The sequence below is a fragment of the Nothobranchius furzeri genome, chromosome 1, assembly GCF_043380555.1.
Source record: "Nothobranchius furzeri strain GRZ-AD chromosome 1, NfurGRZ-RIMD1, whole genome shotgun sequence".
In the NCBI taxonomy this organism is placed as follows: Eukaryota; Metazoa; Chordata; class Actinopteri; order Cyprinodontiformes; family Nothobranchiidae; genus Nothobranchius; species Nothobranchius furzeri.
Window position 1 is genome coordinate 74090011 of NC_091741.1, and position 144179 is coordinate 74234189.

Sequence of the window (144179 nt, forward strand, 5' to 3'; positions counted from 1 at the left end):
TTTCTTCATTAGAGCGTGTGACTAATGTTTTGACTTTGACGTTTTGTTGTTTGGATTTGTCACTTAGCTTTAATGATTGCAATGATTTTATTGGATTACAGGCAATTTTTGATTCTCTGGTCGAAATCTTACAAACTGACTGAAAGAAGGGAATTTGCCATTCTCCTCTTCCATTTCCATCACTTTTTGGTTCCATCTTGCAGTTAACCAATCAGGTAACTTTGCCAGAATCTTTCTGTTTTCACTGCAGTCATTTAGGATCTCCAGTGCCTTGATATGAACCATGGCGGCTTCGCAGCTCCGTAGAAATCAGCAAACTCTTAGATCGGTGCTGTCTTTAGGTCCAATCTTGGCCCATGCTTGAAGTTTATCCCTATATGCTGTTGCAACTGTAAATGGGTTTCCATATCTCCCCTCCAAGATCTCCCACGCTGAAACATAGGCAGACTCGGTTCCAAGCAGGAAATAACCATCTAGTGCGTTTTTAACTTGTCCACCAACATATTTACGAAGGTAGTATATATTTTCTTTATTCTGAATATTCTTTTGATCAATCAAGGTTTGGAATGACAGCTTCCAATCACTGTATTTCAACGGATCCCTGCTGAATATTGAAGGTTCGGGTAGTGGAATTCTGTTTGCATTTAAAGCATCTGCAAGTAGCTTAACTAAACCTGCAGTGTCTTGGTTTGAGGAAGAACTCAGAGGTTGTTGTGGAACAAGAGGTATAGATGATTGTTGACAGCTTGTTTGACTTGATGGCTTAACATGTACTGCCATCTTATGGCTTATAGGTCACTTAACCCCTTTCTTAATGTCAGATCCTTGATCATATACCTGCATTCTTGCCTGTGCAGCGCTGAGCTCTTTCATGGTTTCTAGATGGCTAATTCTCCTTCGCTTCTCTTCTAGAGCCATTTGCAGAGCCGTGTGTTCTTCTAATTTAGCAGTCATTTTAGCTTCTTCCTCTTCTTTCTTTCTCCTCCTCACCTCTTCTTCCTCTTGCTCTAAGCACCGCTGTTTAGCTGCTGCCTCTTGAGCTGCTATCCTCTTCTTGGCTTCTGCTTCCAGGCGCTGTAATTCCAACTGTTCCCTTTCTTGTTCCTTTTAGAACAGCTTGGCTTGCTGCAGCGTCCGCAGCCGCTTCTTGCCTCTTTACTGAAGAAGTTTTTGAATGCTCAGAGGTGGCGCTCTTCATGACGGAGGTGATGGATTCTAATTCACTTTTACTTGTGCTCCAAAGAGAGCCAGCTTCTGGCCAAACCTGATCTCTTCCTGCGCTTGTCCTTCCAGGTGACGTAAAGCTTTAGAAAGGATGAAGTTTGAAATCTCCACACACAAATCTACTCTTCTCCGTGTTTCTTGATCTGGAGTTGAGAGTTTACGCAGATCTTCATAAACACGCTGGATATCTGCACAAAGCCCTTTAACCTCCCCCAAGATATCATTAAGGGACCCTCTGATAAAGGCTCTGAGGACTGTTTTGACGAATGTTTAAAGAATTTAACGTGCACTTTCCATTTTTTGTAAATGTAGTTGAATCTTTGTGTAAGAGCTTTAATTTTCTCTTCTTGTAGTGCCTTGCCCTTCTCTGTTAGAGTACATTGGCATGCCCCACGTCTGAGCAGCTGCTCTTCCTCTCACAGTGGCTCTGCACTATCTTCCTCCTCTTCTGCAGGCTCATTTCTTTCTGACATGGCTGAACAATTGTCTAACTAGGAAATGTTGATTTTAAGAATGAAATAAACTTGCTTAGAATTTCAAACATCCAATGTGGAACTCAATTTTTACACTCCACTGAAACACCTTGACCTTTCAAGTATTAAATATGTAACAAATTACATTTTCTTTTGACATTTGGATAACATGCAACATTAAAGCAAGTTTCAGTTCAATATGTACTCAACAAATCACTGGTAACATCAAATGAAATCGGCAATCTTTTCATCAACCAAGTTTCTTGTTGCAAAAGAGTCTTCCACCAAAAGTCTTTATTGTCTTCTTTAATTATGTGTGAATAGGCCACTTATCTGCCAGTCCATGCACTGTTGTCCAAGAGATGAAGATCAGCTGGTCCTTGTTGCTTCACTGGCGTTTGCTGACAACAGGCGAGTTTCACAGCAACAACAACAGCAACAGCAGTTACACAGCTGAGTAAACAAAAATAATTAAATGAGTCGTTGCTTTATGTACAGCTTCATTTTTCCACAAGATGTCAGCAGAGATTCAACAAGTTTAATGAGATTCATGCTTTAGGTTTGGGCCTTGAAAAAGCTGAACTGACCCAATCATCTCCTGTACATCGAAGGTGGAAGAGAGGAAATCCATTGAAAAACGTCTGATTTATTGTTGTGTTCAGACAACAACAACAACAACAATAATAATAATAATAATAATAATAATAATAATAATAATAATAACGTGTATTTATGGGTTTCCTTTTAAAGTAGACTCAGAATTACTTAAATATACTACTACTACTACTACTACTCCTACTACTACTACTACTAATTCTAATAATAATAATAATAATAATAATAATAATGATAATAATACATTTACAATCGTTTTGAACATTAAAGACAAAGCAACCACATACGTTTAACAAATAATCAGAACAATAATGAGTTAGTAATGAACAATTCATTCATTGCGCACGCTAAAGTTACATCAGGGTAAAAGACTGTGTCCTATATAGTGAAAGTGGTTGTAACATCCCCAGCATGCTGCTGCCCTCCTTGGCTGCCTTTGAAACAGCGCTTCTCGGTATATTTTGAAGCAGATCATACTGCAGTGAGGCCCGAACCACGTAAGAACAGCTGGACACTAACCGGAAGTTTGTTACCGCCAAAATAAAAGCACATACTAGTAACGTCTAACAGTTATACATTTACTGACGAGCTCGTGCGACTCATTGCATGAATATACTGTATGTTAACACAACTCTTTCGCTAATCCTAAACAGGAAACCCCACCTACGTCTTTCATTTTGTGTAATCTAACCGGAAGTATGCTTAGTAAGGGTGTCTGACTTGATCCTAGCTTTTGGTCCACACGCTGCCCCAGAAGCGAAGCTGAAGTGCAGCAACTGGTTAGTGGGCTTTTGCCGGTGCTGCTGCTCATATACAGACAGAATATACCCGGTGGCTGTCGAATAATTCCGGTGGAATAACGCGGCTCTTGGCTGCTGCCTGCACATATTTCTGCGTGCTTTCATACTTGTAGGCAGTGTTTCGTCAATGGCAAGTCCGGCTGCAGACATAGGACATTCTCATCAGCAGCATCACCCTGTGACCGAATCAGCCGCCGAGCCTGCGTTTCAGGAGGCGCAGAAGTGGATAGAGGTGAGTCACTGCCCTGCAAACAACACGCATGTCGGATGGCCTCCGTATGATAGTCGCAGGTGATTCTGGGTTTCATCTGTGGTTGTGGTTATTGGCTTGCAGCGATGATCTCTTTTAAAGAAACCAAGTTGTTTTATTGCTTCGTCACCTGTTGAAATTGCGACAAGAACAGGCCCTTGTAAAATGTTTTCCATCATTACTACGAGTTAAATTCATTAATTCATTGTCAACTGATTGTTTCCGCTCACACTCAAAACTTAGACTGATTAGCCTGACTGCAGGAATCCTGTGTGTTACTCACCTTCTAGCCAAACCTAATTTAGCAATAAGGTGTCATTTGCTTCTGACGAGGGCCTGCTCTGGGCTGTACTGCGGCTGGTAATGGACCTGGTGCATGTTTGGCTGAAAACAACGAATGCATCATGTGGAATGGAGTTTTGCCTCATCGCAAGCTGGGTGAACAGTTTTCACACAAACGAAGTTTTGTTCTTGGAGAATTTCCACCACGACACTTGCCAGCCCCCATATACATTTCAGTCTGTCATCCTGCAGTGAGCTGTCCTCTGGGCAACTTTAAAAGCATTGGTGACAGACAGATAATCTGCATTGACAGATTTACAGGTTTACATAAAGGCTTAAAAATATGTTTCTGCTGCATAAGGAGTTTATTTTGGTGAAGTTTGAACTGAGGAGGTGTTAATAAAGTAAAGAGACTGTATGTAAACCCTGATTGGATCAAATTATTTGCTAATTTTGACTAATTTCATAGAGGTGTGTATCAGCAAGAATCTGGCTGTACGATATCACAATACAGAGGAGACAGTACGACATACTAGGACACTAAAAGCCAGATGAAATTTGCAAGTTTTAAGACTGAATTTTATTGAAAAGCAAGTTCAGTGTTATCCTGAGATCTCTAGTTCCATCACAGTAAAGGCGTTAAAAGCTGCTGCCACCTGGGAGTCTGAGTAGGGTCTGGGAACTCTCCTATTCAAAAAAACCTACCCCCTGAGTATTCTAACTGAGCCAATAAGCACTGAGTAGCGTACATCACACACCATAACGTCGAGTTTGTCGAATATGGCGTCTGAAGCGGAGTTTGCTGCGGCTCTTTTCTCGGTTCTAAATGACTTGAACATACCTTTAAAACAATAACAAGTAGAAGCGCTAAAAGCCTTTCTTCTAAAGAAATATGTTTGCGCTGTCGTCGGACGCCATTTTTGACTACAGCTAAAAAACTACAGCGTCACAGACTTCACACACAACGACACTCAGTTACTCATAGTCAACGAAGACAGCGGCAGAGTTTGCTGCAGCTCTTTCCTCTGTTCTAAATGACTTGAATGTCTTTAAAACCACAGCAAGTAGAAGCGCTAAAAGCATTTCTTCTAAAAAAATTAATAAAATAAAAGATGTTTGCGCCATTGCCAGATGCCTTTTTTTTACTACAGCTAAAAAAACTACAGCGTTGCGCGCTACAGTTGGCATTACTGTCTTTTTTCTGATTGGTTATTTTTGAGCTGCCTAGTCCCGCCCCTCAAGTTCCTCTCTGCCTGTGAGTCACCAGACTATTTCTCTGTGCAGAATTAAACAGGATGAGTCTGGCAGGCCAGGCTAAGCAAACACACCATTAGCTATGTAAACAAAATCTAAATTATCAAGCTAACATTATCATAAACAGTTTATTTTGCTTCTGGAGCAGATTAAGATGCCTCATACTCAGATCAGTGTTGCTGGTTTCATCATCACCCAATCACCCATCGCATTTAGTGAATTGAAGCCAAACTTTAGAGCGCGTTCGCTTTCTTCTAGTTGGAATTTCGGCGTTCCGACGAGAAAGCGAACGCACCATTAGCTGAACGGAAGCTAACATATCAAGCTAATGTTTTCTTAAACATTTTATTTACCTACTGGAGCAGATTAAGATTATGATGCCTCACGTAGATCGTTGTTGCTGGTTTCATCATCACCCAGTTACCCATCACATTTAGTGAAGTGGACCCAAACTTCAAAATGCTTCCTCTCTGCCATGATGTTTTGTTTACAGCTCACCCACAGTAACTAATGATATTGCGCTCTTGCGCCGGCGCGCAGCACGGGTACCATAAAAAAGCACCGTTTCATATGACGTGAATCAGTACTCAGTCGGTACTATAGAATTCGGTCAGTGCTTTAAAAGGTATCCAATTCGGCACCAATCCCTTCACAAAATATGGTGATATTTCATTGCATCTATAACTTCTTACATCCTTAGTCCACAATAAAGAAAACATTTCCTCTGTCACACTTTGAAAACTGGTTGTCACATCTAATTCAAATGTGATGTTACAGTAGCATCACAATACCTAGTCCAGTGATGCTGGAACATATTGTTAAACATAAAAATTAATAGTCTAGTTGCTGTACAAGCAGCTAATGTAATGCACCACTGCACAATGAAACAACCACTACAGATTAGAAGCTTAGAAGCTGACAATATTACATAGCTTTATCATATAATTTATATTTCTATTTGTATCTGTTTAGGAATCTTGTTTGTAAATTTGCCCATTTTCCTCATCTATTTATGTATTTTATGCTTGAATGCATTTGACATCCAGGACAGCAAAGTAAGAATTTCATTGTGCAGGGAAACATATTTCTTTAATCTGCATAGGACAATAAAGCTTTGACTTCATTTGATTGATTTGAGCTTTTTGTACACACAATTTAAACTTAGTTTTAGTTTAGACTTGCATAGCAGAACAGAAAATGCTGTCATCATCTGCAGTCCAAGATGGAGAGTTTGGAGCCCATCTGCCGCGTGGGAGACATGGTGAAGCAGATGGAGTAAGCCAGCCCACTGGATGGGCCAGGGCTACCTAGTTAATAGTAACTGAACCATTAAACCACAAAATGTAGTTAGCTACTTCATATCGATAGTTTTTTAGGAATGCTGTACTCGGTCAGTGACCGCTTTTTTCTCACGTGGAATAAAGAAAATCTAAAGTTAAATAAATACTAAACTTTACCTCAAATACTACACAAGTAGCTGGCAATAACTCGCCTGTCTTATGCACACTTTGTTTCAGCACATTGACAACCCTGCATATTTCATTAACTTCCTCAAAAAGACAGGTCCTCATATGGTGTCAGATGCCTTTGCAGGCCTATTTAGCAGCTTCAAACTCCTTTGAGGACCATATCACATCTTTAAAAAGCCTCTGCTGACCTAGAATGTGTGTGAGTGTGTGTGAAGAGAGATGGAAGTGAACCAACATGGCTTCTTTGTTGTTCTTCTCTCACCCTTTCCCCTTGGGGACTGACATCATTATCCCCAACACCTGATGACAGCCACTAGCTCCCGAATGAAAACATCAACACAAAGCTCCAGTCAACATCCCAACATGCAGTGTTTCACTGGTGTCATTCAGCTGCTGTGTCACATAGAAAGGCATTGCCTGAGGCGAGAGGCTACAACAACAGTTTCTTCTGTTTGCTATTCATTGTCAGTGAGAAATCACAACATGTCAAGATGCAGTTGAGACTTGTGTGCATTGCACTTCTTCTCAGTCGCTCGCTGGTGTTGGAAAGCAACATCTCTGACTTTTTGAGTCAAAAAGCTGTGCGGTTCGACATGATCGATTTTGGGCTTTTCTTGTCACTCGTTCTGTGTTAGTCTGTTCAGACGGGAAGCCACGCTTGATTACTTCCTAGAGCTATTTTTGAGCTTGTTCATGCCAAGTGTAATTAGGTTGACTTAGTTCTTTCACCACACACATCGGCTTTTACTTACTTTTGGTTTGTTTTAACAGGTGAGAATTATTCCAAGTGTGCTGGTTGTCAGTTAACCACAAATAAACTACTGGGAATTGCCATTGAAAGCCAGATCTATGCCTCTTCATCTAACTGTTCTGGTGGTCTTTCACCAGCTAGATATAAACTGATTTAGATTTATAGGTCAGTGGGTTTTCTTTTTCTGATTGAAGTTGTAGTGGTATCAAAGCCATAAATAAATAGATTTAAAATGAATGATCTGCCTGTATCACATATTGACGACAGGCGTAGATAACTTCTAACACAGGGTATCCGTGGGTCTTGAAAAGTCCTAAAAAGTCTTGAATTTAATTTAGGCAAATTAAAACCCTTAAAAAGTCTTAAATCCATTAGGTGAAGTCTTAAATTCGGTGAGTATTGATGTCTATTTAAATAAGTCTGTATATTAAAAATAAACGCGACAAGGTAATAAAATAAACTAATTTTTAGGTCTCTGCCAGCTGTTTTCGTGCGTTTCCGCACCACGTAACTTTGGCCACCATGTATGTGACGTATCTCGCCAGTTCAAGGAGAAGATGGTGGAAGCAAAATGGGGAAGTGTAAATTTGTTCTTTCTTGGCTTGATGTGGGTGATTTTAAACCGTGGCTTAAGCCTGTGGCCAACAACGATAAGGAGGCGTACTGTTCGATTTGAAAAAAGAAGATTAATGTCGCCTCGATGGGCATCTGCGCTATCAAATCCCACATGAATGGAGCTAGCCACAAAACCGCCGCCATTAGCTACCAGGAACATCAGCGATCAATCGGCAGTTTTTGTTCCAAAGCATCGGTGACGGCTGTAGAAACGGTTTCACCTGCAACACCTGTGAATACACCACTAACCAACGTGACGACCTCTACAGAATAGACTTTGGCAGTGACGGCACCCTCGTCTGTCGTATCAAACCTCAGAGTGGTGCTGGCGGTCACACCAATGCAGCGTGCTGAGGTGATTTGTTGTTTACACACACATTGGTTAATCACCACTCTCTGAACTCAAATGAGGAGATAAATGAAACTTTCCAGGCAATGTTTCCCGACTCAGCCATTGCAAAAACTTTCACTTGTGGAAAGGATAAAACAGGATATATTTTGAGATTTGATTAGCACCCTACTTTAGGCAGCAGCTTCTGGACAACATCAACCAAGCCGGATGCTTTTTTTTTTTTATGTTTGATGAGTCTCTGAACCAGACAACAAAAAAGAAGCAGCTTGATGCCTACGTACGTTTTTAGCAGGATGACCGTGTTCAATCCAGATACTTGGGTTCACAGTTCATGGGACATTAAAGTAAGTACGCAATTAATTTAAACTATTAATTATAAAATTAACATTTTGTAAAATATACATAATAAAAAATTGAAGATAGTCCTCGTTCTACCACAGCCTGATAACCTTACTGGAGACAAATTATATTCATTAAGTATATGATTGAAATAATCTTGACCATTTTAACCATTGTGAGCATATTTAGAGTTCTTATGGTTTTCATAAATGTTATTCTTTTCACAGAAATGTGTTGAAAAACTGAACATGAGACACCTTCTGTCTATCAGCATGGATGGCCCTAATGTCAACTTCAAGTTGGGAGATCTTTTACAGCAGGAGCATGGGGAACTCAACTGGCTAAGGTTGGAAGCTGTGGCCTTCACACTGTCCGTAATGCAGTGAAAGCAGGCTTTACGAGGTGGCAACTGGACAAGTTGCTTCGAGCCCTGCATTTCCTTTTCTACAGTGTGCCAGCTAGGAGGGAAGATTTCACTGCATTCACAGGGTCTACCTGCTTTCCGCTGCCGTTCTGCGGCCACAGATGGATTGAGAATCTCCCTGTGGCAGAGAGGGCCCTTCAAATTTGGCCAATGATTATTAAGGTTTGTTTACAATATTGTTACATGTTGTGCTTATCAGTTGAAATATGCCTTCCTGGTCTCATAATTTTGAAATCTAAGATGTATGAAGAAGATGACTGTTAGAAAGTAATCAGTCTGAATGTTTAGGTGATAATTCATCAAACACTTGTATTGCTTTTTATGATTAACCGCCTTTTATTTAAAGCAGCATGGAATTAATTAAATATTTAAAATGTCATAGTTTATGCATTAATATTTTTTGTGAAATTATGTTTACTTGAAAGGTTAGATTTTTTAAATAGGATATTTTAATAGAGTACAATTTTCACGTGGAAGGTGTTAAACAGAAGAAACTCCCAAACCCTGGAACAGCCTCCTATGACTGTATTGAGATGGCACAAGGTGATCCTTTCGTTGTCGCCAAACTGCAGTTCTTCCTGGCAATCTCAAGGATCTTTGACCCTTTTCTAAAGAAGTATCAGACTAATGAGCCAGCTTTGCCTTTCCTGGCCAAAGATTTGAGTGAACTGATACAGGTAACAATTTTGTAAAGAAGTTGGGGTTTTTATATTATGCTGTTGTAAAGTATTATTCTATAGAATCTAATTTTTGTCTGCAATTATCATTCTGTATCTTTTTAGAGTCTAATGAGACAGTTTCAAAAGAGAGACCTTCTGCAAGACGTCACCCCACTGCAGTTAACCAAAGTCGATGTCTAACGAGGCTAACTGGGTTTGTGCTACAGATGCTGATATAGGCCTAGGTGCAGAATCAGCCATAACATTTTAAATATTTTTTAAGTATCTATACTTGGATATTGCATTAAATACCTCATAATGATGATATAATTCTGAGTAGCCAACACCTTTCTTACAGTTTTTATATATTTTAAGTGGTACGAAGCCGCTTGGTTTGAATTTTAGCTGGACTTTTAATTAAGAGTAAAATAATCAAACATTTCTTTTGACCTAATTTTTTATGTATTTTGTATGGAAATAGTTATCTAGAGGAAAATCTCTAAGAAGATATGTACTTTCTCAATATGTGATATAGTGACAAAAATGTTGGCTTAAAAGTTTAGGAGTTAGCATGGACATTTAAAATGTAACAAATATTTACATTTTTCAGGCGCTTCAGGCCAAGCCAGGAAGCAAGTTGGGGAGTGTTCTGTGTTAATCTTTAAGAGAGATTGTGTAAAGAAAATTCAGTAGAAAAGCCCCCTCAAGTTTCCAGTGGTCAGAGCCATAGCATGTTTGGACCCTACCTGCATACACAGGGATCCAGAGTGGTGTCAGAAAGAAATGAGAACAGCAGTAGAGAAGTTACTGCAGGATGGCCAGCTGACAGGAGGAGTCTCTGCTGGTATGAAATCTACACAGTCTCGTGTAGATTTTAGAATAGGATGTCATATTTTAGTGGGGGGTAAGGGCCAGGATTCTCAATTGCAGTTCATTGGACACAGGATATTATAGTCATATGGCCTGCTTATCATTCCAGCGTCCCACCCATGGGACAAAACCCCATGGCGTCCATTAAACCTGGAAATTTAAGGGGTTAATTCAAATACAATTTAATAACTATTAATTTTCAAACTTTATATGTTTACAGGTGACTCCATTCTTCAGCAATTTGATTGTTTTTTTTACATTTGGAGGCAATAGGTGAAGAGGAATACCTGTCTTTTGAGCCAACTCCCCAAAGGATTGATGTCTTCTTGCATGCAGCCATGAGCAAGTTCCCTGAGCTATTGAAATTTTGTCAACTTCTGCTCCTTCTGTCTCACGGACAAGCAACTGTAGAGGTTTTTTTTTCTCAAAACAAAAAGGTAGAGACTGTGAATATTCTAGAGGACACGATGGAGGCACACAGATTAATATGTGATCAGGTTAGTGTTTGTGGGGGTGTGTTGAAGGTTCCAGTGAACAAAGACCTTCTTGCTAGTGTAGCATCAGCAAGAACAAGATACAGATTTACCTGGATGACCAACAGAAATGAAAAGAGGTGGCTAAGCAGAGCTTGAAGAGAAAAGGGACAGAAGAGGAGCTGGAACAGCTGAGAAAAAAGAGGAAGGTGCTACAAGAGGTCTGTCATGCACTGCAAAAAGATGCAGATGACCTTGCAACAAAATCAGAGGACAAATCTCCATCTTTAATGGCACAGTTGATAACAAAATCAAACACCTTAAGGGCAAGGCAGAAAGAAAAAGTCAAAGAGCTCAAGCAAACAGAAGAGAAGATTGACAGAAAAGCAAATGAGCTAAGGCGCATGCGAACCAATGCTTGTTTCGTCTTGTGAGCTTTATTTTCTTTTACATTTGTCTTCTATCCAGTTAACGGTTTAAGTACCTGGTTAGTCATTTGTTAGAACAGACTTCAAAATCTTAATGGAGTGTGCAATGTGAAAATGGGGAACACTGGTGTACTGAAGCTAAAGTTTGTGGGAATGTTTTGGGGAAAACCATGATTATTCCATTCTGTTATTTTTATCTTGACATTGTACTTTTAATTTTTTCAGTAACCTTTCTTGTCCCCAAATGATTAAAAAGCTGCCAAAAATAGTATTCATAGCTCAAGTTGTTCAAAACAATGAAAGTGCCATAATATCAATCAGTCAATCAATTAATCAATCAATCAATCAATCAATCAATCAATCAATCAATCAATCAATACTTTATTAATCCCAGAGGAAAATTAGAGATATCAACTTTTTAAAATATTTTCGATACTTTGGCATATTTGAATAAACTTTGCATTTGGTTAAAGTTTTGTTTGAAAAATTTATTTCTTTCTACCTAACAAAATATGAGCGTTTTGTAGTTTATTAGTTTGTTGCAATAGAGTCTTAATTTAATTTCAGAATGTCTTAAAACGTCTTGAAAAAGTCTTAAATTTAATTTTGAGATTCCTGCATATACCCTGTAACACATGTGGTGTCAGAAAAGTCATTTTTGTTCCAAGTAACAACTGTAGTTATAAAATTGCAATGACTTTATTAAATCAATGAGGTTTTACACCAAAATGGCTTAGATAAATTAATAGATTTGAGTGTTGCTAAAAGATGGTAAGTACGTTTGCCCTCAAGTGCTTCAAATCTTCACCAGATTCTGTTATCCCAGAAAACAAGAAGACAGTCTTGAAGTGCTTAAAACTGAACAGCAAACATTTGCAGCCCAGTTAGAAAAAAAAAACAAAAAACGTGACTTCAATCATAATTTGAAACTTAGCCAGACAAATGGCCTTTATTGGGAATCTTTGTAACCATCAAAAACTCAGTGAAGCATTCACACCTGCATTTATCACATCCTGTCACCATCTCATCAGTAACACTGCTGCTAATGATGGTGTTTTAGGTTTCTCTGAACTTCAGAAGTGACGGACTGGCCCTTTGATGTGGATGGAAACCCTCAGTTTGGTTAGGGTGAATGGTTTGTGTCACACAGCCACAGGGTGTTTGCATGTACTGAAACCTGATTGATATTATCCAACTGGGTCCTCTTTTCTCTGAAACATCTAAGTGATTAGTTGAATTATCTGTCTTCTAACTGATGGTTGAAGACGGTTTTGCCTCTGGCGGTTAAGTTCGAAGGCAGAGCTGTGAGAGAATAAACTAAAATTGTCTGACTTGTTGTGACTGAAGACTTTTTCACGTGGAAAAAAGACCAGCAGACTGATCCATGTTATTAGAGCATCCGTTTAGCATCAACATCACGGTGACTGGAGATTTGATCTTGAATCTGAAGTATGCAGGAAGGATCTTGCGTTTGTGATTTGTGGTAGAGATTTAAAAGAGGAATTATATGAATTCCAAGAGTCAAATGACTGGACCTGACGACAGCTCTTGGTGTTGATCTCAAAGCTTTAAGTGGAACAGTGGACTAAACATGACAGGGTTTGACTGTGTGTCTATGAGCAGCAATAACTTCATTATTCTACAACATAAAACCTTACTGCAGTATATTATGCATTATTCAATAATGGATACAGATAGTTTTAGTGTGTTTATGTTTGTTTTACCTTGTTTTACAGCATTATCTTGTGTGCACAACTACATTATACCTGAAAAAAATTACCTTTATAACAGTTATTGAAAAGTCATTCACACAAAAAAGAAATCGCTGAAAGCATCATGTGAGTCACAGATTCTGCCATTGTATCATTAATTTCAGAAGATGCCTTTGGTCTTTTTTTTTTTGCAGCAGAAATAAAAAATGTTTCTTCTTGACACATTGGTGTTAGAGAAGAAAATCTTTTAACGTCACCAGGCATCCAACTATATATATATTTTTATTTGGTGTTGGCATTCCAAATAAATATATAAATAAATAATACTTTGCTGACACCATTCCCTACACTTACACTCATGTTCCCAAAGTAGCTCTTTTCTACTTTTACAGAAGTTCATCTCAAGTAGAAAATTGTGAAACAACTCATCTTATTGTGTTTTTGAACTGAATGCTAAAGAAATATTTGTTTGTTGTGCAGTTTTTGTGGTCCTAAAGAATTTATTTCTTTATTACTAGTTCAATGTTAAATTTAAATTACATCTCATAGCTCTTTTAAAATAGTATGCATCTTTGTCCAACAAAGTAACAGAATCGTTAGTTTTATCTACATTTGACTGTCACTCTTGGATTAGATCAGGGGGGTTGTTGAGCAGATGTGCCTGTATGATGAGTTGGTGACGTGGTGGATTACCAGGGTACATGATGGGAGGTTATCCCACTTTCGTGTTGACATGGTTTTACATATGTGTAAAATTGCTACCAAGGTAACCAGCAATCAGTCCAGTTTCATTTCAGCATGAACACCAGTAAAGAGTTCAGAGATGTCTGTAACCATATTGTTGGTCATGTTTGCAGATTTCTAAAATGCCATGTATTTTTTCAAGGAGTTTTTGAATGAAACTGTGTGTTTACTGGTTTCTGGTTTCTTCCTTTCAGGAAAAGCTAAGTGAATATTTAAATTCATATCAGCCTGATACAAGTGGGAAGCATATAGGAAGCAGGAAGGTTGACTTTATCTGCAAACATCTGCTGGCACTTCATTTCACAACCAAATATATTCAAATAAAGTAGGTCAGTGGACTTTGTAAAACATCATTCAGTCAGGCTGATGGTGACTCGCACATTCTACATTAGTGTTAAGTTTTTATGGTTTTTAACTTTCTTCTTCATTGTGGCTTTTTTAAGTTGAAATTTGCAGAAGAATCCGTTAACGACAATGAGACAGATGTTGGATTTGAAAAGGGCTAATTTGAATTATGAGAGTTTAGTTTATAAAATGTTTAAAGGTGTGGTTAGCTGAAAAAACTTTTTAAAAATATTTTTCTGATTATAAATGATCAGTCTGGATTTTTCAAGCAGGCTGAACATGAAAAGAGTCTCCTACACCTATCTTCTGCTTTAACCTCTGATAGAAAATAGATGGTGAAAATCTAGGATTTGAAAATCCTCACAGATCTACCTCACACTGTGAATTAGCGTGCATGGGCTCACCCATCTTGACTCACTATGGGGAAGGCTGTTGTAGTTTCAACATCTGAGAATCAGCAGCAGACGTCTCGGCTGGTTTAAGCTAACCGTTAGCATTAGTAATGTCACCAGGTGCGCAGATAGGGTGGGGGACGGGGGGGGGATCTGTCCCCCCCAGATTCAGATCGACCACGATCCGTCCCCCCCAACAAAGGCCAGAAAGAAAACAAAATCAGAGGTTAAGCGCTTGAAGTTCCTTTTTCCAATTACATTGAATGCAGCATGACGTAAACAAACACTGACTCCAGAGGTGCCAAAGTGGTTGCTGCTAGGATGCAGGATGAAGCGAAAAAGGCAAGGAACAATTACTGCGTGTTTAAAAAAAGATCAACAGTGTAAGTAGGCGGGACCGATCTGTCTGTTTATGCATGTTGGTTCTAGTTTCAGTACGTTGTTGTCAGTGTTGGGACTTACTAGTTAAAAGTGCCAAAGCCTCATTGCTGACTTTAACAAGTCTCATCTTCAAATATGATCCCTCATGAAGTTACTACTTTACATCAGAATACAGTGGAGATGTGGAACCTTCAGGCTGAGCAAAGTTTGGGAGTTTTTAGAGTTTGAAAAACGTCTCCCACTGAGAGGCTCCCAGTCGGGGAGAGGAGGAGATGTGTGCAACATGAAGAGCGCAAATATGAGATAAAACCTATAATTTCCAGCAGGTCTGGTCTTTGTTGACTGATCACTTTGTCTGGTAATGACTGACTCTGATTATGAAGCAGAATATTGACTCTGATGAAGAAATTCACTCATCCAGCCGGGAAGATTGAAGCTGCTGCAGCATCAGACAGCTGGTGCTGCACGAGAGGTGTGTGGAGCTTACAAGCTCCAAACGTTGGGTTTAATGTTGGTTTAGCCTTCTTTGGGACGTGATGGATGTAGAAATGATGGTAAAACACCGCTAACGTGACTGGCGTAGCGACAATGTAAAAAAAAAGCCGTCAAAAGATGCAGATGCCGATGCGTTAGGTATGGAAGTCAAGTGTGCCACATAATCATACAAAAAGTAAAACATAAAATTTAAAAGAGATTTATATATTTATATATAAATTAAAACTTTCCAAATATTATGGAAATTTATAAATTACTTAAAAATACGAAGCAACATCTGTTGGTCAGGCTGAAAAGTTTGGGAGTTACTGCTCTAAGTGATAAGTGAATTTCGTTTTTTAAATATATTATGAGCAGTTTTTTAGGGTTTTTATGTTTTCTGTAAAGATCGGTATGCTGAAAATCATTTAATGTTTTGCATAAAGCATGAGGTTTGGTTAGTAATTGATTGGGAGAATAACAAATGACTGATTTAAATAGTGGGGCGCCTCTGTCAGTGCGCCCCAGGGCAGCTGTGGCTACATCATAGCTCATCACCATCAGTGTGTGAATGTGTGTGAATGGATGAATGATACACTGTAGTGTAAAGCGCTTTGGAGTCCTTACTCTGAGAGGCGCTATACAAGTGCGGATCATTTATCATTTATAGTGTTGATCAGGCAGAGCTTTGTTGCCAGTGTTCCACTGCATAATGGCTTCAAACACGTATATAAAAGTGTCAGTTTTTACGTAAACCATTGGATGAAATTACACAAACTGACTGAGCTCTAGTTAAGGCTCTTGCAATAGTGTGTGTGTGTGTGTGTGTGTGTGTGTGTGTGTGTGTGTGTGTGTGTGTGTGTGTGTGTGTGTGTGTGTGTGTGTGTGTGTGTGTGTGTGCGTGCGTGCGTGTGTTTGGGGGAGGGTACATTGGAAGTTTGCCCCCCCCCCCCCCCCCCCCCATTTTGAAAATCCTATCTGCGCTCCTGAACGTCACCACATAGCAGACGCTTGTGTAAGTTGCAGAGATAAAACATCCACTATGCAGGTCAGAGGTAGAGTTGGGTTGCTGTTATCCTGTCCAGGGCAAGATGTCTAAATATCAGAAAATAAGACTCTAAAACCTGCTGTCTGAAGCTTAGCTGTGATGTGGGTAGGAATGGGTAACTTTCACATTTGAACCAATTCTGTACCAATTCCCAGTACCTAGGAATCGATACCAGTACTTAACAGTACCATTTTAGGACTGCAGCCATCGATTAGTTTGGTAATCGATAAATTTGCCTCAGTAATCGATTGATTAATCGGATAATCCTTTAAGTTTCCTTGAACATGCGTTAAAATGTCAACAGAGCAGTACTAGTTGTGAAAAACAAGTCAACCAGTAACATTTATTTATTCAGTTCCTTTTCATTTGCTATCTTTAACTCAGCAGCATGTTCAGTTGAGAAGGATGGATTTGCCTGGGCCAGTCTGTCAAATTATGAGGGTTCCTGAAATATTGAGAAAAGAAATTTAGTTTACCAGCTAACAACTGTGATTGTTTTTCTAACAATAAAATAATAAACTCCAAAACATTTACACATTTAAATATGCTTTTCCTTTTTGCAACAAAGATAAAACTGCAATGCTGCAAACTAAATAACTGAAAATTAAAAACATGCATGCAAAACCAAAGCCGACAAGCAAAAAAGTGCTTAGTTACTTTTATCTAGAGAGGTGCCATATAAAAGATATCTTCTTCAAACATTTTAGTCTCATTCTCATACTGACTTGCAATAAAACATGAAGAAAAAAACACTTGTTGGCTTTTAGGGGTACCAGCTAAACATTTTTCAGTCTCAGTTAGCACACTGGGAACACTCAGTTTATCTTCATTTAAACTCTAAAACACTCACCTTGTCTTAGGTCCGTAGCTGATGCCTGAAACCTGGATGCTTTGTGCTGGGGACGTAGTGCTGTTTTGAACCACTAGCTTACCGTGATGTTAGCTTAGCACTAAGCAAGCGGTCTTGTCCATCGGCTTGAGTTAGAATTATTCCCACACTTTGGAAACATTTTGGGGTTTTCTCTGGGTGTTGTCATCCCTTTGTCATTCACCCTGTTGCTTGCTCTGCTAACTGTATGATCAGTTGGAGCTGCAGTAGCAGAATAAGTTGTTCCGGGTTGTTATAAACCCGGAAGATCACACCGGATGGAGATTGTATAACCCGGAAGGGAACGTAAATGAGAGTCAATTTACAAAATATAAGTTGACTATTCTTTTGAATCGATTTAATCAAATTATTTGAGTAATGTTTTCAGCCCTACTCTTGAGTGTTTACTAATGAACTAGTTCTCTTTTTCAATTATTTATATATATATATATATATATATATATATATATATATATATATATATATATATATATGCACACACATACGGCTGCCAAGAACACCTTCTGGAATATGTGAGCTGATTTATCCCGGTGGCCTTTTGACTCACTGGCTTTGTGTTTACCTCTGATGTGGAAAGTCTGTCTGTGGCAAGGTGAACAAATTCATTTTGTTCTAGTGCCACATGTGTGTGTTCATGCATTGAATGCACTTTCACAATGGAGATATTAAAGTGGTCAAACACTAAAACTGTAGTGCAAAACACACATGCACACATAATGCAAACCAGTGTGAAAGAGAGCAGGCTTTGCGCCAGGATGCAGAGCTACTCTCTGCAGGGAAGCGGTTAGTGTTCACACTTAAGTGGAATCTAAGCCTCAAGAAAACTACAGTTAGAGTAGGTGTGCCAGTGTTTGGCTGGTAAAGTTTATGTTAATGTCACAATTAGGGCGGGGCGTTATGGAATTAAATCAATATCACGATATATTGAGGATTTCACCCGGATGACGATAAATGGACGATAACTACAGGTACGCACAGAGACAAAAGTTGTCCACTAGATGGGGCTGTCACATGTATTACGTTGAGTCACATTTTTACGTGGCTCAAGATGGTAGAGCTTCTTAAAGGGACATGAGTGTTGCCAACCTACACACATCTTTTCTTTTTTATTATCAAATTTATTGACATTTCTTTCAAAGGTTTTGGAGAAAATTGTTCACATGCAAATCTTTGCTCACATGGACAGTAACTCATTGTTCGATGTGTTTCAGTCTGCTTTCAGACTACACCATAGTACTGAATCAGTCTGGATTAGGGTGCTAACTGATATCCTGGTGGCATCAGACTCTGGGTCTAACCCCCAAATTCCACTACCTCCGCTCCGCTCCGCCCCCACCTTCCGCAGCCGCTCGCTTCCGAACTCAATTTTTACTGGTACGCGCTCTACAACGGCTCCGCTCCGGTGCGGAGACCTGAGGGGGGCAAACAAGCATGCGCAGGATTTTCAAGATCTTGCGATACAGTCCGAGCAATAAACGCGGAAGTTAGATCCAAACACCCGTTGTGTGGGAGAAGCATCAGCATGAGCTGTTTAATCTGCCCATCATTTGTGTTCAGAGATCAGCAGTGTTTGGATCAACAAAGTGTGACTACTTTGATAGCGGAAACTGTATTTATGGCTTACTTTTGTGCATTTAAAGTTCAGTCGCCATTGATAGTTGTTAAAAATTGTTAAACCTGTGCATATGAAACAAAAAACGCCTTTTGTTTATCGATTTATTGTGAAAAACGGAAGTTGTGCTTGCTCCTTTTCCTGTTGGGCCGTTGTGATTTCTGTCCATTTACTGCGGAGGTGCTCCGGCGTCCGGCAAAAATAGGATCGATTCTATTTTTGCCGGACGCTGGAACAGAGGGCGGCGCACGGCGCCGCACTGCCGGAGTACGGCCGCAGTAGTGGAATAGCTCTGATTGACTACAACGGGACCGATTTTGCTCCGGCGTTCGTGTCGGAGCGGAGGTAGTGGAATTTGGGGGTAAGGTATTACTGCTCTTGCTAGACTTTTCAGCAGCTTTTGATACTGTGGACCACCATATTCTGTTGGACCACCTTGAGTCTTGGGTTGTGGTAAAGGGGGTTGCACTTGAATGGTTTCACTCCTATTTATCCAACAGATCTATTACTGTTCAGATTGGCGATTGTTCCTCCACCTCTCTCCCTCTGCCTTGGAGTGTACTGCAGGGCTCTGTTCTGGGGCCTCTTCTTTTCTCTATATATCTCCTACCACTGGGCAAAATCCTAAATCGGCACAGTCTTAATTATTACATCTATGCTGACAATTGTCAAATATATGTGGCACTTAAAATTAGAAATGTGGACTCTCGTCTTGTGGCATGCCTGGCAGACGTAAAGGGCTGGCTAACGGCCAATTTGCTCAGGTTGCATTATTTAAAGACTGAGTGCATTGTCTTTGATACACGCAGTCCTTCTGGCTCTCGTTCCACTTTTGATGGTTTAAACCCTAAGCAGTGTGTAATAAGCCTCGGGGTAAAAGTGGATGCCAACCTCTCAATGGCTCCTCAGACCAACTCAGTGGTCAGGTCTTGTTTTTATCAGTTACACCGCCAAAACTGGTTTAAGACCGATCTTAAAGCGGAAGCACTTAGAATCAGTCATCCACTCTTTTGTCACCTCTCGCTTGCACTACGCTAATGCATTATTAGTTTGAACTCCGGTCTCTGCCTTGAATCGGTTGCAGGTTGTCCAAAATGCCACTGCTAGGTTTTTAACAAACACAAGTCGACATAGCCATATTACACACCTGGTGTGAGGGGTTCTGCCTTGGTCTGCCTGAGTGTTCGTGGCAACCGGGTCTGGGGGTTTAAGATTTTGGCATCTGCCTGATAGATCCCGGTGGCTGCCTGGTGGGGTCTGGGTCCCTGGGCTCTGCTGGGTCCCCGGCGGGGGTGGTCGCCCCTGGGTCCCGGGTCACTGGGTCCCGGGCTCGGCCGGCTAGGGGGTGGGAGGCTGCGGGCGGGCCTGTGGGCTTGCCGCTGATGTCTCCCGGGACTCTGCCGGCTGCTGGTTGTGGCCCCCCGGGGCGATCCTCTGTGCCTCTCGAGGGGGGCGGGGGCCTTTCTGGTTGCAGTCTCCTTGGGGTTCCTGTGTTCTGGGGCAGCGCCTGGATCTCTGGGACTTGGAGCTCCCCCCGTCTGCTGCGCATCTTTGGGGGGTGGATCTGTGGTCCCTCACACTCTCTGTTGGACGCTCCTATAGAGAAACCTTAAATAAACAAACGCGTGTACACACACAGGAGCTCACATGGTGCTCTCAAAGTATGGGCTTGGGCACGTTAAACACAGGTCTTAAGACTATGGTGGGCACTTAATGCACTGTGATTTATTATCGTGATTCTTCAGTTAAGCAATGTTGATTATATATTTTTTCATCAAGTTGACGCAGTGATAGCTAGATCTTGTTGTATTGTTGTTGTGTCCCTTTTTTGTCCTTTTGCTTTTTTTTGTCTTTTTCTGCAGGTCTAGAAGCGGACTCTTGTTCATTATTGCTTATTTTTGTGGAACCCCCCCCCCCCCCCTCCTCTCTCCCCACCTTTTCTTTTCCTTTCTTTGTTCACCTCTGACTCCATGTCTGGTCGGAATTACAAAGCATTCACCAACAATAACATTAAAGTTTTAAGTATCAGGCGTGACATTAAAAGCAGATGCTTTGATGCTCCACCTGAGAGTAAATCTGTAAGGCTTGTCACCAGCATTCAGACATCAATTCTGCTTGCTTCACAGCCAGACAGGACACGATAAAAAAAAAAGAGTTACGCTGCCAAAACTGGTTTAAGAACGATCTTAAAGCAGAAGCACTTAGAATCAGTCATCCACGCTTTTGTCACCTCTCGCTTGCACTACGCTAATGCATTATTAGTTGGAACTCTGGTCTCTGCCTTGAATCGGTTGCAGGTTGTCCAAAATGCCACTGCTAGGTTTTTAACAAACACAAGTCGACATAGCCATATTACACCAGTCCTGGAACATCTTCACTGGATCCCCATCGCATTTTGTGTGCGTTTTAAGATATTGATGTTTGTTTTTAAAGCCCTACACTACCTAGCTCCGCCTTATCTGTCCAACCTGCTTACTCCCTATGTACCTACTCGTATATTGAGGTCAGCTGACCATCTACTGCTTTGCACTCCCCAGATGTCCTACAAATCACGAGGTGAACGTGCACTTGTCCATGCTGCCCCCATGCTATGGAACTCATTTCCCATTACAGTTAGGCTGGCATCCTCTCTGCCTGTTTTTAAATCTCATTTAAAAATCTACTTTTATGACTTGGCTAGTTAACTGCAGTGATTCAATGTTATCGTATTATGATTTTATAGTTTTTATTGTTTTTTTATCTTCTTATTGCTTTTTCTTTTTTGTTTTAATTGATCCTGCCTGTTCAGAACTTTGGTCAGCTCTCACACTGTGTCTTAAATTGTGCTATAGAAATAAAGTTGGTATGGTATGGACATGGGAAAAATTATCACGATAAGAGTCAGAAATTTTGATAATGATACATTTTCTATTTATTCCCCAGCCCTAGTCACAATAAGTATTCCCCATTCAGTTCCTTGATGGTTCCTAAGCTTAACCAACATTCTAACTGGAATTGAGGAGGTTAGAGTATTTTTTTTTTTACAATTGTGACAAATAGTTATGTTATTGACAAAAGTTGGTTCGGGTTGAACATTCTGCACTCCAGTAAAGATCTAAGCTCTCTTCATGTTAAGGTTTATGAAGAACCGTAAACATTAGGATCAAGAGCAACTTTATGTGTTGCTTTTTGTACAATTTTTCCAGTAAAGAAAGAGCAAAGCTGTTCAAAAGCACTTTTAAAGAAACTTTATCTGTGCATTAATTTTATTATGCCACTTCCTCAGAAAAAAAGAGCAGAAAAGATAAGTATGGCCCTTAGTGCTGTTTTGAGTCAATGTCGTTCCTTTGAACATACTACAAAGTGAATTTTTAACAGGTTTTCTTAAATGTTCTACTTTTATTTTAATAAAAAGAAACTGTAAATCAAAAATAAATTAGAAAAACACACAGTACATGAATCTTTACAACACCATCTGTCATGTAATCTGGCAGTTTGGGTCACGCTGAATGCCTCTGATTTAATGTCAAATGAACAATTTACTTTGTGGAGTCTTGCTTAAAGGATTCAGCCTGTTTTTAGAGCTTTTTTCATATCTGCAACATTCTTGTTGTCATTCTATTAAACTCATTTGATTAGGTTGTGTGTTGTAACTTATTTAGTGCAATGGTAGGTATGGTTCAACATTGAGAACCTTCAGGGTTAAATCCTGGTCGGGTCATTCCAAAGACTTAAAAAATGGGACCCAATGCCTCTGCGCTTAACACTCAGCATTACGTTTGATGGGTCGAATGTGGAGATGTCATTTCACCAGTGTGTGAGGATGACTAATGGGACTTTAACTCTTTAGCAGTTCTAAAAAGTAAGTTTGTGGAAAAGTGCTGTGGCTGGCTATAAAGGAATTTCAATAGATGCTTCTTTGAAATATTTCCTACATCGTTCAGTGTTGGAAACATTTTTTGCAGAAGACGGATAGCGATAGGACAGCAAATTATGTTTCTCCACTATCAGAAAATGTTTCTAATTGGGTCATGCAGGATGAGTTCCTTTCCTAGTTTTCTGAGTCGAGGCACTGGGGAGCTGGACTCCATTTGACTATCGAGGGAGTAGGTGAAGCTTGAACGACAGCCATGAAGCAATAATCTGACACTTGTCCATGCAAACAGATCATTTTCTGCCTTGGTTTTAAAGGGATACTATGCAACTTCTTTATATTTTTAAACAATTTACTTGAGCCGGTATGAAATTTCACTCAGACCTCCACTGCCCTCTGTGGCCAGAATATCGCACTTGCAACTTTATTGTGGTGGGCCGCCTGTTGGACACAAAATGGAGCTGACATACCTGGCACTGCAGTCTGCTTCTAACGTTTTCTGGCATGTTTTAGATCAGCAGTTCCCAAATTTATTTAGACGCGCACCCCCTTCTATGTCCCGACCATGTTGACGCACCACCCAGCCCCCACATCAGGGCATGGCTATATATATATATGTGTGTGTGTGTGTGTGTATATATATATATATATATATATATATATATATATATATATATATATATATATATAATCAGACGTCAAGCTAAACAGTCACTTGACAGTCAGGGTTAACAAAATATGATCGACCTTTTTCCCCCATCACTTTCATTTTTTAAATAGTAATTAATAAACATTCAGTACCATTACAATTTCCTTTGATTTAATTTAAAATAAATATTTAGAGTGCCCAGGTAGAACATAAACAGTGCAATTTAACGGTTTTCTTGAAGTAGGAACGTTCAACCTGTGGCCAGAGCTCTCTCCTTCCTTCTGCTCTGCGTAACTGGTCACCTACTTGTGCGTAATCAAATGTCTATAGGGGAAAAGATGGAAAAGATATAGCCATGAGGTTCACTTTTGCCTCAGACCGACTTATTGCTGTTTTATGGTGTGGCTGAATCTGCGATCCGCAGCCACGCAGACTGGAATAACAAATACTGCAGTAACATGAGTTGTAGTCAGGTTCATGAGGAGTCACTGGCTGGAGCGGACTCGATTTTAATACGTCATCCCAAAATAGAAGCTAATATCTTAATATGACCTTGAATGAAAAATGTGGTTATAAAACCTCTTAAAAGTTTTTATCACGGAGGAGGCAGCGCTCATTTCTGCCTTTAGTCTGACGGAGCGGCGCAACGCCGGAGTTTGTGCAGCGTGCGCTTATTGAATCTGTGTGTGTATGTGTGTGTGTGTGCGTGTGCTGCACAGCTCCGTGAGCCGCTCCATGAGCAGTTCCAGTCACCGCGTCTTGTTATTGGCGCTATTCAAACCAAAATTACTTATGCCCAGCCCAGAAGTGCTCACATTTGCACCCGTGAGCCGTGGTTCCGCTGGAATGCGTCTGACCTCTGACAGACGCACTCTGAACTTCAGATCTTCAGTGCGCCGTTAATAGCCTGACACCTTTAGAATGCTGTCCCACAGTCAGTGTGCTAATATAATACTATAATAATGCTAAAATGCTCAGGTGGGAATCATTTCTTGATTTATTTTGTTACATCCACAATGTTCTGTGTGTGAGGTTTACAATGTCAGAACACCTGCATGAGACAGGGTGTTTATTACAATCTGCCAGAATGACTCACCACCTTCAGATTTCTCCAACACCAATAAAAATGATCAAATACTGAACATATCTTGCTATTAACAGCGTGAGCAGGCCAGAGCGCTGACGCTCGGCGCATTATTATTATGAAGCTAGGGCACATGCGGAGGACACACACACACACACACACACACACACACACACACACACACACACACACACACACACACACACACACACACACACACACACACACACACACACACACACACAAAATATACTTGTTTTCAATTACATTTATTTGGGCCCACTTACTTTTTCTTAGGCCCACCCCCAAATGAGTTTCTGGCTACGCTAATGGTGACATATGACAGACTTCGCTGAGCTCCGCAGCCATTACACTTTTCACCTCGAGCACCCCCTAGCGGCAGCTTTCGCACCCCCAGGGGTGCGCGCACCACACTTAGGGAATCCCTGTATCATGAACACAGCTGATTTATTTAATTTAGGGATGAATCACTCCTGTAGACACTATTGAAGCCCAAGGAGATCCTTCAGCAGTTAGAATAAGGTGTTAAAACGACAATGGTTCCTTGTTGGTTTTACCACATAAAATTAATAACGTACACTGGGGGGGCTAAAAGCAACCAAAACTGCCAAGTGTGCCTTTTAACTGTGCTTCAAAACTGTACATCATAATTAAGACCAAACAAAATTACTTTTTTAGTTGTTTAAAATGTTGAGAAATTGGTATACCACTTTGAGCATGCATCACAAATACATTTCTTGACATTCAATTCAAATTTATTTATGTAGCGCCAAATCACGACAAGAGTCGTCTCAAGGCACTTCATATGGTAAACATTCCAATACAGGTCAGTTCATTAAGCCAATCAGAAAAAAAGTTTCCTATGGAACCCAGCAAATTGCATCAAGTCACTGACTGGTGTCAGTGACTTTACAGCAATCCTCATACTAAGCAAGCATTAGCGACAGAAAATAAACATAGCTAATAATTAGAAAAAGACATCAGTTGAGCTTACAAGTCATACCCCAACCACCACCAACCACCTTGTGTATGAATTATTATCAAAAGCCAACTAGTAAATAGTCCTTCATCTTAATTTTGACTAATCAGTTTAGGTCTTTTTATTTACCAGATATAAACCACTACCTTGTGTATGTTGAAATTTTAAAGCACCACAAAGTTTTCTGTTTCTCCCTCCTACTGGTTGAAAGTGAAATTACAACTGTCTTAAACAGCCCTGCCGCAGCCTATTTTAGCTTGTGCTAATAATGAGTGAACACTAAAACAAGCCAGCTGACACTAAAGAAGCACTGTTGGGTGAAAAATCATTATTTACAAGTCCAGTAGCAACAAAGCTAGCTCACCAGTAGTTTAGCTCCCTCAAACTAATGTAGGCCACACTAGTTTTAGCTCTTTGCCTCCAAAGGCATTACTCTCTTCCTTTTACTTCCAGGCACCGGTGTGATGTAAAAAAAAGAAGCTATTTTCTTCTTCTTGTGCTTCTTAGTGACTGTCAGTATAATGAAAAAAAAACTAACTAGGGCGTGCCAACTTGGGTTCCTTTCAATTCAGAGTTTTGCGATTTGATTATCAAACAATTATCATGATTACCATGATTATCACTATTGTTGAAGCATTCTTTTCATTGTATAGAGTTTTTTTCTCACAACAAAGATTTTTCATACTTTCAAATGAGAATGTAAACACAGGCAGTCAGTTTCACTTTTGTAAACTGAGTCCGTTGAGACGGCAAACTGGAGTGATGCAGAGATACAACGCTTCTGGATGTAGATCTGAAGCACAGATCACCAGACAGTTGACGTGGGACTGTTCAAGACAACTACCTTTTGGAGTGGCTCGTGAACAAACTTGAGGAGCGTTACTTTAATTGGCATGAAAAAAACAAGTTGCGTCTGAGCTAAAAGGAAGTCTGTGACAGCACGGAGTCTACCTCCGCACCCACTTTATACCACCATTGTGTAACCCTAACCCTAACCCTTTTTGTGTAAAATACTTATGAATGACCAAAGGCTCCATGATGCTGCCTTAGCTTTGCAGCGAAGTGGCACAGTTGTTTTATAAAACAGGCTGGAGTTGCGGACAAGTTTTTTTAATCCTTCCTCAATTGTTGGCTGACTGGGAGGAACGGTTTCTCTTCATCTAACCCGAGATTAAAACGTGAGTGGTGCTGTTGCATGTTAGTAAGTGCTGTTGTTGTCTTTTCATTCAGTTTTAAACAACTTTCCTTTATTTTTGATGAATAAATCTCATGCTCAGTGACTGAAATGTTTTTGTTTATTTCTGCTGGTCCGTCCCTTAAAGTGTCCTGTTGGCATGTGCAACCTTAACCCCTCACACACACTTTGCAGCTGTCTTTTGGCAAATATTTATAATAGTTTTTCAATGTTTACAAATTGTAAATTAGCACGTCACATAATGATGCATTGTTTAAATGGTGAAGTGGCACACCACGTCTTTATATGAGCTACTGGCACAGTAAACGGCTATCGCTGTAAAGCAAATAGAGATCTGCACTAGTGCACCTACCCGTACAACAATGCTGTTTAGTATGGTTTCTGGTCAGCACTGGGCTACAGAATGCTGTCTGATCAGAAGCTGCTCAAATTCATGGCTCAGTAACCACGGAAACCAGTTTGAACGCAATAGCTTAATGTGTTAAAAAACACTTTAGTGTTGCTTTAATATAGGAAATGGTCAGGTAGAGGTGGTTTTCTTCTAATTTTCACATTCGTAACTTATTATCTCCCACCTTCATAATTAAATTTTTGGATTTATAAGCTTATCATTTATGTTATTTAAAGTAAAAGTTAAAGTATCTGGTTTCTTTTTTAACTATAGAGAATCAGATGACTCAGGTCCACTATGAATGGATGCATTTAGAACGGAGTGGGGTTGTTTCCATTGTCCCGTACACACAGGGTCACACAAGTTGTACTGTGCCCGCTCACCCTAACATTCCTAACCCCCCAGTCTCCATTCCATTCAGATTCATTTGTGCAAACACAAATTCACACACATCCCGGTTATCGAACAACGCTTGCAGTTGCCAGACTCTGGAACGTGACACAATCATGGCTCTGCTGACTGAACTGCCTTTCATGACTTTCTACCTCATCAGAGCAGAATTTATCTACTGTTCATATAGTTTCTGTACTGCAGGAGCATACATATTTTATTCCATAATACCAGGGTAATAATATTGTTTTTGTTTAAATACTTGTTTGATTTTCTTAAAAGCCTTCATCGAAATGAAATCTGTGTAATAAATCTACTAGCTTGTAAAGTTCTTTGTTTTATTTTAAGCATCACAGTAAAGTTGGCAAAAGAAGATATTAAGCAAAAGTTAAGACTTCCGTGATGTTTTTCTTTTCCAAAAGGGGATCTTGTAAAACAGATTTTTGTAATGATGTTAATTGTTGATCACGTTCTTTCATCACTGAACAACCACTTTGACCATTGTTATTAGACTCCACTTTTTTCATGTTTTTGTCCCGACCAGTATCATTTTGCTTTTTGTCTTAAAAATTCCTTTGTTTGGGATTACACTTGCTGCTTGAAAGATGTTGATCTTCACAGCACTCCGCTATGCTACAGTTACTTAACAAAGTGAAGGGAATAAAAGCATCCTTTGAATGAATGTAGGACGTGTACAGTAGGAGTTCTGTTCTCTTGAACTGAAGCAGGTCAGCCTCTGTGTCAGGACAGCAACAGGTACAGGTCTCCTCGGACTCCTTCAGACCTGATTCACTGCCAGCTCTCCAAATCAGAAAACCTGTTTTAAATGTTGGCAGCAGTTTCATTTTGGCAGGACATTTAACGTTTCACTCTGAAGACCTTAATGCTATCTAAACGAGCTTCTCTTTTGTCATATATTGACGTAAAATGTAACGTCCCGTTATGTCCATTCAGAGGAGAGAAACCTAATACAATTGGGTTTTTAGGGAGTCATGAAAAAGTGAAATACGATGCATCTCTCATCAATCGTTTGAAATTATTTAGTTTATTTTAAAGATGTAACTTTTAGATATTGTTCATTTTCTTCTTCCTTTATCTTCTATTTTCCATTCTCTAAAGCAACAGGAGATACTGTATTAAGATATTCTAAATGTTGACTTAAACATTTAGATGAATTGAAACACTGGTCATTTTTAAATAGTTTTTGCTTTTTGATTCAGTTATCACTTCAGTCCAATGTCAAATGCATACCAGCAGAAGCTTACAGTACTGGTCTTGAGAGTTGTAATCCCCATTAGCTTGCTGGGAGAAAGGGATCAACTCTAATCTTGATTAATCTAGCCTATTGCACCTCCCTTATTCTAGGCCTTGGTGGTCTGACATTAGTGGAAGAAGCTTATCTGTATAGTTTGACACTGTGTCCATGACTTGCAATGCTCGATCCTTGTGGTGTTGGAATTTGAGAAATGTCAAAGAAAAATCTTAAAACTTTTGTAAGATTTGGTAAATTGAGTGCTTTAAGACCTCAATATATTACCTCTACTTATGACCAAAAAGCTGTGATATTCTATATGAATACAGAATATCAACCTGCTTGGTCCTTGTATTTTAATCAGAAGATTCTAGAATTCTTTGTTCATTCAGAGATTGTAAACACTTCGTTTCGATTCAAGAAAGTGTCAGGTTTGTAAAAGTAAGATTTATTTCCCAAACAATTAAAACATGACAAGTTAACTAATATTTACTGTGATGGTAGTATATGGTGCCTACAGTCAGGTCCATAAATATTGGGACATCGACACAATGCTAACATTTCTTGGCTCTATACACCACCACAATGGATATCAAATGAAATGAACAAGATGTGCTTAAACTGCAGACTGTCAGCTTTTATTTGAGATATTTACATCCAAATCAGGTGAACGATGTAGGAATTACAACAGTTTGCATATGTGCCTCCCACTTGTTAAGGGACCAAAAGTAATGGGACAGAATAAGAACCATAAATCAAACTTATGCAGAAATTATGACAAGTCTCTAAATAAAGTAAAATTTTCCAGTGCATAGTGGAGACAACCCATAGAAGCACTGATTTGATCTCATTTCAGAGAAAAATAGAACAGGTCAGATGCACCTAATAAATAAAATTACTAACAAACTCAGGAATCTGTTTCTTTGCTTCATTGTTCTGGTGCTGAGAATATCACTCATGCGGATCGAAGTAGATACACAGATGAATGCACATCTTATTTATTATTTGGAAACTACATTTACTGCAGCTGGCAGAGGCAGAGATTGTTTCTATTGATACACAGAATTTACAGAATCATTTTAAATTTTAATAGGGGAAGACTGCAGGAGGGAGCGGTAAAATACAGGGGGTCCCCAGCAAAAACAAGAAACTTTACGAGTCTGATGAAACCCGCTGGTTTTCCATCAGGCAGTCACAGGGCAGCTCCATCGACCCAGTGGCTGTGCTGGGTCAATGTTATCGAGCTCAGTCCGGCTCGGCCGTGAATGAGCCGAGGCGACGTCGTGCTCTGCTTAAGAAGAGGTGTTATTTTCCCACTTCAGAAGAAGCGTCCAATGTGTTTTTACGCTTTCTCCACTAAGTTGTTAGCGCCGCGCGCTAAAACATTAATAGTGCAGCGTAGCCTGCTGGAGGTTTTAAGGGTTCAGATGAAAACACCCGACCTCTCACGCTGCTCACACATCGATCTTAAGTTGTCGCTGTTGCGCTCACGCCGTAATACAGTGTTAGATGTGGTTAAAGTCAGACATGAAAAAATAAATTTTACATGAATAAGTGATGCTTAGCCTGGTGGGGGGAGAAAAACCTGGCCTAGTAAGCACGGGAGGAAACCCTGTCAAGATCGTCAACACTCGTTTATCTTAACGCTATTGAAACATGTAAACCAAAAAGCATTATATCCACTGCTACCTTTCTAATTTTAAACTCAGTAACTTATGCTGTAACTTCACCTTGCCCTGCCTGCTCCTCTTTGCTGCCCGCCGGCTGTGATCACAAGCGACAACATAGTAGTTCCCGCTGCTTCTTCGGGAAACAGCGCAGAAAAAAAAACTTGGGATCTTGTAGGCGTGGCGGTGGGATTTCAGCTGTGGCGGGCCGCCACGGCTACGCCTATGTAAGGGAAACCCTGAGGTGTACCTGTGTCAAAGTCAACAATCAAGAGAAGACTCCACCAGTGTGAATACTGAGGGTTCACCACCAGATTTAAACCATTGGTGAGCCCCAAAAACAGGAAGGCCAGATTAGAGTTTGCCAAACAACATCTAAAAAAGCCTTCACAGTTCTGGAACAACATCCTATGGACAGATGAGACCAAGATCAACTTGTACCAGATTGATGGGAAGACAAGAGTATGGAGACGGAAAGGAACTGCTCATGATCCTAAGCATACCACCTCATCAGTGAAGCGTGGTGCTGGAAGTGTCATGGCGTGGGCATGTATGGCTGCCAGTGGAACTGGTTCTCTTGTATTTATTGATGATGTGACTGCTGAGAAAAGCAACACAATGAATTCTGAAGTGTTTCAGGCAATTGTATCTGCTCATATTCAGCCAAATGCCTCAGAACTCATTGGACAGAGCTTCAGAGTGCAGATGGGCAATGACCCAAAGCAAACTGCAAAAGCAACCAAAGAGTTTTTGAAGGGAAAGAAGTGGACTGTTTTGCAATGGCCAAGTCAAGCACCTGACCTGAACCTGATTGAGCATGCATTTCACTTGCTGAAGACAAAACTGAAGGGAAAATGCCCCAGGAACAAGCAGGAACTGAAGACTGTTGCAGTAGAGGCCTGGCAGAGCATCACCAGGGATGAAACCCAACGTCTGGTGATGTCTATGTGTTCCAGACTTCAGGCTGTAATTGACTGCAAAGGATTTGCAACCAAGTATTGAAATGCATAAGTTTGATTTATGGTTCTTATTCTGTCCCATTACTTTTGGTCCCTTAACAACTGGGAGGCACATATGCAAACTGTTGTAATTCCTACACCGTTCACCTGATTTGGATGTAAATATCCTCAAATATAAGCTGACAGTCTGCAGTTAAAGCGCATCTTGTTTGTTTCATTTGATATCCATTGTGGTGGTGTATAGAGCCAAAAATGTTAGCATTGTGTCGATGTCCCAATATTTATGGACCTGACTGTATGTGTGAATGCAATGTTAGTCAGAACTTCCGTATCTAGGAAAGCTGAGTTCTGGGTGTAAAATAATTTGGTTTTCATTAAGCTATGAAGTTGATTATTATCAAAAGGCATCAGACGCTGTCTGTGTGTCTACTTCACCTGTTCTCGGAGACCCTCTTCGTGGATCCGAAGGTCAGATAGGTTGGATGACCTCTGGCACCCAGGTCCAGTAGATTGACCACAGCACCGACTTCTCCAGTCCAGAGATATCTCGGGTCACGACAGATGGATGGAACCGCACGTCTGGGACTCTTAAGGAGTCGGACAAAGTCAGCTTTGTTCTGCAGGAACCATTTGATGTGTCAGCTTTACAACAACCTTGACGGCGTGTTAAGGCTGCTTCTTAGGCGTGTTAAGGCTGCTTCTTAGTTAAAGAGAATTCACCACGGACAGCCGCTTCCGTAGCTTCCTCTAGAACTGTACAACTGGAACACGAACTTAGAGCTGTACTTAGACATGCCTCGACCGGAGTGGAGAAACAAGCGTCTGGTCTGAACTGAGGAGCAGCGAGCAGCGGCCGAATTTCGTGAGCACTTCGCCTCCCAGCGCTTCGGCGGCCGGTGTGTCCCCACCATAAATAGGAAATATGAATCTGATTGATCTTTGAATGTTTGATTAAGATTACTCTAGGTTCTTTGACTATTCAGGGAACACACACTCAGGGAACTAATGATTACATGACAATGTATGAATGAGATGATGGTTGTACAGGATAACATAATGAATGAAATGGTGGAATGTAAGCTAGTTGTTTATAGTAAATCTTGTAAGTATCTGAGAGATCTTGTGATGTCTGGGTTGTAAAATCATGCTAACGGGAAATTTAAAACAAATACTTGGCTCTAAAAATGTCTCAAGCTACTTTTCAATAGCATTCAATCTGATATTACAGTGAAATATGTGTCTTCTCATCAGCTTACTTTGTATGACTCATTTTCATTTGTCACATGGAACAATTATGAGAGTCGCTTGTTTGTTTTTAAAATGGACTGCAGTATCGACCACAGGATGCCATTCTTCTTCATTCCTACATCATGCACCTTTAACCAATTTCCAGCAAAATGTGAGCATTTATTTTTATAACTGCATTATAGATGTCTTTAAATGCTGACTTTCGTCATAATTTAGACCTTTGTTCTTTGCTTAAACCACTTCCATATCGTGAAAGGTGTGAAACATCCTTTTTAGTGTTAACCGAGTGCTTGAAAAAGGTTAAACTCATTCATGTATTTGGTGTTGATCAGCTGCATTTGTTTATTCTTTGGACTGATACTGGTTTACCAGATTATAATATCTTTGAGATTTAAAATGCAGATAATGAGATCAGTCAGATTACAAAGTGTAACAGATGACTAGTATAAAAGTCTGAATACTGTTTCCCTTAGATTTTTGGTTTTGTTTTATATGATCTTCTCAGGTCTTTGAAGCTTTTAAAATGCGTGTCACTCTTTGATGATTAATTGAACTGAGCAACTTTTTGAGTTGATGTTTATTCAAATTGATGGTTTCTATCAGACAAGTGTGTCTAAAGTGTGCAACGCTCATGAGAGCAAAAGCGATTGTAAACAAGCTGACTAGCCCAGATTGCGCTCTGGTGTTGACATTGAGTGTCGGTGAAGATCCTGATAAGTCATCCTGAGGACAAAGCTTGGTAAAGAGATGAAGACGGAACATGTCAGAACGAGCACATAGCACACAAAAGAATTTTATCACACTGAAAGTTAAGAAAGATGTTGGTTTGTTTTGGCTTGCGTACCTGCCTCTCTTCAAATGACAGGATGGAAAGGAATCTGGGTTTTTGTCACTCTTGTTTCTGTAATGTTTGTAGTATCCAGGGTCTGTTGTCTAAGTACAGTGTGTATTTTGCATCTGCATTCCTACAAAATGTTAAAGGGACCTTATGGAAGTTTGACAGCCAAAACATGTATAGAAATAATAAATTTCTTCTTCATACATTCTCCTGCAATGCCCTGGTCCTGTAGAATGAGCCCTGGCATTTTTACTGTGATTGCCTGTTTTTCTGTAAAATCACAGAAAAAGAAAGCTGCTCGGGTCGAGCAGGCTGCTTCATGCGCGTTCACGCTCAAGCATTGCCCGTAGCATTTGCTATCAGTAGCTTTAGCAGCAGAGAGTGAGGTAGTGCCAACTCAGCGACTTTGTCGCTGTTCCTAACGCCTAGTGACGAACCTAGCTACATTTCTGAGGACCCTTAGCTACTTTCTTCTAGATATTTCCTGCAAATTAGCAACAAAATAGCCATTTTCGCTCTGAACCGTTCTTTGAACGTTGTTTCAGCTGTCATCAAGGACATAAATATTACAGATACAAAAGATGCCACTGGTGCTTTAGCTCACCTAGTAAGACATTGGACTCTCATGCAGAAGAACCTGGGTTTGATTCTGGATGTGAACATAGTCTATTTAGATTTTATTTTTTACATTAATGGTACATTTTTTTTTACAGTAAGATGCCCACATTTTTATTTGAGACTCGCCGAACGGCATTGAATTCACAGATAAAAAGTATGTGGGTTCAAATTTCATTTTTGGAACAATTTTTCAAGTAAGGGAAGGGCATGATCTGAGCATGCAGAGAGACTGACCCATCATAAACCCTTGTCGGCTATGCTGAAGAGAAAGGTACAGAACCAAATTATTTAATTAATTAGCTGCGCGTCTCCTGCCCTCTGTCCTCCGGGCCACACACACACACACACCCACACACACACACACACACACACACACAACTGTCTCAGCTGTTATTTTCGTTAAGGAGTGTGCACGTACAGCATGCGCGCCTCGTGCACGAGCCTACTATTGAAGCTGCCGTTATGCTTTTGGCCTGAGGGGGCAATCGCGAGCATAAAAATTCAAAACTCCGTAAAGTCCCTTTAAGTTATTTTACTATAAAGGATAAAGCAGAAAATGCCAATTGAAGAATACAAAATTATTTTATAGGTTTATTTCTATGTGCTAAAGCCCTAGTGTCAGGCTTATGTGAGTTTTAATTAATTGAGAGCTTTTGCTTGAACTCTTTCTCATCATTTTTGTGTGTATTGAAGAAAAAAATGTAATTTATTCAACATGAACAGATTTATTCAAAATTAATAGAAAATACTCCGTTGAGAGCATTTTATGTGTATGGAGTTGCAACATTAATAGGTCTTAGGTGCCTAATATACTTACCTATTTAAACATTTGTTTAACACTGCTGCCAATATGTCCATCTCACCAGGTCAACAACAGGGCGCCTGCTTGTTTGTTTGACTTCCAGTGTAGCTTCTAGTGAAATGTTGCCCTGTGCTCCATGAAAACTGTGCCTTTCAGGACATTTGAGACCCCAGGAAGCTCATGGAAAAGCCCAACTGCTTAGAAAGCTTAGCTTAGATGGCTGATGTTGACACGGAGGCTTTGTTTCTGATCTGATCTGGGGGTTGTCACAAAAGTCCTATTGGAATGTGATGTATGGTGCAAAGTCACTGCAGACATATTTACAGTTGATTGCTTTATTTTTCACTATGTTTACCTCTGAGAAAAGTTCATCTGCAATCTGTTTAACATCACAAAGCTTTATCAGATGCGTTTAATCCCTTCATTTATTCATCCTCTGTAACTTGTAATCCTGAGTAGGGTTGCGAGGAGCTGGTTCCAATTTCTCAGTGTGTTTACATGCATATCTAAATCAAGTTAGATTGATCTAAGGTAATGAACTGGGAGCCTTCATCCTAGTTTACATGTACATTTAAAACTAAACTCCTAAATGATGTCCATTTCACTCCAGTACAAGTGGTGACGTGCGCCTTTTCGTATATTTGGCTATAGCAACACAAATAGTAAACAAACACTGGCGGGAGTGAAGCAGACAGTTACAGTGGAATGTGAAAGTTTGGGAAGCTTTGTTAATTTTTATGATTTTCCTGTATAAATTGTTTGTTACGATAAAAAAAATCAGTAAAATATATCGTAGAGGAGACGCACACGGTGATATTAGAGAAGTGAAACAAAGTTTAAATCTTGTGACTTTGTAGAAACTTATTGAAACAATGCCACAGAAAATGCATGCCGTAATCAAAGCAAAAGGTGGTCCAACAAAATATTTGTGTTTTTTTGGGTGACCACTGTTTTTGGCTTTAGACTTGTTTTACCACCTGGAAGAATCACTGTTCCTGTTTTGTTCAAATGTTAAAAAAAGGTCACCGTAATTATTACTAGTAAAATCAAATAATAGATTTTTATAAATATTATTATCAGCATATTAGTAGTTATTTTTCTTTTATTGCTATTTAATTCGACTCAAACATTTCTGTAATTGTGTCTTAGAAACCAACCATGAACTAACTTTCACATCACTTTTTAAGCCATTTTAAATTATTGTTATTTTTTATGTGTGTGTGTGCTTACCTAATTTAATATCACATTTGATCCCAGTTATAGTTTCTTCATGTTGTTTAAGCCTTCTTCATCCCTTGAATCATAGAAACTCTTGAACAAAAAGTCTATCCTCTTCCCCTCAGGCCCCACCAATCTAAGAAGAGAGTTACGGGGGCAGAATGTTGGGCATTGGGGGTAAGAGAGTAACACCAGTGGGGGCTAGAAGTGGAGTTAATCCAAAAGCAGCACATTGTTCTGCTGTGTTATTAGGGTGGAAGTGGGGTGGACTGGCTGGAATACTAACATTCAGCTCAGGGCTAGGCCTTTGCATTTGCAGGAAATGTGTCTTGTTCAAGCAGAAGGGCTTATCAAGGGAAAGGAGGCATAAAGAAGGGAACTGGACATTTACATGCAGGTTGTTTAAGCTCCAATGAAAGTAAAAAAAAAATAAATAGGGTGTAGTCTACTTTGAGTATTAGCTGTGTATTTTGGATTTTCCCTAATAGGCTCATAAGTGAAAGGTAAAGAATGCATTGAAGAAATCTGAACTTTTAGAAATTGTAACCACTCAATTGATCTTTGTGATTGTCCATCCTGGTGCTTTTCATGACCAAATATTTAATACCACTGAGGACAAGTAGTACTGTCTACCGTCCAAGTAGAGGCAATGTGGGAGTGTGAGTTGCATTTCCTAGTCTTTAAATGAGGCACTGCCAAAATGTGATTAATTGCACCATGCATGGGTTTTCTCAGAGTTCTTGCACATTAGGTTGACTTGGGACGTGAGCGTGTTTATGCATGGTTGTTTCTCTTGCTTGTTTCAAGAGAAGTTTTCAAACTATACATTCTGAAAATTTCAATAGAAACACCCAAAATTGTTGTTCAGATTGAAGTTACACATCTCCACAATCTTCTGGTGTAAAATAATAACTTCATGAGGGATTATATTTGCAGGTGTGGCTCATTAAACGCAATATTTTAACTTTGGCACTTAAAGGGTTGATTTAACAGTCCTCAGCAGGCCTTTCAATTATAAGCCTGTACATTTATAATTATTATTATGCATAATTTATTATTATTTTATGTACACATGAGTGGGATCAAGTGAAACATTTTATTTAACATTTTAATTTGTATTGTGCATTGTTATGTCAGTGCAAAATTTACATTTTAATGGTTTTGTAATTGATTTATTGCAACGCCTTGATTTTAGTGAGGTTATACGCGTCATAGCCACAAATGCTATGTTCTACACTTAACAAAAATATCTATCAGTCTAAGGCTCACCTGTACTTTATTCATGCTGTCTAATCAGCCCCTTGATATGCCACACCTGTGAGGTGGGATGTTTTATCTTGATAAAGGAAAAGTGTTCACTAGCACACATTTGAGAGTCATGGGTGTTTTGTGCATGTAGAAAAAGTTTCAGATGTTTCAGTTCAGCATGGGAGCAATGGGAGCGTTTATATTGTTGTTCAGTGTAATTATTTACATGATATTTTCTTTCAGTGTTTCGGTCTGTGTTTTTTCAGCCTTGGTTTCCTCATTTTCGGTTTCAGCCAAAACGTTTAATTTCGGTGCATCCCTAATGTTCACCACCCCTTCCCCATTGACTGCTGAAAATCCGTACCATCAGCCCTCACTGCAACCCTGAATAGGAAAATTGGGTACAGAGCAGGTTTATCACTACATGGCTGTAGTGATAAACCTGCTCATATATTCTTGCCTCAAGTTTGGGCATTTTTTGACCAAATCATGTCATGGACCATGTGAATTTTACGAACTGTAAGTCATACTATGATATAGTTTTAAAGCCATTCATGTTTTCTTTCAAACTGCCCAGGGAATGATTTTATTGTTAAATACTAAGCACAGTCATGCCATGTGTGCAAGTGGAATACAATGGACACCAGTGGTGCGTTTTAGCTGTGCATTACGTGTCTTGAGTTTAACTTCTGAGTTTGAAAAAGCATTGCAAATGTTTTACATAGGGATGTTCCGATTGATCGGTCACCGATTGACATCGGCAGATTTCCGTGAAAAACTCGTGCTCGGCCTATTTCCGATCTACTCCTTTTGGAGCTGATCAGACCAGTCGATCACACGTCACTGCAGCTGACAGAGAACCTGTGTAGCTGCAACATCATGCCTCCCTCACCCACATGCATGCAGCGACAAAAGCGTTACTTTTACTGCATCTGTGAGTGATGTAAACACGCAGGGGAAGCTCCTTATAATGTGTCAGCACAGCAGATTTGATTGGACTATGAAAAAACAAACTGCTTAAAGAGAGGGGCATTTTTGTTACTAACCTGCAGAAATAAAATAAAAAAAGGCGGAGCAGTCAACAGTTACACTAACCAACATTCATCTGCCAAGACCAACTAACCTAAAAACTAAAGTCATCATGCTGGATGCCTTTCTGTGGTGGACGACACAGTGTTCAGCCCGCTAGCGTCTGCTAGGAGTAATAAATAAATTAATAAATCTATTAACGTAACGACTCTGACTATCTCGGGTTACTTGTTTTGTGGTCTTTAATTAAGACGACTTTCGGCGGTAACCCACACCTTACAACATCTCCATTTATCCACAGAACAGTTCAGAACAGAGCGGCTTTCCTAGCAGAACAGCCTCTGACCGGAACCGGAAACAACCCTTTCCACCCACTGAACTGCCCTTCAAAATAAAACTAACATTACTCTCATTTCCTTACCTCTGAAAACTGTTACAATAAAAATAACATTAAGAATAATAATGATAATAAATCTCACAACACACAAAGTTGTGAGATTATTTTTTTGCTTTCCTGCACTATTTAATGTTTGGACCTTTTAATGTTTTAAATCTGTTAGATTGTTACTGATATCAGCTACATTTAAGTGTTTCAGTTTTCCTTTTGACTGAATCATTGTGATGCTTCGTGCTTCAGCATGTACAGTAGGTTTGTATTCTCGTTCATCCTGGACATGATCCTTTTAAGAGATTTAATTGAAAACATCTGGACTTTTCTGGTTAATACCGCTCGTCCAAGAGACATTTTCAGCTCTAACCCCTGGGTTGTGAGCAGGAGGCTTAGAAGTTGTGATCTAAAACAAACACAGCAATTGTGCCGCAAGTCTTTTTTTCTCTCTTTAAAATTAATGCAGGCCATTTAAGGTGATGTTATTAACCCTTTATCCCCAGATCATGTAGCCTGTAGCACTAATCGTAACTTCATAGAACATTTATGACCAATCCATGTGATCAGCATCGGTGATCAGTACTCTCGCAAATTGGTATCGTGGTCGGCAGCAAAAAACCTGATTAGAGCATCCCTAGTTTTAAAGATGACATTATAGGACATTTGACAGATCTGTCTGCTTTGTGCTGCATGTATTCAAATACACCACAGCTGATAACTGGTAAATAGGTTCTACTTTAGCAACGCAAATACTGTTTTATAGCATGTGCTAGAAACTCATTATAATCATCATAATCAATGTTACTTTTGCATAAACCAATTAGAACCCATTACAAGTCCCTATTGAACTAAGAAAATACCTACTTTTAAGGTGGGAGTTAAAAAAGATTCAATTGTGTAAAATGTCTAACTTCCCTGTATATTTAATCTGTAGTGGGGCTACTGTGGCAGTGGAGTAAGTCACTGGCCAGTGATTGGAGGGTTGCAAGTGCTGTGAATGTGTGCGTGGGTGAGCAAATGCTTGTTTTGTGTAAAGCACCTTATGGGGTTCTAGGACTTTAGAATGTGCTGTATAAATGCAGGCCATTTACGAGTGGGATCTTTTTTATTCATTACATAAGAGTTTTGATCACGCTTGGACCAGACTTACAGCTGATCAGCACATTTATAATAGAAACACAAACAGCAGTCAGATATTTATGTTATGCTAAATCAGTTTGTCTCAATCAACTTTCTGCTGGTCTCTAGAGAGAAAGTGTGACATTGTCAGCAGCTCACCATAATAAAATATGTTCCTCCATGTTGTAGCTCAGGGTCATTCAATTCCAGGTCTTGAAGGCCGGTATCCATTATGTTTTAGTGGTATCTCTGGTCCAACACACTTAATTCAGTGGTTGAATCACCTGTGCAGCAGCTCACTAGGCTCCACAGAAGCCTGTTAATCACCTGCTGATTGAAATCAGGTGTGTTGAAGCAGGGTTAAAACCAAAATGTGCTGGAGACCGGAATCGAATAGCCCTGTTGTAGCTGATTGGCCCCTGGTGTGTCGTTAATTTGCTATCGGTGCCTGGCTGTGCTTTGTGCTGCTGATCATTTTGGTGCTGATTAAATCTGTATTTGATTATTCATTTTAATGATGTCTGCTGACTTGGCACACAGCAGAGATGAGTCCACTGTGTCTTGCTGAGTAGCAGAATTTTATGACTAATCGAGGTTGTGTAAGGTTTCCCACGCCACATTTCAGAGTCCAACGTGTGCCTGGGAAAAAGCGTGCTTTTCTGCTTAAAATGAGAGAACAACTGCTGAAATGTTGGTATTTGATTACATGAGGTTTTTAGCTGACCAATACACTGCATTTCTATATAATGGTAGCCTTGTGTGGTAATGGCAACTTCAGATAATTTTTATTTATTTTTTACATTTACATTTCAGTTTAGATTGAGCTTTTGCTCCTAAATCGTGGAATAGCCTTCTACTAGAAATTAGAAGCACAACTTCACTTGGGGCTTTTAAAGTAAAACTGAAAGTGCATTACAGACTCACAATGCCCCGTTAGACCTCTACACTGGCCTTCCTTTTTGATATGTGCCTGGTTTAAGTTCTTATCTGTATGCAGTATCTAGCTGTATTAAGATTTTACGAGTGTATTGCTCTGGCACTCAACATGAGCTGATGTGTAGTACTTTTCAATTTTTTATTAGGATGTATTCCTTTCTATTTGCTACTCGTACATTTTTGTGTTCAGCGGTTTGGGCTGCCTTGATTAGCAGCGGGAAGGCACTCTATAAGTAAATGAATGAATATTCTTTAAAAGATGTTTTTTTTTTACTCAAAATAATTAAACCATTGCTGCTGCCTTCAGAGTGCACTACGCACACACCAATAGTGAATTTCCACATAATCTAATACAAGTATCTTGCATAAAAATTCTATCCTGCCTTGTTTTTTTATATTGTGCCTCCAATTACAATTTTATGTAATAATTTAGTAACTGAATCCTTTTTTAAATGTTTTTTACTTCCTATTTTTCAGTAGAATCTTTGAAGACCAGTCGAAGTCGCTGAAAAAAGGTCTTGATAGGCTTCTGTCATTAAAAGGTCTAAATGCGTGAGAAGTTGCTGCTCTGATTTCGGGTTACACGGTCACACTCTAGTGCTGACTATGTATTACCATGGTGATTATATTACATAAACCTTCATTACCTGGTATGATCCCTGTTTTCCAGTGTTCACTTTCTTTAGCCTGGGCATTAACCCTCATGTGGTTCCAGCTTGTCTCACTTAGTTTGAAAAGTTCTCATGCTGCCTCAAAGTCATCCATCTCAGATTCCACCAAAAAGAAAACATGCTGACAAAAATGGCTGTATTTGGTGATTCATTGCCCTCTTTGTGTGTGGTCCACTGGGTGTCTGTGAATACTGTCAAGTGTGTGAATATTCATGTTTGACTCTCCCTCTGGCATTAATAGCAAAAATGAGCCAAAATGGGCTAGCTGCTGTTATTACTTCTGAATCAGTTTGACCCAGGACAGTTTGAATCTGCAGAATCTTCTGGTGATTTAGTGCTGACCTGCCTAGAGGACTTTGTAGGCATATTCAAATATTATCCTAAATCACATGAACTGGCAACTCAAGGGGACCTTGTTTTAAATAGAAAAAAAACAACATCAACAAGGAGGTGAAAGACACATGAGAGATTTTATTTTTTAGGGTTAGGAAACATTTTGTTTCTTTACATCTGTCACTGGGAATAATAATAATAATAATAATAATAATAATAATAATAATAATAATAATAAAGAGCTAGAAGCATTGAAAACAATCCAACATTTTATATTTTTGAATCTTGGATCACTCTGAATTATAGAAGCCTTTATTAGATTTTAGAAGAGAAAACTCCTTGTTGGTTACATTGTTGTTTGACATGGCTTAACTTTGAATCCTTTATTCATAACAATAAAATCGGAGTCGTTACCTATTTCATACAAGAAAACAAAAAGCCTAATAATCAAAAAATTGGTGAGCTGGATTTCTACGATCAGCCCTCCAACTGTCCATTCTCCATTTCCTCTCCCAGTCTGTACACATTCCAGCAATTTAAGCAGACACCATAAAGAAAAAAACATCACCACCCCACAGGGGCGACGGTTAGAAAAAAGGTCCAAATGATGGATTGTATAGACAGATACCACGTCTGACCTTTGGCTGAACTTATTGAGGCTCCATTTGTTGACCAGGTCCCTTTAACCCCCAGTCAGAGAGACCCTTCATATCAACAGATTTGATCAAATTCTGTACTTTAGGGTCTGAAAACTTGGCAGGTTAATATCCGTTTCTAAGCCAACGGAGTGTTTTATTGTCCTGCATTGAAAACAGCTTGATTGATGATCCTGGAAAAGACAGTGAACATTACAAATCATAAAGCAGCTTGTTTGTGTCTCCTCCTCCCACTCATGACATTAGCTTTGTATCATCAATGGCCAAGGTTAAACACTCTTGCTTTTGTTTAGTTAATCAGAACCAGAAGCATTTACAGATTAGGTTCTTGCCAAGTTGAATCAACAAGATTACTGGCTGCAAACCAGAAGACGTGTTTAGCCGTGTTCTTGTAACTTGACACGTATTGTTGGATTCAGTCTGGATTATGCAATACACTTAAGACTTCCTGCAGTTAAGTCGAGTGCTTTTAACTACAAAGCAGACATGTGGATACAGAACAAGCATGCTGCTGGAAAGCAGGCGTGAGGGTTGGGAGCACATGTTTCTGTTTATGTTCAGTTTACAGCTCTCAGCACTTCAACGGTCTTAGCCTCAGGGCCTTGAAGTAGACGGTGTTTACTTCCTCACATCATGGAAGCCAACCTGCCTGAAATGTTTCAATTATTGGTGGTTCACTTGAGTTAAATAGCTGTACAATGCAGGACCACTGAGTTGGATGCAATGGTTGTGTTTTCATTGTCAGAAGTGAGGAAATTATATAAACTGGTTCAGAGAGAGAGAGGGGGGGATAACTGATACAACCATGAACCCCATAGCTGATCAACAAAAGGCTCTTTGATGTAGCTGTTGTTTTTGCTAGTTTTTCTATTTATTTTTGTTAGATATGATTTCAAGGTGGGGGAGACTCTTCACATCTTATTTTTTTCTGAACATGAAGGCTGTGTCCCTTTCAAGTCCCTTTGTTTAGTCATTTATGTTTCATCAAAGTAATCAGAAACAGCTCCCTCGGGGAAAGGGCATTTGGCAAAAGTTTTGTTGAATTCTGCAAAGTTCATTCATTCGTTTTCTAAATCAACAGAACCTTCATTCTCTCTCTCTCTCTCTCTCTCTCTCTCTCTCTCTCTCTCTCTCTCTCTCTCTCTCTCTCTCTCTCTCTGTCTCTCTCTCTCTCTCTGTCTCTCTCTGTCTCTCTCTGTCTCTCTCTCTCTCTCTCTCTCTCTCTCTCTCTCTCTCTCTCTGTCTCTCTCTCTCTCTCTGTCTCTCTCTGTCTCTCTCTCTCTCTCTCTCTCTCTCTCTCTCTCTGTGTAGCCTAAAGCTATAGCTGCTCTGGACAGAAGTCCACGAGAATATCTGGTCTAGACATGACAGTTTTCCAAGGGGAAGGAAGTGAATGGATGACAACAAAACCAACTAGCATTATGTGATTGTTTGTGACACAATGTGAGCAACATTCCTGTGAAAACGACAAAGCCAACACATTCCTCATTTTAATTGAGTACCCTCACATGGCCCTGCGTGTTTAAAAATGGGTTTGGATCGAGATATTTCCAGCCCTAGACTGCGCTTTACACACTTTGAAAAAATCTTTTTTCAGACTGGGGCTGGGCATTACATCAGTATCAATATAAATTGATTGATAGACATGTGGTGCAATATAAAAAAATGGATCAATACAAACTTTCCTTTTTTCATTATAGCCAAATTGGGTAGCTTAAAGAGCATATTGCAGGTTAGAGACTCCCATGAACCAATGTTTAGAGAGGCATAGTAGAAACTCGGTTTAAACGTTTTTTTTACACATACATTAATTATTTAGGCTTTTAGAGTCATTTTTGTGAGAAAGCTTTTTTTTTTTTTTTTTTTTTGCCAAACCAAGTGACGTCAGCTGAGGGAGTCCTGTTAGTTTAATCCAGTGAAAAATATAGATTATAATGCCGGCTCTGACACAGAGGAAACTTTAAATATTTACAATTATTCTCATGATGGACCAAAACCATAAAGTTATGAGTTTGCTCCACGCTCCAGAGAGCAGAGACGAACCAGAAGGAGAAACGATCGGCCAAAGCAGAGAGATGAGGAGAAGCAGCGGGGGAGCAGCAGGTGTCTGGTGAGTTAACCACGTTAGCTTAAACTCGTGTGCTAACATCACAATATTGTACAGATTACTATTGTGTACCAGACAATTAAAATTGTATCGGTCAGTTAATATAATATTAGTACTAATGAGCGTCTGTCAGCGGTCTCATACTCGTTAATATCCTTTCACCTAACGTAGTTTAGCTCTTAGAGAGAGGGAGAGAGACGCCTGTGATCCAGTTCTGGAGCTCACGTGGGCTTCTATGAGCTGGATCCGACCCAAACACGAGCGAGACAGTCGAGCTGGTATTTTTAAAAGCCGTGCATGCTCTCCTGGTGCGGCAGTTCTGATCCGGTTCCGACCTGGAAATCAGCTGGCCCGCTGAGCCGCGCATCTCTTCTGGTGGTCGGTTCTGACCTGGTTCTGGTGGTGATCTGAGCTCCAAAAATCCGCATTTAATTTTTTAAACCCCGCCACAGGTTTCCGGAGCCCAGCGCGGACCTCCCTGTCCCGGTACCGACCGATGTGGGCTACAGAAGTCCGTCTTTTCAGCTGCACAAAAGGCCCTCAGGCACGGAGATAGAGGCGTTGTTTCTCTTGTCTGGAAACCCGTGGACTCTATGTCCGGACAGGCTGGAGGTGGTACAGCCTTCACACACTGTAGTTTATCAAAAATAAACACAATCCATCACTAGTAAACACACACACTGACTCAATAACATGACCTCTCTACCCTAAATCTAGCCACTCTTCACGCTGAGCTGAGGCAGCGCTGAGCTTCTAACTCCCTTTGGTTACGTCAGAGGTTCAGGTTTAGAAAAAAGAGCTTTTTAAAAGCTTTGCTGAGAAAGGCCACTTTCTACTAGAAAGCTTTGCTGTTATATATTTTAAAACGAAATAACCACAATAAGCTTTTTAAATTGTATTTTTTGGACAGCATTTTATATGAATTAGAAAAAAAATGTTACCTGCAATTTGCTCTTTAATACTATAGAGCAGGGTGGCAATCCTGGTCCTTGAGGGACAATATCCTGCATGTTTTAGTGCCTTCCCTGTTTCAACACACCTGATTTCATTCAGCAGGTGATTAGCCAGCTTCTGCAGCACTTGATGAGTTGCTGAACAGGTGATTCAACTGTTTTGAAACAGGGAAACGTCAAAAAGAAGCAGGATACCGGCCCTCAAGCACTGGAGGTGCCCACTAGAGTCATTACTTACAAATAATCAATCAAAAACACAGACCCAAGCACGCTCCGTCATGGACAGCAATGGGACTTAAGATGTGGCAGCAAGGAGAGGTGGAAGACATTGTCCCAACAAAGATCACTGTAGTTTACCAGTGTGGTAATATTTCCATTTTCAAAAAACAAACAACGGTGGTTTGCAAAATCTTGAGTGAATAGATCAAAACTAAGTCTGGTAACGCAACAAACTTATTTCATCATAAAGTAATGACATAAAATGGTCAAGGCTGCACTTTCAAGACATGTTCTACATCTTTATGTGGTTTTCAATAATTATTAATATTGAATCAGTACAATTTTCTTTTTATAGATAAACCTTTTTTTGTATTGTCCAGTCCCATTTCAGATTTCTGTTCATACATCACAGTATTACGGGTTTCTTAACACTTGATTTTATGATCAGGGAGGATCTGGGCAGTTTGCACATGCTGTTGCCAAGCAGAAATGTATTACTGCACATGCAACACACTCGGCATGCTGCTGGTGTTACCTCAAGTTGTTACAGAAGTGTGTCTTGCGATCGACCAAAATTTCTGTCACTTCCTAAGGGAATTATCGTTGCTGAACTTGATTAACTGTGCATAAATTAGCAAACCATTTGCTGGGCTGTGTTTGAACAAAATAACCGTTTTATGTGTCTGTACATGTTTTACCTGTGTGGAGACAAACCATGTTTTTCTACTCTGAAGGTAATAACCAGATGAGCAACCTTCTGAAAATGACATCAAGTTGAATCATTAGCTTTAAAAGTACTGATTTTAAGTTTATCCACAGCACCATTGGATGTTTTATTTTATTAATAAAAGCATTATTTTATGTACTTAGTTCTTCGTACCAATTTTAAGCCAGTAAATGGTAAATGACCTGTACTGGTATAGCACATTCTTAAGGTTATACAACCCCCCAAGGCACTTCACAACACAGTCAGTAATTCACCCGTTCACACACACATTCACACACTGGTGATTGGTAACCACAGCTGCCCTGGGGCACACTGACAGAGGCGAGGCTTGCCGAACACTGGCACCACGGGTCCCTCCGACCACCACCAGCACACAAGGTGGGTTAAGTGTCTTGGTCAAGAACACAACAGCAGCATTCTCTGGTCAGAGCCAGGGTCAAACCTGCAACCTTCCGATTACTAGAAAACCCACTTTACCTCATGAGCTACTGCTGTCCCAGTAGAATATTATTACTATTTTGCTTATTCAAGAATTGACAAACTTTCTCTAAAAAAGTGCAGAAATTATGTGTTTAAAGATTGGCAGCTTTACCTTTGGACTTTAAATAAAACATTTTAGCCTTAAACTCCGATGTGACACGTATTTTTTTTTAATGTTATCAGCACCCGGTACACAATGTCTTGTCCATAAAGCTATTTTCCATGAGCTCTACTCAGCCTAAAACAGCTCTGCACAGCGTGGTTTGAGTCAGCCCATCTGAGTTTAGTTTTGTTCCCATGCCAGCTCCATGACAGAAAGTGGGTGTGCCCCTCATAGGTGTGTGTGTGTGGGGGTGGGGGGTGGGGGTGGGGTGGGGGTGGGCGGTGGGGGTGGGGGGGGCAGCAGGTAATCTTTACTCATGACTTAAAATGGCACAAGAGGATCAGTAAACAGTGTAAGGTGTATGCGCCACAGAAACACAACTCGGTAGAAAAATGGTGGTGTTGCTGGACTTTTCGCTCAGTTTTATGGCTTTTTGTCAGACTCTGAACCAGGAAGTGGCTGCAGGCAGTGAAACAGAAGGCAGAAAATTCTGGAGCAACCAGTGACTCTACCCCCTAGACCAGGGATTCCCAAAGTGTGGTGCGCGCACCCCCGGGTGTGTGCGAGCTACCGCTAGGGGGTGCGCGAGGTGAAAAGTGTAATGGCTGCGGAGCTCAAAGAAGTCTGTCATATGTCACCATTAGCGTAGAAACTCATTTGTGGGTGGGCCTAAGAAAAAGTAAGTGGGCACAATAAATGTAATTGAAAACAAGTATATTTTTGCGCGTGTGTGTGTGTCCTCCGCATGTGCCCTAGCTTCATAATAACAATGCGCCGAGCTTCAGCACTCTGGCCTGCGCACGCCGATATGTTCCGTATTTGATCATTTTTAACGATGTTGGAGGAATCTGAAGGTGAGTCATTCTGGCAGATTGTAATTAACACCCTGTCTCATGCAGGTGTTCTGACATTGTAAACACCGCGGTCAAGTGAGCCATCATTATTGTAAACCTCACACACAGAACATTGTGGATGTAACAAAATAAATCAAGAAATGATTCCCATTCAGGCTCGCTGAAGATCTGAGGTTCAGAGTGCGTCTGTCAGAGGTCAGACGTGTTCCAGTGGAACCACGGCTCACGGGTGCACATGTAAGCACATCTGGGCTGGGCATAAGTAATTTTACAACATTGGTTTAAATAGCGCCAATAACGAGACGCGGTGACTTAAACGCTGCAAGTTGTGAAGCGTGTTCCATCCGCGAGCCGCATCACCAAGCGGAAAGTGGATGTGTCAAGGATAAACCAAGCTTCATGGAGCTGTGCCGCGCACAGGCGCACGCACACACACACACACACACACACACACACACACACACACAGATTCAATAAGCATGCACGCTGCGCAAACTCTGGCGTGCCGTCAGACTGATGGCAGAAATGAGCGCTGCCTCCTGCGTGATAAAAACTTTTAAGAGGTTTTATAACAACATTTTTCATTCAAGGCCAAATTAAGATATTAGCTTCTATTTTGGGATGACGTATTAAATTCAGGTCCGCTCCAGCCAGTGACTCCGAACCTGAACTCATGTTACTGCAGCATTTGTTATTCCAGTCCGCGTGGCAGCGGATCGCAGATTCAGCCACACCATAAAACAGCAATAAGTCGGTCTGAGGCAAAAGTGAACCTCATGGCTATATCGTTTCCATATTTTCCCCTACAGACATTTGATTACGCACAAGTAGGTGATCAGCTCAGGTTTACGCAGAGCAGAAGGAAGGAGAGCGCGCTGGCCGCACAGGTTAAGCGTTCCTACTTCAAGAAAACCGTTAAATTGCATTGTTTATGTGCTACCTACCTGGGCACTCTAAATATTTATTTAAAATTAAATCAAAGGAAATTGTAATGGTATCGAATGTTTATTAATTACTATTTAAAAAATGAAAGTGATGGGGAAAAAGGTCAAATTTTTTTAACCCTGTCTGTTTAGCTTGACGTCTATATAGCCATGCCCTGATGTGGGGGCTGGGGGGTGCGTCGACATGGTCGGGACATAGAAGGGGGTGCGCGGCTAAATAAGTTTCGGAACCACTGCTCTAGACAATCAGCGGCCAGAATCACGATGCTGGCTCGACTCAACCTTGCCAGGTACCTCAACAGAGCAGGGACGAAAAATAGGGGAGAAAGTAGAGGAAAAATACCGAACCTTAAGTTGTGCCACGGTAGGGAACAGTAGCAGCCTAATGCAGCTTAAAGTGAAAACCTGTGCCCGTGTTTTGGAGAGAGAAACACCAAACATGATGCATCTTGCAGAAATGAGGTACTTTTGGCTAGGGCTGTCGCGGTTGAGGAATTCCCCCTGCGGTGATTCAGGGTGGCTTAATATTGCGGTGTGCGATATTATTGCAGTCCTTTTTTTTATTGCAGTACTATCTAAACATAATGTTTACACATTTAAAAAAGGTTAAAAATTGCCGTGCCTTCTTTTATAACGCTTTACTGAATGCAGATCAAAGGGCAGTAACAACACAGATCGCAGTAACGTTTGTTTGTCCGACAGTCGGAGTCCGACTGAACTTAAAAACAACAAAATTCAGGAGAAGGTTAAACTTTTAAATGCAAATTTGGCTGCAGCATCTAACAAATAAGAAACAAGTCCCCATTTTGTTTAGTTGTTTAAAATCAAGCATAAAAAATTACATGTACCGGGCGCGCGCGCGCCGGGGGGCGGGGCACTATCATTTCACTTTCACACACACGAATGACGGTGCTTTATAGCTCGGTCACGTCCTTGTTACCCACAAGGAAAACCAGCATGTTAACCACATACGCTTTGAGAGAGGATCTGAGAGGGGGGTGGCAACATTTCCAGCAACACTGAAAACCCTCTCGGATGGTGCGCTCGTTGCACTTACCCCAAATTCCACTACCTCCGCTCCGGTCCGGCCCCGCTCGCTTCCGAACTCAACTTGCGTGCGACTCTGGCGAGCAAAGGGAATCTCTCCCGCTTGTTGCTCCACCATGTCAGGCGGGTTCTTTAGGGTGGATGCATTCCTCCTGCAGGTAGCGAGTGAGCTCCAGCTCGGCTCAAACTCTCTTCGGGACGGTTGCAGAAGCAGTGCTTGTCCGGGACTTCAGGAGGTCTCCGAGCGTTTATTTATTTATTTATTTTTGCCGCTGGTGGCAGCTCCGTCTCGGCCAAGGACTCTGGCTGCGCAGCAGCTGACGTACTGAAAACCAAAGCGCTCCCAAAGGAGCGAAGTAACGTTTCGTTTTGATACCAGTGCAGCCATCCTTCTCAACATGCATCACTGAGTTGAACCAAGTTCAGTAATCGCGGTGGCCCATGATGCAGCGCGGTGGGCTTCTTCATATTGCGATATTTCATTTTTGCGGTTACCGCGACAGCCCTACTTTTGGCCTTTTCATTGACGTGCAGTGGTTCACTTCTCTTGTAACAAGTTCAGGCTCCTCAGAGAAGCAAAAAGCTGATGGAAACTCACAACCAGACCAAACACTCTACAAGTATGCACTATTACCACAGCTGTGCAAATAAATGTGAAAAATTCAGGAAATCCAATCTTGTCATTGTTCTGCCTTTCATGCACGCAGACAAAAGGGGTGCCCTCTCTGCGGGGTGGGCTAGTGTTTGTGAGAATAAATGGATTTTCGGAGGACCAAAAGGACTAAGAGTCATTTAGCAGCATCATTTATAGGAACACGGCCTAGAATGTTAGTGGGTGTTTACTTTGGTTCTGTTTATGTTCATGCTAGACTTCAGAAGCATCCAGGAGATGTCTTATCTCCTTATGTTTACAGAACTTATTGTGAAACCAGGTTTTTTTTTAGCATTGATGGAAAAAGGGTTTTTATGTGGATTTTGCTGCATTTTAAACTCTGCTCAGGTCCGTTAAAGAGACGATATGGAGTTTTAACCATTAGTCTCTAGAAATATCCATTGAAATGTTGTTGAAAATAAATGAAACGATGCCCAGTTGTTGTAAAATATTGGCAGCTTTGTAACATTTAAACATAAAAATTGGGTCTAAAATACATAAGAGCGAGTCTTAAGCCGTTGGGTGACACTATTCGATACCATGTTTCTTGCATTTATTGATTTGTAACAAGCAGTTACAAAACGTGTGCCATCCATAAACATTGTTGTTTTACACATTTACCTCTTCACTTGTTGCCAGTGAGGCAAGTGAATCTGATGTGCTTGTCATTTTGCTGGAGGTTGCACTCCCATGGATTTTTGACCCTAATGGCCATCAGTTGGTAAGGTCTTACTCAAACACAAAAATACAGCTTCCTGCAAAGGATTTGGTATGCACTGCCCCCTATTGCCAGGGTAAATGCACGTTGTCACTTTGAGCTGTAATGCTCAACTCCAACGATATTCTACACAGAATTACTGTGTCAAAGGTTATTTCACCAAAACAAGCCATAAGTGAAAACAAACAAATCACAACAGATAAAGACCTTAATGTCAGCATGTGAAAATGCATTCATGCTTTATGGTGTAATTTCATGAATGTAGATGCAGATTTAGTCCTGTTGCCGTAGTGGATCTGAGCATCTGCTACCCTACAAATCCCTTGTCACACCATATTAGCCCGCCACAGCCTCTTGGTTGGGATGATTGCAGCTTATGTCAAGCTTAGTAGTGTTTAGCTCTGTGAACCAGAGGGTCTTGAAAAGAGAGGGATGGTAAATGTTTGTGCACCACTCCAATCAATTTTGTAGTTCTTTTATGAGGGAAAGGTGTAAATGGCTTGTGGATAACTGTTGTGACACTTACCTCCAGGTTTCTGGCCAAACAGGTAATTGGTCTAGACTTCACACTGAGCAAATAAAATGATCTAATCATGAGCCTCCCTAGTGACCTTTCTTTTTCTTTTTTATTCAATCTTTAGGCTGTCACAGGAAGATGTTTCGGTGACAGGGATTTCCGAGGAGGTCTGGAGAACGGGATCCTGCTGTGCGAGTAAGTTTTGACTATGCATGTTTATTAACAGGTGCCAAAAGGATGTTTAAGTAAAAAATGTGTCACTCTTTAGTAAATGTGAACAGGAGATGTCACACGTTTTATATTTAAATGATTTTTTTCCCTCGTGGACAAAACCATTTTAAATATTTACTTAAACATATTCATTCTTGTTGCATTATGTTGCCATTCGAGTTAGGATAAAACAAGAAAGGGCAAATAGAAAATTATCTCATTCCAGGCGTTTTTTCTCAGTAGGAAAAAAAATCACCATTATTGTCATTCTCCCACTTAACGCCTACACACTGCTCAAGACAAATTGAAATCATTCTTCTTCTGTGCTTATAAACCTATTTTTGGAAATGCTGCTTTGCACCAGGAAATATTTAGAGTAGAGTAGAGGAGGAAATGAGACAATCTTCAGATTCACAAAAAAGGTAAACGATTCATCTCTCACTGGCTGCTGGAATGACATGATCATCACAGGACTCCTGATACTTAATACTGTGTATCCAAGAGTGGGTTTCCCCTTTACCAGGCAGAGTCATTACAGTGCTTCCTCTGATGAAAACAGGCACAAAAGACGAAATACGAGCCAGAGAGAGGAAGACAGGGAGAGTTAGAGACTCTCAAGCCACTTGTTTGTCACTGTTGAGCAGGTGTAGAAATGCACCATAGGTTCCCACAAGGAAACATTTGCATCTACATTCAAGAACAGATAAACCTTTTTCACATGTGATTTTACATGAACAGCCCAACAGGTCATAGAGGTCGAAAAGAAAGGCATTGATCCCCATCTGATTAAATGTCTGGATCTCCAGACGCTCCTATAGAGCTTTCAAATTGTCTTATCTTTGTCTTTTGTCTGAAGAGCCTTCCACCTTTTCACAAGATCTTTGATTTCATTTACCTTTTTTTTCTTCAGGGAATTTAAAACTGTAAAGACAGCATCTCTCTGCTTCTATCATTGGTGACAAATTGCAAACAGCAGGGAGTTTGCAAAATGCCTTGGAATATGTACAAGGGTTTTCAATGTCCCTGCGTGTGTTTGAAGGGTCTTGCTCTCGTGTGCCCTTTTGAACAACTTCTAAATTTTTGCAGGACTAATTTTCTCTCAAAATAATCACAGAGTTGTCACATGTGTCTGTTACTCATCTCAAGTTCTTCTTAATTTGGTATCCATGCATCAGAAAGTGGAAGAGACTGGTGACCTATGCAACCATAATGACTAATCTAGTGTAATTCAAACATAAAAGAAGTCAATTTTCTCCCAGTTTAGTGGCTCTAGCTGGTTGAAGCCATGTGGGAAATGAGCCTATTATGTTCTCGTATTGCATGTTTTAATGTGTGATTCTGTTTTTTCTTTTATTTAAATAACTTAAGGTGTGTCATTATTACACTCTGTGACTTTTTGCCAGGTTATTGAGCTCTATTAGACCTGGCTTGGTAAAGAAAATCAACAGACTTCCAACACCCATAGCTGGCCTGGTAAGTCATTTAATCTCACAAACACTAACGTTCACAGCAAGTGTCCTTCAGCTGTCGTGTTATTAGCAGATCACTTATTGTTCTTTTTGAAACCTCCACATTCGGCCAAACATATAGACTGTCTGATCAAAATTCTGGACTTGGACATTAAAAAACAAATGTAGTAAACATGCATCATAAGACCCGAGGGGGATTCCTACTTTTAACATGGTGAATGATTATTTCATGTAGTTGTCAGTAGGTTCAGTGAAGAACTTTAAGTTTGTGCCTTTCTTTGATTCAGATCTTGTGAATCGAAGTCTATGTGAACACTGATACTGTTCAGTTGAGTACAGTCCTGTACAGTAGAACCCTTTCATAGTGACCTAAGACCTTGATCTGAATGAAGAGGCTTTTCAGGACCAGCACTCGCATGTAAACAGAAGCTAAGAAAGTCGATGGCATTGAAACTCCACTCACACTTAATGCACTTCTAATTCCTCTCCTATTTGTCAACCCAGACATACACTGAGGGCTGTTTAAAGACAGGTTAGTGCAGAAAAAATGTGGATTTTATTTTCGATAACAAGAAGGCTCTATTTAAGTATGGACCATTACTATGTTATTTATTTATTTGTTTATTTAATCAATCAAAATTCCAAATAGGATCTCAGTTCTTAATTTCACTCTAGTTCAGTTACTCATGCAACAGTCTCATAAACACCTTAATCTGCCTTATGTTCATTTTCTTGATAAATTTAAAAAGTGAATGGATTAAACAAGGAAAAAATACACTTTTCTTATTACTTAAATTAGTTCAGCATGTTGAACATAGTTTTACCTTTAAACTAGCTACTTTAAATTATTTTGTACTGTGTAACGTGTGGTTTTTAAAATTTGAGCGCCACAATGTTCAGTCATGAGACAAAATCCACATTGCTGGAGCTGACGGATCCTAATGTGTAATAGCATAGACTATATAATAACACCAAAACCTCCCAAAATAATAGTTTAATATCAAATATATTCTGTAATTTAGCTTTCAGGGTAATTATGAGAAGAATTTCACATGTTTTTAGATTCATTGCATTTTATCAACTTCATTAATAATAATAATAATAATAATAATAATAATAATACAACAAACTTATATAGCGCTTTTTAGATCACTCAAAGACACTTCACAAAAAGGCAAGAAACACATAATGAAACAAAATGTAAAATAATGAACAAAACTGGGGGCATGCTGGGTTAGTATTAGGGGAAGGCCAATTTGAAGAAGTGGGTTTTAAGCAGTAATATGAAAGAAGAGAGAGAGAGAGAGAGAGACAGCATTCCTAATGTTTAGTGGGAGAGAGTTCCAAAGTGTGGGGGCAGCTGCTTCAAAGGCTCGATCACCCACGGTGCGGTGTACTGTTTTGAAAGGGGAAAGGAGGTTGGAGTCAGCAGAACGAAGATGCCGAATAGGAGAATGGCGATGGAGAAGTTCCGTAAGATAGGAGGGTGCAATGTGATTGAGGCATTTGTGGGTGATGAGGAGCAATTTTGAATGGATCCGGTATGGAACAGGGAGCCAGTGGAGTTGTTTGAGTACCGGAGTTATGTGGACCCTGGAGCGGGTGTGGGTGAGTAAACGTGCAGCTGAGTTTTGAATGTAGTTTTTGAAGGGCAGAGGAAGGAAGTCCGTAAAGAATGCTGTTACGGTAGTCCAGTCTAGAGGTTATAAAGGCAAAGATGAATATTAGGGCAGTGGAGTCAGTGAGGGATGGACGGAGACGGGCAATGTTGCAGAGGTGGAAGAACGATACCCTGGTGATTTTGTTGATGTAAGACTGAAAGGAAAATGAGGAGTCAAAGATGAGGCAGAGATTACGGACTGCAGAGGAGGGAGTCACTGTGAGACCATCATTATTAACCCATTATGTGGTTAAAATATATAAAAAATACAGATATTGCAACAAAACTTTATTATTATTTTATGCACCATACCTATAAAATATAAACTGTGAGGATGGCAATCAGACTTCTATGATCGTGTCACTGTTGAATGACAAAACAAAAATAAATCATCATCTGTCTGCTTGACCCTTACCAATCTGGGTTCAAAAAGGGCCACTCCACTGAAACTGCTGTTTTAGCAGTGACGGAATCCTTAAAAGAAGCTAGAGCGACTGCCAAATCCTCAGTGCTTATCCTGCTCAACTTTATCGGCTGCATTTGACACTGTCAACCATGGCTTCCTTTTGTCCACACTCTCTAGCATGGGCATCACAGAGAAAGCACACGCCTGGTTTGAATCGTACCTCACAGGACGATCATTCAGTGTATCTTGGCTTGGACAATCCTCTACCGTGCACCATCTTGCCACAGGAGTCCCCCAGGGCTCTGTACTAGGACCTCTTCTCTTTGCCATATACACCACCTCACTGGGTGAGATCATTCGATCACATGGCTTCTCCTACCACTGCTATGCAGACGACACCCAGCTCTATCTGTCATTTCCACCGGACAACCACGCTGTCTCTGCACGGATATCAAACTGTCTCTCTGACATATCAAAATGGATGAAATCCCACCATCTTCAACTCAACCTCTCTAAAACTGAACTACTTTTCATTCCAGCAAAACCATTCATACAGCACAATATCTCAATCCAAAATGACTTCCAATCTCTGGCTCCTTCAAAGGCAGTTCGAAATCTGGGTGTTGTTATTGATGAACACCTGACCTTTAAAGATCATGTTGCCCCTGTTGCTCATTCGTGCTGCTTTGCGTTGTATAACATACGAAAGATCAGACCATACCTAACACAACATGCCACCCAGCTCCAGCTGCAATCTACTGTCATCTCCCGCCTCGATCACTGCAATGCCCTTCTAACTGGTCTTCCAGGCCGTACTGTGAGACCTCTTCAAATAGTCCAGAACGCAGTGGCGTGTCTGGTCTTCAATCAGCCAAAAAGAGCACACGTCACCCCTCTGTTCATTGAGCTCCACTGGCTACCGCTAGCAGCACGCATCAAATTCAAATTGCTAACACTAGCATACAAAGTCCAAGATGGTACGGCTCCCATCTACCTGAATTCTCTTGCAAAGGCTTACGTCTCGGCCTGGCCGCTCCGTTCTTCACAGGATTGTCGGCTAGCAGTGCCTACACCACGCTCAGGACAATCCAGACTCTTCTCATGCATCGTTCCACAAATGTGGAATGACCTACCAAGCACTACCAGAACAGGGGCTTCCTTTTCAATTTTCACGAAACTCCTGAAGACCCTGCTCTTCAGAGATCATCTTCTAAACTAGCACCCTGCCTGCTCCCGTCCCCCCTCTCTACTGTCCACTCCTTGTTCCCTCCTCCCCATGACTGATGTCAAGTTGTTGTTGTTGTTAGCCTCAAGGGCAACATGCCGATTATCACTTGTAAGTCGCTTTGGACAAAAGTGTCTGCTAAATACATAAACATAAACATCTTACCAATCAGGGAAACTTGTGATCAGGTTGTTAAAACAGCATTTGCTGTTTGTTTATTACTCTCGTTATTAAGAGGTGCCATACAAAGTTTTAACTTGTTTTTGAAGGACTTTCTAACTTAAGGTGCTTTTTTACAGCGTTTAATGAGTTTTAGAGTCTATTTAAAGAAGGACTGCACACCATCAGAAAATGTTACTCCACCCCTAGTCAAGATTTGAAAAATGCCATGAAAGTGGGCATTGCCAGGAGGCACAGAGTAGCATGGCCAAGTGTGGGGAATTTCCATCCTGGGAGGGAGGAGGAGTGGGAGGAGACTGTACGGATGACGTGAAATTGTTCCAGTCCCAGTCAATCACAAGTTTAAAATGCAGTAGCCGCTGTTCTGCCACAGGGGGCAGCACTAACACATTTTTAGACCTAGATTCTAGATTTAATCAAGTTTACACAAACATGTCAAAAAATGCACAGAAATAGAATGATTGCATTTGTAAAGACCCAATTATACAGTTTATAAGCAAAAAATTTTTATTTTGAGGGTTAGTTACTCTTTAATTTTTCTTTGTTTTTTTGCAGTAAAGTTTTCTGACTTTCTTTGTGAAGGTGTATCTGGTATCTAAAACATATCAGTGATGCATGAAATAACATTATAAACACAATATCTAATTGTCCATAGGAGTTGACTCTGTGATTACTAATTGGACCAAAGGGACCATAAACACTCCACTGAAGACAATGTTTACATAAGTAATTTGTCAGCAAAGAAAAAGTAAAACTAAAAAAATAGGTGTTTTTTATTTGTAAATGAACAATGTGACCTTTTATGCTCTCAAAGTTTCATAATTCGGTTTCTTGAGTTTGTCTTTGCAGGGGTGTTTTTCTATCTTCCTCCTGGCTGTGGTTACACTAGTGAAAAAACATAAACAAGACGTTTGCTGTTATCTGGCTTATCATAATAAAACACAGCCCACTCCCCTTGCTCTTCCTGTTTGGAGGTTAATGGGAGAACGAGTCTCTGTGGAGTTTAGTCCGGTGTAATTATAACGGCTTACTGCTGTGCTTTTAGCTTGTGTGGCTCAGTGTTCATCACGCTCATGTTTGCTGAGCTGAAATTTTCAGTGCGCAAACAGATTATCACCTTCACATGATGAATATTATGAATTATCCCAGACATACAAAGTGTTTTTACCAGACATGACGTTCGTAGCATGAATCAGTTTAATAACTTAGAAAACATTATTTTAAATACTAGCTAGCAGTAGATTGTATGCTTCTTTCCAGTGTTTAGATATTCTGATCCTTTGTTAAAGAAACAGATTGAAAGAATTTCGTCTAACTCACTCCTGAGCTTCAGAAGTTTGAAGTGACGATCTTTTATCTGTCAGAGTTCTTAATGGGATAAAACAAGCCAATACGATTTGTTTTGAATATTTAAAACATTTGTTCTTGCAGTATTGTTGATCGGATATTTGAATGCAGTTTTATTTTGCGTATCAAGTTCAACAAAATTTCAAATGCCACTAAAATGTAATCGATGTGTACTTGTGGGTGGATGCTTATTGTCTGTTTTTATTTTATTTTAACAAATTGGCACAGAAGAAGAAGAATGTTTAAGTGAAATAAAGTTTGGTTCTGGAGTTGACCCAATAGAATGGAATAGACTTTATTAGTCCCACAGTGAGGAAATGCACTTGCTACAGCAGCACAAACTCCTAAAGAAAAGGAAGAAGAAAATAATTTGATTAAAGGTAAACACACTAAGGCAACAAGCTATTATTGTAACATTCAGCCACTAAAAACAATGAATAAAAAGAAAACTTGGGTTCCAGAACTATGCAGCATAAAGGCCACAGACATACTATGTAACTCTGATATTGCACAATTACTAAACACATGCTTTACTATTGAATTGATGTTATTGTGTACCAGGATAATGCCAGTACCAGTTAAACTGAGGAGTTACACTCTTACTGCAGAGGGGATGAATGACCAATGGTGGTGCTCTGTTTTACGTCTTGGATGTCTCAGTCTGCCTCTGAAGGAGCTGCCCATGGTCTCCACAGTGGGATGCAGGGGGTGGAAGGGGTTTTCCAAGATGGAACTCATCTTCACCAGCAACCTCCTTTCACACATCTTGAGTTCAGTGGGCAGCCCAGAACCAAGCTAGCTTTGTTAACTAGCTTGTTCCGTCTCTTCCTGTCTCGGTCAGAGCCAACAGACCACAGCAGAGTGGATAACATAGCCAATCACAGAGTGATAAAAGGATTTTAGCAGCAGGGAATTAACTCTGAAGGACCTCAGCCTCCTCAGGAGGTGAAGGTGGCTTTGGCCCTTCTTATACAGACCATCAGTGTTGTTAGACCTGTTCAGTTTGCTGTTGAGGTGAAAACCCATGTACTTAAAGGCATCCACCACCTCAATGTCTGCTCCCTAGATGTTTACTGATGAGAAAGAAAGAGTGTTTGTCTAGAAGTCGATCACCATTTCCTTTATCTTACTGGTGTTCAAGTGAAGGTGGTTATGCTCACACCAGTCCATAAAGTCAGTGATGACTGACCTGTACTCCAGGTCATTCCCCCCAGACACACAGCCGACAATGGCCGAGTCATCAAGAACTTCTGGAGGTGACAGCTGCTGGCGCTGTAGATGAAGTCTGAGGTGTAGAAGGTGAATAGAAAGGGTGAGAGCACTGTACCCAGTAGAGCTCCAGTACTGCACACAGCCACCTCAGACATACAGTTGTGCAGCCCCACGTACCGTGGCCTTTTGGTGAGGTAGTTGATGGTCCATGCAGTCAGATGTTCGTCCACTCCTGCACCCCTCATTTTCTGCTGCAGTAGACATGTCTGGATTGTGTTGAAGGCACTTGAGAAGTCAAAGAACATGATTCTCACAGTGCTTTTTTGCATCTCTAGTGAGTCAGCACCCAGTGCTGCAGATAGATGAGGGCATCCTCTACCCCCAATATTGCTCCAAGTATCCAGTTTTCCCGTGGCAGTGATGTCTTCCATTGTGATGTTGTCCTTGAGAACAATTCACACACATTTATTACAATTCTATTTTATCTTGCTTCTTATTGTTGTTAAATGAGCCTTTTCAATAACCCATCACTGTTTCAGTATTCAGGTAATTTGAAATTGCAGTCACTGATGGAGAAAAAATCTGGGACAAAGTTGTGAAGGTTTTTGTTGAATTTATCAAGACCCCACACTTCTTTACTAAAACATGCTTGAAATGATCATCAATTGAGTTGGTTGGTAGAGCAAATTATTATATTTAATTTTCTTAGACCAGTCTCTGTTGTTTTGTATTTTTCACTTATTCCAAGTGAAACGCTTTCTGTATGTAGAAAAATCCAAATACTCAAATTTAGTTTGCCTGAAGAGTGTCCTTTATGCACCTTGTACTGAGTGTTGTCATTAATGTAGACACAGCTAGAGTGCTGAGTGCTCTCCCACGGCGATGCCTGTGTGAGTGTTTGTATGTGTGGGTGGGGTTCCCTCACCAGAAGAGCAGAGATGGCTCGCTCCCAAAAACTGGAAGTAGCAGGGTGGGTTCAGAGTCACCGAAATAGAAAAGGAACGTGAGAACAAGGGTTTCCAAGGGTGTGTGTCTGTAGTCATGCTTGCATTCTTACAATTGCCAGTGTGAATGACACTCCTGGTGTTGTGACTGATAACCAAAAGCGGCCCATTCAAAACGGCTTCTTTTCCTGAATATCTGCATGTTAGATGAGAATATGTTTTGCATGGGAGTGGAAAAACGGAAGAGTTCTGAGGACAACTGGGGTGGAGAGGAAACGTTGACACCCTGAGCACGGAAAAAAAAGGGAAGGGCTTAGGTTGTTGCCCTTTGAAAGATAAAAACAAACACAAAGAGTGAGTGAGAAAGAGAAAGAGGGAGGAACCTGGGAACACAAGAGAACTCGGCTCAGGTTGCATCCAACAAAGAGTTTGTCAGAGCAGACACCGTGATGGGGAAAGAAGGAAGACCTCAGTGATGTGGACAGTGTGGAATGTAGGGACAGAAGGAATAAGGAAAACAGCTGAGTAAAAATATATTGATAAAGGAAAAGCTTACAAGTTACATAGGTGCAATCTGGTGAAGAAGATGGACAAATTCTGGACAGGGAAGTTGGTGGCGTCACCGTCCTGTTGAGCAGGTATCCAGAACTTTTTGGTTTGCACAGAGTAGTCTTGTTGTGAAATAGGAAACCACAAATAATTCATATGGCTTCTCCTTGCCTGATTTGTATTTAAATTATTTATATATTCTTTTTTTTCTATAATTTTTTTTTGGAGTGGGAGGATATAAATGTACAATGATCAAGTATATTGACATGGGCTTAGGCATTAACTCTTTATGTACTGATATTGGCATTAAAATGTAATATCAGAAATGATCTCTATGGGTTTTACTTTAATTACTCAACCTTTACGTTCCATGCACAAGCTGTAGAGAGACGGTGATTCAGCTGTTGTTGGACACCAAACAAATATGGCACTTTCTTCCATTGCCTAACTTTAATTGAAGTGGTTGTCATATTTTGCACGGATGAATGGATGGATTGAAATATTTGCATCTTTTGCGTAACTACTCTTGTTGTGATTTGGCGCTAAATAAATAAACTGAATTCAATTCAATTGAATTTATTTTCCTACCATACACAAAACTCCAGTACAGATAAATGCAGATACAACACCTAAAATACATACCCACAAAAACCAGATTAAATTGACTTGAAAAGCATCAAGTAAGACCCATGGGTATAATGCATAAGAGCACATTACAAAGACGAAATATACTGATTAGACTGGTGATAGTGAGATAATGTTTAGTGTTGAATTATGCGTTATATGATACATGAGGGGGCTGCAAAGTGGTGTAGTAGTTGGAGCTGTTGCTTTGTAGCAAGAAGGTCCTGGGTTCGCTTCCCGGCCTGGGATCTTTCTGCATGGAGTTTGCATGTTCTCCCTGTGCATGTGTGGGTTCTCTCAGGGTACTCCGGCTTCCTCCCACAGTCCAAAAACATGACTGTTAGGTTGATTGGTCTGTCTAAATCGTCCTTAGTTGTGTGTGTGCGTGCGTGCGTGCGTGCGTGCGTGTGTGTGTGTGTGTGTGTGTGTGTGTGTGTGTGTGTGCGTGCGTGCGTGCGTGCGTGCGTGTGTGTGTGTGTGTGCACGACTGACCTGTGTGTCTCTGTGTTGCCCTGCGATGGACTGGCTCTCTGTCCAGGGTGTACCCCGCCTGATTGCCCATTGACTGCTGGAGATGGGCACCAGCCCCCCTGCGACCTTACGTGGACAAGCGGGTTCAGAAAATGGATGGATGGATGATACGTAAAATAGTGTTTTTCTTTATTTTAATGAGGGAGGGACCCTGCATTATTGGTATTGGTTTATATCGTTATTACAAAAACAGTTAGTATATCGGCCCTAATATATAACATCCCTAATACTGTATATTACTACTTTAAACATGCATTAAATTCAGAATGGGATCAATGAGTAATCAGGACTTTGTGTGTGTGTGTGTGTTTTCCTTTTTTATATAGCGCCAAATCACGACAAGAGTTGTCTCAAGGCACTTCATATAGTAAACATTCCAATACACTTCCGTTCATTAAGCCAATCAGAAATAATGTTTCCTATATAAGGAACCCAGCAAACTGCATCAAGTCACTGACTAGTGTCAGTGACTTTACAGCAGTCCTCATACTAAGCAAGCATTTAGTGACAGTGGAGAGGAAAACTCCCTTTTAACAGGAAGAAACCTCCAGAGGATCCTGGCTCAGTATAAGCAGCCATCCACCACGACTCACTGGGGATCGAGAAGACAGAGCAGACACACGCATACACCAACACCAGCCCACCCACACATCCACACAACATATATACCAAGTAATGTTTCTATGGTTACATTGTGATTTCTTAGTAAATATTCAATTTGGTGAGAGATAAAGTTTATTGTATTTATCCCAGTGAATCAATAATTAAACAGGTAAACTAGTAGTAGCACATTCAATGTCAAAAAAGGTAAAATGTTATTATCAGGATAGGGAGAATGTTTAAATGGTTAGCAACAGTGTTCAAGCCGATGGCCCCCTCCCTTCATTGTAGCTTTTCTAGGAAGAAAAACACTTAAGAGAAAAAATAAAGTTAACAGCTGAAATAGCAGAAAATAATACAGTTAAAGAGCAAATTGTAGAAGAAAGTAGTCGAGTGTGAAAAGTGGTCAGTGTGTCATCCAGCAGTCTAAGCCTATAGCAGCATAACTACAGATATAACTCTGGATAGCCTAGCCTTTTAGAGGGAGGCATGTTGAAGTCAGGGCAAGGGAGAGCCGTCTTTACCGACTGTACACTCCACCTCCCTCTACTTCCCCACTTGTCCAGATTTAGGCTAACATCAGATTTTAACCATAGGCCCTATCAAATAAGAAAGTTTTAAGCCTAGTCTTAAAAGTAGACATGGTATCTGCCTCACGGACTAAAGCTGGGAGTTGGTTCCACAAGAGAGGAGCCTGATAGCTAAAAGGTCTGCCTTCCATCTTATTTTTAGATATTCTGGGAACCACCAGTAAACCTACAGTCTCAGAGCGAAGTGCTCGGTTAGGATTGTATGGAACAATCAGGTCACTGATGTTTTTCTGTACAGGACAACCTTAGTGTGTTTCTACGTGGCTGTGAGGAATTGGGACTGAAGGGATCCCAGCTGTTTGACCCTGGAGATCTGCAGGATACATCAACACGTCCAACTGCCAAGTAAGATTCAAGGAATCGTTATTCTACTGTCATACCAAAACAATGGTTTTATGTCCAGTTAAATAAAGAAGCATATTCTACATTAATGCTGCTGTGTTTAAGAAGAGGCAGACAATAGGGAGCAGTGGTTATTGAAAAAGCTAAACTGATCGTTAACTACCTTTGCATGATGCTAATTAGATTGGAAATTGAAGATGTAAATCAGTAATAGAGAACAGAAATGAAAAAGCTTGTGTCAGGAGATAAGTACTTTCCATCCAAAAATCATCATATTTTGAGCTTTGTGGGCATTCTTTATTGGTTAAGTTGTTTCCAAAATAGATCTTGGGTTTGAAGTAATTTGGTACATGGGATATTGTAAATTAGCCCATCTATAAATGTTATAGTGAGTTACAAGTTGATTGTACACACTTGTCCCTATCAAATGAATAAAAACACTGTATAGTAACTAAGCCCTTTGCTGACTAGGGTTGCAACGATTATAAATGTTGGTGGTACGATTATAGTCTGAGAAATAATCCCGGTTTCACGATTACCACGATTATTTTACATGAATTAATTTCACATCTGTGTTAACACATATAAATCACATACATTCTATAAATTATTGACAAAAGGCATGATTACATCCTTTAAAGGTTTTGAACCCCTGATATATCTATTGTTCCTTTTCAGAGATTTTGCTTAGAAAATTCACTCTACTACTGATTTGCAACGTTGATGCTTTATCTCTACAAATAACACTAGCCTGGAAGAGTTCTGCTGTGTGGTGGAGTTGCTAATGCTAACAGTTAGTTTCTACTAGTTGAGACATTATCTTTTTTTTCCCTGGAGGCTAAACCAACAACATCCTTCCCCGTCATGAGTCAAGATGGGTGAGATCATGAATGTTAAGTGGCAGTGTGTCAGACTTTTCTAATCCTAGTTTCACCGTCTATTTTCTATCAGAAGCTAATGCAGGAGATCGGTGTTGGAGACTATTTTCATGTTCAGCCTGCATGAAAAACTTATTAAACCAATTATCGGAAATAATCATAAAAAATGTTTTTTTAGTGAACCACACCTTTAATTATGTTTGCCTAATAGCCTTTTTGAGTTTCTGTAAAAAGAAAAAAAGGTTTAACTGTTGACCATCGGTCAGGGTTAGCACTGAAAGATGGAGACACCTTAATGAATTATGATGCTAATTCCTACTAGTGCAGTTATTATGAATATTACTTATTGCTTAAATATAATTTCTACTTGTTCATATCTATTTAAATGTCATCAATAAGAATAGTGTTTGGACAAGGATGAATTATATTATTGTTATGGAGAATAGGAATTACAAAGATGTGTTGTTGATTAAATATTAAAATGGCTGCCGTACAGGTTGTTGTTGACAGATACAGGGGAAACGTGGAACAACAGTATGAACTGTCGTTCACTAGACTGTTCTAATATTACTGTTAAATCTGTTCAGTCACCAACGTAATCTGACTCAGTTGGAGTTTTTTAGTCTGTGAGATAATCTCAGAGATGATAACAAGTTGGGAGTGTTGCAACTTTTTTTCTGCCAGGTCTGCAGATGGACAAGGCGTCGTTCTGAATTTCTCTTTGGGAGTCTAAAATATTCCCTCACAGGAGACTTGAAGTGCTTCCTCGGTGGAAACAGAGCAGTCCCAGTGGTTGTTGACGCTGGTTCTGCTGCGTGCGTTGGTTCACTTTCACTTTGGCCTGCTAATGTTTATTTTTCTATTTGCGGCTTTGGAGACATCTTTATGGTGGGTTAACAGCAGCGTTTCACATTGTGGTTAATAGTCAAACCGGTTAATCCCTGCAACCCTACTGCTCACTAGGATCATCACTTTGACACATTTTGTTTCATTAAAGTCAAACCCACCTGAGTTAAAATCATCACATCCAAGTTCTGCAGCATGGCACTCAGTGTACTTGTGCCCTTATTGCACTGTTAAATTATATTTGTTACAACATCAAACCAATTTGAGCTGAAAAGACAAAGTCCTAATGTGCACCTGTAAATGATACAGTGCCTTCTAGGGTTTCACAACCCCTCAAGGCACTTTACAAGAACAAGGACTAGGTTTGCAAATTAGCCTCTGGCTAGAAAACCTCTGTATAAAACAACGGTTGCATTGTCCTTACATGTAACATTGTTTCTGGTGCTGTCCTTGTTCAGTAAAACCAAACTAAACTAAAAACACAAGCAGTAATTCACCCATGCACACACACATTCACACACTGGTGGTGATGAGCTCCCCTGAGGCATACTGACAGAGGCGAGGCTTCCAAGCACTGGCACCACTGGTCCCTCGGACCAGCACCAACCACCAAGGTGGGTTAAGTATTTTGCCCAAGGACACAATGGCTGCAACTGTTGCCCTACCTGTTGTATCCAGAGTTTGAATTACTGCTTTTGTTGAACTTTATAATTTTGTGCATACTACGCCTTTTCATCACGTGCACACACGTAAACGTATAAAAAACATGGTGACAAAACTGGCTTAATATGCAATATTTGAGCACATAGCATTTACTTGACTAGAACAAACATCATATTTCTGAGCCACTGGTCTGCTTATCAACCAAACTGATGATCAGCTAGCCCTGGTTTGGAGCTGAGGAATCAATGCACCCTAATGTTGTACCTGTTTCTGTTGATGTTCTTATGAATACAAATCCTAGCTACATAACAATTGTTCCAGTTTTTATGTGTTTGCACAAGTTTGTGTTTTACACAATTAGAAATAAGGCATGTTATTAGGGGCAGCAGTAGCTCAGGTGGTAGAGCGGATTGCCCCATGATCGGGGGGTCGTGGGTTCGATTCTATCTCCTGCCTGGGGTATTCTGCTGTTGTGTCCTTGGGCAAGACACTTCACCCAACTTGCCTGTGTTGGTGGTGGTTAGAGGGGCTGACGGCGCCAAATGGCAGCTTCGCCTCTGTCAGACCGCCCCAGGGCGGCTGTGGCAACAAAGTAGCTTATCATCATGGGCAGTGTGTGAATGTGAGAGTGTGAAAATGTCTTTGAGTGTCCTAAAAAGCGCTATATAAGTTAAATGCATTATTATTATTATTATTATTATTATTATTATTATTATTATTATTATTATTATTAGTGCGGCTGATGTGATGAGTCCTGTTGCTGAACTCTTCACTGGTTTGCCAATAGTCTTGTCCTAAACACTGGATGTGCCTTTCTTTGTGTTGCTCTGTGTCATTCAGCATGCCCATCATTCTGTGCATTACACAATCATGCTTTTCTCTGCAACATAAATTAGTAAACGACTGTCAATAGAAGTGTATACAAGCTTGTCATTGAGGAAACAATGGCGTATCTGTTTGACACAACTGGTATCTGTCCAAATATAACTAAAGAGGGTTGCATCACTCACTGAACCATGGCTCTTACTTTGTTGCTTGGGAACAAAGCCAACCGCTTGTTGTGTGTTACATACACTGTGTTTGTGTGAATATGTGGGTGTGTCAGTGTGTTTAGCAGCACTGTCTCATGTCAAGTGTTTCTAACCCAGGTTTCATTCACACAGGGGTTGAGAACACTGCTTCTAGTGATGAGGCAGTGCTAGGCCTACTAGTCACAGGAGTAGCTGCTTGACAGATTATGTCGGGACAAAGAAGTCTTAACACTAAAGTGTTCATGTGTGTGGATGCATGCTTTGGAGTAACCTCATGCATGAAGCCCCCATGATGATCCTGAGGGTCATTAAATTAAAATGCTTTTAATAGAATCTCATAATAATCCCATCTGGCAGAAAAATGTTATAACACACATGCAGTTCTTCCTTAAAGTTTCGATGTGCTTTATTTGTCATTTTTGCAAGAAATTGTGACATTTTCTAGAAATGAGTTAGCAAAGGTCTCCTGGTCAACAACAGCATTTAGTGGGACAGTCTGGGGCTGGATGCTAATGTGTTTGTTGCAGCAGAGTCCTCAAATGCAGTAGAAATAGTTGTTTAGAAAACTCACCTTATGTTTTGGAAACTACCTATAGCATCACCAATGGAACTAAAATAAATGCATGCATTTTTTAACAAATGATCATGCAATGCCACAAAAATATTAAGCTACATGTTTGCTGCGTTGGATTTACACATCCTATGGAAAAATAGTTGTGCTATTTGGAAAGCTCAGGTAAACGTGGTAATTCCAGACCAGAGCAGGACAACAAGGACACGCACTAAAGAGGAAACTGTGCTGTTGTTCCAGTGTCTCTGTGCTATTTTCAATGGTTATGTAATCCTCCGTCGTACAGCATGCTGTTTTCTTGCACCTTATACAAGTGCAGGAGGCAGTTTGATTCACCCAGAAGAAACTGGACAAGCATTTACTCATCCGTGAGAGAATTCTGGACTAGAAGCTGCACAGGCAGGCAGCCTTTCATCAGTTCAGGTTAGAAATGTGCCCTCTTGGTACGTTGTAGCTTTTTGACCCAGATTAATAAACCCGTACTTTTGAATCAGAACTGATGTATTACATGTATAAATTGTGTGTGAATGTTAATATTTTTATGTCTTTACCAATTTATATCAGCCACAAGTGCATTTATGAACTGGAATGATAAAACCTGTGCCTGATACTTGGTGACTAGTCTTTAGACATTGTAAAGTCACTTGTAAGTCGCTTTGGACAAAAGCATCTGCTAAATACATAAACATAGACATGACCTGATACTTGATGGAATCTGAAACATTCGTACAGATTAAAAGCTGAGAAAAGATGCCTGTCCGTGTGTTTATTCAGCCAACAGAGGTGCGGGTGACGAAGAGGAGAGGTTTACAGCTCATCCCTTCCAGCTTCTGCCTACTTCTCCTGTCTCACTGTTTTGTTTCTCAGGTGTCTGTTGTCACCGAGCTATTTAGGTGTAACTTTCAGTCAGAGGGTCTCTGAACGACAAATAAACATTGTCACAGTTTGTTGTATGATTGCATGTTCTTACCCTAGACATTAGACATCTCTAGCGCATTGTTAACTAATTATTACTTTGTACTTTGTGCACATGTTGCATTATACTTAATATATAATTATAACAATATTGAAGGGATTTAATGTAATGTAGTGTATACCCTCTCAAATAATTAGCTTTTAAAGGATAACACATTACATATGTGTACAACTTTAAGGCTCAAGCCAAACTGACCAGAGTAAAACATTTTCTTTAACTACTTGGGTTGCAATGGGTTAAGTATTCCCTCTGGTTTGTATATTGGATTAAGCACTAAGCAGTTATTATGCAAAGGGTTTTCACCCATTTAAACATTTGTTTGTGGTAAACCAAGGGCCCCATGCTGCATAAAGGGCTGTTAAACTAGAATGGTGTTTTTGGTTAGAGAACTAACAACAGGTCATGTTTAATTTTAGTTTACTTCACAGGTTTTTACAGAGTCTGCGTAAAACTCAATGGGTGATTTTCTAAGGTGTCAACAAATGTAAACATGTTTGTTTTCCTCACTTGATTAGTGTCAATAGTGCATTAAAACAGCTTATCAGCCAAACGCAATGGGTCCCTACTTTATTACTGCTTTCTCCTGTGTCATACCACAAGGATTAATTTATTGCAACTGTTTAGCTCAGTTTGTAAAAAATGGATTGTCTGCTCTCTCTCTCTCTCTCTCTCTCTCTTTCTCTTTCTCTTTCTCTTTCTCTTTCTCTCTCTCTCTCTCTCTCTCTCTCTCTCTCTCTCTCTCTCTCTCTCTCTCTCTCTCTCTCTCTCTCTCTCAGGGGAAGCGACTGCAGTCGAAGACTCAAGAATGTAAGTGTTAACCTCTAGATTACAGTTTAATTATAGCAATATAATACATGTGTTTGGGTGTAAAGTTGTTATTTTGACATAATTGGCTTTACACTGAACACATTTCTTGCAATTTGTCTTTTTTGTATTATTCCACATTTGCCCTTTAATATTTCCTTTTTTATGTTGAAACAAAAAAAGCGTTAACAGCAGAAGTGTGTTTGCACCTGAAGTCTTATTTATTTTAATGGAATGTTTATTTCAACCTTCCTTCAGAATCGTCCCTAACGATGTCTCTTTAAGAAGCAGAAAACATGTTTTCTAGCTCAGCCCACTTTGCAGTTGAAGCAGTTTCAGTCTCTGTTTGCTCACTTTCTCTCCTCCACCCTCTCTGGGATGCTGGTGTGCACTGAACAAGTTAACGTGCCCCACTGCAGAGCTGGCCTGTCCTGCTCTTTTAGCTGACTAAACACCACCACTCTCAGCTGCATTAGCCAGCATTTGATGCTGATGCTTTGGCCGGGACCTGCTTCTGTGATGTGCTGCTGCTGCTGTATGATTTTGTCCTGCACGTACAGACCTGAGGACTGGGATTTGAACAGCAGCCGTTTCTGCAACGCATCAGATTCTGAGAGGTGAAGAACCTGCATCGAGAGGAATTTGCTGATTGGGTTGTGAAGGTGTTGTTTAGCAAACAGATCTAATGTTGAGATAAAAGGAAAATGCCTGGATGGGTGGGAATATCCTAGAGGTTTTTTGTGTGAACAATGTGTGTCAGTTGTAGGTAAATGAACATCAATCACTTCTTTATGTAGCACTTTGTGTTGGTGGATTGTTTAATGTGTGTTTTTGTTTATCATGTGGATGTTGTGTATTTTTTTGGGTCTATTGCATCCTTGTATGTGCATGGTGTGTGATGTGGCGTTTTTTTGTTGGAGGACGCGTGCCTTAGGTGTAGAATGATTACTGGGCTGGAATGTCCTTAAATTAAACAGCGGTCCAAAACAGATGTTTGGAATTGTCGTTCCATTTATTAAAGTGAGAAAAACAGGCAAACTAAACAAACTTAAAGAAAATTGATGCCTACACTGTCGAGCACGGTCAAAACCGATTGTCTCCAAAAAACCCACACCTGTGGCTTGACTAGGCCACCTTTAACCTCAAGGTAGTCCTAAAACCACACCCAGAGCACCTTCTGTAGCAGATGGCTCCACCAGTGTGTATATGTGTGTTTGAATGGGAAACTCTGAGGTGATTGTTGTTTTTCAGCTAACCCGTCTTTGACAGGTCATGTGTCACTACAGACAACCACTAAAACCGATGAGGCAAAGCAAGTGTGACACTATGCATCGCCTATTGTTGTTCCTGCCACTCAAAACTCCACCGAGGCATTTTTAAACAAATGTTTTGTTTCAGCTGCTGTATCTTGGTGCTTGTGTCCAAGTTTCTGTTTGATGTTGGCTGCTGGTTTGCTCCTGGATGTCTGTGTCAGTTATGCAGGCAGGAACAAATGTGGACTATTTGTCATTGTGCTTCTGTAGTTGTGATCAATACGGATGTGTTTGAAGCTCAATGATACACACGTGGATCACATTTGGTGGTGACCTATTTCCACTGGAACTGGGTAGTCTGTATATGGTGCCACTGATGTGTGCATTCTGCTCGGGCTACAAAAATGTCTAAAATGTAGTTTGTGCAGACTGGCTGCAGAATATCATACCTGCATAGTTTTGCTTCCAGAAGAAGTGACAGAACACACCACTTTCTGAAAAGTTAGTTTTCTGACTTTCTCTCAGATGTGCAGCTCGGCTCTTCTGGGTCATTGATAAAAATAAATGAATTTCATTTTCTAACACAGAACATGAGTCCTCTGGCTTTGCTTCCAGCCCCCGTAGCTCCTCCTCCCCGTTGAGTTTGAGTGGCAGAAGTTGTTTCCACTGACAGCACAACTGAAATAAACACATTAAGCCACGCTGAGCTCTCCTATCAAAGCAATCCCTCTGGAGTCAGAGTTGACGTGGGCTCTGTAAATATAGCTGGAACCGCTTTCGCTAACAGTGTTAAAGGTTCAGCCCTCTGTGTTCTCAGAGTCAAGCTGTTCAGTCTGCAGTTTAGGCATTTAGCTGACCACAAAGAAACCGTCTCTGAACCTAAAAGCATTGGCTCTTCAGTCACACTGAGCCTTACCTCAAGGCATTAGGGTGAGCTCAGCTCATCCAGTCATGTTTTTGTGTTTGTCCTGGTAGCTCAGAGGCTAAAGCAGGTAGCAGACAGTATAAATCACACTGACCACTTGAAGGTTGTATATACTCAGAAGAAAGTGTGACAGGTTTTAGGGGCTAATCAATGACCTAGGCTTGTCGTATTTGTGCAGGATGCGTATGCTAACATTTAACTTCCTTGGAGTGGTCACCGTTTGTCCTGTTCACTTCTACCCTCCTTCATACAACCAGTGTTTTCAGTGTCTTCACCTTTTTTATCTGAAAGATTTTAGCTGCTTTGGTTAGGGTCAGGGTTAGTACACATAAATGCTGTAGCTAATTAGCACATTTTGAGAGTTGGCAGGACAGTGTTTGACCTGGGTGTTATTTTAAACACTTGTAGCTTAAAAAAGCTATAAGAAAACTATTGTTAAGCTTATAAAGGCTGTATCTGCAAGTTAAATATACACACTATTTACTTTTATACATGCAGTACCTGTTTTAATTTGCATTTTAAAGATCCTGGATCATAAATACTGCATAAACAATAATCATTGTGACTTCTTTATTACTTTAAAGCAAGCTGAGAGCAGTCAAGAATACATAAGAGCAAGTTTTACAGATCAGTTTTGACTGAAACCGGGAGAGGTTTATAGTGCTTATGCTTTTACATGTAGACTTTAAAATGTTTTAAAGGAATTACAGGTGTGTAATCTGGATTATCCAGTACTTAAACCTTTTTTATTAAACCAATTTCATTTTATTTTTTCATGACGATGACCCCCCCCCCCCCCAGGTATTAATCACCATCTACTGGCTTGGTCGTTCTGCCAATGGTTGCATCTCCTACAGCGGGCCCACGCTGGACCTGAAGGAGTTTGAAGGCTTGCTGTCACAAATGCGAAAGGTTTGCAGAGTTAAAGAGTTCAACATCAACCCCAGCCACAGAATCAACAGTCAGCTGATATTGGTATACCATATTGTTCATTTCTTGGCTAAATGTCAAGCATGGATGGAAGGACACACACTCTCTTGACCACATCACAAGTGTGTTTAGAAGTTCTGCTGTCCTGAGATTTCTCAGAAATGATCTCAGAGCAACCATCCACCTCTGGTCTGCTCATGACCTGGACCTTGAGCTGTTTTACCCTTCTGTCCAAAAGGACAGAAGTCATAACCATGATGTCACCTTCATGTTATCTCTTCCATAATGCGATGTCCCGTTTGCTGTATAGAAAAGGGAGAATTACTGCCAGCTCAGTGGAATTCGTTTATCAGATGTTAACGTTTAAACTACATTTACATGCAAAAATAATTGCTGTGATAAAATGTGAATTACTAATCAAGCAGAGCTCATTGAGTTCCAGTGGCTGTTGTTTACCTCTAACGCCTGCTGGTTAAAGTGTACCAGGATGTAGGTGTTTCAGTATGTGTGGTAAAAACAGGCTTAAAATGATAACATTTTGTGGTTTTTAACTGTGTGGGAAATGCACTTATTATTCAGTCCTGAGATGTAAACAGAAAAGAGCCTCTGGGCTTCAGCAGCAGGAACTGCTGGGTTTGAAATGGTCAAACATTTACAGTGTTGACGTAAAAGTAGAAATTGATCAAAGTCACAGTAAAAACAAGCTTCATTCTAACTGAGAAAAACAAGAAGTGTTTTTTTCTTCTTTTCCTTTTGCCATTATTCAAATGTCGAAGCAAAGCTGATGTATGTCACAGCCAAAGGTGATTCCCACACAATGTGGGATCTTGAAAAAAATAACAAAGATCTCTGCAGGCTCTTAGAGTTGCATAACAGACGATACAAGGTTCAGGAAAAGGAAGTCATTTAGCACGCAGGAAAGGTCCTTCTCCACCTTCCATTAGTGACAAAGACATGTTTCAACTGTTGACAGGACAGGAGGAAAGGTCACAAATGTGAGGAGAGAGCAAAGAGAAAGGAAAGCTAATAGAAAAAGGTTGTTGGCTAAACAGCTGTGGGAGGACTCTGGAGTTGGTTATAGCTGTTTGACAGATGATTGGATTTAGATGTGTGTGTGTTTCCATCTTCTCAGGACGCAGAGGTGGCGGACAGCCCGACACGCAGCATCCGGGACAGCGGCTACGTCGACTGCTGGGAATCTGAGCGCAGCGACTCTCTTTCTCCACCACGCCACGGACGAGAGGATTCATTCGACAGCCTGGACTCCTTTGGTTCGCGCTCACAACAGACCCCGTCACCAGACATCCTGGTTGCCCGCGGCAGCAGCGATGGTAGGAAGTGCTCCATCCTAAACTCTTCATACCCCTTGAATCCTATTTGTGGAAGAAGTTGTCTTTGTTTCCGATGCGGGATCATTCAGTTTCTGCTTTATTGTTAAGGTGTATAGAAACTGTGTACAGATGGATGTCTCTGTATCTCCAGTGTGGTGCAGCCTGTTGTTGTCCTACAGGACACCGCCCAGTGTTGGTTTAAAGAGTGCTGCAAACACACAGCGCTCTCTTTGCTTGTTCTGAAGAAACTTGTGTTTATTGTTTAGCTTTAACTGGGCCCTTTATGTATTTAAATAGAGGAGAAGTTGGGTGCAGACGATGTTCAGGTCAAGTTACATTCACACCACAGATCAGCTTCCTTTCTCATAAGCTGATCATGTTTATTCTTCTGTTATTTCTTTCACAGGCATCATATTAGTTCCTGTTTGTGTCAATCTGAAGTGTCAGAAAAAGGCTCCAGGCCCCTTTAAAGCAGAGTTACATTTATTATTTTTAACTCATCGGACTGGTTTATGGTTGAAGTTACAGTGAAACTATTTATGACTGAAACGTTTTTTTTTCACACTTTTGTCTCGTATACATCAGTTCTTGGTGGTAAAATTTTAAGATAAACTTTGAAACGTATTTAAGGATAAATAGAATTCTATCATTACATCTGACCTAATTCAGCATGGTGGCATTGACCCTAAATGCTGGTAGGTTTTTAAATACAAGCTCACATAACAGCTTCGAGGTCTTTTTGTAGTGTGTGCTATGGTCCTGAAGAGTTTTACTTGTTTTTTATTCTGCCAAAGCTGACCATTTGCTGCTTCTGAAAGCCGGTGATTACTGTGCTGTTTGTTAATTTGACCCTTTAAAATTTAAAAGTGGCTTATAAAGGATTACAGCAGTCGTCACAGTGTAATTTTCACTGCTGAACTGCATGTGGAAAAATCCAAAGTGAGACTTTGCATCCTGTTTGTTTTTTGTTTTATTTTGAGAGAGAAAGGGAAACCAAAGTTTCCAAAGTCAAGGCTGTTACAGAATGATATATTGTTAAAGCTTTTGTAAAACGTGGGCATGTTCCTCAAATGAAAAGAAGAAAGATACAGCATATGCCTTTGCTTCAGTAAAAAAAAACTCTGAAAGTTGTAGTTATTGGTTTTTGAAAGCAGAAGAAAATATCCACTTGGGAAGTTTTGGTTTCCAAAACATCGTATATTTTTTCCCGCAGCGCTCCTCCGTGAGAGCGGGGAGGGGGCGGGGCATGACGCTTAACCTGGCGGGTGGCCAAGCCGCCAGGCTTATAAAGCGCTGGGGGAAACCCTGCTCCTTTTGCAGAAATAGCAGCCTCTAAACCAGAGGTGTCAAACTCATTTTAGCTCAGGGGCCACATTGATGGAAATCTAGTCTCAAGTGGGCCGGACCGGTAAATTAAAAACAACTTCAGATTGTTTTCTTTGTTTTAATACAATCAATATAAAACAAGGCTGGAGCCTGAGGACAGTGTATCCAAAATAGTACAAGTACAACACCTGAAGTGTACTTGAAATTTTGAAAAAAAAAAAAAATCAATAAATAAAAAAAAACATTCCTCAGTGATTCAAAGAGCTTACAGATCACATGGCTAGATCAGTTTCATGCAGCACTTAATGTATATTTGACTCATTTTACTTTACATCTTTTAGCTTTCACCAGCACATCAATATCAGAAGTCACATCCTGAGTGGCGGCCAACTTCAGGATGTGAAACTTGCTCACAAAGATAAGTTTATTTTAACTCTACATTGTAAAGTATGAAAATAAAGTTTTCACAACCAACTCGTGGGCCGGATTTAACCCACTTGCGGGCCGGATTCGGCCCGCGGGCCGCATGCTTGACACCCCTGCTCTAAACTCTTCCTATAGCTAGTGAGAGTCTGGATTCTGGTTGAAGGTATTTTGGACCATTCTTCTTTACAAAACATCTATAGTTTATTCAGGTCTTATGACTTATGAGCATGGATAGCTCTCTTTAACTCACACCACAGATTTTCTATACTATTCAGGTCTGGGGACTGAGATGGCCGTTCCAGAACGTTCTACTTTCTGGTTGTGCAGCACCAGGCTAAAGACCAAAGGTGACAGATCATTTGCTGCTGTGGCCCCAGACTCTGGAGCTCTCTCCCCCGAGCCTGAGATCAGTGGACTCAGTGGTCTCCTTTAAAAAGCAGCTGAAACTCACCTGTTCTTTAGAGTGACTTTCATCACCTCCCTCTACTTATTCTGTTCTTATTCCACCTTTCCCGGGATCCATTGGTTTCCCTCTTTCCAATTCATTTTCTCTCTCCCTTTCCTTACATATTTTTGTTGTTGTTTTTTTTTTATTTTAAACATATTTGTAATAATTGTTTAAATCTTTTTATACTTAATAATTTTTTTTGTTTCTTTTTGTTTTTGTGAAGAGCATCGTGAGTATTATTTTGAGAGGCACTATATAATAAGACTGCTTCTTCTTCTTCTCCTACTTGATCCTCTGCATGAAGGCCTTAGTAGATGTTGAGCTGATGTTGAGCACTTTTTTTAGCTAATTGGGCAGCAGTAGCTCAGGAGGTAGAGCGGGTTGTCCAGTAATCGGAAAGTTGCAGGTTCGATCCTGGCTCCGACCAGAGAATTCTGCTGTTGTGTCCATGGGCAAGACACTTAACCCACCTTGCCTGCTGGTGATGGTCGGAGGGATAGGTGTCGTCTGTGCTCGGCAGCCTCGCCTCTGTCAGTGCACCCCAGGGCAGCAGTAGCTACATTGTAGCTCAATGTGTGTGTGAATGGGTGAATGACTGATTGTGCTGTGAAGCACCTTGGGGGGTTGTAGAACCCTAAGACGGCGCTATACAAATACAGGTCATTTACCATCATGAGAGAGTTGTTTTGAGACCCCCACAATAATTAGTTCTAAAGGTTTGGGAATCAATAAAATTACAACAGTGCCCATATTTGTGCACCTGTCTAATTTTTGTTTAAACAATTATTGCACACTTTCTGTAAATTCTATAAACGTACTTTCACTTCTCAAACATCACTGCGTGTGTCTCCTATATGATATTTTTACCTGAAAATCTTTAGTGTAACAACCAACGATTTATACAAGAAAATCATGAAGATTAACAAGGCTGCTCAAACTTTCGCATCCCACTGTATGTACGTAGAATTTAAGCTATCAGCCCTCAGATCACTCCCTCGAGTACAAACAAATGAAGAGTTGAGCTGAGATGTTCGAGTCGCAAGAGATTTTGACTACACCCGCAACAAGAGCATCTATTTATTAAAATCCATACGAACGTGGCAGGTTTTCCTCCTGTGACCTTCAGACAAAGCCCGTTCTTCATTCTGCTCTGAAAATCTACTTCACCACGACAATAATTAGTGAACAGAGGGAGGATTTTAATTCAATCTCAGAGAGAAATTCAATACTGGCTGCACTCTTGTTTGGGCCAGGTTTGTAGATGGATAAAGATTTGATAAATGAAGGGAGCTTTTTGATTTTGGTTTTTCCAGTTTTACAGGGAGACACTCACTACAAGTTACATCTGTTTAAAAGAATCTGTAAAGAATGATTTTCAAGAATTTTGCAAAAGCTATTACTTCAGCGCAAGCCGTTTTTCCTGAAATATCGGTTGTTCATCTGATGGTCATGGTGTGGACCCAATTATCCCATACTATTCAATTCAGTTTATTTATATAGCATCAAATCATGACAAGTCTCAAGGCACTTCACATAGTAAACGGGTAAACTAGTAGTAGCACTTTCATTGTCAAAGAAAGTAAAATGTTATTATCCGGAGAGGGAGAAGGTTTAAGTGGTTAGCAGCAGTGTGCTAGACGATGGCCACCACCATGAGGCCACCACAGCTCAGCAGAACACCATTGGAGCTTCTTCTGAGGAGAAAAACACTTAAGAGAAAAAAAAATAAAGGCTAAAATAACAGATCAAAGTTTCTGATGATGTGTTCATAATACCCAGGTCATAATTTAAGTATTTCACAGTGCTCAGGTTCCCTTTATTTCACTCACACAAAAGATTGTGTAGCTGTTAGTTCTGACTAATAAAGGGAAAAGCTGAGTGTTTTACATTTATAGATATGGGAAACAGAGTGATTTAAAGCAGCTCTGGATAGGTTTCCCCTACTGGCTGAAAGCATAACTACAACTGTTGTAAACAACCCTTCTAAAGTTTCTGGCTCAACAATAACTGAAACTAGTCAGAAAGCAATTGCTTAAAATGTTAAAAACTCTTAATTGTTGCATGGTCTGGTTTAAAAAACACTTGCTGAACATTGCAATCATTTCCAACATGTTAGCAGCTTTGAACTAGACTGCACAGCCTTCCGTGGACTCTGTTAGGTGACCTCTGCGTCTCTAAAATCATGGTACAGTAGGGCACTGTCACATTAAAACTAAATATTTCCTCAATCCTCAGCATTGCCATGTGTACAGAGAGAACATCACCCATAAAAACATGTGTTGCTGCTTAAAGACAGATTACGGTGGACGAGGGAACATTCATGTTTCCAATTGATGGGTTAGGAGTCATAACTGAGTTAGAAGTGCAGATGCATCTAAGCCTTTTTTGGATCTCTATCAGTCTGTCCTCACAACCATATGAAACAATTAGTGATGGAAAAGGAGGTTTTTTTGCATGTTAAATGTGAAGTTTGTTTCCACCGGCAGATGTGGCGGCCTGCATGTGTGTCTGATCAAATCCAAGGAAAGATCTTATGGTTTGGATCTCTTTGAAAGTGTGGGTTTATTTCTGGGAAACAGACATTGGGTCATAGGTCATCGGCAGAGTGCATAAGTGCAGGAGTGGAGGACAGTAGCACAGATAGCTGAACATGCTGAAGTAGAATATCTGTGAGACATTGAGTTAAGCCTGGGTGTAGGTATCAGTTTCCTTCTGTTTTTCTGTTTTAAGTGGAGTATTTGCAAAATAATGAAAAAGACTGTGGATCTGATAGGTAAGCCAACAGTACATCCTAACAGAGCCTGACTTCCAATCCGCTGCTCCTTAGAGGATCACATTCGGACATTTTGCAGAGGAATTTACAGCAACAAGAAGGGAAAGGCCTGAAGCAGAGCACTACTGCAAACCCAGGTGTTAACAGTGATATTAAAAAGCCAGCAATGTGTTTACGCGCAGACAGAGTGGCGACTAAAATCTTCCTCACTTGAGGCTAAAATCTAGTTAGCACAAGTTGCACAATACAAATGTAGCAATGATTTATGATACCTGCTTTGTTTCTAAAGCACGACCCATCGGCCAGTCCCCAGCTTTGATTGATGCTCAGCTGCTGGAATGTGGTGCGTTTAATAACACCGTATGACTTCTCTGAAGCCTATAAGATCTAACAGCTGGCAAAGATTCTAGAGTTAGAAACATAAGTCTCAGGTGTCCGCCATGAGGCTCATCATTTCATAACATTTCTTAGAACTGAGTCCTTTTTTAGTTTAAATCTGGCTCCCTGATTTCCTCCCTCTGCTCCTCGTAACAGTGACTCAGCTAACTGTTTTTAAGTGAGAGGGGAAGTGGTGTGTTTTTGTTTTTATTGAGAAACCTATTAACGTTTATGTTTTATCTTATGTGCAGCAAGAAAAATAAAAACATCAACAACAAAAAAAAAAGGTCTACAAAGGAACGCCCCAGAATAAATATCCGGCTGATGGGGAGAACTCCTTATAAATCTAAATATTTGATGTGGTGACAGATTGTTCATTCATTTTATGTAAATGTTTGGTCTTCATAGATTTTGATCATGAAAAGCAGGTTGTGGAGTCTCTGCAGTGATGTAGAATCATTGCCTTGATATTTTCATCAGACACTGATCACTTAGGAAATCTCTATTTGGAATGAATGTATACGTCACTTTTAGTTCTCCACTTACAAATCAGATTTAACGGCTGCTGTGTGATCGTTAAACTCAGTGGGACATTTTTAAAAGTTATCTGCAGCAATCGATTACCTGCTCAGGAAAAAAAAAAGCTTTAAAATGTGTCCTTCTCTCCCTCTGAATGCTTTGTATATTCTTCTCAAAAGGTGAATATTATTAAAGAGCAAGTTCACCAAGCAACTTTTTTTTATTAATTTTTTTTACTTGTTGTTTGTCTTTGAAATATGATCAGTCACTCTGAGTTTCACATGCAGCCTGAAGGTGAAAATAGTCTTCTACCCCATCCCCTGCATTAACCACCAATAGAAAAATAGATAGGGAAACGCTCGGGTCAGTAAAAGCCCCATACGTCGCGCGCTCTGTCACGCAGCACTCCTCCGTAAGAGCGGGGGTGGGGGTGGGGGGGGGGGGGGGGGTTGCACATGTTCTGCACACGTTCTGCTGCTGTTTCTCACCAGTATCAGCTGATGAAGGGCTCTAGTTTTGTTGCGCCATTCATGTCAGTGGACACGGTAGGGTTGGGGAGGGGGGCGGGGCATGACGCTTAGCCTGGCGGGTGGCCAAGCAAAGCCTGGCGGGCCGCCAGGCTTGTAAAGCACTGTGGGAAACCCTGAGCTTGACTCTCCCACATTCCAGTTAGAAGTGACAAAGCTCCTCGGTTGAGAAGTGAAATGTCTTCAAGAAACCAAAGAAGTCCAGTTGCCTTCATTTGGATTAACGATTTTATACAAAAGGAGCAAATTACATTGTGATTGATTTTCATGAAATGCTGCCAAATCCCAACAAGGTTTCTCAGTTTTCTTACAGAGGCCATAGGGCCATTGCTCTCATATTGCCAGAGTTTTGAATATTACAAAATAAAAAAATAAAAAAGATTTTCCCTCAAAATATTTACAGAATGGCCGCAGATATCTTGTATCTGCTTGAACCCTTTACAGGTTAGTTTCTGTGAGATGGAACGTGTAGGAAATATGAACTTTTAGGGTGATTTTGACCTCTGAGCCTATTTGTAAGTAATTAATTTTTTTATATTGCACTCACCACAGAAAGAGAATTGCAAAGTGATTCACAGAGACCAACAACAAAAAAATTAAATCATTCAATTAAAATGCTTTAAAAGAATTACAAAAAATATTATAAAATTTATTAAAATCTGAAACAAAACACCTAGATTCCTCAAGTTTGACTTGATGGCAAGCCACAATGCATGAGCCAATTTGGTCAAAAATCTTAATGAGTAAAGCGGTTGGGAGATTATCAGCAGGGCACGAAGTTGGTTTCATGATTTTTTGAATGAGGCAAAAGTCCTGGAAATTTACAGGAGTAAAGAAGGACCATGATTGGGAAGAGGATGGTTGAATGTGAGAGTAGGAAGTGGATGGGGGTGAAAAACATGCCATGATATTTCTACTTTTATTCTCAAACAATGCTTGAAAGTTGTTAAAGTCAGACCTTGAGAATACAGGCATAAGAGGGGCGTGTTGTGAAACAATCTGGTTTATGGTGTTAAACAATAACTTTAGTTTCAGGAAATCAGCTAAGCAAAGTAGGTGGCCCTGGAATGTGTTGCCATCTCATCCAGATGTTAAAAGTTCTTTAAAATGCACTAAATGGAGACAAAAACAGAAACTCACATTCTGAGTGTAACAAAACGGTCTTGTTTAAAGAAACGGGTTAATTGAACTCAAAATATATGATTTGAATGGCATTCTCACCAATGTGTTTACAAATTTGAAGAATCCTGAACTAAGAAACCAATTCAGTGCGATTCCAACAGAAAATTCACATTTCCTATCAAATTTGTCTCCATTAGTTGCAACCCAGTTAGAAATGGTGCTAAGAGCTAAGCAGATTCTGAAAAAAAGCCTCTTATTCTTGCTCGTGACCTGTCTGCCTACAGAGCTTCTCTGCATTCCTCCTGAAAACTTATCAAATCATGGATTTGGTCAACTGGTCATTCAACGCGATTGACAAGATGTTTTTAATAATGAGAACGGAGCAGGGGGCTCCTACATCTCCAGATGGAACGCACCCAGTGAGGTATATATTGGATTCCAGGAAGGAGTGGACTATTATATTCCTCTCCCAGCTGTCCGCGGAGAACGTCGAAGACGTAAGGAGTTTTGGACTGATAATAACTGGATTTCTTCTGTTTGGAGTGTGAGGATTTCTGGTTTGGAAAATTGTGAATTCAGGGGCGATTAGAGTGCAATCCATATAACCTATAGCTCAAACTGGGGCGTTACTCGAGGTGAATCGCAAGCTAGAGGTTCTAGCTGCAATCTTGGTGTTAGCGTGCAAGATGGATGTGATCTTGGAGAGCGTCACTGCACGGTACGGGCAAGATTAAACCCAAAAATTGGATTAACTGAGAGACTGGAATGATCAGTTAAAAACAAAGGCAGAGAGAGCCTGACCCAAACAATTCTTATCTGAATCTGGCGCCCTGGTAGCCTTGAGCTGCGAGAGGAAGAACCCTCCACGAAGTAATGCAGACAGATGTTGTAAAATCCCGACCTACCCCATGCCTTCAGATTGGTGGTCTAAGCCTGGTGAGATCTACAACTGAAGGAGTCTATGTGCTCTTCACTTCTTTGATCTCCCTCCTACCTGTGTTTCAACTGGGATGAGCGCACAAGGCTGCTGCTCTCCCTGGGGGAAAACAGGTCCAACGGAAGAGTGTCTTCAGTCAGAGGCTTCTTCAGTTTCGCTGCAACACTGACCGCTACTGGAGATCCTCCCTGCCAACAGCCATTGTAATATACAACAACTCTTTGATGACTTGATTACTATTATTCTGAGCTACTACAGCAATCAATTTCCCTCTGGGATTAATAAAGTATTTTTGAATTGAATTGAATTGAAGAGCTTTTGGGTTTACCATGAATAGACATACTGCTATGGGAGAGAGGCTCTATTCAGGTAAATCTTTATGATATGAGACCTTCTTGAGGCCGCCTTTTGGATGAAAGACTAAATGTCTTCAAGAAACAAGAGAAGAAGTATTGTTATGTCCTCCATGACTGGGAAGCTACTCCAGCAAACTTTGCTCCATGCAAATATGTTTAAAATATGTTTTTAGTAACAAGTCTGTACAACAAAATGTTTCATTCTCATCTCCGTTTCTCACTTTAGGTCGCGGCAGTGACTCGGAGTCCGACGGCCCTTTTTACAGGAGGATGCCAGACCTCCATAAAGATGACATGTTGGCTCGGCGGACATCGGTCACTGAGCTGCGAACCGCCATGCCCTTCAACCAGTACCTGCCAAACAAGAGCAACCAAACGGGATATGTGCCAACGCCGCTACGCAAAAAGAGAAATGACAAGGAGGAGGGGGGACGCAAGAGCTGGAGTACTGCAACCTCACCTGTAGGGGGCGACAGGCCTTGTAGGTAAGTGGCACTGTTTGTTTTCAGGTCTAGTTCTTAATTCCTATGTTATTACCCAGAGACCAATGTTGTACTGACTTAATAGTATCTCTTTATTCCGCACAGCTACAAAGAAAATGCAATTAAAACAATGACTTTCCAAAAAGAAAGCTGAAATTCTAACCATTCAGATTAAATAAATGTGGGGATTAAAACCCTGAGCAATGTGGGAGACGGATTAGAAAACAGATCCCTGTTCTTGTGTGTTTATTAGTGTTGGGATTATGTTGTGTAGCAGCAGAAGGTGTCACTCGTCATAGAGCATTTTTCTGGAATGAAACCTTTCAGCTGCTGATTATTTTTCTCTGACGAGTATTGTGCAGTTGGGAGTGGCTGATGGAGACCAGATGTGTGTTTACGTTGGCTCTCAGTGAAGCAGAAGTTTGAACTGTGCTGAATAGTCAAAATTTTAGCAGCTTGGGACAGAAAGGATTACTGGCAGATATTTGTCTGAACTCTGGGTTCAGAAATATCATCATGTGTTCCAAATGGTTAGGGTTAGGCCATCTGATGGACTCCTTAGTGGATCTGGTACTTTTTACTGCTGTTGTATTTTTATTTTTGTTGCATTGACAGACAGCAGTAGGCGATTACAAATGTTTTATTAGAAACCAAATTTCTGCTGCCAATATGTCTCACACCCATGTTGACATTTCTGAAAAGAACAGCGAGCGCTTCTGCACACACTGGGAGATGTGTGAAGTTTGTTGTCTCTTGAGTCGCCCATTGTTTGCAGCTTGAATGGGATTTCCCGTTTAGTCGCCGCGTGTCATCAAATATTTCTATTAATCATTTGTTGTTTTTCATCATCCACATGCTGCCTTTCATCTCTGTGTCGTTTATCATTAGTGTTTGAATTTTTGTCTTGTGATCATCCCGTCATTCTGCTCCTAATTTTCCACCAATATGTTTGTTTTTTCTCTTCTGTGTGACATGATCGAATATCAAGATCCATCAGTCCAAACGCAGTCCCTACCTTAGTCCTCCCACTCGTGGAGTCCCTTAGTCCCTCCCTAGTTGAACCTTGTGCACAGATTCAGGAGAGAGAGAGTGAACAAGAGGAGCAGGAAGAGGAGCAGAGTGCATCAGAGCCTTACATTAGGATCCCTGCAATGGGCCTAAGAAGGAGCAGTGAGCCTCTGCCCTGTAACCTCCCCCAGACCTTCACTGAGTCCCCCAGGGAGACCATAACTCACACGACGGTCACCTCTGAGCAAAGGTCAAACTTTTTACTGCAATTCACCTTTCTAGTCCAGTTTCTAAATTCTACCTTCTCCTAATAGGCCAGATAGTTGGATTGTCACATGATAATTTTAATCAGATGTACATTTTTATCTTAACTGTGTGCTTCGTTTTCAGTGAGCTTTCTGAAAATAAATTAGGTGGATTCTGCATCATGCTAAGATGAATAAACTGCACTGAGTACCTAAACACCAGGAGTTGCCTTTATGGTGTGTGTAGACACCTAAAGTGCAAGTAAGTTTTAGAGGCCGTGTTTAAGTTACAATTTTACAAGAAAACAAACTAGATTAAAGCTATCATATTTCCAAAAATGTGCAGTTTTCCTTGATTTTCGTCAGGTGTGCAGGTTCTTATTTCAGCTCAACTGAAGTTTGGTTAAAGGATCAGTTCCTTCATTAAATAAAGTCTAGTTTTGATCAATCTGTTCAAGATGTTTCTGCTTTCACCATTAATGATCTTTATTTGTGTCGCTCAAAAGGTAAAACTAACAGTGTAATAGAAGATTGTTTATATCATGACATTTATTTGCTAGAAAGTTATTCCAGCTGTTACAGCTGGTGATTCAGTTGAAATGTTTTATTATTTGGCACAGTTGTTATCAAATCAGATTTTCCACTGATGTTAATTTTTATTCAGGAACAGAAAGATCATTTTCTAAATCTACTTAAAGCCATATCAAATACACATGGCCTTTTGTTTACTCAACTGGACAAAGTTTGAACCCATCATCCAACTCTGAGGCACAGATTAGTTATGAATATAAAGTGGCAAGCTGAGCATGATCAGCTGTCAAACTACAATGCCATTTTTTATTTTTTTATTTTTTTATTTTACAACTCTACAGTACATCACATTATTTCTTTTATGGAATGATAATTTTAAGGCCCTTATGTTATTTCATAAGCCAGACTTATCCGGTGGTATTTCCTTTCAAAACTGGTGTTTCATTCACAATCCTTTTGGTTTGTTATTGCCAGTCAGACACACACACACACACACACACACGCACACACACGCACACGCACACGCACACACACACACCATGGCCTTGCTACTTGGGTATACTTGTCAGCATTTTAGGATTGTGTGTGTTCCAAAAAAGCAAGGACAGCTGAGGGATGTTTTTCCAGAACGTTGATAACAACTGCTTTATGTGGATGCACTTAAAGTTGTGGTTCACTTGTTTCATATATTTGCAGTGGCCTCCGATAGGAATATATGCGTTGGAAGTCATACTCAAGGGGGTGTGGGGCTCAGATGCTCCTGTTTCAGCACAGACAATTCAGTCGGAGTAGAAAGTAGCTAAAGGATTTGGAGTGTTATTTCCTGACATTTGGACATCTCTCCTCTGATTGGCTAACAGCAATGCGACTCTTCCACTGAAGCTGTTTGTTTTGCAATGTAGATGTTTTATCTCTACAAATAGCACAAGCCTGGAGGAGTTATGCTGTGTGGTGGAGTCGCTAATGCTAAACGTTAGATTGTACTTGCCGAGACTTTTTCTGCTAGCCTGGCAAGCCAGACTAAATAAATATATTATTTAGTCTGGCCTTGCTCCATTGACGTTGTCGGTACAGGATCTGCTCGGGTGCAAGATCGGCTCGGGGTCCGTCGACTGCCGATGACGTCTAAGTAGTTGATTGGCTGAACATGAACCTTACGGAATTACGTAATCACGTTACGTTGTTATCACGTTACGTTGGTCCAGGCAAATCTTTCTATTGGAAAGATGGACAACTTTTACAAAGAAATCCATCATTACCTCTTTGAAAATACACTTTTAGCATAGAGCTGCATGTATATTAGGGCTGAACGATTAACTGCATGTGCAATTAAATTGCAATGTGACAAAAGGAGATTTTTTAATCTCAAAGGCTTCAATTTGGCAGCGAGTGGTTAGCGCAATGCTAATATACATGGAAAAACCCATAGGAATGCTAATGCTAAAATCGCCGATTACATTATTACAAATTATGAATTAGAAACGTGCCAAATGATTACATTTGGAGTCTTATAGAAAGTAAAAATACCATCAATCAGATAAGTACAGACAGGTATTTTAGTAAAGCCAGGAGATTTTCTAATCTCAAAGGCTGCAATTTGGCAGCGAGTGGTTAGCGCAATGCTAATATACATGGAAAAACCCATAGGAATGCTAATGCTAATATCGCCGATTACATTATTGCAAATTATGAATTACAAACGTGCCAAATGATTACATTTGGAGTCTAATAGAAAGTAAAAATACCATCAATCAAATAAGTACCTGCAGGTTTTTTAGTAAAGCCAGAAAACTTTCAACTCCAGAGTTTTGGCTAGCAGCTACAGTCTATGACAAGACGTCAAAAACTCTAAACACAAAATACTTAAATAAACGGGACACACTTCTTTCCTGCAAATACAATTTCACAGGTGTTGCTAATACCTATGATTCTTCAAGGGATGTGCTCAAAGAGGAGTTCAACATTATGAATAAAATATAGTGTTTTATTTTACAAATACCATTATAAACACAAACTTACGTCTTAAGAAACATTATTTTAATAACGAAAGTGCGAAATTCTTTCCAACAGTATAGATGTGTAGTGTATTTTGTCCGAGTCGGTTTGCCGTACTTTGACGTCATCGGCAGTCGAAGGACCCCGAGCCGATCTTGCACCCGAGCAGATCTTGTACCGACACCGGCTCTCGGTTGTGGGGCGGGTTCTACCGTTGTGTTTCAAATGATCTCCGCATTCCACTGGACAATGAATGTGACATACTCTTGTTTCACTCTGTTGCATCATCCCACCCACCAGGCATATAGAGTGCCCTAATTGGCCCACAAAGCAGATAAAGCTCTGTGATTTGTTCACAAAGCAGATAGAGCACTATGATTGGTCCACCATTATGGACCAATCACACCTCTTTATGAGTTTGAAATCCCCCTAGAGAGCTGTGATTGGCCAGCCAGAATGCTGTTAGGGGCTGCAGAGGTTCCAGTGGAGCGTTCCTAGACCAAACTTTGCAAAGCAAGAATTTGGTCTAGTTCACTAGGCTATTTTTCTGCTGCGTCCTCGACACAAAACCATCAAAAGTCTTCCCTGTCATGAGTCAAGATGGGTGAGCCCATGAATGTTAAGTGACAGTGTGACGTAGATCTCTCAAGATTTTTTTATCCTTGTATTTCACCCTCTATTTCTATCAGAAGCTAATGCAGGGAATGGGTGTAGGGGACTACTATTTTCATGTTCAGCCTGCATGAAAAATCCAGACTGATCAATTAATCATATTAAACTCAGAGTGACTGGGTATTATCAGAAATAATCACATTTTATTTTTTCAGTGAACCACACCTTTAATGTGTTTTGAGAACAATCCTGAATTTATTTAGACTTCTAGCATATCCAAGAGCTTTTAATATTGTTGAAACATGTGTTTATGTGGTGTCAGCACATAGATCCAAGTTAGTTTTTTTGGTCAGATTTGAAAACAAAGTAATAGGAATGCCATCTTGCCACATTGTGGTGTTTGTTAGGCAGCACTTTATATAATGTGCATAAATAGCTAAAAACAGGAAAAAAATGATTCAATAGAAATGCAGCTGCGTAAATAAACACATTTCATGTATTAGAAAGTCATACAACTTTTTCTGTTTCTCTGAGAAAGAACGTGAACATGTGACCCACCCTCAGGATGTGAGGAAATGAGGCCCTCTTCCGTCCCTGACCCTGAACAGATTGGGACTGAAGTCTGATCCTCTCACTGCCAGCACCTGGCCAGCTGCTCGCTCCCTGCTGAGCATTCTGGGAGTTAGCACTGCAATAATAATCCTCCCACAAAGTGACTGTTTATCACAGGGTGACAAAACATTATAGTGTTGAAGTGAATTTTGGTGTGACTCTATGACACCAGGCTGCTGTGAAGAGATCTGAAAGTATGCAACATTTCATTTGATTTATGTCCTCCAAAGGCTCCACATTCAGGCGTTGCCAGAGAATTGTTGTCTGATTATATAGGAAGACATCAGGCAGCAACAAGGTTTAGTTTTCTTTGCTCTCTGCAGTACTCCGACTCGCTCAAGCTCAGAGGAACTCATCCCATGCTTGACGGCTCTAACGCTGAAGACTAGCAGCACAGCTGGGAAACATCTGACTGCAACAGACCAGAAGGTTACATCAGCCACAGGTTCAGATGGGGATGATAGACCAGCCTGTCTAACTCTGACCTCACCCAAATACACTCAGAGTCCATCTGACTTCCTTCCTGTGCCCACTGCCATGGCAACCACTTCATCAGAATCAACTGGTGCAGGCCGACGGGATGGAAAGGATCTGAGTGAAAGAGAAGACCCACAGGAAGAGAAACCTTGTTTGGGCTGCAGTTTTCCAGCAACGTGAGCTCAGCCCTGCAACCTACTCATAGTTAGCCAAAATATCTTTGAGCTGGAAAGTCTTGATTTGCATTTAGAGCCAGAGAGCTTCTTTAGTGATCCCTGAGTACTTTCTATCAGCATGGACATTGACCTGAGCGTGCTCTGCTTCCGCTCAGATGACGTGTACATTTCTGCAAACTGCATGATCTTCTAAACATGAACGTAGACTGCAAGGGCTGCATAAAACCACTAAATGCATGAAAGCTCGATGCTCTGGACGGATTATGTTCCCTGTGTTCTGCTAACTTAAAAAAAACACATTTAAGGGTGCTTCCTTTTGTTTCCCATCAGGTGACACAAGGGCATAATTCTAGGCCACAGTCATCAACTCTGTAGACAGCAGGGTGATGTATTTTAGAGTTATTGAATGTACATTTTTTTAATGGATATCAAACTGAATCCAAACATAAAACACTTAAGTGGTGGCTTCAGTGTATATTCCTGTTTGATTATCGTGCAACCAAAAGGAAATAGCCCATGCACATTTTCTGTAAAAAGCTGCATCCTCACCGCCGCTGCAAAAGACAGTCGATCTGCTCTAAATTTCCGGGAGGATTCTCTTAATTTAGTCATTGTTTTATCTCTTGTGGGACTCGACCACAGGCTCTCACACCCCGTCCAACATTAGAGGCTGCACTGCAAAAATAAACTGTGTGAAAACCTTTTGTGGTGGTAGCCAAACCTCTAAGTGGTCTCGGACAGAGAAGGGAGCCACATCTTTGATGCTGAACTGATGAAAGATGCATGTGCTTTTATAAAGAAAATGGACATTTTATTATTGGCTTCTTTTTTTTAAAAAGATTGTTGCCAAATGCACCTTTTTGTATGCTGGTTGTGTTTTGGTTTGATGCGCTGCAGTGAGCTCTGCTCTGGCTGTGTTTTGACTAAGACTGCCCCCTTGTGTCTGATTTGGGGGATCTCATTGATCACCCAAAAATCCAGATTCACTTTATTTGAAATTTGAAATTTATTTATTTAAAGGATAATCCCTTGAGATGCAACATCTGGTTTTCAAGGGGGTCCTTAAACGTCCTTTAAGAATGATAAATCACACAAAATCAACCTGTTTTCTTTAACGAACACACTGTGAGTACAATGCTATATTTTAATCTTAATCTAACAAAATTAATACATTTCCAATTAGCATGAGATTATCTGTTTGTCCCCTCAAAATGTTGCATTCATTTGTCTTTGTGTGTGTTCTCCATGGTTTTCTCTCTCTTGTTTTGTATTTTCAGCCACACAGGTAGTGTGTCAGATGGCCCGCAGTAAGTTATCCCATTAACACAGAATAGATCAGAGTAATTTGGAGTCAATTTTGCAGTTTCAAAATCTGAAATAGTCCAATAATATTTGATTTATTCATTCATTTATTGTTATTATTTATTTATTTTTTGCTGGTGAAACAAATTTGCTAATAGTTTTCTCCTCTTTCATGGATTAAAAAAAAATGCTGATTTTTTTCCGTGAGTTTCCAGGTGCATTTGTAAAACAGTTAAACGCCATCAGTTGTTTCTTTTACCACATAAAAAATATGAAATAATAATTTTTCAGTTGCCTCTGTTTTTGTGTCAATCTCGAGCAAATGTTACTAATTTGTTTTAAAGAGATGACATCAGCAGAATCAGCAGAGTTATTCTCATTAATATGTTTTATTGTTTAGATGAAAGCAGCGTAATCATTTTAGTATGGCTGCACTTTGCGCCCTGCCATGTAATTTATTGAAACAATTAGTTCTGTTGTTTTTACAGACGGTTTCTCTAACCAAGCTTAAAGTATAAGTCCTCAAAGTCGACTCTTCCTCCAAATCTAATTATTTCCAGTAGTCATTTTTCTTTTAGGCTTAGCCTCTCTTATCATGCTCTCAGTAATGATAGCAATTTATCTTTTTATTTCTTCTTTCATGAAAACATAATGTGGGGAAGACAGCACAGCCTGCCGGTGCGTAGATGTATGAGGTTTAAAATTAGTTGTGTTCATTCTCTTTAATTGCACACTATAAATAGACTGGTTTAATAGCTGCAATAAACCAGCAGCAGTTTATGGAGTAAAACCTTCACAAGTGTGGACTGTTTTTCAGCGATGCCTCCCAGAGTCGGTGGTGGTTGTGGGAAGAACGTATTTAGCTTCTGCTCGTCTCTCTGCCAGCTGCATGCGGGGAAACACAAAATCAACATTTCTTTTTTTTAACTAATTCACAAGAACATAGGGTTTGTTGCTTTGTGAGTTCGCACCAATTCAGCTACTGCGACGCTCCTTTATTTTTTACTAATGAGCTTCACAATTGACATCAGAAGGTTAAAGCTATTGTTGTTTTCTAATATTGATTAGTGTGTCGACTACATTTGCTCATTTACCTAATTAAATGTGTTGTTCAGTGTTTTTCATCATGCGTATTCTTCGTCTCCATTCCTTCTATCTGCAGGAGTTTGAGTATGATCGACATGCGTGATGAAGAAGAGGTCATCCTGCATCCACATAGTCAGGTTCGTCATGAGCTGATGCACAACCATTACAACAAACTGAAGGAAGAGGAGAACCACTGGCAGGACGTAAGTGTCTACCAACTTTCTCAACTTATCAGTGAAGCAGCTGGGATTTAATGGGTATATTTATTCTAAGGTTGACTACTGAATCAATGTTTTTAGATCACAGCAGTTCTGCAGGTTTCACAGCTGCTGAGCCAAGCCTTGCCTGTAATATTTTGAGTGCGCTTGTGTGTTTGGGCTGTTAGGACCTTGCGCGATGGAAAAGTCGGAGGAGGAGTATTTCTCAGGATCTGATTAAAAAAGAGGAGGAGAGAAAAACGATGGAGCGCCTGCTGTCAGGAGACAGCTGTATCTCTCAGAGGAGAAGAAGCATCAAAACCTACAGAGAGATCGTGGAGGAGAAGTAGGTGACATCCACGAAACAAATGAGAACAAAGTTAACTGGTTTTCTGTGGCAAGGTCTTCCTGGAGTTTGACTACATTGCCTAAGGGGTGGGTGGCTTGTTTTCTTGCTAGATAAGCAAGATGGTGGATGTGGTGGACAACATTGGGTTCCACCCACTCGGATCCACTATGGGTAATAAATAAATCTAATAATAACATAATGACTCTGACTCTCTCAGGTTACTTGTTTAGGAGTCTGTTACTCTGGCTGCTGTTGGCTGTAACCCACACCTTACAACTTCTTCACTTATCCACAGAACAGTTCATAACACTACTGTCGCTGATCAGAACCTGAAAACAACCTTTCTGCCTGCTAAACTCCCCTTCAAAATGAAACATCCATCCATCCATTTTCATCCGCTTATCCGGAGTCGGGTCGCGGGGGCAGTAGCCTAAGGCGAGAGGCCCAGACTTCCCTCTCCCCAGCCACTTGGGCCAGCTCCTCCGGGGGAATCCCAAGGCGTTCCCTGGCCAGGTGAGAGACATAGTCCCTCCACCGTGTCCTGGGTCTACCTTTAGGCCTCCTCCTGGTTGGACGTGCCCGGAAAACCTCACCAGGGAGGCATCCAGGAGGCATCCTGACCAGATGCCCGAGCCACCTCAACTGGCTCCTCTCGATGTGGAGGAGCAGCGAATCTACTCCGAGCCCCTCCCGAATGATCAAGCTTCTCACCCATAACATCAGTTTCAGACATGTCCTGCCGGCAGGAGGCCACCGGGTCGACCCAGGACACGTTGGAGAGGTTACATCTACAATCTGGTCTGGGAACGCCTTGGGGTCCTGCCGGCTGGTGGAGGTGGCTGGGGAGAGGACTGTCTGGAGCTCCCTAGTTGGGATGCTGCCCCCGTGACCTGGACCCGGATAAGCGGAGGAAAATGACGACAACGACGTTTAAACTTGAAAATTGTCCCCGAAGTAGCTGCTGGCTTCTGATCCACTGTCCTTTTGAAAATACTGCGGTGTATTCTGGGTAATTTTTGGCCAAGGCTAGACTACAAGACACCTCCCGTGTATCCTGGTTCAGCTAGCTAAACGGCTAACAAACAGAGAACACACACCTCGGTAGAACATGATCATTGGAACACGTCCTGGCAGCTCCCGATGACGTATCTCCTAGGCAACCGGGGCGGGGCCAAGACATCAAGGCAAGGTTCCTTGGCATTGAGAAACACCTGGAGAATTTTGTGGTAAGCAGCAGTGTGCTAACCGATGGCCCCCTCTATGAGGCTACCACAGCTCAGCAGAAAACTCTTGATGATCAGTGATCAGAAGCAAAAGACCTGACTAAAGCATCCCTAGATTTAGCACAAATAACCTCATCAACATGTTCATGATGGACCTTAGGACAATTATAACAGGAAAACAGTTATATTACCCTTTAAGAGATTAAAGCTTTTTTCCAGAGTATTTCTCTTATCCGATGGCACCATCTAGTAGCTGACAAACCTGTAGAGGGGTAATTGTTGTATGTATTTGGGTGCTTTTAGAGCTTAATATACTACTCTACACTTTGACCAATGTGATGTGAATTTCCATATAAATATGGGAATCCAGTCTGATTGGTCTTTAATGTTTAACCAGAAGATTTAGAATTCTTTGTTTATTCAGGGATTACAGAACACTTCGTATGGATTCAAGAAGAGAGTCAGATTTATAAAAAGTAAGAATTTATTTTCCAAACAATTAAAACATGACAAGTTACAGTGGGGCAAAAAAGTATTTAGTCAGCCACCGATTGTGCAAGTTCTCCCACTTAAAATGATGACAGAGGTCAGTAATTTACATCATAGGTACACTTCAACTGTCAGAGACAGAATGTGAAAAAAATCCATGAATTTAAATGGCAGGATCCGGCAGATTAAAGGCCACAAATGTAGACTCCTGTCTCCATATGACCAGATACTGAAGGGGTCAAACTGTACATGAAAAACTGACCATCTCTGGACATTACAAGCATATCACACTCTTTCCATTTTTTTAAGATGGCAGCTTCACATTTCTGTTTATAAATGTCCTTCTGTAGTCGACCAATAGGGCTAAAACACGTTGTTTTACGAGTATTATTCTCATGCGCTTATTATTCTTATTATGTTGTGTTCTCATATATTTATATTTTAGAGACTTTCTCATCCGTGAAAAGTTCATCAACTGCATCAGCCGAGGTAGTCCTTAAATTTGAACTAGCTAAGCGGTGGTCTAACGCTATTGGTTAGTTCTGGTTGGCACTCAGTTTCCTATTGCATGGAGCTCTGCGGGGTAGGGGGCGTGCTTAGCAAAAAACAAAAAAAAAGGCGTATTGCTTACATTATATCCCAGTACATGATAAGATAATCACTTTTACGGATTTCTGACAAGTCATACATAATTTCTGAAAGCGGAAAACTCCGGAAAGATACTTAAGCCAAGAATCTTCATGCTTGTTTGAAAAGGTTTTAGGCTTTCTGTCAGGTAAAGATTAAAAGACAATGCAAGAATCCAAAGAGATAAACTTTTATCAGTAATTGATGCATTAATTTATTTAAATGGTTTTTGTTTTTTTAACAAGGGAGCGGCGTGAGGAGGAGCTGCGACAGGCATACAAAAGAGCCAGAAATCCAGAGGAGGCGTCAGCCATCCTCCAGCGTTATGCCCAACGTTTCTCCATCAGCGAGTCGATCCTGGAACGTCTACAGCTACCAAAGCTCCTCGACCGCAGCATATCTGCTGACCCTTTCTTCCCCATATCCTTGACACCCTCCCCCACAACTCCAGACCCATTTGACATGGACTTCGACGGGTCTTTGAAGTATCTGCGCCAGCAGTCGGCCCCAACTCCAAAGTTTACATCCTTGTTGGAGGCGCAGATAGAAGAGTTTCCTAAAGACTCCTCCTCACAGCAGCGGCCTCAGATCCGCTCTCGCTCCTCTGATCCGCCGTCCACACGAGCTCTGTCCCCCACACCTGTGGCTTTGTTGACACCCAAGCCTTACTTCCAGCCCCGTCCCTCTCCTGCTGACAGCCGGAACAACAAGGTGAGATTCTCTTAGTAATGAGACATTTAAAAATATCCCAATGTTTAGGATTTGAGAAAGTAGTTTGCACTAAATAAGTAAATCCTTTCAACGAATCGTTCTTCTCAGATAGATCAAAGGTTTAGATTTGTTTAGCGTAACAGTGTGGGAGGCCTTTCCCACTTTTCCCTGTGGTTACTTCAGAGCCGGCTGCTCATCTGGTGGGGAAATCTCCCTGCTGCTCTCTTGGCATTTACAATAGAACACCAGAGTACTGCCTTGGTGCTGAGCAGCTGGTGCATCGGAAAACACTCGACTTCTCCTCCCTAAGGAAGCATGTAATGTTTCAATTTAGCCCATAGGACCCTCGACAGGATTCATTTCCTATTCTTCTGCAAAATCAAATGAGTATAATGAAACTGAGATCTTATGGATGGATGTGGAGTGAAGGGTGGGCAGGTGATTAACAGACGTACTACAGGACAGCGCTTTTCTGGAATTCCCTGTAAGAAGTCCAGGTTTGAATGAAGCCCTCTGTTCCCTATTGACTTAAGATGTTGACAAGTAGGAGCCTCTCAATGTGAAGTGGGCTCCCAGCGGACAAAGATAGCCCACACAGGCTGTCAGGAGCAGGATGAGAAGGTGCAGGCAGAGGGGGGCATTTACCCAGCTCTACCAGAGTGTCGCAAGCCAGCTGGGTAGGATGAGAAATGAGGACAAAGGAACACTTTTAGGGATGGTTTGAGGTTTAATTAGGGAAAACCGGTTCTGATTTCAGTCTGGTTTGCCTGATTGCTACTCACAAATAATAAGCATGCTGTAGTTGAAGCATTCTAACCCAGGTGGATGGTTCACTCAGAGTAAACGATGACATCAAATCTGACATTGTTTCTGTAAAGCCTGAGAGCCATGAAGAGGAATCACCTCCCCGTTTCCAGGCGTCTCCTTCCAGATCCAGAAACCGCCCCGAAGGCACGCTCTCGTCAGAGGACTCACCTGTTCAGCATCCACACACCGGCCAAAAAAAGACTGATGGCACTCAAATTAGCGTAAAGGCAGCATCTCAAGATGTCCAGGAGGAGAAAGTCACTGAGCACTTAACACCACCCAGCCGGCCCACTTCTCTTACAACGGTCAGACATTTTCTATCATTTACCATCAAACTTTTAGGTCAACTATTTAATTATAGCCTGGCAAACCATCCTGTATACATACATATAATTTGACCATGACCCATAGGCAGAGCCAAGTCATGGAATCTGAGGTGATCTTTCAAACTGTCTCAACACGCAATTGGACAGCATCAGGACCAGTCAGAGCATCATGAACAACATGACGTATTTTATTGCCATGGAAATCAGTCAGCAGAGCAGTCCGCCACACAATAACTAAGAAGAAGCAAATACATATATTTTTTTTAAATAAATTACTTAGATACCTCTATTTGCTTGTCTCAAAAAAAAGGCCAAGTCTTAATCGTCCAAAACTGATGCCGTTTCTGAGCCGACACCATTTTTGTAGTTTATCATTGTCACAGCTCTAGTGCTAAGTCCAACCATCAAACGTAGAGCGCTGATTGGCAAGACGTGCTTAGGCTACAATGGAGTGTGGCTAGACCGACTTTCAGAGCTTTTTATTTATTTATTTATTTGGTACAGTTTCTCTAGTATTTTAGCCTAATTTAATGAAGTTACATGTTTAGAATACGTGGAAATTTAAGTTAGTGCAATGTTTTTCTTTGTTCTTACTTTATCTTTCAAATGTTAAATAATCTGTGGCTCTTGCAGGAGCTGCAGAAGCATAAGGAAAGCTTCAGAAAGACTGAAAGCCAGGATTCTTTGGAGGAAGTAAAGTCAAACACTGCAGTTGAAGAGGCGCCACCTGCAGGTCTGAGCAGCACTTTGCAACACTGACATACTGTTTTTTGAAGAGAATTTCATTGACGACTGTAATTTGTGTGAAAGGTAAATTATGGAAAGTGCATTTTTGACATTTGTTACATGGTTGTTTTTTTGTTTTGTTTCCCCCCCCCCCCCCCCCCCCCCCCCCCAGATGCCAAACAAGAAGACGAAGCTAAACGATCCAGTGAAAAGCTCATCCCACCAGGGATTAACACACAAAATACCTTCACAGTGAGACAGATAAAAATACTTATAAAAACCTGTTTACAGTGCTATAGTAAAAGTCATGTTTCCAACGTAGAATTTTAAACATCCTTGTAGACGCAAGTCCCCTTGTCTCAGGAGCCCTCGCAGAGAATGGAGACAGCGCCCCGCTCCGCTGCACCTGCCCCATTTGGACATCACTCTCCAAAGGAAACATCAGGTGAATTAGCGTCCTAATGTCCACCTACAAAGCTAGCTTCTTATTGTTGCCTCTCTTTGTTTCTAAAATTAGAAAAATTGGGTTTTTTTGCTGGTTATTTTTCTTTTTCCCTCTTAGCATGGCCTTAATTCTGTTATAACATCATGAATAAAACACTTCATCATCCAAGGACTTTTTATTATGGTCTACATAAATGATTTAAAATTTTAATTGACTTAACGTCAGGTCTGCCAGGGGCTAAGAGTCCAAGAAGCAAATCAAGTAAATCGTTTTTTTTAAGTAGGAATGGATTTTTCTACAAAATGTACATTCATGTTAGATCCCAATTCTATAAACAAGCTGAAGTTCTAAAATGTAGTTAAAACTTAAAACAGGTCCCATTTTTATTTTGTTTCATAATTTTTTCTATCCAGCTCCTGACCTTTGATATGTTTCCCCTCATTCTTCCCCCCCCCCCTGCCCACCCCAATTTCAATAATTTTGATTTCATTAGACTCTGAGATCAGTGTCAGGTCTTCACAGACATCCAGCAACCCTAAGTCACGTTGGGAGTTCTTCGGTCCATCAGGTAAACATCGAGGGAGATAAGAAATCTGCTCTGAAGTCCGTTTCGGTTTTATTAATGCAGCATTGAAAGTAACATCGTCCCAGACCACTAGGCAAAAAGGCAAATGTAGGAATCTGCATTTGGTTCTGTCTAATTTTCATGAAAGTACATACCCTCCAATTAAGTGCTGTTATAATATATTTCAAAACAATCACGTTCAGTCAAAGGTCGAAGGCAACAGAGTGCATCAGATCTTCACTTGGAAACAATCCCCCCATCCTGAGCAAGCACAAGGGGACAGTGGAGAGGAATGAGTCCTTTTCAACAGGAAGGAACTGGAACATGGATAATCCTGTATAGAAGTAGCTTGTTGATTAAGAAAATGATTTGTTTCCATGACAAGTAAAAGAAGTAAAATACAAGCCCACTTTAGCAGTCTGGACTCTTGATTCAGCCCTAAAAATAAAAGTGTCCTACACCTATCTCTTGCTTTAGCTTCTGATAGAAAATAAATGGTGAAATGCTAGGATGAGAAAAGCCTGACAGGTCTATGTCACGCTGTCACTTGACATTCATGGACTCACTCATCTTGACTCACGACGGGGAAGGCTGTTGTTGGTTTAGTGTCCAGGAAATTGCAAAGAACATCTTGTCTAGTAGAATCTAACCGTTAGCATTAGCAACTCCACCACGCAGCAGAATTCCTTTAGGCTTGTGTTTTTGTGGGGATAAAACATCAATGTTGCAACACAAACTGACTCCGTCTAATGCAGTTATCTCCTGCATTAGCTTCTGATAGAAAATGGGTGGTGAGATGCTAGGATTTGAAAATCCTGACATATCTATGTCACACTGTGAATTTGCATGAATGGCCTTGCACATCTTGACTCACGCCCACCCACAGGAAGGCTCTTTTTATTTTTATTTTGTAGCATGGAGAGAAAGCAGAGAGTGTCTTGGTGATAGTGACTTTGCAACAGGGCTGAATGTGTTCTGTTAGCCAATCAGAAGCGAGGTGTGTGCATAGCATTAATAATAATGGGTAGTCCTGCTGTTTACAGCCCACCTCTGCACCAGCAAATGCCTGCATCTCAGAACAGGAGCATCATAGCTTTTTTAATGACTCATAAGGCATTGATTTACACTTATAGAACACTACAAATGTGTTGAATAAACAAGTAAACCACACCTTTAGAACTACCAGCGCCCCCTCAACTCAGAAAGGACATACGGGAATGGATGATGGATGGATGGATTTTGGGAGTTTTTTTTCTTATAAGAGTAATTTTAGTTTATTTTTCATTTACTAGAAGCCAATAAAATACCTGTATGTCTTATGATGAATGAAATTTTACTTTATTATGACTTTTTTTTCTCATGTTTTACTCATGTTGCTGAACTTTGTGTAAATGTTTCTGTATTCAGATTATCTGACCTCTGGTATCACAATGTTTGTTGGCTTTATCTGATCCTCATTTCCTTTTCTCTACAGAAGATTCAGAGAAGGACTGTCGAACAGTTGTGAGTAAAACACATTTGTCTGATTTCCTCAACGCTTCTCATCTGGCTAATCACTTCTAGCTGTGCTGTTCTAGTCAAATGAGATCTGCACATTGCATTTCTAGAAAACACATGTAAATGGACAAAGTGCAAAACAGAAAAACGGCCTTAACTGCTTGATGGATTCATTTGAAGAGTACAACACATTAGACTAGGACAGGCTGCCGATAATGTAGTTGATGTAATTTGGAAGAAAAAAGTAACAATATTCCTTATAAATGACTCCTTGTTTGTTTTGTGAGAAAATGGCCAAAACCACTTTTGAGAGGAAGGAGAGACGATACGATACTAAAAGTCAGATGCAAATTTTAAGACAGAATTTGACTGGAAAACTCAGGCCAGACACTTTATCGCGAAATCTCGTTGTTCTGTCAGAATGAAGCGGTAAAAACTGCTGCCCACTAGCATTCAAACTTTGAATTGCACCCCAAAAATGAAATACAGTAAATGTTTGCATGCAAATTCTCAATAAAAATCGATGTCCTGCGCTGAAATATTGATTAAGTATCATACTACTAAATATTGTGATATTTCAGTGTATTAATATTTTCTTACATCCTTAGACGTGATTATAACAAACAGGTTAAAAAGCACCTGTCACCCTGATAGACACATCACAAACTTTCAGCAGGAGGCTTTATGTTCACACTTTATTATTGTTTAGTAAAAAAAAAAAAAAAAGAAAACAGATTGTTTAACTTTCCTAAAACTTGAGTCTGAATGCCCGTGATATTTTCTGATCAAATTAGATATTTGGGATGATTTGTGTTTTATTTGCTCAGTTTCAGTTAGGCCTGTATTATGTTGTGTTGTACAGAATGGCACTGAGCTGTAGGTGTAGCATGTCAGATGAGAAAGCTTCTCTTTTTTATATTCACACTCATCTCTCTGTTTCTGTCTTCTTTCTTCTTAGTAGGAAACCGTTGGCTAGCTATGGAGTAGTGCTGTTGTGGTAGACCAAATATTTCTGTCTCTTTTCTCTTCTTTTTTCTGTGATGGACGTGTGTGTGTGTGTGTATTGATCTATGTATGAACGGGTTGTGGGTGTGTATATGTGCATGGATTATGTTGTGTGCATGTGTGTGTATATTTGTACGTGTGTTGGGGTCTATCAGGTGTCAGTGCCGGTGTTGCCCCAGGCCAGGCAGGGAAACCGCTGGTCTTGGGACCCGGATGAGGAGCGAAAGCGTCAGGAAAGGTGGCAGCAAGAGCAGGAGCGCGTGCTGCAGGTACACGGCATATGTTAAAGGATGAAGCTGTGGCACATGATTGTTTAGGTTAGTTTGTTATTTTGGTAAGAAACACAGAGTGCAGAGACGAGTTTGGAAATAGTCTATTGGTTTGTCACAAGTTTATATTCAAACATGTTTAAGAAATAGTAGAATATAGGTATCATCAACAAAAACAAGTATTTATTTTATTTAAGAGACTTGTTTCATACTGAAATTTTGGCTGAGACTCAGTTTATAACATTAAAGTGACACTACACTTTCCCACTACTGGTGGGAAGTGGAATTACAACCGTCGTAAACAACCCTGCCGCAACCTGCTGTAGCTATCGCTAACAACAAGCTAACGCAAACTCGATCCAACTGATGCTAAATAAACCACAAAAGCAAACATATAACACAATCCAAATAAAGCATAAGCATAAATGCCTTTTCATTTTCTCTGTACAACCGCCAGTTTTGATTCATAAATGAAATAATCCACACTCTCAGACTATTATTTACAATTCCAGCAGCAACAAAGCCAGGTCACCATCAATCCGTGATTTCATAGCCTCCTTTAGCTCCCTCAAACTAAATGACCCTCATTTGTATAGCACCTTTTAGAGTCGGAGGACTCCAAAGCGTTTTCCACTACATTGTATCATTCATCCCTTCACACACATTCACACGCTGACTGATGAGCAACATTGTAGCCACAGCTGCGCCGGGGCACACTGACAGAGGCAAGGCTTCCGAGACACCACTGACCACCACCAGCAAGCAAGGTGGGTTAAGTGTCCTTCCCAAGGACACAACAGCAGAATTCTCTGCCGGGAGTCGGGGTTGAACCTGCAGCCTTTCGATTACTGAACAACCCGCTCAACCTGTTGAGCTACTGCTGCCCAGCTAGTGTGGACCACACCGATGTTCTCTCTGATTATAGCACTTTGTTTCACCTCCAAAGACACTATTCCCTTACTTTCACTTCCAAGCTCCACTATGGTGCCAAAAGAAGCTAAATTCTTTCTTTTTCTTCTTGTGCTTTTTATTGGCGGTTGGCTAACTGAAGAAGCTAACTCAGCCTTTATATTAGCCACTGTCACTGTAAACAGCCAATGGTCGTAGTGCACTTACCCGTCACACAAAACTGTTAAGTGCAGTTTCTGGTCAGCAGGGGGCAACTCAGTGCTATATAATGTGAAGTTGGTAAAGTTTCTACCTACAGAATCACTGAAACCCACTTTTGAAGGAACAGCCTAAAATGTAAAAGATGAAAAATCTAAAGGAACAAGGCAGTAGGTCGCTAAAGAGGACATTTTACAAACAAGTAGGGCTATTCGATATGGCCTAAAATCAATATCACGATATATTGAGGATTTCACCTCGATAACGATAAATGGACTATAACTACAGGTATGCACAGAAACAAAAGTTGTCCACTACATGGGGCTGTCACATGTATTACGTTAAGTCACATTTTTACGTGACCCAAGGTGGTACAGCTTCTTAACTCATTCACTGCCAGCCGTTTCCTGATCGCTAACGGCCTTCGCTGCCAGCGTTTCTCACTGTTTTTACTGTTTTTTTAAGAGTCACAGAACGTTGCGCGCTAGGATGATGTCGATGCCAAAACAACCAAAACAAAGAGGAGACTCACCTCTTACATCAGGAAGAATCCGTGTGTTTCGAGCATTATCCATTCTTTCATAATCTGTTGTTGAATTGTGATCGGCAGACGCTTTTCCGGTTCGCGCCTCACTTTTTTTTTACAGGAACAGCCCAAAACGATCTCCTAATACATGGATGGTCTGCTTCCTGATCATGTGACGTGTGACGTATGCGGATGAAGATCGGCTTCAGGGCTGAGATGCTTGTTCTCTCAGCGCGGGGGCTCGTTCCAATGCTCAAACAGTAAAAAAAATGCAAATGACGACTTTAGTCGCCATTGGCAGTGAACAGTTGGATCTAAAATGACGACTTTAGTCGTCAATGGCAGTGAATGAGTTAAAGGGACATGAATGTTGCCAACCTACATACATCTTTTCATTTTTTTACTATCACATTTATTGACATGGGAAAAATGATCTTGATAAGAGTCAGAAATTTCGATAATGATAAATTTTCGATTAATTGCAAGGTAAAACAAACTCTGGCTTTCTATTAACCTCAACAGGCATTAATCACTGATGGCTTTGTTAGAAAGCCAAAGCCACCACCTCACTGGGCTGTGACTCTTGTGGGTCAGTTTAAAGCACAAAGTTATGATGAAATATGTACATTTTAAACTGGAATCACTCTGAATTTGTAGGTGAAACACTAAGGTATACATTCATTTTATTAGTTTTTTTTTTTTTTTTTTTGGTGTGGCTAGGTCACATTGGACACTATTCAACTGTCAGGCACATTTTCTTGCCACGGTTTTGTTACATACTGGCTTAATTATTTAAACTTTTTTCTTCAATATGCTTGCTATTTATCCTCATGTTATAACCAGTTTGATTGCTAACCCCTCCCAACATTATCTCACATTTTGACTGACATAAACAAATACCCTGTAGCTGGGTATCCCACAGAAGGAAGAAATTTTCTACAGCTTGGTCTGTCATCCGCTTGAATGTGAAGATAAACGGCACCTAAAATTATTCTTTCAAAACCCACCAAACAGAGTAGAGATTTGCGAATTGTGGACATAGATAACCAAGTTTTTAGCTTTTGCAACATCACTGGCCCAGGACAAAATTCTGTAACATCACATGTGTGACCTGTGATTACAAGCTTAGTTACTGATCTATGTAGAAGACCACAGGTGAAGGATGGCTTTAATGAGCAAATTGCAAGTTAGACAAGTTGGAGACTCCCATGAACCAATGTTTAGAGAAACATAATAGAAACTACATAAAAAATATTTTTTTTTACACATGCATTAATTATTTAGGCTTTCAGAGTAATTTTTGTGAGTGAAGTTTTTTATTTTTCCCAAACCAAGTGATGTCAGCTGAGGGAGTCCTGTTAGCTTAATCCAGAGAAAACTATGGATTCTAAAGCCAGCTCTGACACAGAGGAAACTTTAAATTTTTATAATTCTACTTCTGATGGACCAAAACCATAAAGTTATGAATTTGCTGCACGCCCCAGAGAGCAGAGATGAACCAGAGGGAGAAACCATTGGCCAAAGTAGAGAGGTTGAGGAGAAGCAGCGGGGGAGGAGCTCGTGAGTTAACTATGCTAGCTTAAACTTGTGTGCTAACATCACAATATTATACAGATTACTACCATGTACCAGACAATAAAATAGTATCGTCAGTTAGTATAATATTAATACTAATGAGCGTCTGTCAGCTGTCTAATACTCGTTAATATCCGTTCATGTAACGTAGTTTAGCGCTTAGAGAGAGAGACGCCTGTCATCAGGGTCTGGAGCTCATGTGGGCTTCTGAAAGCTGGATCCGACCCAGAAACCAGCGTGACTGGCCCGCTGAGCCGCAGCGGCTGGTGGTCAGTTCGGACCTGGTTCTGGCGGTGATCTGAGTTCCAGAAATTTACATTTAATTTTTTAAACCTCGCCATGGGTCTCCGGAGCCCAGCGCGGACCTCCCTGTCCCGGTACCGACCGATGTGGTCCACAGCAGTCCGTCTTTTCAGCTGCACAAAACGCCCTCAGGCACAGAGATAGAGGCGTTGTTTCTCTTATCTGGAAACCTGTGGACTCGATGTCCAGACAGGCTGGAGTTGGTACAGCCTTCACACACTATAGTTTATCAAAATGAACACAATCCAACACTAGTAAACACACACCGGCTCGATAACATGACCCCTCTAGCCTAAAACTACCCACTTTCCACACTGAGCTGAGGCAGCACCTAGCTTCTAACGCCCTTTGGTTACGTCAGAGGTTCAGATTTAAAAAAAAAGAGTATTTTGAGAAGCTTTGCTGAGAAAGGCCACTTTTTACTAGAAAAACTGCTGTTATATATTTTCCAATCCAATCCAATTTTATTTATAAAACGAAATATCCACAGTAAGCATTTCAAATAGTATTTTTGAACAGCATTTTATATGAATTAGAAAAAAAAATTTAACCAGCAATTTGCTCTTTAAGAATGATTCTTTCCTGCCATCTTGTTATTCCATATCCAAGCAGTGCACGGCCTGAATTCAGAAGAGTTCCAAATTAATTCCCAATGAGAAAATCCATCACAAATCTGAGACATTTAGAAAACAAATTCCACTCAGTTTCTCACCAACCCAGCTTTATATGGCTCTAATTGGCTAACTGGAAATAAAAAGATTGTCTATGACTTTCATTAGCCCAAAGACACTAGAAACGAAATTTAACTGTATGAGGTTAAATAAATTTTACTGTTTGAGGTTGATTTTTCTGCATCTAAGGCAAACCATGAGGAACACATCTGAAACACAAACGTTGAAAATATTCCATTTTACATATTAATTATTCACATTTCATTGCTGTTTACTTACTCCCTCTCATAATAGTTTTATTTTGAACACATTCTGCCCTGCTCCTTTATGCACGTTTGAACCACTAGATGGCAGGTTTGTGCAGAGGAAGAGACTCCATTTTGCTCTCCGTGCATCTCCGTTTTCATCTCATGCAGATACTCAAAGTGAGACTTTGCTGCTGTTGCTGCTTCCCAAATCAGCCTCTCTCTCCTCAGCAGGAATCAGTGCATCTCAACATTTTTAAGCATCTAAACAGCAAGTGGTGTCTAACACTGACTCCTCTGTTTGACTATGTTAAATAAAACCTGAGCTGATGCTCAAGACAGCATGGGTGTTGAGATGCACTCCCATGGGTGATTGTCTGAAGATGTGCTCATCACTCTCCTCTCTAGTTGTCTCCGTTTTGTCTTTGTGCCTCAGCTTTTATATTGCTGCATGTTTTCTGTATTTCTTTTATCCTTGTTTTCTGGGATTCGTGCACAAGTCTGTAAAGAGACATCTTGAAGTATAGTGTTCATGCGTGATCATGCTGCCTAGTTATTATTAGAAAGTTGTCCATAAAATCATCTAATTAGAGAGCTGTGCAGGAAACCCTTGCTTCTACTGCTTTGTACATGTGGCGGTTGTGTTTTTTATTCTTCCTGCTTGCTTTTCTGTTTGCTTTTATTTTCTTAGTGAGCAAATATCTGATTCAAGTAGATGTTTAGCCACGACCAGACACAGTGAGCTGAGCATGTCCTCCTGTTTACCTGTGCCTTGTTTTGTGGACAGGATTCCCTCTGAATCGTGGTTTGTCTTTATCAGCTCAGGAAATGAATAAATTGTCTCCCAGCCTCCGTGGAAGCAGAAAAATGTCTGATAGGTTTCTGCATAAGTATCCACCTTCTAATAACTCCGCCTTCCCTTTGTTGAGGCTCTATGCTGTATCTGTGTCTGTCGCCATGGTAACAGGAGAAGTACCAGCGAGAGCAGGAGAAGCTGAAGGAGGAGTGGGAGAAAGCCCAGAGGGAGGTGGTAGAGGAGGGGAGGAAGTATCATGAGGAGGTGTGTTTGTTGATGCTGGGGGGCACATGTTGTTTTGACACCTGATACTGAAAATGTTTGGACTTTTGGGGGATCAGAACATCACCTGAAACAAAAACTTTGACTTTGTGTGTCTAAAATTTAAAATTGGTGTGTTTTCTGTCTGTTTTGAACTTTGTCTCCTCACCACAGGAGCGCAGGATACTGGAGGAAACCGTGATGCCTCTGACTCCTCGCTCCTCTGCCCTGCCCTCCCCCAGCCGAGGTGAGCTCTCCTCCAGCTCCGAGCTTCAGGATACCATCGTGCGTTCTCTGGCTGACTGGGAACGCAAACAGGAACTGCTGGAGAGGCAGTCTGTGAGTGTTTCATTGATCCGTTTGGGATCTTCATGGAAGTTATTGCTCTGTTTGCTTTATAGAAAAATAAATATTTGCACATTTCACTTCACTATTCACATTTTCATTACCAAAGCATATTTTGGTACCACAACGACATGGAGAAGTAGCATCACACTCTTTTAACACCAGTGGGAAGACTGATAAGAGTCATTGTACATGCTCAGACGTGTCTTATGTCTGGCTCATTTGGTTTTTTATAACAACCTGGTGAGTTTAAAGTAAAGCTGTGGAATGCTAAAGATAAATCAGGCGCTGAAACCAAAATACAGAAAGAACAAGCCGGTTCTTGAACATCAGATGAGCTGATCAACCATCCATGTGTTTGATTGTTGACAGAGAGGAAACACAGAAAGTTCAGAGTGGAGACAGCGAGAGAAGGACAGAACCAGTGATACAAGCACAGCTGACGACAGCATGGACACAGGCAGAAGGTTGGTGAACAGAGTGTTTGTTTGAAAGATTCACAATTTGTCTTCATTATAATATGGGACATTTTTTAATATGTTTTTCTGTATAAATACACAAAAGAAATGCTTTAATGGGATTGTTAAATGTTATGTTTACGTGTGACAGATCCATGTTTTAAGGTTTTGCTTTTAGTAATAATTTTTTGTAACGCCATTGGTTCTGAAAAACAAATTCTGGGTCTGACACACTATTTTTATAGTGGACATTCACTAAGAAACCCATGATACTTGTTCTTTGAGAAATGCAACAGATTACTCTGAATTTCACAGGCAGCCTAAACACGAAATTTGTCTTCTACGCCTATTCCCTGCATTAGCTGTCGATAGTAAATAGATGAGGTAATGGTCGGGTCAGAAAAAGCCACACAGATCTACGTCACACTGTAGATGAATGTTTATGGACTCACCCATCTTGAATCATGGCAGGGAAGGCTGTTGGTTTAGCCTCCAGGAATCACAAGACAACGGGTGTGTCCAAATCCACAGGAAGGATGCTTATGAGTACGGGTCCTCGCCGGTCTAGCAAGGCCGGGTCCTTGAAGACCGCTAAAACCGGAAGTCAGCGGCTCTGAATTCGGACAGTACTAGCCTTCACCTCTACGGTGGCCCGTAGGTCCCGTCACAGCCGCGGCAGCAGCTACACGCAAACGAAAAATGCTAAAGCTAGCGAAAATGGAGCAGGAATATTAAGGAGCTACAGCAGCTTCACGTCCATCAGCAACGTTTGTTCACAACCGTTTTCAGGTAAAGTAATTTTGTTTATTCTAGAAGCTTTCCGGACTTACATGTTAACTTTAGATGGTTTCATGTATGTTTTAAACTACAGAATGAACTTGTTAAACGTACACAACACATTACTACAGAGTATTATCATGTAAGTAATTAATATAAACCAAATGCAGAATGTTGAATGCAGCAGGATGTTTTCTAATTTTATTTGGACCTTAGAACTTATTTTGCATCAAATGAGGGTAAAACGTTTTAAAAAACAGGCTTTTTAATAAAATAGCATAGAAGTGTTTTCAATGTGCATTTATTTATTCAACTTAAGCCTAATAATGCTTAGATCTGTCTTAAAAATGTAAATTTTCTGTAGTTTTTATTTAACTATTCCCTGCTGCTTTTCTTTAAACTGAACAGAATCGGTGTACTGCAGGTTATGTTTTGTTTTACATTTTTCTATAAAAAACCTCTTTTTTAATCTATTACAGGTCAGCATGCACTGTGCTGCACATCTGCCTCTGTGCTGGTGAAGTTGTGGGTCTGGAGGATGAGCGTGAGGAAGATGTGTGTGGAGGAGGTCAGCGGTGCTCTGTCCTGCAGGAGGTACCAGCAGACCACCACTGCTGTTAACAGGCAAGTCATTCACAGAGATGTAACAGCCGTCGTCTGAGCCAGCCCAGCAGTCCCTGTAGATGGACGATGGAGTGGACAGTGAGAGGAAGCGTCCCAGAGCTCACTCTGCAGACCGTCCTGTATGATGTTCCTCTGACCAGAAACGTCCAGCCACGGGTCTGCTCCAGCCCTCCATCCACGTCTGGATCCTCCTGCAGCAGATCCAGCTGCACTGTTAAGGACTTCCTGCTCACTCAGTTTAAATAAATGATCCAGGAAGAGTCACTCAGGTTAATCCTGCTTTAACCGTACATAACTGGTCCATACTGGTTTTGATCTGTAAATAAGTGTAACGTATTATAAATAATCTTGTCTCCTTACCATCTTTTCATTTTCTGTTCATGTAACATGTTCAAAAACATCTGTAATAATAAAATTGGTGATAAAATCAATGATCAGAAAGAGTTATCAGTTAGTATTTGTTTTAATAAATGTGTTAAAATGTCAAACAGCTAAATAACATTAACATGATGACAGTAGAAGGACTCTCTCCCAGGATGACAACAGGTAAAGCCTCTCCTGACCCTGGACACCTGCAGTCCTACAGAGAAAATCAGAGACCACAGGTGACAAAAAGGCAATAAACACATTTTTACATTTATCCACATGAGAAGATAAAAATTATATTCTTCACACAAACTTTTTACTCCATTAAAACGTGTCAGCTGTGTAAATCCCTGAATGTAAAACTACTTTTCACAGAAGAACGTCTGTGGTTGTGTGTAAACAGCTTCACTCTTCACCTCTAAGCTTAATAAAAACGCTTCTTTGCTTCGTTGTCCTTAAAACAAATGACAAGTTTAATTCGCCACACACACACACACACACACACACACACACACACACACACATAACTGGGACCCGGGAAACAAACTTGTTCTGGCTGATTTCTGCCTAAAATGTAATTTAAAGAACAAATATACAAACGAAAAATGTCTATAAACTGAACCGCTTTAAGCTTTTTAGATTTCTACGGCTAGTTTTTAACAAACTTACGTTTAAAACTTCGTAGCTTTCCCCATTTTCTCTACCTGTTGAAAATCCACAGCCGGTGCGCAAACCATGCTGGGATAGCCTTGTTGGTGAGGATACAACAAACCCGTCCTTGAAATGTGGGCAGAGCGAGGACGCGAGAATGAGTATTCTTGGAATTCGGATAGTGCTCGTCGCTGCGCTGTGACGTCATCGACCTTAAAATGCACTCTTACAAGCATCCTTCCCGTGGATTCGGACACACCCAACGTCTCGGCTAGTAGAAGCTAACCGTTAGCATTAGCAACTCCACCACACAGCAGAACTCCTTCAGACTTGAGTTATTTGTGGAGAGAAAACATCAACGTTGCAGAGCAAATGGAGTCAGTGGTAGTCACAATGCTGTTATCCAATCAGAGAGATGTTTGCATATCATGAACAGAAATGATTAAGACTCCAAATCCTGTCGTTTTCCACCCCCACTCCTCCAACTAATGCCTAGTTCATACTTCTCCATCAACAAGTTAGCACTCACACACGTATTCACGAAGATGTTTTCCTTTTATACTTCTCTGTTGCTGTGTCAGTGTTGTGAAGCCGTTCTCCACCAGGACAGCAGAGGCCTTAGACCTTTTCTGGCAGGTCTGCCTATTGCAGTGACGTCTCTGGTTGATGACGGTATATTTCAGCTTGAAAACGTGAATATCTTAAAGGAGAAGTGAATTTAAGTTTAAATTTCAGATTCTTGTGTTGATTGTGGAATTTGTCATTGTTCCTATTTTGTTGAATACAGTTGAAGATGAAAATAAATAAACAGAAAAGCTTGTAAACGCCAATTCACTCAAAAAGCAACGGCTGACAGAAAGCAAGTTTTCATTGAGCTGAAAGAATTCAACTGGAGCGATGGAGACTGCGGCTTCTGTGGACGGCCATTCCACCAACGCTGCTGCTATTGTTGGGCCGACCAATCACAGACGTGCACTCTCCATTGTATTTGATGGATCGTTAAAAAACGGGCTCTACTCTGTCTGTCGTTGCATGCCTGTTTGAGAGCCTTTGCGTGGATGAAAAATGGCACAGTGTGTTTCTGGACCTCCGCAGGCGGAGAGGTGTAAACTAGTCTCTATTTCTATGTTACGGCCACCAGCCTGGCCTTTTTAAACTTCGGGAGCCAGACTATTTTGTGACGCCACTCTGCGATGTGGACTCTGATTGGCCGGAATGCCGCCTTCCTCCTCTTCCCTCTGCAGGCCTCTGAGGAGCTCAGCTAAATGTCATCACCCTGATGAGGCACACCAGGTATAAAAGGCTGTGTCCACCTGACGTTCAGGGAGACAAAAGTGCGGGCTCGCTGTTGTTCTCCAGACCTCCCAAACCCTTTTTGTGGAACCTTTGTTTGTGTGGTTTGTTGGCTAATATTAACCTTGAGATCTTTATTAGGCGATCTCTGGTTGGATCTTAACTTTGGTGTTATGCTGGGGTAAGAACGCCTTTCGAGTTGTCAACCTTTGTTGACTCGGATCTTTATGATCTCTGCATGTTCGTTTAAGGTTAACTCCAGATCTGACGGTGCCTTCAGACGTTGTAGTTTAAAGCACTGGAGACCGCTGACGATGACTTGAAATAACAAGTTTTCACCCACGAGTAAATGACAGATTTGTTTGTTATGCATCAGTTGTGTTTTCTTTCTTTTTCCTACAGTTGAAATATTTTAATCACTTATTTTGTCCAGTGTGAGGCAGTTTTTTTTTATTATTTATTTATTTTTTGAATGCATGTGGGAACCCTTTTTGATCAGGCGCTGTTTTTAAAATATCCATTAAACTCAACAAAATTGTGAACACATTTTATTTAATGTGTCACCTTTGTTTCTGTTTCGGACGGTCAGCCTGGTGAGTCAGAACAGCAGCCAGGCAGAAAGACTCGGTCACGGCGTTCACAATGGACAGAAGTTTCCTCCACCTCCAGCCAAACCTTCTACACCGGTCAGGAAACCACAAGAACCCCCAGCTGAGAGCGACGGGCCAAGTCGGCCTGCTGGAGAGAGAAGGTGTGTAAATGCAACTGTAAATAAAAAGAACTTCAGCCATGCTTTGTCTGAAAGATGTTGTTTCACAATGATTCATTTGACCTTTGGACATTGCTTTATTGTCACGTATCACTAAATAAATAAATGCTGTTCTACTTTGTTTAAAAAAAATTCCATGATGTAAAATTGAGATTTTATTTGAGATTTTATTCCAAGGGTGACCAGCAGGTGGCGTCTTTGACCCGAATTTCCCTGCATAGTTCTCCTTTATTTGAGGTTAAATACTGTAGGTTAAGAGATTTTTTCAACATTTTAATTTGTGCTTTTATAAGTAGAAACATATAAAACAATATTTCTAAGGAACAAAGTAAGACCAGATCAGCTGATATAGATTTGCTGTGCTCTGGTTTGGATTGGTCCTCTTCTGACTCTGGCAGCCAATCACACCTCTGTATCTGTGAGCCATCATTGTATTGCATGTTGCTGTCCGTTTGCAGGAGTGGCTCCATAAATAATAACATAAGAAGCAGCTCATCAAAGCCTGCCGCAGCATGTCCATCAGCACCAGACATGCTGCCCCCACCTCCCAACAGGTACTGCAGCACAACGATCCCCACAGCGAGGGGCGGCAGATCACTTCTGCATTGTCATTTTCTGCTTCACTGTCCACGTTTATTTTTTATTTTCCACCCATCTCATAACATGCGCCACTGCAGCAGCGACGCTCCAACCTGTCTGGAATTTCAATAGAACAGAAGGCAGGTGGAGTCGAGGAGAAGCACGAGTTTATTTGTTCATTTGATGCTTCAAGTTATCTGATAGTTTTCTCAATTTACAAGAATCAAACACACAAACATGACTACAAATGTTGATTATGTAGGAGGAAGAAGTTTTTATTGTATTTGCTTTGATGTGGTATTAAAAAGCAGAAATGATTAAAGAACAGTGGTGGAATAACTGCGCATCAATGCAGAAAACAAATGTGCAAAAATCTGTGTGTGTGTGTGTGTGTGTGTGTGTGTGTGTGTGTGTGTGTGTGTGTGTGTGTGTGTGTGTGTGTGTGTGTGTGTGTGTGTGTGTGTGTGTGTGTGTGTGTGTGTGTGTGTGTGTGTGTGTGTGTGTCCACCCCCACCCGTCCTGCAGGTCTGTCAGTGGGAAGAAGCTGTGTTCCAGCTGTGGTCAGCCTTTAGGGAAGGGGGCAGCCATGATCATTGAGACCCTCAGTCTGTACTTCCACATCCACTGCTTTAAGGTTGGTGCTCAACAGACCAGTCATCTAGATGTGATGTTTAAAGACAGGAAGGTATTTTCTGTTTTAGGTCTGTACACACTGATGTGTGTGATGTGTGTGATGTTTTTAAAATGGCTGCTGTTCAAAGCTTCCTGGAAGGTCTCAGATTAGAGAAACAGCGTTTATGCCCTACAGAACCAATAAGCTAACGGCTCTGCCAAAACCAAAGTGCATCTCTGTCATCCTCAGTCTACCAAGTCCCACAGCTGTTGTTGTGCTGTTCATTTGTAAACCATTACCCCCCATAACTTCTGCATGACATGGTTGTTTCAGCAGAAACAGTCTGCTGGACTTGACCCCTGGATGCTCTGAACATGCTGCAGATCGCTGCCATTTACTAAATGAAGTGTGTAAAGATTTATAAAATAAATCTTGTTTGACTTCATGTGAAATCTTTAAGACTGGAGTCCTTTTAAGGCGGCAGCACTGCCCTTTGACCTTGGTTGTGTAGTAGCATTAGCATTGACCTTGGATAAGCGTTTTGCTCACTGGACATAATTCAGGAAGGCCAGAAGTCCTTGTAATTAGTGAATAAGTATCTTTTCCTTCTCCGTGTCTGATGCTTTCTCAGTGTGGGGTGTGTAAGGGACAGTTAGGAGACACGACCACGGGGACAGACGTCCGAATTAGAAACGGCCTCCTCAACTGTAACCAGTGCTACATCCGCTCTCGCTGTAAGTAACTTACTGACCCCCCCACATGTCTTGACTTTATGTTCTAATGCTCCCATTTCTGAACTATGAATGAGTGGCGGTTGTTTTATTTTATTGTAGTTTTTATTTTGAAAATTAAATCTTGAGAAACTTTTAATCCAAATCTTTGATTTTATGATATCATTTTAAAAGCATTATCATGGTAACTATTTATTTTTGAGTCAGTATTTTCTATTATGAAGATATTTCAGACTCATCAGGAGGAACCGCCGAGGCAGCTTTCGAGCAGAAAGGACTGGACCTTTTAGTCGCCTTATTTCACCACAATACTTCTCACAAGCCATAAAATTAAAATCGGAATCAAAAGCCACCTGGGGTTTTATTTTATTTATGCTTTCTTTAATCTGATTAAAATGTTTGATCTTGTTTTTGTTTCCTGTCTTTTCCGTCAAGCGGCCGGCCAGCCAACCATGTTGTGACAAGCACAAGGTTCATGGAGGAAGCCCTGTCCCTGTTTGAACCTGATTATCTTTAAATCACATCCTCCGCAGTGTGGCGGGATCCTTGCTTCCTCTGCAGCTCACCAACCGCTGAAGATTCTTCACATGGGACAAATGTAAACCTGTGGACTGCTGTAAAAAAACAAAATATGTTCTTCTTATGTAATCTGATACTCTGAGATCTGAATGGGATTGGTCCGTGTGCATCCACAAGCTGTTTCATCCCAACGGCCATGTTGACAAGAAATCACAATAACGGTGATTAACTCCAGTGAGAGTGAACACAAAAACACAAAGAAACGTAGACCCAGTGGGCGTTTTACGTAAAATGTACCTTTTAGTCCATGTAAAATGAAAACCTATTTAAGAAACGAGATAATAAGACTCCAAAAACAGAGGCAATAATGTGATGAGGATTTTATAAACATGATGGGATCTGAAATGATCATTCCTGCTACCCCATTCACTCACACACATGGGTTTAGTGAGATCATTAAAGTAACAAAATATCCAGTAAAGGTTTATTTTCTTAACACTTGTCCCTCTCCGGGTTCTAGCATGGTTCCTGTTCTGTGTACAGGATGAGATGAGCTCCAAATACAAAGACACAGGAACGAATGTAGGTTTATGAACCGGCAATAACACGTGAGCTGTTTGTGTCCTCCTGGGTCGCAGCAGGTTGCTCCTTATCCAATATGTCTGCTTGGGAATTGAAGACTTTAATGTGCCTTAGCAGAGCTGGAAAACATCCTCGTCCGAGGTGTTTTTTAGGGATTTGGCCAAATTTAAACTCTTAAACTGCAGACAAGCTGCAGAGTTTTATCATGCAACATTTAAGTACTGTTTAATTTTAAATGGATTATCTCCCTTTAAGCACTCGCATTGAACTTGTGAAGAATTAATAGATATAAATGTGTTTGGGTGGAATCTTGCCATACTGCAGGGGCAACAGTGCTGACGATGATGGTGTCATTCTGTGGGTGGTTCTGTTTTAATGCACATGACGGAGGTCATCCTGATCCTTTATCAGCTGTAGAATTCATTCATACATCAAACAGAATCAGAAGCAAGGGTAACATGAACACAAACCAGCAGCTTTTTGGTTGGATGAAAACGGAAGATCTGTCCTGCCAACTGCACATTTTTAATCACTAGCTTACATTTTATTCAGTATAAGAAGAGATCCATATATTTTGGATGTAAAAAATTGCACGTATATGCAAGAAACCAAATGATTTGCTGTATGAAAGTAAACTAGCAGCCTCCTCTTTCTCATCCGTGCTTCTCTGGTGTCATAACTCTCTGACCTGCAGTATTTTAAGCCTATTCTCTGACTGTGTGTTTTATTTTTATCTTTAGTTACATTTAGGATGAGTCTCTTCTAGCCAGATCTTTGAGACTGAGAATCAGACAGTTTTAACAGGATAGCGGGGGAATGAAGCTTTTTTGCATCTGTACTGTATTGTAATATTCACCTGAAGACTATCTGGAATAAAGTTTCATTTGGTGTTTAAATGCAACTACATTTATTATTGCATACTGTATGTTTATAAATAAAATATTGTAAATGCAAGCAGGGCTTTCTCTGTTCTGTCTTATTTTTGCAACAAAAATAACTTGAACTTAAAACATCTTGATTTAAAATAAAAGCAAATTTTATTTGCTTTAATAAATCAATGTTTCCATTTTAGGATTGGTTAGTGATGCACAACACATCTGAAGGATTCTTTAGAAATATTTTATGATTTTGACATGGAATATTCAAAGAGAATAAATGTTTAAACATTTGAAATGTTTGTGAAGTTGGACTGAATTCTGATTGACTTAAAAAGAGTGGTTACGTTTTAAATAGCTGGTATTTTTTTATGACTTGATATATTCACAGATTGGCTGTTATATGTTAGTTTTGTTTTTCTCCGTTGGATCAAGTCCCAAAGAGGGGCTTTATTTACATTTATTGGAGAGTTTTCCAATGTGATGTCACAAACTCGGGCCTCAACGTTTTCTTTATAAAGGAGTTCTCAGTTTTTGTTTTCTAACATGTCTAAAGTTTAAGGTACCTTTTCACTTAGACAAAAAAAACGTTGAATATGTAAGAATTTATTCAAAACCAATCATTCTAAGGTGTCTTTATTTCCTCATAAAAAAAATCCCATTTTGTGTGAGCCGGGTTAATTTTAGGAGCTGTCCTTGGTGCTGAAAGCGCTGCTCTTTTAAAATCAGGAATATTAAAGTGAAACTGTTTCAAGAATATCTCAAAAACAGTATTTAAAAAAGGTAAGTCCAATTTTGCCCACAAAAGAAAACCAGACAAAAACAAAGTGAACCAATATTTTTTTATCATCAACAATCATTTCAATGGTACACCTGGAAAACTATGTGCACATGTAGAAATATTTCCTTCTTAAATATAAGCATTCATTACCTACATATAAATAACTTTCGGATCCTGGACAAAAACGTGTTACATAATGCTCACAAAATGGGAGACAAATCAGTGTAAAATTAGAGACAACATGCAAATTATATAGAAATAAATACAACGTTTGCATCCATTCCCTGTTTTTTTTTCTTTCATTTTTTCTTTTTTCATCTTTTACCCAAAATAAATTCTTCAGAGGGAATTTAGTAAAACACCAAAAAAAGACTTGCATGGTGGATCTACGAGGGAGTATGGTCTATGGTTCAACTAGAGACAAGAATACGTATTAACACTATACAGTCTGAGCCACAAAACACTGCCGTAGAAAGACACACAGAACATACAGATTTCCTGTCGGGGGTGAACATTGCAGTAGTTTGTGCCTTTTTTAGAATCTCGAGGAAATAAGTGTGTTTATATCGACAATTTAAAGAAACTAAACTGTCAGCAGCCCTAGAAACGCAAACATCTCTGGAAGCGCGCACGTCCACACAGCGGGGCGTTTGTAGAGAACAGAAAGCTTTATGAGTCAGCGAGTTAAGTTTTTCTCCAGCCAGGTGGATTTAACGTCTCCGATCCGAACACAGCGCCTGCGTAATGAGGCTCCTTGATTCACACTGCGCATTTCCCATTTATACTTCCTCAACATTTGGACTGAAAATAAACATCTAAACGAGCATATTGTCCCCCATGAACCTGACTTAAGGAATGCTGTTTGTGTTTTTAAACTGATGCCTGTTTTTAACAGTTTTGTCTACAAACGAGGGATACATGACACATCCCGTCTCACTGCTTTAGTAGTTCTGATGCTCGAGAGATGAAGGGAATCGGATTCGTTTGCAGAATAATCACAACGTGACTTGTTTAGGTGAATACTTTAAAGGAAATGTGTCGGGCTAAAGAAATGGCGCAGTGCGTAAAAATAAAAAGATCGCGTTCGTCCCTTTTGAACTACTGTTTATTGTCCTCAGGTGTGTCTTGAAGCGATTGCTTTTCAGTCTCCGGAGTAGGAAACGCGTCTCTTCCCTCCTGCTCTCTGGTTCTTCATCTCAGAGGCTTCATTAGAACATGCTGGTTTTTACTAACGTGGCTTTAGCTCCGTTCTGTCTCTGCAAAGACGACAGCACGCTAGCGAATGGCCCGCCCAAAGAGTCCGGGATAGACGTGATGGTCCCGGGTGCGGTGGCCCAGCCTTGGCTGGGTGCTGTCACTCCCATGCCTGAGGACACGGAGGTCTTCACCTGGTCCACCTGTCCGTTCCCGTTCGTGTTGACTTGGCCTGCGGTGGGACTCGGTCCGCCACAGTTGGAGGTCGGAACCGGGTTTGGTCCTGGTCCCCCTGTGCTGTCAGGGTCGGTAGTTTTGGTGTCTTTGCTGTCTTCGTCTCTGGAGTCGGACTTCTTTCCGGAGCTGGACTTGGCCGCCGCTGCGGCTGCTGCAGCTGCGCGCTCCTGCTTGCGGAACTTGGCGCGCCGGTTTTGGAACCACACCTGCAATCATTCAAAACAAATTTAAGATTTTATATGATCATATGGCTGAACGTTTATATTTCGGCAGGTAAAACGTAGATATATGTGTAAACTTGGAGCTTAATTCTGTGAAAAAAATCCAGAACATTTAGATAAAAGAAACATCTGCTTTAGCATTATTAGATAACTAGTTGTTAAAGTTAATTATCCTAATTAAAAAATGGTTGATGTAGTAAAATTCACAAAAATTGAATCCTTAATTAGACGCAATGACATTGTAGTTAAAAAGTAAAATCTCCATGCTTAGTTGTGCGTAATGGAGACGCGATTGGGTGGCCCGTAGTACCTGCACTCTGGCTTCAGTCAGATCGATTTTGAGCGCCAGCTCCTCTCTGGTGTAGATGTCTGGGTAGTGTGTCTCAGCGAAAACCCGCTCCAGCTCCTTCAGCTGGGCGCTGGTGAAGGTGGTCCGGATGCGCCTCTGTTTCCTCTTCTCGTTCAGTCCTCCGTGATCCGTGAAGAGTTTGTAGGGAACTGAAAACCAGGTGAAATGTCACGGTTATGTGTGTTTTCCAGGCAGTAATAGGGGGGAATGTGATTGTGTGAGTCGGATGTTGTCAAATGAAATTCAAATAGGTTATTTTGTGTAAAATCCGGTTACGCATTTGATTGCGTTTGGATTAGATCAGAACTGATAACACCGCTGACCTGTGAAGCGGTTAATTGTGATGTTAAATGAATTGTTGCTCCTTAGATTGAGGTTCAAGTTTAAAATCGTGTCATACGGTTGCCATCCTCCCCGCTTGTTGCTACTGTAACTCCAATTTGGTGTCAATAATGAGCTTTAGTCTTTGGTTATCTAATTATTTTCGAAGCTTTATGTGTCATCGCAAAGTAAATAAATTATGCCTATCATTTTGGCAGCTTAAGATAATTCTGTTGGCGGTTTTGGGTGTGACTGGGATAGTATAACCCCATAACCGAATTACCTCTTGCCTGCAATCGCTTCTAACGTGATAAATTCTTTCATTTGTGTAAGCAAATTTCGTTTGGTAAATACTAAACACATTTCCATTTTCAAATGCAATCAAGCCGTCCTTATAATGCACCGGGTTGAGGCTCCGGAGCCGCTGCTTACCTGCGGCGTACGGGCTGCTCTGGTGGTCCCGCAGGGTCCCAAGACTGCAGGACCCCGGCGTGAGGGACGGACAGCCGGAGGTGGCCCCGAAAGTGGTCCTGATGGGATTGTACTGAAAGCCGCTGGTTTGACTGCACGAGCTGAAGTCCGCATAGGCCGATGCCAAGCTCGACGTGTCCATCCCGGCCATACATGATTCGTAGGCAGAGGAATTTAGGTAAGAATACTCCATTTTATACATTTGAGAAGGCTCGGTAGAGGTTGAAAGCTGCACTTCCCTGCAAAAATGTCAAACAAAAGCACCCAAAAATTTGGGTTTGAAGGGGAAAAAATAACAGTGAGGAAAACGAACGATGATTTTGTGGGAAGGATGACTTGTTTAGTTTGAACTGGTTGGAGAAAAAAAAAGGCTGGACGGTGAGTAGATGTGCACTGCTCCGCGCCTGCTCCAAAACTGGCCTCCTTTATAGGAACCTAGCCCTGTTTTATGAAAAGCCCCCTAAGAGCCGCCTAGCCTGAGGTCTCTAGAGCATATAGTCCTCATAATAAACTTGGCTCTTTCCGCTTGGACAATAGCAAAGCGTTTGGTCTTATTGCTAGCGCTTTTTTACATGACAATAACTCATCAGTCTATTGGGCTGGCACTGGGGGCCCGGGCTGTCCAACCTCCCTATCATTGATCCCCTGCATCTCTAATTAGAATTTAATACCACGCCATTACGCAGCCCTCCACCACCGCCGCCCACCCCCTCTCTACCCATCCACCCCACTCCTCTCCAACCAACATCTTGCCCTTTAATTCAATCACACCACTTGGAAATAATGAAAGTTGGGTGACGATTCTCCCTGATCCAATTTTCTCCAAGCTTTTAAGCCTTTTAAGCGACCGTATACCTTGGGCAGGATTTCACAGAGTATTCCCACTCTGCCTCTTCTTTCTGTCCGTGCGCTCAACATTTTTTTCTTCCTGCTGTTTTAGACTCTGATTTTCTGCTCCGGAGCCGTAAAACCTGTCCATTTAAAACCGTCATTTTTACGCACAGAGATCAGAGGGTTTTATACCAGCTTTGCTAATTTTTTCCAAAAAAATAAAACCAAATGTGTGTTCGGTGATTTATTTTCTTGTTTTCTTTGGAAAAAATATTACAATTAAATGTGCAAAAATTTTCATTCGGGTGTAACTTCCTTTATGAAATGTATGCAAAATACATAAAGCACAAAGAGGAGAGGCGCACATTAGATTCTGTGTGTTTTTTTGATTCATAAATGACTGAATTAGGCTGCATTTGCAAGAAATTACACAAAACTGATTTAAATGCGCAGAAGTAGAACATTCTCAATCAAAACTCCACATATTTTACACGAGTCTGGTTTCCAGTCTGTCTTTTTGACCAAACTAACACACCTTTGTTTTTTTCTTCGCCTCCACTGGGGGCTGCGATCTCTACTAAACTTCCGGGTGTGTTGTTTTATGATTCAAATGACTTTATAATTGTCTTTATTACTTTCATTATTCCGTTTATTTGGCAAATAACATCTTTCTAATGAAAGTAACGAACTGGCGAGGCAGTCATCGGACCTCTTAGGCTTCCCAATATTGGCTGAGTGGTTAATTCGGTTTGTGTAATAAGGTGAGCGCTCACACACTCGGTGTGTTTTCTTTCTCTTCTTTCATTGAATTGAGTCTTCTCGGTGGAGCTCTCAGTTGTATTTTCTCCTTAAAAGATGAAACAATGGCGCACCAACAACGCGCTCATCTGGTCCGTTAGATGATTTAAATACTACAATAATACTTTAAAATAATCATACAGGGACTGTGAGTTTGATGCTTCGTGACTGGATTAAACATCTGAGTTTGTTTGAACTGTTTTGTTGTCCACCTGTCCAACCTGTTCAGTCTTACAGGAATGTTATCTCTCTCTCTCTCTCTCTCTCTCTCTCTCTCTCTCTCTCTATATATATATATATATATATATATATATATATATATATATATATATATATATATATATATATATATATATATATGATTTTATCGTCATATTGATGTTTTTCCTTCAGCCTTAAAGACACCTGGGAAAATGCTGATTAAAAAACTTCAAATACTTTCTGAAACCAAAAAGAACAGCGTCTCGCTTTAGCACTTTTGTAATAAATAAAAATCTGATTCAAATATTGATAAAACGCAACATTCCAGTGAAACTTTTTTTATTCAGTTGTTTTAAAATAAGTTAAATTATATGATCGTTTCTTGTCATCGTTGCACATTGCAGCTCCAAAAATATTTGCAAAAACAATTTAGACTTCTCTCCACAGCTGTCGACGCGCTGCAGCGTAGTTCTCTTTCTTCCTTTTTCTCTCTTTTCCTCATTGTCTCCTCAGAGATGAACAGAAAACGTCAATTCTTTACTGACACAACCCGCTTCCTATTATGTAAATGCTTTCTTTTTTATCTCCTTTCTACACACGAGCATGAGACCCTAAAGTTGTACCAAATGGTTAATTTGATTATTGAAACCAAAGAGCCAAATGGTTCACCGTCCTCCCTCCACGCGTCTGGCAGCGAGAAAAGAAGCCATCTCTGAGAATTAATCTAATAACGCTCAAAGAAACGAGAAGTCTTTTCTGATATTTCGCCGAGGCAAATACAATTAGAGCTTTTAGCCATCGGGTTCTTTCACTGAAGCCGCTTTTTATTTGTGCGCTCCGTGGCCTCGGTCTCCTCCGCCAGAGTCCACCAGCCATTCAAACGCCTCCTCTTTGATAGTTTCAACATCTTTTAATTCTTTCAGCTGAGTCGGGCGAGACGAAAGGCCACTGTTTACTTTTTGATGTGCGAATATTCAATTCAAACCATTGCAGAGCAGTCTGAGCTGCTTGTTTTAAGCCAAGGGGGCAAAAGACGCACAGGGAACGCTGTGGTTGAATCCCATGTGGTGATTTACAGTAGCATAATGGTGCTTTAATGCAAATAAAGCAGCTGTTAAATTGTAATTATATGGCAAATAAATGGCTTTGACTGTTTAGCATTACTTAAATAAATCAGGAAAATGCGATGTGTGCAAGACCCCGAGCTATCCCTGCAAGTGCCGAACAATAGTTGAGGTAAAGGAGGAACTCCTCTCCATTTAGTGCGCACTATCGTTGCTCAGCAATATAGGAATGCGGGTCGACAGGAGGGACAAAAAAGAGAAACAAAATGCCATTGTCTCTGGATGGATTGGATGGATCCACTCCCCCGAAAAGGCAAAGAAACAGAGGAGGCTAAAAAGAGGGAGAGCGATGGGAGGGGCCGCTGTCACATTTCACCTTCGACGTCTCACTCCTCCGCCCGAGGAAATCTTGCGCTTATCAAAACGGTTATTAATAAGGCCGCTTGTTGCAAGGGAGGGGCTGCGGAGCAGATCAAACATTCATTTTAGAGACACTCTCTTGGCGATTTAGTCTGATGTCTCAATTTAACAGGATGGATGAAGGCGACGGGTGCGCTGAATGAAAAAAAACATGGTGGATTGTTGTATTTTTATTTATTTTTGTCACAGTTTCCAATTTGACAAGAAACCGAATGAGATATGAATGCTGTCCGTTTACAGAACTTCTGCATTTTCAGAGTTTAAATCTAAAAGTTAAGCCCGTGATGTAGAGCATGAGGGGCACGTTTGAGGTGTTCCAGACGGGTGCGTAAAAAGCGCATCACGTTTCCAAGCGCGCAGATGGAAAGTGACATCTGGAGAAGAGACTAAATTAAATTAGAAGCTGGTTTCTCCTCTCGGTGTCTGCAGAGTAAGGAAGGAAAACACATCACAAAGGCACGTCGGGGTTTTCAGCCTGGCGCGCGCAAGTTCAGTCATGTTGTGGTTTTAAATGCTGCACCTTTACTCTGCCCCCCGCGCTCTAAGGGTTGTGTGTTAAAGAAGAGGATGAAACCATCAGTTTTTTATTATTGCATCACCTAAATATTAGTAAAATGATAATTGACTTTTATATTTTCATGCTCTGACCCTCAATTTTATGTAATATTTCTGCACATGTCATCTTGCCATTGCGTTCCCGAACCCAAAAGCATCTCCTGGAGAGCTCTGCTTGTCGATCATGCCCCTCATTGAGCCCTCTGAGCTTTATCTGTGCTCCCCAAGTGACCACGAGACCAGCCAGTGGATTAACATAAAAATCTTATTCCGGAGGATAAGATTAGGAAACATATTACCCTCAAACGCGGCCTTGGCACGAGCGAGAGCCAGGCAAGGAATCAATTACTAAATTACTCCAACCTCTAAGTCGACATTAACGCAGAGAAATGCCATCGACCGCTTCTGAAATAAGATTTCGCTAAGATGTGATCATTAAATCTCTTGCCAGTGTTCAAGAATTTGATTCATAAAATCGTCTGAAATGAGATGGAATTAAATTCTTATCGGGGCTCTTGTCATCGTTTCATCCCGCGCTGTTTAACGGTGGTCAATGGCCTTCATGAGATTTTCCCTGTAAATAAACTTAGTAATCGAATCCGCCTCTCCACGACACATTGTTCGGTTGTTATTCATTTATTGCAGCGGTGCAGGCGAGCGGGATGGGCGCATGTGAGCCAGACAGTCTGCTGCCTGGCTCAGAGCTCCTCTCTCTAATCACAGAGTAAAAGATATATTTTCTTTTATTTGTTGGGTTTTAAGCTGCAACAAGCTGCGACTCTTGAACATAGTGTGTGTGTGTGTGTGTGTGTGTGTGTGTGTGTGTGTGTGTGTGTGTGTGTGTGTGTGTGTGTGTGTGTGTGTGTGTGTGTGTGTGTGTGTGTGTGTGTGTGTGTGTGTGTGTGTGTGTGTGTGTGTGTGTGTGTGTGTCTTTTTTGCCTCCTGCTTCTTGCCCCTGATAGGGTCAGGGCATATTTTATTTCACATAGTCCACATAGGAATTAGCAATAGACAATTATTAGCTTCAGCCTCATAAATCAGCTGCATGACCCGTTATTATTGTTGAATTGAATAGCTGTTGGGGAAGTGAGGGTCAGTGTCATTAACTTGCCGCCTCCTCCTCTTCCTCCACACACCACCCGCGGGCCCCCTGAAGGCATTTGGCCCCTCTATACAAGGACCTGCTGGCTAATAATGCCGTGTGGTTGGCCCAGAAGCTTAATCACACATGCATTAAGCGGCAGACAGCGGCCTTTTGTGAGCACGTAGGTTTACTGGAATTAAGCGATTAATGGTCATCCGAGCGGCAGGCGACAAGGCGGCGCATCGAGGATGATGGAGCACTTTTTAATGTCAAAAACACGCAGCGGAGGGGTGAAAGGAAAGGAAGGGAAACAAGGATGGAAGCCGTGAGGGGAACTAAGGAGGGAGCAATTACAGTAATCCTTCTCCTCCAATCCATCATAAAACGTCAAGGTCATTGTGGATTACACTGATTGTGATGCAACGCTTTGTGATGCTTATTACACACCCCCCCGCTTCCACATTATAATATGCAAAAAATGCCACATGTAAACACCTGCTATCAATTTCTAAAGCTGCTAATTTGCTGCCCCTCCTCCTTTTTCTCAGTTTCATATTCCTTTGATGTATTATGAGTGAACACGTGGCCTGGCATTACTCAAGTTTAGCCTCCAGACTCCAACTGCATAAAGCAGCAGGCAGCTCATATGAATTATGATTTTCATATTGTCAAAAGAGACACAACAAACTCCCCTATAAACCCTGGTAATGGGCACACTATTTATCGTCTCCTTTTTGAGATGTCAGTGCCACTGAAATTATCAACAAATGTAACTGATTGAGTTGTGATCCCATAATGTCTGAAAGACAACTTTAGGCTTTGTTAAGAGGGAAATCCATAGAACAAGGGCTGACCTCGGCATCAAATGAGAGTAAACGGGTGCTTTGTGTCCAAAACCCACAACATTTGAAGGATATTAGACCAGTTACCTTTCTGTTTAAATCATTTTTATCAATCATAAAATGCACTTTTGAATTCAAAATTTCCTTGAGCTTTCTTGAGTTATTGTGACACAGCCCTAACTTAAAGTGTGACACAGTCCCATCGCCTATAGCACCAGGTTGGACCCGTGTTTGCCTTCAGAACAGTAATTCTCATTGGTATAGGTTCTTTAATGTGCTAGATTGATTTCTTTGAGGTTTTGCTCTATATTGACATGGAGACTTCACTCATTTGCATCTACGAGGCGAGTCTCCTGTTCCACCACATCCTGAAGATTCTGGGTTAACATATGGTGACTGGTGCAGCCGTTTAAGTCCAAAGAACTTGTCATTTTCAAGAAACCACATTAGATTATCCGAGTTCCTTTTCTTAAGTTACAGGAGAGACACCTGGTGTGGTCTCCTGCTGCTGGAGTCCATAGCTGTTGTTTTCTTGTTCAGTAAATAACTGAAACTTTTTGTCCCATTCAAAATGTTGTTAGTTGATGACAGACGCCAACCTCAAATGGATCACTTTAACAGCTGGACTCTGACCTCAGAGGATTCTCTGGGGATTCTCACCATATACTGTATATACATGGGATTGTCACGAGGAAAAAAACAAGATGGTCCCTAACATTTATATCATCGTTGAAAGAAGGTGGTTTGCTTTGAATGAATTGTTCCATATCAATGGTTAACTCCCTTTAACTGAACAGAATATGATGCTACGACTTCATGAGTGAAAAACGTTCTGTGGGGATCTCTGAAACTGTTCTTGTCTGGTTCAGATCTACCTTTCTAACAAAAGTTTCAGTGTCTGTATAAAGCAAATCATGTCAGATTCTTCTTTTAAAAACAGCTAAAGACCCTTTTATTAAAAACTGCTTTTACATAAATCTATTGTGTACCAAATTTAGTAGCTAGTTTTGGTTGAGATTATTTGGTTTATCACTGTGAGATGTTAGAACAAGTCACCCTTTCTTTTTTATGTTTTATTTTGTATCAATTCCATCAGTGTTTTATACCAGAAAATCATTCTCATAATTTTTTAGAGGACGCCTCCTGAAATCCAAAACTTTAAATTACTAAACATTAGAGATGGAATAAACTCCTTTTAGTTTCATGCTCACCATGTTTCGTTGGTCTTTCGCAGACCAGGCATCCACACTAGCAGCAGAAATTTGATTTATATTGCCATGACAACCATCCAATGGCAGAGCTTGTTGATCAATCAAAACTAATTTGATTGGATGGAAGCCTTAAAGAAGAGCCAGATGGGAGCTATCAGAGTCTTGTGTCCACTTCAGACTCTGATTCACTTCCTGTTCCCAGAAGGCTGCTGTCTGAACGCTGAAGGATGATGCAGCACCACCACTGAGCAGGAAGAGAAAGATTCAGTGTTCTGGCTAAAATCAATACATGTAGATGGTAAACAACAACACACTCTGATTTATAAGAGTTTCATTTGTTTTTAACGAGGCTCCTGTTTGGGCTCAATGTCAGACAACACCATGATAAAGTATGTGTTATTTTGTAATGCCCACAAATAAATAAATAAATAAATAAATAAAGTCAATAAAAGCCACAAATAACTCACAAACTAGAAACATGTCTCCCCTCAAAATATCAACCTAAATAAAGGCCTCAGTTCCTATTTCTAATTTAACTTCACCAACTATTCAATACGCTGCAGCAAAATGGTGACTGGAGCTCCACCCCCATTTGCCATTGCCTTATCAAAAGTGATTGTTTAATGCCAAAAGTCACATGACCCAACATTACATGCATGGTGTTCAAAGAGGCATTATATAATTGTAGCATATCTAAGAGGTGAAATGAGTTTCTGTTTCTTCACTCAGTTTTTCTCTCTGAATGTTTTACAAAGTCCGGGCTAACATTGCCTTAGCTGCTAAGCTAATGTTAGCTTACGAAGCTATCCTCAACAGAAACTCAACAGGGGTGATTTTCCTTTTGTTTTTCTCTTCATATAGGTAAATTACTGGTCCCAGAAAATGGACATGGGGGTACTTAAATAAAATAATACTATAAAGTAATGATAAATGTACATTGACAAATACATTTTAATAAACTAAAACTTTACTAATGAATTACATTGCAATTTTTTCAAATAATTTCAAGGTCTTTAAGTCTTTTTTTAAATTATAACTCAGAGAACTCTCAAGGATAAACAACCTTAAGCATCGATGAAGTCTGGGTAGCTGTGCTAATAGCTGTCAGGTTTAAATAAGACAAGGTTATTACTGAACCAGTTTTCAAACAAAAACATTTTTTCTTGAACTTAATCTCCTGTTGTTGGCAACAAACATGAGGTAAAAGTTGTGTTAAAACAATAGAACAAGGATGAACGCTGTGTCTCAATTCAGGGTCTGCATCCTTCGAACGACCCAGTCTACTCGGCCAACGTGGGCTGGGTCCTCCGTCGGCCGAGTAGACCAGATGCTAACGGCTGTGAATTTGAACAGGCCTAGCCTTCATGAATTCCCGCCACTCCCTCGGCAAACGTTCTGTCACCTAGCAACCGTGGAACCGCTGAGCAGAAGGGAGAAGGAACTTTAAACGATGGAGCTGGAAGTTTTATTTAGCTTTTTAATCATTTCTTTGACTGTTGGAGAGCTAATTCAGAGAAAATACTTTCGACAAGCTGAGCAAAGATGTGATAATAGTTTTTAATACTTTCTAAGGGTCTTAATTTGACTAAAACCAATTTATCACCTTTTAAGACTTTTCAAGACCCAGCGGATACACTGTAATATTAAACAATTCACATTTGTAAACAAAAATAAAATTGAAGAGTTAAATACAGAACTTATTTATTTAGATATTTCTTTCTTATGTACATGTTTAATCTTCCTTAACCATTTTTTCTAGCAAGCCTGTCAAAATTCTCCCTTCTCTCTTGTGCCCTCTGCTGCTCTGCCTCCCTCTGCAGCCTCAAGTCCTCCCTGATCAGCTCCAGAAGCTGGTCATCGCTGTCACCTTCCCCTGGATGCCCATTTTCTCCATAATAGTCTTAACAAACATGTAAGAAAATAAACAGGAAGAGAAAAGATAGAGAAAAGAGGACAATGGGGTATTCCTTTCATGTTTTCGCAGAAAAAACTAAACTCAAACGAGTTTTTAAAATATGAGATGTTATTGTACCTCCATGCCACAGCCGCCGAATACTTTGCTCCAGTAATCATGTGGTCCATCTCCGCCCTAAGCTTAATAAAGTCCATGGTTTTCTCTTTTGTCCCTAAAATACAAACTTCTATTAAAATCAGGGGGAAAACGTAGCGGGAGAAGTACGACACAGAGTAGCCGAACATACGAGCCGAGACCGCAATACAAGCACTTTTACTGTAACATTTCTAACTAAAATAACTTTCATGTATCACAAAAAGTCCTTAACCTAACAGTTTTCAAGTTTATACTGACATTTATATGCGCAATCCTCTCTGACAGCTCCCGCTTCACTGTCCGCCATTGTTTTTAAAAGTTCTGCCATCCGGCCCGCAAGGCATCTTGGGAAATTCAATTCAATTCAATTCAAAAATACTTTATTAATCCCAGAGGGAAATTGATTGCTGTAGTAGCTCAGAATAATATTAATAATCAAGTCATCAAAGAGTTATTGTATATTACAATGGCTGTTGGCAGGAAGGATCTCCAGTAGTGGTCAGTGTTGCAGCGAAACTGAAGAAGCCTCTGACTGAAGACACTCTTCCGTTGTCGGACAGTCTTGTGGAGAGAATGCTCAGGGTTGTCCATCATTTTCTTGATTCTCTGGAGAATCCTTCTTTGCATTATCTCCTCCAGCGGATCTGAAACTGCCAAAACTCTGGCTGAGTCCTTGAAAGGGCTTGGAGTTCCTCCATCCACATTGCCCATTATGATCGATGGAAGAGATGGTTTGAATTTCCTTTCTCTGTCTCCGTTTTGCTCCCGCTCTGCACCCACTCTTCTTGCACTGTAGCTCATTTGGGATTTTTGGCTTCAGTTGAGGTGTTATTTCAGCCTTTTCAATGTTAATCAGCCGCTCCCGATTGTACACCAGCTTGTTGCCATGGTTACACATCATAACAAATGCTCAAAAAGTGAAAAAAGCTAAAAAAAATTGCAGTAAAATTCCTCCAAGCTTAACAGCACCAGAAACAGAAAAGTAAAGTGTCCAAAAAATACAGTTTTTCTTGAGAAACTAGAAGAAAAAATGCCCAAGAAAAGGCTAAACTTACATATAGTCAACAGAGCTACTCCAACATGCAGCCACCCAGAGCAGCGCAGTTCTGGAAATGTAAACCATTGAAGGACACACCAGACCCATCCTTCATACAAGCGTAAAGAAGGCCGGATTCGTCGACCGCATTTGAAGGAGTCTTTGAATTGTGACAGGCCTAGTCGCGACGCTGTGACGTAACCGGTCGACGAAGGATGCAGACCCTGAATTGAGACACAGTGTAAATGTGTATAGTGAATGTGGTGTATTTCTTTTTCCTCTAAAGTTGTGAAAATTAACATGTCATTTTGGTTAGACTGATGTTCCCAGATGTGGAGTTTCTAGAATGGTTGCAGTGGCAAATGTCCAATGGCTCGCTGGACAAAGATTGTGCTGACAACGATGCAAACTTCTACTTAAGGAGTCTTTCAACTTTGGATGCGTAGCATGACAGGCTAAGGTAAAGCTCCATGTTCTTGTTAATTAAATGTTTTTTACGGTGACAATAATAGAAGCAAAGGGCAGCAAAATATATCGGATATTGCATCATTTAGTTGACACAGTGTAAAGCAGGAGTATTCAATTCCGGTCCTGGAAGGCCGGTATCCAGCATGTTTTAGTGGTTTCTCTCCTCAAACACAACATATTCAGTGGTTGAATCACCTGTGCAGCAGCTCATCAGGCTCTACAGAAGCCTGTTAATCATCTGCTGATTGAAATAAGGTGTGCTGAAGCAGAGTTAACAGTAAAATGTGCTGGATACCAGCCCTCCAGGCCTGGAATTGAATAGCCCTGGTGTAAAAAGAAGTGATCGACACCTCACAACCAGCTGCCAATCAGCAATCATGCAGTTGCATGAAAATCAGAAACTTTAGAGATTTTGCTCTTCCCTCATTAGGATTTCCAACTATTAAAGCAGTGCTGCGACCTAAATGTACCAGAACCACTCTTAAGCGTACCAACACGTTTGCTCAGCTATTTCTGTGTCCACCTCCTTTTATTTTTACACCTTTCCCTGCAAACAGTGGCACAAATTGTCAAGAAGGCATGTTTGCTGTAGTTATGTTAAATAAAAATGGATCCCACTGTTAATCTGTTACTTCCTTTTATTCTTCTTCCTCTTCCAACCCCATAAACCCCTGCATGTCAAGCCCACAACTACGATAAGCCTGAAGAATCCGTGTATCATTTGTTCTTTATATTATTGATTGAAAATAACAAAATAAAACATGGAAAAACTGATTTTATTTATTTATTTGTTAATTGCTTTATACATGGATTAAAAAAACTAAAAAAGTCATGTTTTTTTTGTATTTTCTGTTTTAATCTCTGACCAGAAATGTACTATAAAAGCTGCAGCACCTAATTTGATTTTAATATTTCATATGTCAGGTTTGTGTCAACAGGTGTCGTACCAATGTGAGTATCCCCGACAGAATGTGACCCAGAGACAGGAGAGCACACTGGTTAGAGTGAGGGTGATTCACTCCACTTAGCATGGATTCCAGCTAACTAGACATCAAATTTTGTTTTTATTTTGTGAAATAAAACTGAAACATGGGTGTTTTTATTACTTTATTGTTCAGACTCTGGGTGAAAACAAAAAGTACCACATTTTTTCAGGTGCTATCCGGTCACTTTAGCTGTGAACACATTTCGTCCTCTGCTGTCAACCTGACAGCCTGTCTACCTGCAAATACCAACATTTACCCAAGGAAAGCCATTATATCAGAGGGAGATGCTGCTGTGGTTCTCAATCCTGGCCCTAGAGAGCTGGTATCCAGCCCATTTTAGTGGTTTCTATGCTCCATCGTACGTGGTTCAGTGGTTGAATCACCTGTGCAGCAGCTCATCAAGCTCTGCAGAAGCCTGTTAATCACCTGTTGATTGAAATAAGCTGTGTTGAACGTTTTAAAACTAAAACATGCTGGATACCAGTGTTTCTGTGGTCTTCTGAGATCCACAACTGACCAGCATGACTACAGCCTTGCCCTAGGAAACGAGAACAGCCAGCCAACTGCTCTAGCAACTGTTCCTTGGCAGGAGACAGGAGAATCCGGGCACCCGCTCAAAGTTTTTTATCCAGCCAGCTGCCCCACTAACATGATTGACCAAGCAGTATTTCCCCCATTCAGCCAGCAAAATGAAGTACAAAAATATAATATTACTTTCGGAAACTGCTTGGATGACCTGTTAGTGCAGTAACCACATCTTGATTCCACGATTAACATCCAAACAAGAACACAAACACAGAGGACACAACTAAAGTTCAAAGAGTCAAAATGGCCGAACATCTATTACCGTGATGCCCAGGCTGCCGCCTTTCTCTGGAGCTAGCTCCCATTGCTAGCTCTGAAGTCACACATAGCTTTGATGGATCTGATGCTCAATAATTATTCAGAATTTTAAGCATTTGTTTAGACTTAAATGGAAGGGTTAAGAAAAAAATCACGCCCCTGAGAGTTGTTGTGAATGTAAACTAGATCTATTAAACCTAAAATGGTTTTTTGAACCAGGCTGTAAACATGTTTATTTCTGATGTGAATTTGGCATTTTTAACATAGGCGTCAATGAGAATTTGCTCACTTCTGGTGCTAGCCCCTAGCGGATGAGGATGGAACTGAAATTTTTGCCACTCTTTTTTTATTTTAATTTTAATTTTTTGGCTTCAAAAACATAACCCAAAATGGCCCCTTGGTGTAAACATGTTCTGTAAAGACAAACGTTCTAAGCATAACATTGGGCGACATGGCAAAAATTTCATATCCTGATATAACTCATTTTATATCCTGAAAACGATTTACATAACAATATAGCATCATTTATTTTAATTCCTGCCTACTAGAAGAAACCTTTTCTCTAGTTAATCAACCGTGGCACAATTAACATAATTTTGATGTTTCAAATATTTTTTTCTAAAAGTTTTGTGTTTCTCAGCCGGCTTGGGGGTGGGAGGCTGTGGGCGGGCCTGTGGGCTTGCCACTGATATATCCCAGGACTCTGCCGGCTGCTGGTTGTGACCCCCCGGGGCGATCCTCTGCGCCTCTCGAGGGGGGCAGGGGCTTTTCTGGTTACAGTCTCCCTGGGGTCCCTGCACTCTGGGGCAGCTCCTGGATCTCTGGGACTTGGAGCTCCTAAACATCTTTGGGGGGCAGATCTGTGGCCCCTCACACTCTGTATTGGATGCTCCTATAGAGAAAACTTACATAAACAAGCACGTGTACACACACAGGTGCTCTCATAAGTATGGACTTGGGCACATTCAACACATGTCTTAAGGCTGTGGTTGGCACTAAATGCACTGTGATTGTTCAGTAAAACAATGCTGATTTTATATTTCCTCATCAGGCTGACACAGTGATAGTTTGCTCCTGTTGAATTGTTGTATGTCTCTTTTTTTGGTTTGTTTTTCTCTTTTTGCAGATCTAGAAGCAGACTCTTGTTCACCATTGATTTTTTATTTTTGTGGACTCTCCCCCCCCCCCCCCCCCCCCTTGTCTCTTCCTTTCTCTTTCACCACTTTCTCCGTGTCTGGTCAGATTTAAAAAGCTTTCAATAAACCATAACAATAAAGTTTTAAGTATCAGGCGTGACATTGGAGCAGAGGCTTTGATGCTCCACCTGAGAGTAAATCTGTAAGGCTTGTCACCAGCATTCAGACATCAATTCTGTTTGCTTCACAGCCAGACAGGACACAGGGGAAAAAAAGTTTTTTGTTTCTCAAATTTGATGCAAGGGTGTTGGATGCATTTTCTTTCTTTCTTTCTTTCTTTCTTTCTTTCTTTCTTTCTTTCTTATAATGAAAATAAATAAAGGGGCATTTATTTCATTCATTTTATTTCAACCCCTATGAAACCTTTCTGGGGTGCCACTGACACTGGGCCTTTAAGTTTTTTAGCCTCTACAAATAAAAATCGAGTCTGCCTTTATGCTCATGGTGCAACCTTTACATGTGAATAAAACGCATGCAGTAACTAAGTTATTGATCCTTAGATAATTTAATTATGCAACACCCTTCACTTGAACATGTTCAGCTCCTGTTTCAACAAAAGAAACCACAATTGCAGCCAACCATTAACAGATTCTGGAAAATACATCTTTTTTTCTAAAGTCTACAATTATTCATAGTAAAAAATGACTGTGAAATTTACATAAAAACTTTGTAAATGCACAACAGAAATGTAATGTAAACTGGAAAACATGTATTTTCTGTTGTAATCACAGTAAATGTTTGGAAATGATTAAACAATATGTTTATGTTATATTTACATTACCATTATGTGAAAATAACTATATCTATTTGTTAAAACAACAAATAAAGGTAAAAAATAAAGCAAAACAATGTAATCCTTTTAACACAACAATTCTGGCAAGATTACATTAAAATATTGTAAAAACTTTATTTTTGGCCTATTATTTTTAAAATACAATAACAGAAATATGTAAGTCACTTTACAAATTTAAGCTGTACCTATAATTGATTAAATTGTGCCTATTTCCGGTAATAGAATTGTTTTCAGTAAAAAATTAATCAGCATCATGAGAAGTTATCAGCTGCTGGGGTCCTAAGATCCTCTCCCACTGGTCAACATTATGATCATGTCACAGAAAATAATAATAATAATAATAATGATGATGATGATGATGATGATGATGATAATAATAATAATAATAATAATAATAATAATAATAATAATAATGCATAGGTGGTTTTATAAAGCACTTTTAACAACTACTAAAAAATGCTGTTCAAATAAGGAGACAACCAGACAAAAACAAAATATAAATGAAATGTTATATATATAATTTTTTGCTAACCATAACATTTGCATGCATAATGTTAAATTTAGTTTTAAATGGTGATCTACAACTTTTCCTTCTGGTTTTCTGTTTATTGATGAAAAATAAATACTAAAATGAGCACAGTGTGACTATCACAGGCTAAACAACATGAAAGTGCCTCCTCTGAAAGTGGACTTGTACATTTTCTTTTGTTTTTAATACGATTTAGCTGAAGAGCGTCTAATTTTGAATTTCAAAATGTAAAGCTGAGGCTCGTCTCTGATTGGATAAGACGTGAGGGCGGGAGGAGTACGTGCTTCACGTTCACGGTGCGACTGACGTCAATAACGAGCGAACGAGATAGACGCGGGCAAATGAGCTGCGCAAGAGCAAGCAAGCTGGTGTGAGATAGCACGTCGTTGAGAGGAAGAGCGGAGCTGAAATCTTGAGACTTTTGTCATTTTGAAGGTGTGGAGGACAAATATACGATTCAAGTGTGGGGTCTTCAGCTGTACAAAAGGCAAATTACAAGTTCGCATGGTAAGCTTCACTTTTATGTTTCTTTTTAGACCTAACAGTGCTGTGAGCACATGTTTTAAGCTAGTAACAGGTTAAGCTAGTCACGTTTTTTAACGTCTGTAAGTCATTGTGTGAAAACTTAGTTCGGCTGAAAATCACACGCATGTGCTTGGTGTTCTAAAAATGATTACCTGTGTCTTTTGTAAAAAGAAACTTGAGACATTAAGAGGCTATGTTCTACATTGCAGAGTACATAGGAATGAGCCTCGTGGTCTTTTCAAGTGTATTGGCGCCAACTGTAATCAAACATTTACCACTTACTCAGCTTTCAGGGGTCATTTTTATCGTGTGCACAATGAACCCACACTGCATGCTACTTCCATTGTTGGAGATTTAAAATGCGCACTTGCATTATGCAACTGTAATTTCCACACTGTGAAAGAGCTAGTGTCTCACTTAAATGATCATATTGGAGAGGGTAGACCTGTGTCATGCCCAGTTCGTGGTTGTAAGCATATCTTTACAAAGAAGTCATCATTTACTTCTCACATGTGCAGGAAGCACAAAGCCAGCTCCCCTGATAGTATTGATGACATGTACAGAGAAACTTGTTCTAGGTCTCAAAGTGTGATTGCCAATACAGATGACCAAACCATGGCAACATCAAGTGCAACAAGTGAGATTCTTGAAAATATGATTACCAGTACAGCTGATTTAGAAAACACTCACAAAGCCATGGGAACACCAACTTCAACAAGTGAGATGTTAGAAAATGATAGTGAGTCTTATCTCCGAAACCTGTGTCTATTTTACCTTAAACTGCAAGGACAGCTGCTTATTCCTGCCTCTACCATACAAACTATTGTTGAGGAAATGCTGAATATTCACGAATTAGGTCAAACCTACACAATAACTAAGCTAAGTTCTTTGTTAAAAAAAGATATGAGCCTATCAGATGAAATGATCAATCAAATCTGTGAATGTGTTAAAGACTCAGATTTATTCTCTGCCTTTCACCAGGGACAGTTAAGAACAACATACAGCAGAAACCAGACCTTTACAAAAATGTTTAAATACATAGAACCACTAAAGGTTCCATTAGGAATGGATGAAAACCTGACACAAAAATATGCTTACTATATACCAGTATCAAAAACTCTGGAAAGCTTTTTACAGTCATGTTTATGGAGAAATACACAGTCACAAGAGTTTAGAGATGCTGATGCAGACGTTTTTACTGATTTATATGATGGCAAAACATTCAAATGTCACCCGTTTTTTAATGAAAACCCTGAAAGCCTCAAGTTGATTTTGTACCAGGACTCATTTGAAATTGTGAACCCCCTGGGTTCTGCAAAGAAGAAGCACAAAGTTCTTGCTGTCTATCTTTCAGTGGCAAATTTACCCATACATATGCGTTCAAATACTGATAATATGTTTTTAGTATTGTTGTGCGTTGAAAAAGACCTTAAACTTTTTGGAATGGGCAAAGTATTCTCAGAGTTGCTGGCAGATCTGAAATCCTTGGAGACAGATGGAGTAAGTGTAGATGGTGAAAAAGTAAAAGGGGGTCTGTACTGCATTGCAGGGGATAACTTGGGTTCTCATTGGATTGGTGGGTTTACAGAGAACTTCAGCCGCTCTCAATATTTTTGCAGGTACTGCGAAATCACAAGACGGGAGTTTGAGACTGATCCAAATGCCTGTGGTCCTCCACGCACCCCAGAGACATATGACGCTGCTGTTGCTGAACTTCAGGTTGAAAACATCCAAGAGGTTCGAGGTATAAAGGTAAACTCTGTCTTTAATACCCTTCAGTCTTTTCACGTATGTGAGCCTGGTCTGCCACCTTGTCTAGGTCATGACCTCTTTGAGGGAGTTGTGTCACAGGATCTAGCACTGTACCTGAAGAACATTGTGAAAAAGAAAAAATGGTTCACATACACACTCTTAAACAGGCGCATCAAACAGTTCAAATATAAAGGATCTGAAGCACTCACAAAGCCATGTGCTGTCAGCACTGATGGAGCCCGGTTGTCAGGGCAGGCCATTCAGAACTGGAATCTTTTGAGATTGTTACCAGTTTTGATTGGTGACAAAATTCAAAATCCTGAGGATGAAGTATGGCAGTTAGCTCTTCAGTTAAAAGACATTGTGGATCTTATTTGTGCTCAGAACATTTCTGTGTCCCAGATAGCATACCTTGACATTTTGATCCAAGAATACTTAGAGTTGAGGAAGATGTTGTTTCCTGAAACTCTACTTAAACCTAAGCACCATTTTTTGCGCCATTATCCAGCACTGCTATTAAAATTTGGTCCATTGATAAGGTTGTGGACGCTTAGATTCGAAAGTAAACACAGTTATTTTAAAAGGTGTGCCAGACACTTGAAAAACTTCAAAAACATTTGTCAGACATTGTCAGAGCGTCATCAGATGTATCATGCGTATCTTTTAGCTGGGCAAGAATACAGTCACCTGCAAGTGAAGGACAGCTGTGAGTTTTATCCCAACCTCTACAGTGATGCTATTAAACATGCAGTCAGGGAGTTTGCATTTTCAGAAAGCAATACCACAGTGGCCACACACATTCAGTACAAGGGCACAGCATATAAAAAAGGCCAGTTTCTTGTGAGCAGAAATGATGAGTACTTGGAGTTTGGTGAACTTCTACTCATCTTGATTCAACATGGTACAGCTGTGCATGTTATAATGGATATCCACAAAAGCACCTTCCTCTCAGAATATCATCTATATTCTGTGACAAAACACAGTCTTGGGTTAAAGTGTGTTAACATTAACAACCTGCCAGATTTCTATCCTTTGGTGTCATACATTCTTGATGGATACCAGGTCATTCCACTGAAACACAGTATTGGGGCAAAATAAAGTCAACTAGAAGTAGTAAACTGTAACTGTCTTAAAACTGTAAATAGTCTTAACATTAACTATTCAAGCTCTACTTGATGCATGTCCCTCCTATACTGTACTGTATATATTTTTTTCTGTTTTTTTCAAAGAAGACACGTATTTTTCAGTGCAAGTATGAGTGACTCGGAGCCCACCTTCCTACATGATGCCATTGTGGAAGTCCTACCAGAACTTCCTGCTGTAACAAAGAACATCCTGGAAGACCATTTACAGTCCATTGGGGTTGAGACATATGATGATCTATGCTTCATAGAGGAGGCTGATTTGATGACAACATTGAGACCTGTTCAAGCCAGAAAACTTCTTTCTGCTTGGAAAAGAAAATGTAAGTAAAAATGCCAAACAAGCTTTTTCTACATGCATAAATAATCAGTTCAAAAGCACAACAGACCATTAAATTGTGTAATTGTGTGTGTGTGTGTGCGTGCGTGCGTGCGCGCGTGCGTAGACAAGACTCCTGAGAGCAGCTCACCATCTGTGGAAGCCTCACCTGGCCGATCTCCGTCAATACTCTCTGTTTCACCCCGAAGTTCAACATCCTCAGGCAGCCAGGGATTTGGCACACAGTGGGAGGACAGTTTTGAAATTCCATGGAGTAAATTTCCAGAGGAAGTAATGGATTCTTTGGAAAGGGGAAAAAGGCCATCCCCATAACTGAGGAGGCAGATGATTCGGATTGTAGCGACTGAAATGATGGGAAAATGCCCTCATGCAGGTAAAAAGCATTCAACCGAGGTTGCTAAAAAAATGGTGGCAAAATACCCCAAATCTTTGCAGGATGTAATAGAGGGAGATATTGTAGGCAAAGGCTACTACTCCCTTGTCAAACAGTTACAATACAGAATTGAAAACGCAAAGCGTACTTCAACACCTAAAATCAGAAAAAGGAAACATCAAACTGAGTCAGATGACACAGACGAGATCCCATTAGAAGAAAGAGCAGCAATGCAGGACACATATGGATGCATTAAATGGAATCCAAAATTTCTTCCCCGTGGAGAAACTCAACAGAGCCAGCAGCAAAAGTTGGAAAAACTCAAGATGATGTTTCTACAAACTAATGTCAGTCCGGAGGAGATAAAATGTCTCATGAAGTCTACCTTTTACACGCAACGCCAACATGTCAACCAGGGTAAAAGTATCCAATACCTCAGAGAAGAGTGGCCATTTTGGTTTGATGAACTTGGCATGTCAGTGCACTTCAAGGAGCTTACTGGGAATAATCTCAAAGAAATGTTCACACGTAATTTGGATTTAAAGGGACAAAGGCTTCTCAACTACATGACCACTGTTTGTGCCAAGAAGAGTAAGAAGTTTCTTCAGACCTATGCAAGGCTGCAGAGGATGCGGGGACAGCAGAGTGGCTGCTCAGATGATGTAAAAGAGCTGGTCCTGCTTCTGCTCAGCTACTTTGATGAGAAGGAGGAGTCCTTGTTCTTCTATGTAGATAATACAAGTCTGCCAGAAGAGGTCCAACTAGAGCAAATGCCTTTGACACCAACCATCGTTGTCTGTGGTAAGTCTTTCATTTCTAATTATTTAAATAATTTTGTTAATAGAATTTGTGGCGTGACTGTACTGCATGTCAATTTGTCCACAGGACAGTCCTGCTATTCCTCAAGAAGTTTCATGCTGAGTCTGGATCGGACCCTCGTCAACACGAACATCTCCTCCTTCATTTCTGCACTGTGCCTGATGTTTGGGAGCTACTACTGTTTCAACATCCATTACCCTTCTGAGCTGGCTTCAACTCTTGAGTTTCTTCAAAGGTGAGTAAAGCATGGTTGTCCTAAGTCTGAATAGGCTGGTGAAGGTCCTGTTATCTAGTAATCCAAAAGGGTTCAAATGAAGGCAACTGGACTTCTTTGGTTTCTTGAAGACGTTTCTCTTCTCATCCAAGGAGCTTTGTCCATTCTATCTGGAATATGAGAGAATCAAGCTTATAAGCTGTAGCTGTCTGTTGTTATTTAAGGAGTCGAAACTACTCTGGGTTAGGGATGCACCAATCAGGTTTTTTGCTGCCGATCACCGATACCGATATCAAAGAATGCTGATCACCGATACCGATCACGTGGATTGGCCAGAAATTTTCTACAACATTATAATGAGTGCTACAAACTACATAATCTGGGAATAAAGGAAATGTAACCTAATCTAAAATGGTCTGTATTAGGGTTGTCACGGTGTGAAAATTTAACCTCACTGTTATTGTGACCAAAATTACCACGGTTTTCGGTATTATCGTGGTATTTTTTTAAACGTGCTACTTTTTCACACAATTAAATAAACCCTGTATGTCAGGAAATATTGTCCTCAGTTTGTGCCTAAATTTTGCCTAAAATTTATTATTTTGTAATTATGTTGTTTATTTGTTTACATTTTTTCCCTTTAGTCTTTAAAATACCAATATTTGCCCATAACTTATTTTTTGTCTGTTTGATGTCATCATTTTAAAAAAATTAGATCAGATTATACTCACTACTCAAGTAGCCTTGTAATCAGATACTTTTTTACCATTACTTGAGTAATAAACCCTATATCAGGAAAATATTGTCCTCGGTTTGTGTCCTTCCAGTGAGCTTTGCAGATGTGGGAAAATGTCATCAGGCAGTAATCGTTGTTAAATTCATAATTATTTTCGGAGAGAGACCAACTCTTATCTGCCCCTGGGAGCCCCGTAATGTATAGAGTCATTTCAACATGGCGGTGTCCGCGACACGGTTTATATGCAGGTAGCGGCGCTGCGGCTGCTTTATATAGCAACTCGTTGCGTTCTCCCTCAACCCAAATCCTCGGATCACACATTTTAGCTAAAACGCTAACGTTAGCTTGCCTTGCGTTGACTGTAGAGTTGTGGGTGATGGTCACGCAGATGTGTCATGAGATTTGAAGCGTTGCTGCCTTTCACAGACACTTTTTCTGCACGTGCTACAAACAGGATAGCCGTCTTCTATAAACTCCCTCGGCATTCTTCAGATATCCAAAAGATGCCCGTACTTCCGAGTTTGTCTTCTTTGAGGGATAATAACTGTCCTGAGCGCTGCCGTCTCCTCCTTTGGCCATTATTTCAGCTTTAGCTTCAAGAAAGTTTTGGTTGTAAACAACAAAGTGCGCATGTGCCACCGGCAACTTCAGCAGATGATACGGTGGCTGGTAAGGGTCACCGCGCCTACACTGCAGCCGCGGTAAACCCACCAAGCTAATAGAGTTTTTAAAAAAACAAGACGGTTATTATTATTGTCAACTCTTTTTTTTTTAACGGGGTTTACTGCTACACTGGTTACCGTGACAACCCTACGGCTGATCTGTCTGCTTTGATCTATTTTGAAAACTCCGATCAAAACCGATAGGGGCGCTATCGGCCGATTACGATCAAATGCCGATCCATTGGTGCATCCCTACTCTGGGTACCCCACCTATTTACCCTCTGATGAGTCACAATGACTCCCTCTCAATAGAGGCTAATGACTCATCGGGGTAGGGAGGAGGGGTACCCAGAGTAGTTTCGGCTCGTTAATAACAGACAGCTACGGCTTATAAGCTTGACTCAGGGGTGGACATTAACTTCAAAACTAACCGGCCAGCCGGGCCGGTAACTCTGAATATTTACCGGCCCCGCCAAGAATCTACCGGCCCCGCTGGCCAGCTGCCAAAACGAGTCAAAATAACAACTGAACCGTTTTAAATGTAATAAACCTTTATTTTGTACACATTCACAAACATAATAACGTATTCAAGTTTGAATTTGTTTGTTCCCTCAACAAAACTCGATTTTGTCGTCACATACTTACGGCATACAACGCAGTACATCACCAACTCCGCTTTGCTGTACTCGAGCCATTGGCTGTGTTCGAGATGAGCCAGTTCTGCGCAGATTAGACCAGCGGTGATCGGCGAGCAGTGCATGCCGGTTAGATTTGTGTCCGACTTGACGCCAACTTGCTCTGACGTCATGCATACGTAGGCAACGATAACCTCGTGAGATCAAGGCGGCCGCAGATTTTGGAGCAAGGTGCTGCAGTTGCTCTCCCTCGGCTGCAAAACCTAGGGGATGACGGGAAACGCCTGGCTCTCACCTGATCTAAGATCTGATTGGTTCATATTTTGATCCAAACATCCGGTGGTAGAACATGAAATGTTAGTTGGTCACATGTATTCTGTAAATCATGTTATGTTGATGATGACAACTATATAGGCCATAAAGAGAAATGTGTTTTGTTTTCTTTTGTCACGTTTCCTGTGAGCACACTGAAGCTACAGCTGCTAACCTTTACTTGTTATTACAGTCATGTCTTCATGTACAATATATGATATCCACAAGCACGTGAGGATGTGGTTCAGCAGCTAAAAGGCACCAGAATTACAATTGAAAATTGAACAAGTGTGAATGCTAACGCGATATCTTCATCCATCGTCACCCCCAAGCTACACATACAGGGAAATCCAAGAGATTCAACTGGCAGAAACAACTGGTTCACACAAAGGTTCTCTCTCTCTCTCTCTCTCTCTCTCTCTCTCTCTCTCTCTCTCTCTCTCTCTCTCTCTCTCTCTCTCTCTCTCTCTCTCTCTCTCTCTCTCTCTCTCTCTCTCTCTCTCTCTCTCTCTCTCTCTCTCTCTCTCTCTCTCTCTCTCTCTCTCTCTCTCTCTCTCTCTCTCTCTCTCTCTCTCTCTCTCTCTCTCTCTCTCTCTCTCTCTCTCTCTCTCTCTCTCTCTCTCTCTCTCTCTCTCTCTCTCTCTCTCTCTCTCTCTCTCTCTCTCTCTCTCTCTCTCTCTCTCTCTCTCTCTCTCTCTCTCTCTCTCTCTCTCTCTCTCTCTCTCTCTCTCTCTCTCTCTCTCTCTCTCTCTCTCTCTCTCTCTCTCTCTCTCTCTCACACACACACACACACACACACACACACACACACACACACACACACACACACAGAGAGAGAGAGAGAGGAAAAGAGCTGAGGAAATGGAGGAAAAACTACAGCTGAGCCGAGGCGCGCCTCGACTGGGGGGCGCGCCTGATCCGAACTGAGCAGCGGCCGAATTTCGTGAGCGATTCGCTTCGGGCGCTTCCGCGGCCGGTGTGTCCCCGGCGTAAATGCCAGCTTTCAGCCACTCCCCCTGCTGCTTCCGTCTGCTCTCGTCTGTTTTCCAGGCGAGGCGCTGCTCAACTCGAACACGGCCATTCTCTGCGCCTCCCGTCTTCTTTAAACCGCCAAGAATCATTCCACCTACTCACACGCTTCTCTGCTTCATACCGTTTCGAACTGTCTCGCTTCTCCTCACCAGTTTTAAAGCGTTTTGCCGGAGATTTCATCAAGAAATCCCATCCCTGTGGTGGCGCGATCTTCCTGCATGCTTGTGTGTTTCTAGCGTGGTTCCACTTCGTCTTTAATAGTGAACTTATAGTTCACGTGACTATAACTAGAATTGTGAAGTACGTGCACGAATCGTACGAGTGCAGTACGTGGCTAGAGGCGCGCAGGTTCACGCGCGCGAAACGAAAACAGCGGCTTCCTACAGGGCGGGGCCATGATGTAGGTGAAAGCCGGTGTGTAAATGACAAATAAAGCTTGGGCGCCACCCGGGCGGTAAGTCGTCATGTATTTACCGCCCGACGAGAAAATTTAGCGCCATTGGCGCTCGGGCGCTTTAACGGTCCACCCCTGTTGACTCTCATATTCCAGATAGAATGGACAAAGCTCCTTGGATGAGAAGAGAAACGTCCTCAAGAAACCAAAGAAGTCCAGTTGCCTTCATTTGAACCCTTTTGGTCTAAATCTGAATGTCCCTGTCAAGACTTGTTCTTGGACCTGGGCTCTGGGATTTTTGGGTACATCCACACTGACTCCACCCCATTTAGTCTGTAAGAAGAAGGGAAAGAAATAGAAAAAAAATTCTAATATAATAGTATTAATAGTATTAATAGTATTAATAATAATATAATAGTAAGCAGCAGGCTGTTTGCGGACTTGTTGCTACAGTCTTTCTGCAGTTCACATTTGACTTTTCTAATCACATTGTCCTTGTTGAATCCATAATGTTGCCAATTGGTTGAAGGGTTTCTTCTAGAAACAAGCTTCTCCTCAACCAAATGTACTGCCACCAGTTTGTAGGTCACGCTTGCCTGCTGAGTGCTGCGGGCTGGACAGAGAGTGGTGGCAGGTAACAGTTGACAGCCGTGAGTGACACAGAGCATCCAAGTCAGAAATTCAGACCCAAGAACCGGCCCTAATCCGGGATTGAACCTGTGGCCCTTGGGTCTAGTCTTAATCACTGTCTTAGACTCAGACTAGAACCAATTGGGCCCCCAAGTCTTGGACTTGGAGTTTTTCTTTATGTGAACTAATAAATTTAAATATTCACTATGCTCAATTTTGTTTTACAGGTGTTTTTTCTCCATTAACCCAGAAAAAGGAACCAAAGTAGAGAATAAGAACTCCAAGCGTCGTCTCAACGTGAACCCTCGAGTCCTCACCCTGATACAGGAACTCTCCGATCACGAGTGGTGTGAAGCCTAAATACAGAGTGTCTCTGTGGATTCTTTGACGGTTGAAGAGGTCCAGCAAGTATTTCCCATTGTGTGCAGTTTTTTTTAAGACACCAGGTACTGCAATTTTTTTCTCTGGGCTGATCATTTCAAATAAGGCAAGTTTTCTTTGTGGACATTTGAGAAGTGGCCCAGCAAGTTTTTCCTTTGCGGACACTTTAGACACCAGATAACACATTATTTTTCTTTGGGTTGATCATTTCAAAAACAAGTTTTCTCTATGGGCTGTTCGTATGAAAAGAGGTATTGCTAGTTTTTCCCCTTGTGGACATTTTATACACCAGGTACTGAAAAGTTTTTGTCTGGGCTGATCCTTTTAGAAAAGGCATGTTTTTCCTTTGTGGAATGTTCATTTGAGAATGGATACTGCAAATGTTTTCTTTTGTGGAGCTTTTTTGAGGACAAATACTGAAAGTTTTTGTTTTAAATCCACAATGTATATTATATTAATGGGGCATAAAATGTATTTTGGTTATATTTTTGTTTAAAGTTCTGATAACACTTTAAGAATGCACACATACTTTAATTTTAATGAGTTATTGTTGTTGGCTTGACACTTAAACTTATCTAAAGAGACTGAAAAACCTCTTTCAAAACGCTAGTGTTCTGAAGTATTTGGAAAGCACAAAATGTAGCTTCTTTACATGTAATAACAAAAGACTTCAT

At 40.6% G+C, this 144179-nt stretch overlaps 3 protein-coding genes across 21 annotated transcripts in view; 2 read left to right on the plus strand and 1 right to left on the minus strand.

The window, feature by feature from the left end:
- Positions 1 to 2717: 2717 nt before the first annotated feature.
- Positions 2718 to 115156, plus strand: LOC107380209 (LIM and calponin homology domains-containing protein 1). 18 transcript variants are annotated; one of them, XM_054739349.2, is made up of 26 exons: positions 2718 to 3344; positions 51865 to 51935; positions 53354 to 53423; positions 63526 to 63632; positions 69371 to 69401; positions 72378 to 72488; positions 73639 to 73837; positions 82876 to 83134; positions 91252 to 91378; positions 91561 to 91718; positions 94306 to 94771; positions 95650 to 95883; positions 96538 to 96637; positions 96803 to 96882; positions 96973 to 97075; positions 97569 to 97643; positions 99115 to 99143; positions 100298 to 100411; positions 105806 to 105898; positions 106070 to 106234; positions 106613 to 106707; positions 110999 to 111160; positions 111637 to 111732; positions 112283 to 112391; positions 113002 to 113104; positions 113537 to 115156. In XM_054739349.2, the coding sequence occupies exons 1-26, from the start codon at positions 3240 to 3242 to the stop codon at positions 113560 to 113562; spliced, it is 3288 nt and encodes a 1095-aa protein (XP_054595324.1). In that variant the 5' UTR covers positions 2718 to 3239; the 3' UTR covers positions 113563 to 115156. The 18 variants fall into 18 exon arrangements, with proteins under 18 accessions (XP_054595324.1, XP_070406222.1, XP_070406229.1 ...); XM_070550121.1 differs by having other exon boundaries at positions 96994 to 97075; XM_070550128.1 differs by lacking the exon at positions 111637 to 111732.
- A 744-nt stretch (positions 115157 to 115900) lies between these two features.
- Positions 115901 to 119278, minus strand: phox2bb (paired like homeobox 2Bb). The gene is made up of 3 exons (XM_015951326.3): positions 118613 to 119278; positions 117821 to 118008; positions 115901 to 117495 (listed from the first exon to the last, which is right to left on the minus strand). Exons 1-3 carry the CDS (start codon positions 118851 to 118853, stop codon positions 117067 to 117069), a joined length of 858 nt encoding a protein of 285 aa, XP_015806812.1. The 5' UTR covers positions 118854 to 119278; the 3' UTR covers positions 115901 to 117066.
- A 16432-nt stretch (positions 119279 to 135710) lies between these two features.
- LOC139071790 (uncharacterized) overlaps positions 135711 to 144179 on the plus strand; it is an 8951-nt gene continuing 482 nt past the window's right edge. Inside the window, exons 1-5 of one of the 2 annotated variants that reach the window (XM_070554891.1) lie at positions 135711 to 135835; positions 137083 to 137300; positions 137424 to 138491; positions 138576 to 138744; positions 143352 to 144179. The exon at positions 143352 to 144179 is cut by the window's right edge and continues 481 nt beyond it. In XM_070554891.1, the coding sequence (XP_070410992.1) occupies positions 137642 to 138491; positions 138576 to 138744; positions 143352 to 143484 (1152 nt within the window). In that variant the 5' untranslated portion in view covers positions 135711 to 135835; positions 137083 to 137300; positions 137424 to 137641 and the 3' untranslated portion in view covers positions 143485 to 144179. Of the gene's footprint in view, positions 135836 to 137082; positions 137301 to 137423; positions 138745 to 143351 lie in introns of both variants that reach the window. The other variant, XM_070554888.1, reaches the window with a different exon arrangement.

Coding starts and splice junctions, on each gene's coding strand:
- LOC107380209 (XM_054739349.2), top strand. CDS start 3,240: ATGGCAAGTCCGGCTGCAGACATAGGACATTCTCATCAGCAGCATCAC. Junction 72,489..73,638: donor TGCTGTCACAAATGCGAAAG/GTTTGCAGAGTT, acceptor CCATCTTCTCAG/GACGCAGAGGTGGCGGACAG. Junction 83,135..91,251: donor GGGGGCGACAGGCCTTGTAG/GTAAGTGGCACT, acceptor TTCTATCTGCAG/GAGTTTGAGTATGATCGACA.
- phox2bb (XM_015951326.3), bottom strand. CDS start 118,853: ATGTATAAAATGGAGTATTCTTACCTAAATTCCTCTGCCTACGAATCA. Junction 118,009..118,612: donor GAGCAGCCCGTACGCCGCAG/GTAAGCAGCGGC, acceptor CCTGGTTTTCAG/TTCCCTACAAACTCTTCACG. Junction 117,496..117,820: donor TGACTGAAGCCAGAGTGCAG/GTACTACGGGCC, acceptor GAATGATTGCAG/GTGTGGTTCCAAAACCGGCG.